Source organism: Corythoichthys intestinalis, chromosome 2, assembly GCF_030265065.1.
Source record: "Corythoichthys intestinalis isolate RoL2023-P3 chromosome 2, ASM3026506v1, whole genome shotgun sequence".
Taxonomy (NCBI): domain Eukaryota; kingdom Metazoa; phylum Chordata; class Actinopteri; order Syngnathiformes; family Syngnathidae; genus Corythoichthys; species Corythoichthys intestinalis.
Window position 1 is genome coordinate 37,816,427 of NC_080396.1, and position 144,179 is coordinate 37,960,605.

Consider the following 144,179-nt stretch of genomic DNA (forward strand, 5'->3'; position numbering starts at 1 on the left):
AGCTACCTGGTGGATAACAATTGCCAGTACACCGAGCAAGTGACCCTCTTCATCCCTTTTTACTTGCCCTGCGCTTATCTGAGGAACTTCCACCAGCTTGTTTCGGATTATTGCTCGCTCAGAATAGTGTCAGAAATATAACCCCATATTCCTCTTCTTTTCTCTCTCTCCCTGTACCGGTTGCACGTCACAGAGCGGCTCCCGCTCCCCCTCTCACCATCGCCGGGGGCTGGGCTGCTTTTACCCGACCTGGCCGTTGCAGCCAGACTGCTGCTTGCGAAAATATGTCAACTTATGACATTTTAATGCTTCGCTCTCCAGTTTCTTTAATTTTTTTCTCCCTAACCTTCTCCGCGCCACCCTTCTCTTTCTCTTTTTTGCCACCACCATCCATATTGTGCATTAACGCTCGTCGCTATTTTGCTTGCACAAAGAACCAATGAAGGCTACTCAGTGCTTTCTTCGTTCTTCTAACAGCCAGGCGCATTGCTGCCACCTGTCGGATTGGATGCGAACTGTAGATAATCAGAGGCTAGGGGGGGTAAAAACAGTGATGAATAATGAATTGCGGCCGCCGGCCGTCCAGGGCACCGGCCGTTCTGTGATCCTCCAGAACCCACAGATTACCAGTCCGCCCCTGTATGTAAATCAGCCAAGATAGCCCCCCGCATTTTTACCACACCAAATCTGGCCCCCTTTGCAAAAGGTTTGGACACACCTGTTTAACTGATGATCCGTAGACAAAGCCAGCTTCTTTGACTTGGTACCAGCTAAATATTATTCAAAAAATAATTATGGTGGAAGAAATAAGCATCTTGAATTTGAAACTGTATGTTGTCGGCGATTAGCCTCGCAATGATCTTAATTGTGGTTGTCAGCCCAAAACCCTCTAAATATATATTAAATGCATCTTACCAGATATAAAATGACTACTACATAATCTGTAGTGATCGTTTGGTGCCCAGCTTTCTCGTCAATTGCAGCCGTCCATCTTGCTCTCCTCTCAGGGTCTCTCGGAATACGGTAGAACTTCAAGTCTCTCCGTCTATCTTCTCTGTTACTGCAACCAACCGCCACACACGCCTTCACCATTTTGATTATTAATCTTAACGAGCAGAAAAACACGCCATAATAGGAGGAATTTACGTAACGGTAATGCGTAAACACGACGAGTTGACGGACAATATGGCGCGGAGGCGTGGTTGTGACGTCATGTGAGTAGGGTCTTTATGCTGAGAAGCACACTGAATAAAGAAGTGTTGTTCCATTCAAGTCTCGGCCTTACATGTACTTAGATTAAGGAAGTACATAACAGATTCGACCATGGAGGCCATTTCTAGACAGAATTCGACAGAATGTTCTGTTCGACACAGGGACTTCAGGTGACCAGTCCAGCAGTGAATTAGATAGAAATTTAGTACATTTCTGTGATGTGTCAAAACCTAAATACATCATTAACCAGACAACAAGCATTCGTCTCTTATTAATATTACTCAGTATTTTTTAATTTATCACAATAATAATTAATCATATTGGGTGTCTGGTGGTGCGACGCCCAAGTCCCCACAAACCAGTCCCAAATGGACTGGAGTATGTTTCTATTTTGCATGTTCCTCACTGGCCCTGAACCTTTACTTTGAAATACTCGGAAGTTCGTTCTCTTATACTATCGGAAAATTGTCGGGTAGGAAAGACGTCGGTAGTAAACAGCAGCGAAAAGGCAAAAAAGGCGAAGTCGGTTCGCGTGTAAAAATACCGACAAAAGATCTGTGAAGCTAAAGGTCGACGGTGCAGTTCGGTAGTCCGTCTCTGCCCCAGCTTGTCACTTTGACAAATTCGCGTTCGGGGCGTCAGCCAGTTTGCTAGCAAGGGGAGCCGCCTTGCTTTAGCATCAGCAGCATCAGCAGAAGAAGAAGCAAATAGGTTAGCATTGGCCTTAATAGCGGACGACGAAGATGATAGCGCTCATCAACAAACTGCTGGACTGGTTCAAGGCGCTCTTCTGGAAGGAGGAGATGGAATTAACCCTCGTGGGACTGCAGTATTCAGGAAAGACCACATTTGTCAACGTGATAGCGGTAAGAAGGCTAATGTAGCTAATAGCGAGCAGCTGTTAGCATCAGGCTGCATCCATCCGTTGTTGAGCTGATGACCTCAATGTCTTCATCTTAGTCTTTTAATGGCTCCTCGTGCTTTGTCAGCATAATGTTATACATGAACTACTTTAACGAGTCCCCCCGTACTATAACAACATAGTCGTTTTGTTTTAATCTAAATACTGCGTGCTTATGGTCTCCTCACATCAGCACCGGTTAGTGATGGTGAAATGGTCACATGCTACCAGCCTGTCCGTAAAGACCAGACATCTATACAAAGACCGAGCCTTGCGTGAATTTGCCATTGAGGTTAAATATAGTCAACGGCACAATTTTGTTATTTAAGTTAAATCTTGTATAGAGTGTCATCAATGACAGCCAAATTATTAAATGTATATGACCAAATGAAAATGTCTAGCTTTATTGGTCGTGATTTATTAGCAAAGTAGGCGCCTAAAAGTTGACAAAAACACCATTAAAATTTGAGCTCGTGCAGGCGTGCCGAAGTGGGCAAATTCATTAATTCCATCTTCTGTGCTACTTATACTCAGTCGGGTTGCGGGGTTGCTGGACCCTATCCCAGCTAACAATGGGCGGGAGGCAAGTTACACCCTGAACTGGTTGCCAGCTACTTGCAGGGCACATGGAGACAAACAACCATTCACGCACACCCTCATATCTAGAGACAATTTAGACTGTTCAATCAGCCTACCATGCATGTTTTCGGTAAGTGGGAGGAAACCGGAGTATCTGGAGAAAACCCACGCAGACAAGGGAAGAACATTGAGTCTTCAAATTCAATTTGTAATATGGTTTTATAATGGCCAAAGAACTTGATACAATTGAAAAGCATCATTTTAACCTACAAGAGCTTGTTTTAACCAACAAATGACTGAGACAAATTCATATATACCGTATTTTTCAGACTATTAGTCGCATCTAAGTATAAGTTGCATCAGCCCAAAAATGTGCAATGAAAAGGGAAAAAAATATATATATATATATATATATATATATAAGTTGCACCGGAGTATAAGTCGCATTTTTGGGGGAAATTTACTTGATAAAATCCAACACATAAAACAGATATGTCATCTTGAAAGGCAATTTAAAATAAAAATACAATAGAGAACAACATGCTGAATAAGTGTACAGTATGATAATGTTAAATGATGCATGAACAACGAAATAGTAACGTGGCCGGTATGTTCACGTAACATAGCTATTAAAAGTTATTCAGATAACCATAGCATAAATAACATGCTAACAAGTTTACCGAACCAACAGCCTCACTCCAAAACACCCAAATAACATGTGAAATGATATAATAAAGTGTTAATACTTTCACACATAAGTAGCTCCAGAGTTTAAGTCGCACACCCAGCCAAACTAAAAAAAAAAAGTGACTTATAGTCCGAAAAATACGGTATACAACGTCCATGGTTGATTGTGATCGAACGAAATAGTGACACATGAATGCTTTGGCTGCCTTGCTCCAGTCGGGCCAATTCAGTGAAGACATGATTCCCACAGTGGGCTTCAACATGAGGAAGATCACCAAGGGCAACGTCACCATCAAGGTGGGTCCTTACTCTGTTGCCGTGACAGTGACCTCGATAAAAGCCTAAATTGTGTACGTCTTGTGCAGCTGTGGGACATTGGCGGACAGCCTCGTTTCCGGAGCATGTGGGAACGTTACTGCAGAGGAGTCAGCGCCATAGTGTAAGACTTACTTGATGTTTCACTATTTCTCCATCATGTGTTGTTCTGGTAATAAACACTCATGATGTTTGCAGATACATGGTGGACGCGGCCGACCCAGAGAAGATTGAAGCCTCCAAGAACGAACTCCACAATCTGCTCGACAAACCTCAACTGCAGGGAATTCCGGTGAGTGTGTCTCCTTTACCTCTTTAATAGCCTTTTGCCTTTGTTGCTCCAGAAGGGGGAGGCGTGAAAAATGTTTCTTGAGATCGTGGACCTTGTTTGACTATGGTTTTCATTGTGAATAGTTTTCAAATGAACTTTTAAGTGGTGGCAGCACAGTGAGTAAGTGGTTGTCATGCCAAACTCACAATTTGGAGGATTTAACTCCAAATCCAACCAAACTCAACTATTTCTACAAAGCTCTTTTAGACATTCAATCCAGTTGGACTAATCATTCACTACCATACCTCCCAGTTGGATTTGACATGGTGTCGTATCTTCAGGTTTTGGTTCTGGGCAACAAGCGCGACTTACCAGGAGCTCTGGACGAGAAGGAACTCATCGAGAGGATGTAAACTCACCTCAAACCGTGCGAATGCCATATCCTGTACCCGACAGCTTCCTCATTGTGGTTTGCTTGTGTCATCCAGGAACTTATCAGCCATCCAGGACAGAGAGATCTGCTGCTACTCCATCTCCTGCAAGGAAAAGGACAACATTGGTAACACACAGAAAAAATCCAAGCTCATAATGAATTTAGCGACACCATGTATCAGCCCTTGGAAATTTTCCACCGCTATTGTTCCTGACTTTCTGATTCTTGTGTACAGACATCACCCTTCAGTGGCTGATCCAGCATTCCAGGACCAAGAGGAGTTCCTGAGAGTAGACAACCCCCAAACTACACACCCAACCCAACCAGCCTTGCCATCCTCCAAGCTCCTCCCGCCTCATCCTTCCATTTTCATATTTCCATGTTGCATAAACTACACTACCCATGAACCTCCTGTATCTCACGCTACAAGCTCCGAGACGGCGGCGACCAGACAGGAAGCAGGAAACACCACAAATAAAGCCCGGTCCCTGCTGGTTGTTCAATTAATCTCAAATTAACAGAGTCAAGTTTTTCACAACATAGCAAGGAAGAGTTTTAAAACTTTGTTGTCAGGTGAGATCATCAGCACGTCGGCCATTTTGACTGACCCTTCCGGAACCAGACCGGAAAGATGAACCACCTCTTCCTCGTCGCCGTCACATGTCCTTAATCTTTTTGTCATTCATCATCTGGTCACTTTTTTTCTCGTCCTCCCTTTCAGTTTGATGTTTACTTCCCTTTGAAAATTTTTTATTGCACTCTTGATTTTTGTTTTTGTAAGATAAGAATAATGACAATGTTGATAATCGTTTCATGTGTAACATTTTATTTGAGTTTTGTATTTTTATTATTATTGTGGTTTTTGACATATTGGCCGCTAGAGTCATGTAATGATGATCATGCTATTTATGTCGATAATAGATCAGCTTAGTTTATTTATCAATCATGTGAATCAGACCGAGTGATCTGTAATGGAAGGAATCGGTTCGTTTAAACGTGATCCGCTTGTTTCTTCTCCAACGCAATGTGAGAAATGTAAAACTTGGATTCATGTGGACCTGGTGGATTAAGAAGAAATGTAATGGGATGTTGTGCTCAGAGATGTGTTGTCAATTTGTCAACCCTCGCCTCGCACCAAAATAAAGCGTGGAGGAAATTAAATGTAGCCATGTTAATGACAAAGGTTTTTTTCCCAACTGGCAAACAACTGAATGAACGTAGACTGCGCCTCTCAGGTGCACAACATCATTCGTCTGTGGAATTTTATTTAGGTGAAAATGCCTTTTATGACGTCACACAACTAAACTGGAATATTGAAAAAAGTATTACATGGAAATGTGTCTTTTCTTCCCTTGTGTGCCCTTCATTTTGACACCATCAAGCCAGCTTTTCAAAGTTCCCTTTACTGAATTATTGTCCATAAAATACAAGTAGAAACAATGAACTTCACTGGCCAGAAAATCAAATACACGAGACATAATTTCATTTTACTGGCCAAAGTACTATTTTTCAAAATGGAACCAGTAAAATCTTTTAGATGTGCAACATGTTGAGTGAATTATTTAAAATATATTTACCTTAAGATTGGGCTTCACATTAGGTGGGTAACATTAGGGGAACCGATGATTATAGACTACTGCTCAGTCTTTGAAAGGATTTGTCATTGTCTCTCCCTGATAATTGGCTGAACTGCTCACGAAAGTTCAGTCAGTTTTCCTGAATGTAATTCTGTCCTTGACGGTAACACTACGGTAAATTGTGAATTTATGGACAAGTCAATTGATGAGATTTACTCAAGTAAAAGTACAAAGTACTTTAAAATGTACAAGTAAAAAAAGTATTTTCTCCCGATGCAAAAATGTAATAGCTGAGTCAATATTAAAAAAAAGAACAAAACAAATTAATTGATTGCTCATTTTTATTTAAAACTGAGCAGAATGGGGAAAAAACAAGTAATAAAATTGACTACGCTGTAAACAGAAGCTTAACAAACTCAGAAACTCTCAAAACTTAGTTTAATGGCAGATAGAGAGGAACGATCAGGTTCATACCGCCACTTACTGTGTTCACCTGCCAATCTTGCTTGTACTCGTTTTGCTCCCTCTAGTGCTCAGTTACGGTATAGTTGCACGGGGTTTATCGATTGCGCCGGAGGCATGAAAGCGAAATTATCACAAACTATTCATGATGAGAAAATAAGAAATTAAGAAAACAAACAAAAGTATCGTGTAATGCAGGCGACAATTTGAAAAGAAGTGGAGTAAAAAGTACAGATACCTGCTGTAAAATGTAGTGCAGTAAAAGTAAAAAAAATACCACTTCATATTTGTACTCAAGTAAAGTACAGATACACAAAATTATACTTAAGTACACATTCCACCACTGCTATTGAGTAATGATTGCAAATATAAACATCTTTCAGGGGCGGAGCTAGGGGGGGGTGCCAGCGATGCAGCCGCACCTGTGCCTCTGGGGTGCCCGGCGTAATGGGAGCCCTCGCAAGGGGACGGGTTAAAAATCATGCTATGAGCGGCCGTATATATCACAGCTGACATAAAACTCTCCGCCAGATCGAAGTAATGGCAGCGGGAATCGATCTCTCAGTAAAATGTCTCCACTGCTACAAATTGATTTAAATTTTTGCTTATTTACCTGCGTTCGAGTCTATCAGCGTTTCCATTCAGTGCGGTAATAGAGCCTGCTAACGTGCACAAACATAAGAATATTTGTCATTTGCTCGCAGCCTTCTCTGGCGTTCTGACACCCTGGCTAGCAGTCTGTATAAGGCGGAAAACACTCAGGTGAACTGAAGTTCTGCTCTGAGACCCCCAATTTGGCCAAATTTCAAAATTGTCTGATATGCACGTGTGATACATCATTGGAAAGCTTAAATCTAAATGTTCCGGGGGATAAAACATTTTGAACTTAAAAAAAAAAAAAAAAATGCAACGGCGAAACCCTAACTGGAGGTGAGAGCATGAGAGAGCATAATTAAAGCCGCCATGATTTTAACGAGATATTATCGCGTATTTAAGTTGTTTTGATCCTAAAACTCCATGTAGCATGTGTCACCGAGTGTCAAGACGGATGTGGATGGCCACAACCGGATTTGTGGGGGATTTTATGGGTGAAACATGGTAATATAACAAGGGTCGCGATGCAGAAATCGCAGACATCAAGGAGTGGTCGATATGTTCTTTTTCACATATTTACCCTTTTTGTTTGGATCGATTATTTATCATCTAACATATGGGAAAATGCAACAGTAACAAAAACAAAAACAAAAAAAATACAACTAAGCGATAGTTATGAGGTAGATATCTGTGACTTATTTACAGACACCATTTTTTTCATTGTGGCGTAATTTGTTTAAAAGTTTAAAATATGCGAGTAAATAATTTTTTTAAGTGTTTTTTTTTTAAACGAAATATTAGACATCAATTAATGATTCTAAGCTAAAAATGACAGACATTTTGAATGATAAATATAATTACCTACCTTCTCTTTATGGCTGGGTTGAAACAAAAGCAGTTGCGCGACATCTGTAAATGGGGGTTTCAAGGGTAAAACGGACAAATTATAAATAGTTCGGGGGCTTAATGCGCCATGAATCTGCTATGGCAGCATAAAGACATATTGTTCTATCAAACACAACAGTTCTTCTGGCTTAAAATACAGCAGTTTATTTTAAAGAGGGGTGCAGGAGAAAAAACTGCTTTTTTAGCCTTGTCTGTGTTTTCTGCCATAAATTACTTCCAGTATTAGTATGAACCAAGGGCATAGGTTTGCATAGGGACAGTAGGGACAAAACACTACCAACTTTCCAGGATGCTCAAATTATTCACACCAACTTTTAAGCAACCTTATTTGCATTATATAATGAGTTCTGTCATATAATAATAATAATATGTATATAGTTATATAATATATAATTATTTAGTGAATTATTTTCATTATATTCAGACTTACATTCATCCCTTTTCACTTGCTGAATGTTTCGTTCAATTTCCCCGCCCCCCCCATCAAACGCATGTTTGATTGGCTGATGACTTGACCTTTTACCTTGAACTTTGGTGTGGGTGAACTGGATCTTGATCTGGGTGAACATTTGCTCCAAAATGTGCAAATCAAGGAATGTGTCATTTTATGTGTTTAAACATATTTTTCTCCGTTATCACAGTTAAAGAAATTCGTGATTTTAACTAGATTAGATTAGATTCGATTCGATTCAATTCGATTCGATTCGATTCGATTCGATTAGATTAGATTAGATTAGATTAGATTAGATTAGATTATCAAGCAATCACATATACTAATGGTCACTAAAGGTTACTGATGAATTTGAAGGTGACTTAATTGGCCACCAGAGAGCGCTAGCGTTCTGGATACCTGTGACTTCGACCCTCAAGTCACGTCCGACGGGAACTTTCTCACACGCTCAAAGAAAAAAAAACAACACACAAATAAAGAAACTAGTCTGCTCGTTGACGTGATCAAACTTATAAACGGCTCATCTCGTCTTCCTTCGTGCCTTCGCCGGCACACCCCACCTCCTGCCACCGTCCTGTCACTGCGCCAATGCTCCCCCTTTCTTTCAAGCGTGTATGCTTGTGTGTGCAGAGAAGGAGGCCCCAGTGCAATGCTTCCTCTCCAAAACCCCAACTCGCTCGCCACGGCGACCCTGTGATCATCGTCATGACAACAGAAGCCCTCCTCGAAGCCAAGGATACCCCTCCTTTCTCTCACATCCCTGCTTTTCCCACACAAAACCAACAATGTACTCCTGTGTGTGTGGAGTGTGTGTGCATTTGCGCGTGTGTGTTTTAACCCTTTCAGGGACAATGGTCACTACAGAGGACAGCTATTGAACAGCTGACACTTGAGACCATTAACCCTTTATAGAGAAAATGACAATTTTTTTTTTTTGGGGGGTGGACACGCAAGACCTTTATGGGGTAAGTGACTATTTTTGTTAATTTGAATAAACCTTAAATTTTAACAATTATTTGGGTGTCACAGTGAGCTAGTGGTCTGCCTCACAGTTCAGAGATCAAGGGCTCCATCCCAGGCTCCAGCCTTCCTGTGTGGAGTTTCAAACACAACAGGCACAAACTGTTTGTGCCTGTTGCGTTTTCTCCATGTACTCCGGTTTCGGCCAATATCCCCAAAACATGCATGGTAGGGTGATCGAACACTCTAAATCAGACAATTCCAAAGTGCGGCCCAGGGGCCCAATGCGGCCTGTGGTCAAATTTCATCCGGCCCCCAGCCTGTGTCATAAAATCAATAATGTCTGGCCCGCACACGACCTAATAAATTGGTCAGCAGTACTGCTACCACCATATGAAGTAGCTTACACACTGTACCCCTGGTGGTCAGGGGCCGCGAGCGTAACACAAGACGGCAGATGTGCAATGAAGAGGCAGCGACAAATCAAAATTGCAAATAAAAAGAGCTTGTTTAACAGAAAAGAAACAATGGACACAGAGCACACATTTACCCAACCCCCTGCACTATGCAGCAAACACCAAATAAACAGTTACAAAAACCCCAACTAAACCTAGAACCCAAAAACAACCCCCAAACTAAATCACTACCGTGGCAGGCACCTATTGTGCCCCAAAATACATGGGTGGTGTTGCCGCTCTATCTAATGGACTAATACAGAGGGTTACCTACGTGAGGTGGGAAACACCACTGACAGCTATGTACGTCCATGCCATTGACTATCATGAATGTCGCTACTATTGATGCCAATGTACTGGATTCCATTGAGGCATATATAAATTGATGCCATTGACGGCCATATACGTTAAAATTAGGGCTGTCAAACGATAACAATTTTTAATCGAGTTAATCACAGCTTAGAAATTATTTCATCGCAATTAATCGCAATTCAAACCATCTCTAAAATATGTCATATTTTTCTGTAAATTACTGTTGGAATGGAAAGATAAAACAAGACGGATATATACATTCAACATACTGTACATAGGTTCTGTATTTGTTGATTATAACAATAAATCCACAAGATTGCATTAACATTATTAACATTCTTTCTGTGAAAGGGATCCACGGATAGATTCTTAATGGATAAATTTGAGCTTGTATTTTGTGACTAAATGTTGCCATCTAGTGTATGTGTTGAGCTTTCAGTAAATGATAATGTAGTGACAAAACTGTTCTGCCCAAATGCATGATGGGAAGTGGGTAACCATGACTGTGTGTGGCGGCTGCAAATAATATATCTTCTCTGTGTTGTGTACAATGCAGGGTGTTAAGAAAAAGATCAACTCCTGTCATTCTTCCCCACGTTGCTCGCCTCAATAGTTATAATTGTTGTGGAAGCTTTAGGCGATTAAAAGCACGGTCCAAATAAATGCCTGTATCCACTCCACTCACCTGTCACTGCCTCTTAGCTCTGTATATACATACATCGCCATTGTAGTCTGTTTGCGGCAATGCGTGAGTGGGTCGTTCCGTGCATCCGTTAAATATTTTAACGTGATTAATAAAAAAAAAAAAAAACTACCGCCCGTAACACGATAAATTTGACAGCCCTAGTTGTGCCTTATGTTGGCTCAACATGTGTGCTTTATGTTAAAAGAACACAATTGCTAAATACTGAAGGAAAGCAATTTAATCCGGTGCAAATTATGTATTTCTTTAATGTCGGTTCAACATGTATTTTGGGGTGAACATGACTGCATTATGTTGGCTCAACAAGAGTGCTTTATGTTCGCGCAACATGAGTGCCTAATATTGGCCAGACATGTGTGCTTTATGTTAAAAGGACACAATTGCTAAATGCTGAAGGAAAGCTATATTATCAGGTGCAAATTGTTTCCATAATTTTTTTATGTCAGTTCAACACCCCATTTTTCTGAATGATAGGGCTGTCAAAATTATCGCGTTAACGGACGGTAATTAATTTTTTAAAATTAATCACGTTAAAATATTTGACGCAATTAACGCACATGCCCCGCTCGAACAGATTAAAATGACAGCACAGTGTCAAGTCCACTTGTTACTTGTGTTTTTTGGTGTTTTGTTGCCCTCTGCTGGCGCTTGGGTGCGACTGATTTTATGGGTTTCAGCACCATGAGTGAGCATTGTGTAATTATTGACATCAACAATGGCGAGCTACTAGTTTATTTTTTGATTGAAAATTTTATAAATTTTATTAAAACGAAAACATTAAGAGGGGTTTTAATATAAAATTTCTAAAACTTGTACTAACATTTATCTTTTAAGAACTACAAGTCTTTCTATCCATGGATCGCTTTAACAAAATGTTAATGTTAATGCCATTTTGTTGATTTGTTGTTACAATAAACAAATACAGTACTTAGGTACAGTATGTTGCATGTATATATCCGTCTTGTGTCTTATCTTTCCATTCCAACAATAATTTACAGAAAAATATGGCATATTTTATAGATGGTTTGAATTGCGATTAATTATCATTAATTTTTAAGCTGTGATGAACTCGATTAAAAATTTTAATCGTTTGACAGCCCTAAAATATACTGTATATTCATATATTTATACTAAAACGATGTATGGATGTTAAATCAAATAATTTGGATAAAACAGAGAAAGCGCTGTGCATGGCTGCGCACGTGAACGCAGTGGCCCCGCTCTCTTTTCACTCTTCCCCTCCCGTGCCCTGACGCCATCCGCGAGCATCCTGGTATTTCCTTTTTGATATGGAGCAGCTATAGGAGTGAAAAACAAACTAAAAACAGGAGAATTGAAATGCAAACAACTGTGTTAGGAGTGGGGTATGGAAAGGATTCAAATTGTTGAAGACGCTATACAGAAACCTGTGTCAGCTTCGCTGAATGTAAACGAATGTGGCTCTTTGGAAAGAAATATAGAGAAATATGAAAAGCGGCATGGAAAATGAATGAATGAATGAATGAATGAATATTTAACAAACTTTTCCAGCGTTATTTCGTTGTGTAAATGCATTTATAATGATCATAAAAATATGTAGACTGTTTAAACATTGAGAAAACTTGCGTTTTTTTTTTCTGCCAACTCAAGGAGATTAAAATAAATGTCAAATCCGCTATCCGCCTGTTAGAACAGACACGCAAATATAAAAGATATAAATGTTTATTGAATATCCGTCTTACAGTCTTGTTTAACTGGGAGAATTCGTTACAAAAGACAGGCTTTAATTTGTTATCATTATGCATATATGCATCGGCATCGTCACAAACGTGATCACACAAAACGCAACCACGCATCGTATCCCCGCATTTCCTCCTCCTCCTGAGTCCTCACAAATAAAATATAAAACTTTGTTTTTTTCGGGCTCGTGCCTACAAATAAAACATAACATTTCGTTTTTTTTCGGGCTCGGGCAAGAAAATCAAGTTCATTGATTGGCCTGGGCCGCATCAGGCTTTAATACCCGCTGGCCGGTTGAGTCGGGCTGGATTTTTTAGGCCCGATCTAACTTCTAGGGTCATGGTATGTTAGCATACCGTACACCTATTTAGCCTGTTGTTCTCCATTGTATTTTAAATTGTCTTTCAAGATGACATGTCCGTTCTTGGTGCTGGATTCTATCAAATAAAATTCCCCCCAAAAATGAGACTAATACTCTGGTGCAACTTACTATATATGTTTTTTTCCCTTTTCATTGCGCATTTATTGGCTGGTGCGACTTATACTCAGGAGCGACGTATAGTCCGAAAAATACGGTATTTGCCTTCAAAGTGAATGTAAAAGCCTTCTGCCTTTGAACAAGGGCTGGTCACAGCTTAGCACAGCAGTTACATATGCTTAATGACCATTAGATGTATCCAAACTAAGATGCTTGGGATTTTTTATGTGAGCATTATCATTATTAAAGCATCCAATTGGACATCACAACACGATCATAATATGTTAAATCCACGACCATGTATATCGATATTGGTTTGATATCAATATTGGATTTTTGGAGTTGGACAATATGGGTATATCGGTTAAAAAGTAATTACCAGACAGCTGTAGTTAAAAAAAAAAATCATACTTTGCGCATGAAAGGGTTGCAGTCACACACGATGAGTTGACAAGCGTGCAATATAAAGGGTTAGACAACACTTTAGTATCCTGACAGAAAAGAATCTTGTTAAATAAATGGAAAACTCACAAAATATAAGTGAGATTTTGTGACCTCTCTCTGAATGGTCTAAAAAGAAGTGGAGTGAGTGAAAGAGTCTCGTTGTCACAAAAATCATCAGTATTGATTCTCTAAAGGGCACAGAGTTTGTAACCTACAGACAACAGAGGCAGAAATAAGTCAGCAATCAAATAGTTAGCCCTGATACAAAAATCGGGCTCCAAGGATCAATAGATACTGGCCTATGCTACATAGCTACTAGATTTCAAGTTGATCGGTTAATAAATAATGGAGGAGTAGCACTTCAAAGTTAGTGTCCACAAGAAGACGAACAACCACTTGAGTGGCGACTTGACAGCCAGCCTTCAGCCTGTCAAAATAGAATGAAAAGTTTTTAAAGATACACTATATCTAAAATTGAAATTTTGAGCTGATGGTGGCGCTAGAAAAAAGTTCATGTCATCAACTATGATCAATAGGGTTCATCTTCTTGTAGTCATTATTTTGACAGTAATTTTGAGAAGATTTGGATGAAAACTTTTCACGAGGCATTTAGTCTAAATTAAAAGTTTGGAATGGTAGTGGCGCTAGCGGAAGAGTCAACCTGCATCATTAAGTAGCTGTTTATGTGTTCCATGAATAGAACGAAATAAGCAACATTTACTTTACATTTACAAAAAAACATAACATTTTTTGGATGCAACAATTCCTTGAGGTCAAATTGACTGAAAGGGTCTGAAATCTGTCAGTAACATTGAGGAGAACGGGTGGGCTCTTCTTTTTGTTGTTGCAAATTTATAAGACTAAAAAAAAAAAAAAAAAAACTGTACGCAGTCTTGAAAGAGCGCAAACCACATTAATAACAGGGAAATTACTGAGATTTACTGAGCCGACTGTTGTCCATGAACATAACACCAGAAAAATAATTGATGAGAAACTTGAACCTGTGACCTTGCGTTGCATAACGTTGGTCTGCACCAGCACACATTAGTAGATGAATGGTCGCAGGTTTGTTGGGCGCTGTGTTGGTGGCTTCATTAGAGAACAGAGGCTGTCTGTTTCAGGGGTTCGGACCAGCGGGCGAGCGCTCATCACTGCTAATGAGCTTGCTGCTGTTCCACGGCCCAGCCCACTTGCTAGCGTTCGTGTGTTGATGTCACACACAGCCTTTTCCAGTTTGACCTTTAACATCTAAGCTTTCAAGCAAAGTGACTTCCTGCGTGTGTCTGTTTCCAAATTCTCACACGTATACACACACACCCCTAGAGGTTGCTGGGGGAAACCAAGAGTGGAGGAAAGTGTGATGGGAGACTATTTTTTTCCCGCAGACAACATTGTGCCTTTCTAAATTGAGAGGTAGATTGAGAGTATCCCTGAGCGAAGAGACAATTATTCTCATAATAAATATCTATACTATTATGATTTCTAATATAAGTATGGTGACAAAAATAATGTCATCATAATAACAACAACAATAAAATGCTGCCTATTAATAATGGGTTAAGATTAAGTTAGCAGCAAAATATTATCACATACAGTTTTTATTTTTAGAAATATTTCAAATGGACATTCTTATATTGCAATTGATGATTATGATGCAGGATTGTTAAACGTGACTGTAAAGTGATGACATCATCAATGCTGAAATTTAAATTATTTTTATTTACCATTGTTGACAAGTCATTCTTTCACAAAACCATGACAACACGTACCGTCACTTTGGTCACATGGTTCAAACAGGGCTAACCTTAGCCACCTCGACATCCTGTGACGGTTACTGAGGCGACATTGGACGAGCAGGTCGTTAGTCTTCAAATGCAAACAAAATATATTGACGCTCACGTACAGTAAGTTCGTTAAAGTCAACTAAAGTTGTTAATTGACGTTCATCACGTAAAAAACAACCAACAAAAGTCATGTGACTGCAATAAAATGATTTGTGTTAATTCAAGTTTCACTACCTTGAATTCACTGATTTATTTTTAATACTTAATTACATAATTGTTTAAAACTGCTACTTAAACATCACTTTTGCGCATCTGCCACAGTGAATTTTTTTCATGTGTGTAATCACATCAATCTTTTTCCAGATCTTCAAAATATCTATACAAATAACTACAAATGACACTTCCTGAGCAAACAGGAAGTAGAGCAACCATGGACAGGGAGGTCAACAAGCAGAGTGCATGATGGGGGCAAGAAAGAATAAAGAAGGAGCAGTATAATCTAACTTGAGATAGACAAGATGGCCGAGGTGTCTTTTGCTTTGTCGAAGAAGATGGCCGCCTCTTTGGCCGTCTTTAGCTGGACGTGAGCAGATCCTGGAGAACCTTCAACCGAGTTCTGCTGACACGCTCGGCAGCAGCAGCAGCAGCAGTCCACAAAGACCCGACCCAGCGCCTGTGTTCCACACATTTTCACATAAAGTACACAACTGTACTGTATATGTGCACATAGGTGCCTTAAAGTGTTACTACTCTTCTGTTAATGAAAGAAAAGTAATCAGGGAAATAAATATACACTATGCCTCCTGTGAAACACATAGAAGAAACTGTATGTTCTGGAATTGCTTTGCTTCATATAGCACAGGGTGTCTGGAATATGTGCAGTTTACAATGAAATCTTAGGAATATCAAGGTATTCTAGAGAAGAATGCCCTGCCTTGTGTCAGAAAGCTTGGTCACAGTCGTAGGTCCTTGGTCTTGCAACAGAATTATGAGTAAAAACAGCTAAATTATCATTATTATTATTACTAAGTTATTCCAGAACATTGTTTTTGATTGCGGAAAATAAGAAAAAAAAATCTATGTACACTGTATACAGTGGGGCAAATAAGTATTTAGTCAACCACCAATTGTGCAAGTTCTCCTACTTGAAAAGATTAGAGAGGCCTGTAATTGTCAACATAGGTAATCCTCAACCATGAGCGACAGAATGTGGAGAAAAAAAAACAGAAAATCCCATTGTTTAATTTTTAAAGAATTTATTTCCAAATTAGAGTGCAAAATAAGTATTTGGTCACCTACAACCAAGCAAGATTTCTGGCTGTCAAAGACGTCTAACTTCTTCTAACGAGGCTCCACTCGTTACCTGTATTGAAGGCGCCTGTTTTAACTCATTATCGGCATAAAAGACACCTGTCCACAAACTCAGTCAGTCACACTCCAAACTCCACTATGGCCAAGATCAAAGAGCTGTTGAAGGACACCGGAGACAAAATTGTAGACTTGCAACAGGCTGGGAAGACTGAATCTGCAATAGGTAAATGCTTGGTGTAAAGAAATCAACTGTGGGAGCAATTATTAGAAAATGGAAGACGTACAAGACCACTAATAATCTCCCTTGATCTGGGGCTCCATGCATGATCTCACCCCGTGGCGTCAAAATGATAACAAGAACGGAGAGCAAAAATCCCACAACCACACGGGGGGACCTAGTGAATGACCTACAGACAGCTTGGACCACAGTAACAAAGGCTACTATCAGTAACACAATGCGCCGCCAGGGACTCAAAACCTGCACTGCCAGACGTGTCCCCCTGCTGAAGAAAGTACACGTCCAGGCCCGTCTGCGGTTCGCTAGAGAGCATTTGGATGGTCCAGAAGAGGACTGGGAGAATGTCTTATGGTCAGATGAAACCAAAATAGAACTTTTTGGTAGAAACATAGGTTCTTATGTTTGGAGGAGAAAGAATACTGAATTGCATCCGATAAACACCATACCAACTGTGAAGCACGGGGGTGGAATCATCATGCTTTGGGGCTGTTTTTCTGCAAAGGGACCAGGACGACTGATCGGTGCAAAGGAAAGACTAAATGGGGCCATGTATCGAGAGATTTTGAGTGAAAATCTCCTTCCATCAGCAAGGGCATTGAAGGTGAGACGTGACTGGATCTTTCAGCATGACAATGATCCCAAACACACAGCCAGGGCAACAAAGGAGTGGCTTCGTAAGAAGCATTTCAAGGTCCTGGAGTGGCCTAGCCAGTCTCCAGATCTCAACCCCACAGAAAATCTGTGGGGGGAGTTGAAAGTCGGTGTTGCCCAACGACAGACCCAAAACATCACTGCTCTAGAGGAGATCTGCATGGAGGAATGGGCCAAAATACCAGCAACAGTGTGTGAAAAGCTTGTGAAGAGTTACAGAAAACGTTTGGCCTCCGTTATTGCCAACAAAGGGTACATAACAATGTATTGAGATGAACTTTTGATATTGACCAAATACTTATTTTCCACCATGATTTGCAAATAAATCCTTTAAAAATCAAACAATGTGATTTTCTGTTTTTTTTTTCCACATTCTGTCTCTCATGGTTGAGGTTTACCCATGTTGACAATTACAAGCCTCTCAAATATTTTCAAGTGGGAGAACTTGCACAATTAGTCGGTGATTAAACTCCCTACTGTATATACAAAGTGTACTGTATATATAAATACATATAAACTAATAAGAAAATAACAATGATCAGACGTATCTAACTGGTGCAAGGACAACCCGCACAAATACTTGACGTACAACCGTTCCGAATATAAAAAAATAACCAGAGCTATAATTTTGGCAAATATAAGACTAGATACAAATACAGTATTATATAACTAGATAATTATGAAATTGAACAATATTGCTCCAGGAACCTTTTCTTTTAACTTCAGCTGATAACCAAAGGTACACTTTAACACAGTTTTTATGTACTACATTGGTTTTACAAAATCAAGTATGGGTTTTACATTTATCAGGGATTGTCAACTGGGGGAGCACCTGAGTCCAGCCTTGACAGTAATGAGGGAATAGTGACACCAAAACATAACTAAATATACAGTATATGCTACCTAATGTAAGTAGTATTGTTATCTGAATATTACTACTCTTACCTCTACCGAGGGGATTCCATATGAGGAGGGAATACCTTGTAACCGACGGATAAGAAGAGGGAAGATAGGTCAGGTAAGTGTGTGATTGGGGAAAACTTACCTTACATAAACACAGCAGCACCACAGGCGTGATGGAGGACTTGAGGAATAGCAGGAAGTGATGTAAGAGTGCCAGAGTGGCCTCCGTGTCCTCAGAGATGGTGATGTTGGTGTATGCTAGCATGATGTTACATATGTGTTGTGGAAGTGCGCAAATGCTGTAGACCAGCGCTAATGCTAACAGAGTGCAGTTAAGCTGCCGCTCCAGCGCCTGGTGATGATGGCGCTTGTGATTGGAGGAAGGGTCATCATGGCTACGTTGCTTGTGGGCGGAGCTGGAGTCACTATGGACGTTGCGGGTTGCCATTTGGCAGAGGATGGTAAAGAGGACAGGTAGGCAGAAGTAACAGCCAAAAGTCCACCACATGCGAGCCTGAAAACACAATCAGGTTAATTGGTCTAGCCGTGAGGGCTGGAAATTACTTGTAGATGTGTCAATTGGCAAAATGGGTGTGGTCTCACCTGGTGGTACTTGTGCAACAGCGAGTGCAGGGAGTCAGGCAGGAGGAGGGATGACGGCGAGGAGACGCTGATGGAGCATGAGTCTATAGCTGTAGGAGCCGTGGGCCTTGCTTGGTGCCACAAGAAGAGCTCAGGACTGGCCAACAGCATCGCAGCGACCCACACCACAACCAGCTTGACCAGTACAGAGCGACAACGCTCCACTCGCCGTGTCTTTGGTTGAGACGAGCTGGTAGCGGCGTGGAAACGGTCAATTCCCAGAGCACACAGCGTAAACGAAGTGACACCCAAAGACACCACCTGAGAGATAACCACTGTCATGATCGGTCGCCACTCGCAATCAAACATCCCAAAAGATAAGAAAAAGTAACATGGTTTCAAACAATTAGTCACCACTTGACTAATCTGTAATTCCATATCATTATATTAATTTGTTACGCTTACAAATAAACTTCGTAAATGATCCATTACGCCAAGACGTATTTTGCTTAGCTTCACACAACGCTAGTCTACGATTTCTCATAGTTTCACAAGCTTGTTTTAGCATGAGTCATGCCAACTATGAATGGTTGGTCTCCGTGATATATGATGCAATTACTGATAAACAGGACGATAAAATACTTTACTCATGGTTTAGCTTGTGTAGCTTGGGTAGCCAATCTCATTTGGGCAACAACTCACCTTTAAATTGTAAATCTCTGGTTTCAACAATACTTGTGTCTGTCCATGAGAGGCTACATACCCAACCATTACATACAGTTCTCTCACTGGCCACTTTATAAGGTACACCTTGCGAATACAGAGTTGGATCCTCCTTTCGCCTTCAGAACTGCCTTATTCCCTAATAGCATAGATTTAAAAAATAGCCCACTGGAAACATCCTTCAGATAGTTTGGTCCATATTGACATGATAACATCATGCAGTTTTGCAGATTTGTCGGCTGTACATCCATAACCTGAATCTCACATAACCCCACAACCCAAAAGTGCTCTATTGGATTGTGATCTGGTCACCCTGTAGGTCATTTGGGTACAGTTAACACATTGTCATGTTCAAGAAACTAGTCTAAGACGATTTGAGCTTTATGACATGGCGCTTTATCCATTTGCACGATGGGTACACTGTGGTCATAATGCGATGGACATGAACAGCTTCAATACTCAGGTAGGATGTGGCTTGCAATGATGCTCAATTCGTACCAAGGGGCCCAAAGTGTGCCAAGAAAATATCCCCCACACCATTATACCACTATAACCACCAGCCTTAACAATTGATTCCCTGCAGGACGTATTCATGCGCTCATGCTATTGACACCAAATTCGGCCCCTACCATCTGAATGTCGTAGCAAAAATCAAAACTTATCAGACAATGCAAATGTTTTGTAATCTTCTATTGTCAAATTTTGGTGATCCGTGTGAACTGTCGTTACAGTTTCCTGTTTTTTACCTGACAGGAGTGCCACTGACAGGTTTGGCCTTCTGCTTCTGTAGCCCAACTGCCTCAAGCTTGACATGCTGTGCGTTCAGAGATGCTCTTCTGCATACCTCTGTTGTAACGAGGGGTTATTCAAGTTACTGTCTTTGTATCAGCTGGCTGTTCTCCTCTGACCTCTGGCATCAACAAGGCATTTTAGCCCACAGAACGACCGGTCACTGGATATTTTCTCTTTTTCGGACCATTCTCTGTCAATCCCAGCAATGGTTGTGCGTGTAAATCCTAGTAGCTCAGCAGTTTCTTAAATACTCAGACCAGCCTGTCTGGCACCAACAACCACGCCATGTTCAAAGTCACTTAAATCACCTTTCTTTCCCATTCTGATGCTCAGTTTGAACAGCAGAATATCGCCTTGACCATGTCAACAGTACATGCCTAAATGTATTGAGTTGCTGCCATGTAATTGGCTGGTTAGAAATTTAGATTAACGAGCAGTTTTAAAGCGGCCATTTAGTGTATGTGTGCCATTACATTGAATCCAGAGACCTTGGTCAAAGATTGAGAAAAACAAAAAAAATAAATAATTTAATTCATAATTCTTTTGACGAGCCTTGCAAAACTGCAAAGATATTTTAAATTAAATTATAATTAGCCAACTAATCGCATTTTTCTGATTCCTATTTTAAGAAATTCAAAACACTCAAATCTGAGAAAAAGCCAAAGAAGCCATGAGGCATGTTTTTCTTTTAAAAGTTCTTAAGAGCCATTCTTTGTTGGAAAGACCGATGACCCTCATTTTGAGCATTAATAAAAAATCGTCTCTACCAACCTGCAGCCTGTGGTTTTGCTGCTCAAATCTAATGTTGTGGTGATATGGTGAAAGTGTTCAAAAGCAGGCACCATTTGTACTTCTTAGCTGTTTTCTCAATGCGTATGGTGGTTCTGTTCAGAAAAGCAGCTTTAATATGCAAATGTTGAAGTGTAAGTTTTAGGGGTAAGCATTTATTCCTGAATAATGATGATAAAATACACACATTGCCTCTTGACAGCATCATATAACATTTTGACACTGTTCTAAATCTTCTGGTTCTGCAGAAACATACTTATACATTTCTAATGTAGCAAAGACTATGATGTTTTCACTTTTTTGTTATTAATAGAGTTGATGAAACCACACACTTTACCATGACCCCACCCACCGTAACCCCGCCTACCTCCATGTAGGGAACCAATCGGCAGGTGATCTCAGGCATGATGCGGCGATGTGACAGCCAGTTGGCCATCTCCGTGGGCAGGCAGAGCAGCAGCAGCAGGAAGTCCCAAAATGCAACACTGGCCAGCAGGTAGTTCCAGGCAGACCTCATGTAGAAGTTGTTCCACACAATGCACATGATCGCCATGTTGCCCACCACGCCCACTGCCAACAGAAGGCCAGCCGCCAGCACGGTGGCATAGGCGATGTAGGAGTTCCGGCTTAGCGGGTAGAAGGGATTGAATATTCCACGGTCCTCGGAATCCGTCACGTTTGATAGTTGGGTGACTTGTGGCGGCGTCACAGAGTCATTCTCAAAGGACTGGCTGTACGTGGACTGCTGCTCATCCTCTTCGGCACCGCGGGCCAGGCGCCGATGCTGCTCCAGGTCTAAATCCTTGTAGACATGGGGCTCACTGAGGGCTCTGGTGGCTGCAAACATCTGCCACAGAAACAGAACCAGGACCGTTGTGACCGATTGTGCCATGTTGGAAGATCCACGTAGATCCGGTTGAGAAATTGCAGCAAAGTCGAATTTTCCAAAGGATCTTTCTTTCTTATAGACCCTCACGTGATTACAGTTAGACCTCAGCGAGCCATCTGTGGTCCAGAAAAGAGCTTAAAGACGGCTGATGCAGATGATGAGGACGAGGTGGGAGAAGATGATGATGAGGATGAAAATGATAGTGGTGGTAGGGAGGGGCCGAAGGTTTGTAGCAGGGTTGCTCCGTCTGGGATTAGCACAGTAGAGTGACTGGGAAAAACTTGCAGGAAGTCTGTGGGACAAACAGCAGCTCTGCAAATCACACACACAAAAATTCACACACCCTCTCTCACATGCACGCAAACACACACACACACACGAACACACGAAACTTTGGTTTCTGCTGCCCCCTGTTGCTCATTTACTTTTATTGGTGTCAATAAAATAACCATTAACATTTGTCTATTCCCTATAAGAAAGCGCTGAGAAGTGAAAGTATATACTGTAGTAGATGCAACACGCGCGTCACAATAAATATGTGTCATATTGGAGACATCATTGAAAAATGCTCATCGTGTTTGACCTTAAAACAAATGTTCATAGATATCTGTCAATGTGAGGGGTCTGAAGAAATATGACAGAAGCAATTTTCTGGTCTGCAAAGGCAAGGCAAGGCAAATTTATGTATATAGCACAATTCAACACAAGGCAATTCAAAGTGCTTTACATCACATGAAGATCATAAAAATCACATTAAATCAATAGAACATAAAAACAAAGACAATTGAAACAGGAAATAAAATTATACATAAAAATCACATTTAATCACGAATAGAATTTAAAATTTTTTTTAAAAAAAACTACTACTATTGAAATCAGCAATAGAGATAAAGCACAAGAGGAATAGAACGCAAATAGATTGAAATATATAGGCAGTTTTGGATATGCAGTGCTAAACAAAAGTGTTTTTAGCCCTGATTTAAGGGAGCTAACAGTTCGAGCATACTTCAGACGTTCAGGTAACTTGTTCCAGAGGTGGGGAGCATAATAACTAAATGCTGCCTCACGCTGCTTGGTTCTTGTTCTTGGAACATACAGGAGACCAGTTCCAGATGAATTTAAGGGTCTAGATGTTTGAAGAAGTCGGACATCCGGGAATTAATGACGTCACCAGCCACAACAAAGCGTCGCCATATTGAAAACGGAGCAAAAGACGAGTCACAAGCAATTGCTCTGTCGTGCACTGTAATACAAACGCGTTGAACTTTCGTCTTTTTTGCGGTCTTTTTTCCGTCGGAATGACTAAAAGTTGCTGTGTTGCGGGTTGTCACACAAGGAAGAGTTCGGAGCCGCATAATAGCTAAAAGCAATTAATCGAGGAGCAGTAAAAAAACAAACAAACAAAAAAAAAAACAATTAATCGAGGAGCAGTAAAAAAAAAAAATCCAAGCACATTTACGTTTGCAGCCGACATTTTATTACTGGTGAGTAAACCTTAATCGATTTTTTTGTTTTTTTGCCCCAATTAACTGCTAGGATTCAACAGACTAGGCAGTGGTTATTATTGCCGGAACCGACAACTCGCAAAGCGTTATTTTTCTTTTGCCGTGAACTGCTTTGATCGGTCAATCGGTATATTGTTGGCCTGGTGGGAATTGGTTATTTTGCCGTGATGTGTTCACGGCTAAATAACGCTTGGAGGCTAATTACCGGTTACGGCAGAAATCAGCACTCCGTATATACTACCAGTTTTCTTAGTTCCACAAAGTACATATTTCACGTAATTGACAAAGGTCAACTTACTGGGTGACTTTATGAGGTAGTTGCAGATGTTTCCGAACTCCACTGCAGGCCATTCCTTTGTTTATCCAGCTATCAGCTGCGACTTTGTATGGGCAGATTTGCAAGCCAATAAACGCTAATTTTAAGTTGTATTGCCTCCTCGCGTCTGTCGGCAGTGACTCTTGATAATAAAAAGTAATGTTTAAGACGTTTTTGTGGGAAAAAAAAGACGCAAAACACAACTGAAATATATGAATGTCAGACAACGTTTGTCTTCGGCTGTTTAGCTGTGCGTGCCCCCTTCACAAAATGGCGACACGTTGCTAAGCGAGATGACGTCATCGTGACATCACGCTGACTTCCTCCATAGGCATCTAACAAATCAAGCATGTATTTTGGTCCAAGGCTATTAATGTTTTGTAGACAAGCAGTAGTATTTTATAGTCTATCCTTTGACTCATTGGAAGCTAGTGTAACGATTTCAAAACCGGTGTAGTGTGGTCCAGTTTCCTTGTATTTGTGAGGACTCTTGCTGCAGCATTCTGTACTAGATGCAGCTTCCTGACTGATTTTTTTATCAAGACCTGTAAATATACTGTTGCAATAGTCCAATCTGCTGAAAATGAATGCTGAAAATGAAAAGAGAAAAAATTTAACTTTTTTTTATATGGTAAATACGTACTGTATATACAAAAAAAGACAAATTCCAAACAAGACATCATAATTTGGTCTTAAGTTTGACTAAACAATGGGGGAATAAAAATTATTTTTGCCACTTCTAAATTAGCTGGATTTGCTATTGTACTGAACAGTTTCTCAGATGAGTTTGTGTTTTTCCCACTTGTTGTAAATGGCCAGTGGCCAATACAGTCAGCTATCATCTGATAACTAAACCACAATATATAAATAAATAAATAGTTGAATCTTAGAGACACTTAAATAGCATTGTATTTCGACATCTTGGTTCAGCCCCAAATAAAATTTAAAATCTAGGCTCATCACCAGTCAGATCTGATATTTCTTCTGCACCACTAACTGACCATTGTATTATACAACTATATCCAAAAAAAAAAAAAAAAACACAGAATTCTTACAAATAAATTCTGAAAGAGACCAGGATAGTAAAAATGAAGAACTACTATGAATGTATGACACTTTAAAATCCTCAGTATTTGGGACAGGGGCACTACAACCAAGGATTTTCCTTCTAATATTAAACAACAGTCAGTATTATTTCCCGTTCTTGCTTTATAACTTCAGTTTCTCAAAAGTGGCTGTTGTTTTTTTTATGCATGCCTTAATATGTCACACATTTTCAATGGGGATTAAGTCTAGTATACTGGCACTCTTTTAATTTGTTGGCAATAAATGAGCACCTGAGCTTCTGCATGAAGAAACAAACATCTGGAGAAAGAATACAACATTCAGCATATGCCTCTGTAGTTAGCTCGTCGCTTCCATGTTACCATGGAAACAAATGAGTCATGTAATCTTCTTTGTTTATTTTTTCCACCGTGATCACATCAACATCTTATTATCCAGCTACAGTATCTATTTTCACCGCAAACAGCCATACATTCTCGTCACATGAAACTCAACAGCAAGTCAGGTCAAGCTCCACATACTGCTGCCAAGTCTCTTCTTCATACTCAGTATATCATCACTACCTCAGGGTGTGTATGTGTGTGTAGTTATGACAAAGCTGCTTGCAGGTTAGTCTTCCTGACCTTCTCCCAGGAGGAGAGAAGAGCACAAACTTGATCAATGCTCATGCGCCTTGCCGAAGGGAACCTGCAGCCTTGGCTATTGTGCACATGCGTCATACGTTACAGAGAAGGAAGTGGCTGACAATGTAAAAAAAAAAGAGCAGTGGAGAGGAGCACTGTCAGAGGAGGAGACTGAAGGTAAGAGAGTAAATATATATATACTTGATCAATAAGATTTCATGAATCCAAACTCCGAGCTAACTTTATGGAAATGTAAGAATAATTGAGAGTAACACTTAAAGGTTCACTTTTCATTCCACACGAATGTTGTTTGGGGAAAAAAAAGCGTTCTCAGTGACTAAAGATAAACAAAGTGAACACTGAAAAGTAATTTGTTTCTAGCATTACTTTCATATCCTCTATACGGCTTATACGAGCTTATTAAAGTATACCAATTTAGAAAAGGAAAAGACTAAAATGCATGTAAGATTTGTTTTAACCCCCCCCCCCCAAAAGAGTTTCTAATATGGCTAAACTAAGGGATATGAAAGTTGAAATCTCAAATTCCCCCCCCATAAAAAATACAGTTATGAGTTTAACTCCCTTTCTGATGCTTGCTTTGTTTCCTCTGATAGCCCCCAACTTTAAAAGTGTCTTTCTCCCCCAGTGTTAACTTGAATCAACCTCTGCAAAGACAAATAAAAGAAGCGCTTCATAATGAGAAAAAAAAAAACCTTAATTTTATCAAAATGTATGGAATCACACTCACTAATAGTATAATAGCAAATCAAAAGTTCGCAATAGGAAATAAATCATCGAGCTGCATGGTTCAGTTGGTCTGTATGTCTGATGTTGAAAGAGTAACAACTAACCACACACCACTTCCAACTCTTTTTAATATGTAGAGCCATGCACGTGAGGCAAGCGACCTTAGCAAAAGTATAGCATTTGCCAAGTGGAAGCACATGCGTGGTCAAAAGTATAAAAAATGTCGATAGATCGCTGCATTTGTAACCAAGGCCATCCTTCAATCATTCATCGTTCAGTTTTTTTTCCCGCAATCTCATGCAAACACAATGCACCACGAAGAGAGAGAGGCGAGAGTTAAGAATGCATCACTAAGCAAGGGCTCCCATTCTTTTTTTTGTTGCCATATTTAGCCACTTTTACACCCCAAAAAGCGACTAGCAAGAATAGTAGCACCTTTATCGGTATAAATAGTCACACAATAAATGAATGTAAAACTGTACAATGTAATTGTGCAAAAACATAAATACTGTACAAAACACTCACACAGATATAGGCTTCTAAAACCACAAGCATGGCAGTTTGTTTTTTTTATTCAACAGCGACAAAAAACACACAATTCGATAACTGTAAACACATAAAAAATTGAACTGAAGACATACATGAGGTCACACAAGGGCTCAGTATAATGTCACTCAAGAGAGAGGAATAACAGTGTGTGTGTGTGTGTGTGTGTGTGTGTGTGTGTTTGTAAGTCTGTTGTTGAGTAAGGTGGTGTGGGCGTCCTGACTTCCTGTTGTGAGTAAATTCTCTTCCGATGGAAACGCTCAAGGTCTTCTCTCGGTTTCGTTTGTGTTTCCTGTTTGGCCTTTTAGTGTTTTGCTTCATCATTAGAGATTCCAACTTGTTGGTCAAATCCATTTTCTATTAGCGCTTATCTTGTTCTTTTCTTTTTCAGATGGCAATAGGCGAGCACGGGGTAGACACTAGAATAGCCGCTAGTCAATCTACAGGTTTTTTTAAAAAATAGTTTCATTGTGGTCAAGTGGTTAAATATCCCCAAAAAATGCTTTGGGAATTACAGTATTTCTTGCCTTCTGGTTGATCCACCTTTGTACGAAACACGACATCAGTAAGAGAGAATAGAAGGATAAGTAAGGAAATAATAACCCTCTCTTCCAGCATGGCTTTGTGAAGACTGGTCAAGCCACACGTGGTCATCATGGCGGGGGTGCACTCATCCTCCAAGCCTTCAGATGAGTTGACCACACCCCCTAAACCGTCCATTCGCCTCCAGGAGAGGTTAGAATGAAAGCATACCAAATCTTCCAAGTCCTCCACTCCGCATGTGACCAGTGTCTCTTTCAGGCGAGGCTCCAATATCTCACTACTATTGGATGTCAACAGCTTGGGTGTGGAGCTCGGGTGCTCCGTGTCCACGCCCAAAGAGGTGTGGCTTCAGCTGCTTCACACCTCCTCTCGGCTGCTCACGCATTCGCTCCTTCATCAGGCTGCTGCCAATGCCGATGAGATCGATGCCGAGTACCAGGTGCATAAATGCCCAACACACTCAAGTGCATATAGTGTACAGTACATTGGACATCTCTTACCTGGAACTGTGGTTACAAGTTGTGTTTGGTGCTTATGCAATAATTTTGTGGCTTTAATAAGAACTATTTTTTTTCAATATATTTTAAGCAGATGCTGGTTAATTGCAGATTTGTGCTATTCACAGTTGTGGAAAGTCCCTATCCACCATACATCGAGTGTTTTTGTGTTTAATCTGTATTTGTGTTCATAGAGCATTCCGCCAAACTTTGTGAGTGCGTCGGACCTCGACATTCCTGGACATGCAATCAAGGACAGATACAAAAGCATCCTTCCCAGTCAGTAACCACCACACAAAACACACAAACAGTTGCTGATGTTCATGCACATTTGTGTGTTAAGACCCTGAGAGCCGTGTCATTCTGAAATGTGTGGAAGAAGAGGCCAGCCCTGACCGTTATATCAATGCCAACTACATCCGGGTCGGTCACACACACACACACACACACACACTTCACCCACACACACACAGTTTAACCTTTTCAGGAAGTTTAGCCTTTTCAAGGACAGTAGTCACTACAGTTGACAGCTATTCAATGCCACTGACAGTCCTTGACGTCCGAACGTATTGGACTGGGAGGGGTGAATTTTTAAGTTTTTCAGACTTTCTCCATTGGTTGTAATTATTTTCAACAAAATGAAATTGCCCTAAAATGTACAGGATGTGAATGCCACAAAATCATCGGAATGTAACCCAAAATCAACAGACGCTGACCACCCTAAAATTAACAAGGAAGTGAACAAAATTAACTTATTGAACGCCATTGCTGATAGTCATCCAGTTCGTTTAAACTGGGACGACTGGCTCATGTTTCAGTGCCATTGCCGACGATGGATTTCCAATCCATTTTGACAGCGAGGGGCGAATGAATTCAATAAGTGCCCTATAAGGGTAATAAAAAAAAAAAAAAAAAAGGAAAAGTCATAATTTGTGCATTAAAGGCCTACGTGCCAAACAGAACCTCCATTGTACTGTTGGTTTTGTCAGTCATCTCGGGAAATCACAGGAAATGTGGAAAGAATTGGCACCCTTACTCACCCATATAAACCCACAAGCAGTAGCATGTACTAGTCCTTCTAAAAAAATAGCATATTGTGATAAACTTAATTATTTTCTGTAATGTACTGATCAACATTAGACTTTCATATATTTTAGATTCATTAAACACGACTGAAGTAGTTCAAGCCTTTTATTGTTTTATTATTGATGATTTTGGCAAAAAATCATCAATATTAAAGAAAAACCAAAAATCCCTATCTCAAAACATTAGCATATTTTATCCGACCGATACAAAAAAGTGTTTTTTGATACAAAAAAAGTCAACCTTCAATTAATTATATCAGCTATGCCCTCAATACTTGGTCGGGAATCCTTTTGCAGAAATGACTTCTTCAATGCGTCGTGGCATGGAGGCAATCAGCCTGTGTCACTGCTGAGGTGTTATGGAGGCCAAGGATGCTTCGATAGCGGCCTTAAGCTCATCCGCAGTGTTGGGTCTGCTGTCTCTCAACTTCCTCTTCACAATATCCCACAGAATCTCTATGGGGTTCAGGTCAGGAGAGGTGGCAGGCCAATTGAGCACAGTAATGCCATGGTCAGTAAACCATTTACCAGTGGTTTTAACACTGTGAGCAGGTGCCAGGTCATGCTGAAAAATGAAATCTTCATCTCCATAAAGCTTTTCAGCAGATGGAAGCATGAAGTACTCCAAAATCTCCTGATAGCTAGCTGCATTGACCCTGCCCTTGATAAAACACAGTAGACCAACACCAGCAACTGACATGGCACCCCAGACCATCACTGACTGTGGGTACTTGACACTGGACTTCAGGCATTTTGGCATTTCCTTCTCCCCAGTCTTCCTCCAAACTCTGGCACCTTGATTTCTGAATGACATGCAAAATTTGAGCAACAGTCCAGTGCTGCTTCTCTGTAGCCCAAGTCAGGCGCTTCTGCCGCTGTTTCGGGTTCAAAAGTGGCTTGACCTGGGGAATGCAGCACCTGTAGCCCATTTCCAGCACACACCTGTGCACGGTGGCTCTGGATGTTTCTACTCCAGACTCAGTCCACTGTTTCTGCAGGTCCCCCAAGGTCTGGAATCGGTCCTTCTCCACAATCTTTCTCAGGGTGAGGTCACCTCTTCTGGTTGTGCAGCGTTTCCTGCCACACTTTTTCCTTCCCACAGACTTCTCACTGAGGTGCCTTGATACAGCACTCTGGCAACAGCCTATTCACTCTGAAATTTCCTTCTGTGTCCAAGCCTCTTGCTTTAGGGTGTCAATGATGGCCTTCTGGACAGCAGTCAGGTCAGCAGTCTTGCCCATGATTGCAGTTTTGAGTAATGAACCGGGTTTATAGTTTTTAAAAGCCTAAGGAATCTTTCGCAGGGGTTTTGAGTTAATTTGTTGATTCAGATGATTAGGGTAGTAGCTTCTTTAGAGTACCTTTTCACGATACGCTAATTTTTTGAGATAGGGATTTTTGGGTTTTCTTCACTTTTTGCCAAAATCAATATTAAAACAATAAAAGGCTTGAACTTCTTCAGTTGTGTGTACTGAATCTAAAATGTATGAAAGTCTAATGTTTATCAGTACATTACAGAAAATAAATAATAACTTTATCACAATATGCTAATTATATGAGAAGGACTAGTAGATGTCTGTTCCGTCCTATTTCAGGGTTACCATGGTATTCCAAAGGCCTACATCGCTACCCAAGGGCCAATGGTGCACACGGTGGGGGACTTCTGGGACATGGTATGGCAGGAGAGGAGTCACATTATCGTCATGATAACCAGGCTAAAGGAGACCAACGAGGTGGGGTGGACATATTTTCTCAATTATGCTGTTTGTTGCATGTTGACGTGTATGAGGATGTGTCCAGAAGTGTGAGAGATACTGGCCACGACCTATTGACCGCAGGAGAAGTGAGGGGGAGCCGGAAAGTGCGACCAGTCAGTTTGGGCGATTCCATCTGCGGGTCACAGACAGTCGAGATAAAGACGGTTTCACCGTCACTGACATGGAGATACAGGTGGGACTGTGGAAACGGTGAGATCTGAGCTACTGTTATCTCAGGGTCAACCTTCTCTAAGTTTTTACATAACCTGCTTACTGGAATATCTCCAGGGAATTGACTTTTTTTTGCAAACACTAATCATGTCGTGGTGTGTGTCCACATGTTCAGAAAGTGTTTGGACAGGAGCGCCGGCTTATCAGACACTACTGGTTCACGTCATGGCCTGACCACTACGTCCCACAATGCGCTGCTCCACTGCTTCGACTGGTGGAAGAAGTAGAGTTGTACAGCAGGTCCGTCCAAGCGGCCAGCTCTCAGCCAATTAAGGGCCCCTTTATCCAGCCTGGTCCAATCATTGTCCACTGCAGGTATATGCTGCTGCAAACTCCACTGCACAGGAGGATTACTAGATATATAATATTGCCTCATTTCTGTTGTCCTCCTTATTCACCTCAGTGCCGGCATCGGTAGAACGGGTTGCTTCATTGCTAGCAGTATCGGTTGTCAACAACTGCGTCAAACAGGTTGCGTGGACATTTTGGAGCTTGTGTGTCAGCTTCGACTAGACAGGTTTTTGGAAGGAAGATTCCTCTGTAACTTCTTGTTCTCCTGGTTTAAGTAAGACTCTCATTTCGCTTCTTGTCCCACGCAGGGGTGGGATGATCCAAACATCAGAGCAGTACCAGTTTCTCTACAACACTCTGGCCCAGTTTAGCTCCCAGCTGCTTCACAAGCAGGTGATTTGGCATTCTTTAGTTTGAAGCCGCCTATTAAATAATTTTATGAGCAGTTTGTGCTTTTCACCAGAAGCAAAAGCAAGGAAATGAGAACCCAGAAGAGCAGGTGAGTGAACAGATGAAGAAGCTTCAACTGTGGCAGACAGAACTAGCAGATGGCGGGTCACACGAAGAACCTAAGTCCAGAGGAGGTGATGGTAGTGATCATACAGAAGGTGTAGAAGGAGCCAGTAGAACACGCAGGTAGAGATGGACCCAGTTGGACCCACAGATATAAATCCTCCAGAGGCTGTCTGTCAACAGGATCATTTGGCTCTGAGTAAGATTGTCAAATGCTACTTCACTTGACTTCGAATCACCAAGTACAGTTGAGCAGAACCAAGAACCTTGGTGGAGAGAACTATGAAGAAAATCTGTGAATACAATTTAAAAAAATAAATAAATTAAAAAGTAAACAAATTTTGCTTAGCATGTTCATTTGACTGCACGTCAAACTTTTCAGTTGTGTGTTTTATTACATTTTGAAGAAACTTAAAGGTTCCATTTACGGTAGGTAATGTATTTAATTGATGTTGTCTTTATTATCGTATTTGGTATCAGACTAAACTTACAACTTTTAACAAGTAACTTGTAACCATAGCAATGCATTTTTTTAAGTAAACCCCTCATGGCTGCTTCAGTTCCAGGCATTTTCAAGAAAGTACATATTTCATGTCATGGCATTACACAATGCCAGACACTAATATAAACATCACTTGGAAAACTGTGCAGCAAACTTTCATGTCAATATTGGCCTATTCACCATGTAATGGAGACCTAGCCACGATCGGCTTTTATTAGCCATTAAAGATTAGCCATCACTCAATCAAAAATGACAGTAGTATCTTTTTTAACTCTGGAAAAGCCTTGATAATATAAAATGAAATTTAATTAAAAAAAAAGGTTTATTTTTAGAGATTCTTCAATTTAGGGGCACAAGCCCATAGCCCGCGTAGTCACAGGTGTTTGGTGTGAGCTGAAGTAAAATATGATTTACAACTGCATGAGTCGAACCGTGAAATATAGCTAATTAAATCCGCTCCCGGCCAGGTTTCTTTGTAATTTAATGACTTTTACGTCCGCTAGTAGTTGAAATCTACAGAAACCGTAGGTTATGTATTCACTTCCGTATGTCTAAGCTCAAGATAACTCAAGAACGAATATAGGGACTATTATCAAACTTGTAAGATTTATGTAACGGAATAGGAGATTCAATTTTGGGGTATTTAGGTCAAAGGACAGCTAGTGAGATCATTGTGTTCACAATTATTCAACCCCCACTGCAGTCTTATGTATGATTAAGTCCTTATTTGATCAGTTTCTGCATATTAAAAAATGTCAGAATTGCTACAACACTAAACTGGAGTTTGAATAATTTTGAAGATAATTGTATATTTGAGGAAGGTCAATACTTTGAACACACAGGCCACCAAATGAATAATTTTATAAATAGAATTGTAACCTGGAGAGGACATCATTTTGTCCAAGAGTCCCAACGTTTATGAGCTAAGTATGCAGTGTGATGACATTATTCTGATTTTACAAATCAAAGAAACCTATACTAGCACCTGCTAGGTGTGTGCGCAATACTAAACCACAAACCTGTGCTCTTGACTCATCCACCCACTTTAGTGTGGAGACAGACTCCTGTGTGTGCCTCTACTTGCAGTTCAAATACCAAAACATTAACTACACTATCCTGTGAAACATTTTTAAAAAACTGAAAATAAACTGGAAATGCAAAGTGTCTCACTTACAAATAACGTCCTGTTTATATAAATGTAATGTTGTACAAATGTCATTAATAGACGGTGCTATTTAATTGTGCTACTCTATTACTACTTTTTGAGACTATATAAAGTGAGGCTGGCTGCTTGCTGCCGTGCTTCCAATCTCAATTTTGCACTGTATTTGAAAATGAAACATTCACCAGTTTTAACAACAAAATCAAAGCCATCATTGAAAGGAAATCATTATAAAGCAGACCAAAGAAATGAAACTGAAAATATTTTTATGTAATTGTTTTTGCCTGTGCCTTCCTGCCAGCTAGTTGACCTCAGGTGCACTACCTGAAGTCAAAGCTGAGCCAACATGTCAGTGGTGGAATTTTAAAGCCCCTATTATTGTACAGAAGAAACATTTCACACAAAAGGTGGTTAAGTAAAAAAAAAAAAAAAAACTACAACAAAAAAAAGTCACTGTGAGGCGGTCGAGGATCTGGGCGGATTCGAAGGCACTAGGAATTCACGACAGGAAGCTCGTCTAAACAGCAGGAGGTTGCTTGTTGGTGGTCACAAAGAACACAGTCTCATATCAACACAATTCAGCAAAGTTCCAGAACAAGAACAGAATCGAAGTGTCCATTCGGGTGTGTTCCAAACATGTACGCCCCGTAGCTTGTCATGTCAAGTGACCTTTTCAAGAGACAACATGGCACACACAAGGCGGCCACAATTTTAAAGATTCCAAGCTAGACAGGAAGTATGAGTGCCTTGCAGCTGCCGTGTTTGGAACGCACCCTGTGACTTGAGAAATCTCAGTTTATTTCCAACACTGGCATCAACTGGTGGGTGGTGGCGATATCAACGAGTCCCATCCATGGGGGCACACGTCATCACGACGCCTCATCACATACAGTACGTAGGTGCTCATGACCGAAGCCAGGCATGACGCAGACACTCGGCGGCGGTCGCCCTGCGATCTGGCTCCAGCTCCAACATGCTTGACAGGAAGTCACTGAATTGAGCAGCCTGGTCTAACGGCCACTCATACTTTTCTAGGAGGACCTCAAACAGAGCCCATGGCTTCAGGCTAGAGATGTGGCGCAGGTCACCTGACATCCACATACAGGTCATATGTTAACCATTGTACACAAATGCCAAGGATAAATGGGTGTGCTCACCTCTTCTGTTAAAATATTCTCTGGAGTATCTGCCGGACAAGGCAAAAGGCAAAGGGATGGCACCCAGAAGCTCAATAATGTGAGCGATGTGATCTGAACACAAACCACGAACGTTAACCCTTTCAACTTAATGTGTATGAAGTGCTTTCATGGATCATTTACCTTCATCTCTGGTGTAATCTTCGCCTGAATGAGGTTCAAATAAATAATCGCCAGTGGCCAACTCAAACGCCTGAAATATTCAAAACATACGTGCAAACACAGCCAAACACACGACTCGTTTTTTTGTGTATATACCATGCAGGCGGTGCTCCAGATATCAGCCGGTGGTCCATACTCTGCTCCAATCAGAACCTCAAGGGCTCGGTATTGTCTTGTCTGAATGTCTTCAGTGAAATGCTTGTGCTGGTGTGGGGAGATAAAGGCGGAGGCAAAGCAGTGATTGGTCAAACATTAAAGCAAGTGGGCGAGACACGGATCATGTGAAGAGCCTCACCACCCAGCAAGCATTTCCCAGATCAGCAATCTTCACTCGCAGCTTGTCAGCGTTGTGAGGGTCAAGGGGACTGAGGACAAAGTCTGTCGCGCTAAACACTGTGAGCACACATGCATAAATGCACACACAGTAACACAGTTTGACAAGTAGTGTGCAATTTTTTAAAAATTTAATTATTTTTTCTAATACTGGGCTACAACAATTGGCCTTTTACTAAGCCACACTTTGTGGCATCTTAATTCAATTTAACATAGCTTTGGTACAATTTTGTGGGCTTTACATTTTTGGCCTGACTATGATGGTTAGGTATCTTCAATAAATAAATAATTGATGAATTCATAAATTCACAAACTGCAAATCGCTGAAAGGTGGGGGAACAAGAGACGACCTGCTCTCTTATCTTGATGTAATATACTACACACCCTGCTTACTTAGGTAGAATTTTGAAAGACACTGGGTTTTATTTGTCCAGTGAGTGGATATTGCGTAAGCATCATGTTCAACACCTAAAAAGGAGCACTTAATGAAAGGTCAATCGTCTTCCCGAGTGATAGTGCATTCTCACAGTCTTGTCCACTGGAGTATCCTGACTGTGTGGAAAGTGTCGATTCTGACGTGGCTGAGATTACGGAGCTGGAGAACCCCGAGACAGCAGAGGCAGGACTGGAAAACCGCCCGGGACCGTGGCCATTACAATTGTCCTCCAACCGGGAACAAGATGACATTGGGCTCACTTTGTCAATGGTTGCATTGCAGGAAGCGTTGCCATTGACGACTGGAGGGGCTGTCCATGCAAAAACCTTGTAATTTAACGTGACATTCATGCATGTAGTATTACAAGATGGTGCGTACTCACAGTTAGTGCGTGTGCAGTTTTCTTCATCCATTCTCTGGTGAAAAAAAAAGTGAGATATTTTCAGTGTTATAATTGTAATAATTAGATAGTATTTAGGCAATGCAATAAAATAGTAGTTGTTGATAGAGGTACACTTTTAGTACAGTGGTACCTCGACATACGATCGCTTCAACACAAGATCTTTTCGACATCCGATGTCAAATTTGACTGGCCATTTGTTTCTACATCCGACGACATGTTCAAAACACGGTGTGTTCAGGTACACCACGCAAAACACAACTGCCACATTAGAACCTGATTCGTTACATTATTACAGGTATTATTATTAATTCTATTATTATGAAATTATTATTACGATTTTTATACTTTATTTGTTTTGCTCTGAGTAATTGCTATTTGAGATAGTACCAGCAGTATCATTTAAGGATTTAGTCTAGGTTTTTGGGCTGTGGAACAAATTAATGGAATTACAATACATTCTTATGGGAAAATCCTGCTCGACATACGATCATTTTGACTTGCAAACAAGGTCCTGGAACGAATAAACTTCATATGTATAGGTACCACTGTACTTGTTAAATAACAATGCTATGAATCCTCTCATGTACCTGAATGTCCACTAGTCTCTCCTCTAACAGTTTCTCTTGCCGCTTCGCTTTTCTCTTCAATTTTTTCTTCTTGTTTTTGGATATTTTACCCACCTACGCAGACATAAAAAAGTGGTAAAACAATGGGCCTCATTCACTAATACATAGGAATGTTCCTTGTGAACAACTTCAGTCAATACATAAAATCACTGATTCACAACACAAGAGTACTTGACAATTTTCGTCAAAGCACTGTGTGCATGTTCGTGAATCAGAATTAATTCCAAATGAGATCATGCTAGCGAGCTGCAATGTAAATGCACTGAGATTTGAAGTTGCGAGAGAGAGCCTCAGAACTTTTAGAACGTTCTCAATCTTTTTATAATTTTCCAATTATTGATAACTTGATAGTATTAGAAAGCTTGCTAAAACGCAGAAACTAAAAACATAACATGGAAATTAAATATGTAATCACTTCTAATGTTAAAGAATGTGGCACTCAAACAATGTACAAATTGTTGAAGTACATACAAAGGAATGACTACAGCAGACACTGCAAAAAAATCAGTGTTCTTTTTTCACTAATTAAAAGCAAGAAGTAATTTGCTTGGGAAAAAAAAACTTTTTTGAAGTGGCTTTTTTTCCAGCGCAGCAAAGAGGCACAGAAACATATACAATTCAGATTTTTGTCTCAATTGAATAATTTAATTGGATTTAATGTTTTTGAAGGTCATTTCTCACAAGTGAATTTAAGGAAATTTTAAACTTTTCAAGTATAAAATCAAAGCGAAAACTTGAAGCTTTGGATAAACTCGGAAATACGAGTTCCATCAAAGAACCAGCTTGTTGAGAGGGACCACTGTCGACAGATTACAGGCCAGTAGTAGATACACAATGCATACAAAAAAGTGGAGTGGAATGAGGGTAAAACCGACGGTCATTTTAATAGTTATTCATGGCATTAGTCCACTCATTAACAAAACACCTGTTTAAAAGTTATAATTGTACAATATAAATTAGCGTTTTCAATGCATTATATATATTTGGTAAAAGCAATAGTATTTTTCCCCTCAGTAGCTCATTCTTAATTAAATGAGCATGAATATGATCTGAGGACATCTTTAAGTTGTTTGCAGAGTACACACTAATTGAAGAACAAAGATAAGTGTAAATGAATCACTGATCGGTAATTCAACTCAAACAACTCAAACCTCACAAACAAAATTGTGCATATGCACAGTTGGTGAATAAGGCCCAACACATCAATATTGTAAGCTGGTGCTTAGCTGTGCTGTTCAACACAACAACTGTGTAACGATCAGTAAATATGTTAATCTACTTCACATGACAGTGAGGTGAAAAAAGTATCAATATCTCTGTAGTGAACCACCTCTGAGAAGAAAGGAGAGCCAAGAAAAGAAGTGACAGCGAATTGGGAAACAGCAGAAGTGAATGCTAGCTGCTTCTGACCAAAAAGCTTGGTGTGTTCCTGCGTGAGTAGGTGGGTTGCATGTTGGTGATGACGACATGCAACAAACAGGCTGCTGTGTTGAGTTTGGTTTAATCAATAAAAAGTACAAATGACAAGAACAGAACAGAACAACCAATCACTACATAGGGGTAGGACAGCTGGACACATACCTGGATGTCCCTGGGAGCTGTGCTGACTGGAGTGATACACCGAGAGAAAGAAAGAATGAAAGAAAGAGACAGAGAGAAAGGCAGTAGAATATGAGAATAGGAATAAGAAAGTGCAGAAAACAGCCGGAGCTGGAGGTTAAAAAACTGCAACAAGACAACAAGTCAGGCACAGAAGACCTAGACCAAAGACCAGGGAGGATGTCCAAATTGAATGGGAGGACCCTTAGATGTAAGCGAGGGGTGACTCAATAGATTGGTGATTCTATAGCCATATAAGTAGAATTTTTGCTGCCAATCACCTGATGACCCAGAAGGTGGCGGGGCTCCTGCTCTCTGCCAGATGGTGGCCTCCGCAGCCAGCCTCCTGATGTACACCTCATCCACATCTAACAAGATGTTCTCTGGTTTTATGTCTGTATGGATTATTTTACACTTTGTGTGTAGGTAGTCCAGACCCTGTAACACCTGCCAACACAAACGCAATATACAGTATATGACATTTACTTACAGTATATAAGCCATCAGTACTAAACAGACTGGAATTCATTTTGGTCGTGCTTTTGGATAAAGCCCATTTGTCACTAAATCTGCATATTACCACCTAAAAATATAAAAGAATTAAGGGGCTTTTGCCCAAACAGGACATGGAAAAACTTCCATATAATCCTCTTTAGCAGATTTGACTAATTTAATGGTACTATTACAGGTCTTAAAAAAAAAAAAAAAAAAAAAAAATCAGTCAAAAAGCTGCAGCTAATACAGAATGCTGCTGCAAGAGTCCTTACAAATAAAAGGAAACTGAACCACATTACACGGATAATGAAATCGTTACACTGGCTTCCTGTGAGTCAAAGGACAGACTATAAAATACTACTGGTCAACAAAACACTTAATGGCCTTGTACCAAAATACATGCTTAATTTGTTTGATCCATACGAAGCATCTAGACCCCTAAGATCATCTAGAACTTGTCTGCTGATTATTCCAAGAACAAGATCCAAGAGGGGTGAGACAGCTTTCAATCACTATGCTTGTCACTTCTGGAACAAGTTACCCGACGATCTGAAGTGCGCTCAAACTGTTAGCTCCTTTAAATCAGGGGTAAAAATGCTTTTGTTTTCCAAAGCATATTCATAAGTGCCCATATAGTTCAAACTTTGACTCCTGCTTTTCATTCATTTTTTGTTTCACTTCTATTTCCTGTTTGAATTGGTTTGTTTTGAACTGTCTTGGCGATTTAATATTGATTTTCATGTATTATTTTGTGTTTGGTTTGATTTTCATCTGATTTAAAGCACTTTGAATTACCTTGTGTTGAATTGTGCTATACAAATAAATTTGCCTTCCCCATTTGCAGCCATTGCTTTTTTCCAGAGGCCAGTTTCCAACTATAGGGGGAATCACACTTCTCAGCCTTACTGAGGTCAATTAATAATTATCAGGAAGTTGAATCTCACATTCTGGAGGAGAGGTGTTGTTTTTGTCCTGACCGCAGAACATTGGACCAGCTTTTCACCCAAAGCAGGGCTGTCAAGGGGGCACGGGAGTTTGCCCAACTAGTCTACATGTGTTTTGCAGACTTCAATAAGCCCTCAGACTGTGTCCCTCAAAGAGTCCAGAGTGTATGCTCTGGAAATATGGGGTACCGGAACCCCTGATAACGAGGTATCAGTCCTTGTAGGACCAGTGTCAAGAGTGTGGTCCGCGTGAGCAGTAAGTCAGATTAGTTTCCAGTGAGGGTTGGACGGACCTCGACAAGGCTGCCCTTTGTACACAGATTCTGTTCACAATTTTTATGAACAGAATATGTAGGGGCAGCCGAGGCATTAAGGGGTTCCAGTTTGGTGGCCCCTGTATTGCATCTCTGCTTTTTGTGGGTGATGTGTTTCTGTTGGATACATTAGACCGTGATCGGTCCGTCGTGGTAAACAAGGAGCAGAGCCGAAACGCAAAGCTCTCCATTTGATGATCAGTTTATGTGCATACACTCACCTCTGGCCAATGTGGGACAAGAGCAAATACAAGAATACTGAATAACACAGATACAAGCCACCGAAATTCATTTCCTCCGCAGGGCTCCCTCTTGCGGGCCATTTACAAGGAAAAGCTGCGACAGCGATGTACCGTATTGGCCCGAATATAAGACGATGTTTTTTGCACTGAAATAAGATTGAAAAAGAGGAGGTCGTCTTATAACTGCGGCCTAAAAAAAAAAAAAAAAAAAAAAAAAACTGCGGCCTAGACATATACCCATTCACGACGCTGGATGGCGCCAGTCATCAATTAATCGAATGCTGAACGCGACTCGGGCGGCCAAAGCGAACCCCTGACACGAAGAAGAAAGTGGTAAGAAGGAAAAGAGAAGAAAATACCGGTAATAGAAGAGATAACCAAAAATGGAGAAACTTCGCGACACTTTGGAGAAAAGTGGGTCGAAGATTGGCCAGATTAACAGGTGTTCGGCCATTCCTTACTACGCGGCGAAACGTCCTACACAATGCTCAGGGCGCTTGCGTATGCATTCACACGCATGCGCACATCGGTTGGAAGCGGTGAGTACTCACTATTTTTGTTTTTATTTAGTTATTTAGAACCTTTTCACAGCCTCAAAGATACTTTTTGCATGTATTACCCTCTCATACTTTTAACCATTGTGTTTTTTTGTGTTAGCTTTGAAGCAGTTGACCACATTAGTCACGTAGCGTATTTAAACCGTCCTTATTTGATATAACTACATTTAAGTATTTTCTGCAGGCATTTCTTTAGTACGTTATTCCTGTATGCATCTAAACAAAACAAGTTTAGAGCGCACGGTAGTAATTTAGGTGTCAAATTCGACTAATGTAGGACGTTTCGCCGATGTAGCATATTTTGGCAGAACACCGGCAGCTGAGGAGACGTTACGTTATGACGCAAACTTCAAGTTGATGGTGATAAATGAGGCGGTGTCTTCAAACAACTGCAAAGCGGCTGTGAAATATGGTGTCACAGAGTGTAATGTACGGAGATGGAGAGCTCAAAAAGATCGCCTAAAAAATGCTCACAGTCAGAGAAAAGCTTTCCGTGGTCGTTTCTGTATAAAAATTAATTTGGTGTTCAAAAAGTCTTTTTTCAAACTTGAGTCTTGAAAAAGAGGGGGTCGTCTTATAATCGGGGTCGTCTTATATTCGGGCCAATACGGTACAATGATTGTGTCGCAAATTGGCCTCATGCTTTGACGGTGATGGTGAATCCGGAGAACAAAAACACAATGAATGAAAAAAATGACGATGAGTGAAAAGATTCGAATAGCTACAGTGTCTTGAGAAGCTCTATTTGGAGCTTCGTAAACAAATACAGAAAGTCATTCATGTTATCGGCACTTTTGTTTCTGTATGATTGCGCGGTACATTAATAAACAATATTGTGCGTCTCAGTTTTCGTTTATTCCTTTTTTTATCCAAAAAACACTCTTAAACTCCAAGTTAAGACATGTAGTACTGCACTGTATATCACTATATTCGTGCAAGAATAAATAACTTGAGTGTCCTTCATAGATCTTTGTGCAGTTAGATTAGCTTGGCTCTCAGTCAACGCTACACCGATATTTCAAGGTTTTGCATTCCAGTGTAACGTGAAGTAGAAGACAGCCAGGCCCCCATTACCATTTTGCTGCTAGAAGTATTGAAAAACATTAGCTGTGTCCCAATTCAGGGTCTACACCCTTCTGGGCCATTGGCGGAGGACCCTATTGAATATGGTTGACAGAGGCTCAACCTCCCGGGACAGGTTGAGAAAAAAAATACATTAACCATCTTGTCTTTGTTTGTGATATACATAATTGAACACTTTGAAAAGGATTTTCACCTCAAAATGAATTGTAAATGGGCTTTGCAAAAAGCTAACAAATTCTTGTCTTGTGTGTGCTTTACCTGTCTAATGATGCTTTTGACGCATACCAGCGGAAGACCCATGTAGTTTGATCTGATGATCCATTTCAACAGCTGATGACCAAGAACCTCCAGGACCATACATACATCTAACTTAGGCTGAGGAAAACAGGCTTGGCAAGTAGACATGTACCAACAAACAGACATAGTCAGGAAGGTAGACAGAATGCAGGATACGCACACCGTTGACCCCAGAAATCTTGAAGTCATCAATCAGTTGGACAATCATTTCTCTGTTGGGATCAGTGGGATCACTGTCTCTCACCTGGACACAGAGGCATACTGTGAGGGCCTTATGGTTTTTGACATGACCAGTCAAAATAAATTACCAGTTACAGACCATCTACAAGAGTAGTTGAAGGCCTAGATTTTGTAGGTAGTGTGGAACAAGTCAATAGCCTAGTTTTAGGTCAAACATTTGAAGACGCCAGTGTTTATTACTGATAGACGTGTTATGAGCATGAGAGCTGTCTTGCTTTCATGTTATGTCAAGGGTTGCAATCACAGCAATTGGAGGAGCAGCTACCAAACTCCACAAAAGCTACATCGACTTCCTGTGTGTTCTTTATAGCCACCAGCAAGGCGTACATGAACCTAGCTTCAAATCTAATATCCCCAAAGAAGGACACAATTGACGCCGTCTTTAACATTTACTATTTGATCGCGATCGAGCTACTGAATATCTCGTATCTAGGTCGATGAATGTGTTAACGTTTCTGTTTATGATAATGTACGACACAGCGAGCTAGATGCAGGACTATGTGCAGGTTGAGATGATCCAAGGCTCAACACTCACACATCTGAGCAGTTTGATCTCATCCAGCGCTGTCTCCGTGTAATGGGGTGCACTCTTCACCACCTTCAATGCCACAAAGCGTTTCTTCCTGAAATAGGGCAGGGCAGACAGGTGTTCAGAGGACAAGGGGTGGGCGGAGCTATGGAAACAAGGAAAACTGTTCAAAGTCATACTGCAGGTCCCAGCAGAGCCAGACAGTTGAGAAATGTCCCCAGCCAAGTTTACGGACTACATGGTATCTCCCATTAAAGAGGTCACCAATGGCAACTGGGTAGTAACCACCTGGAGAAAAATGACCAGAAATGTAAAATACAGTATACTGCATCCGGCTGATGAGATAAAGCATTCTGTATATAGTTTTATATTGAGAATGTCACCTTTGCAGTAATCTGATGGGTCTTCCTGCTCTTCATCATCTGAGCCTAGAAGCTGTGCAGGTGGTAGAGTTAACTCTGTAGGTCGGGGACTCATGTGGGCCAGTGGTGGCATGGAAGTGCGCAGTGGCACTGTGGACATCACAGAAGTTGAAGCGGTTGGGTTCACGTTTGAAGGGAAGGTGGCGGAGCAGCAAAGAGGGGAGTAGAGGTTAGAGGAAGAAACACTGGTGGTAAACGTCCTAGAGGGGAGCAGTAGTGGCTCTGGATGGGAGGGGCTTAATGGAGGTGTAATAGAAGCTTTAGCTGGGGGCAAGGTGGCACCTTCGGTTGTTGCTACAGAAGTTTTAGATTTTTCAAATGTTAAATGAGTCCAAGCAGACAAATCATACTGCATTTCCATACTGACTCTTGATGGTGATTGGCTTGTGCTATGGGTGAGGCTTTGAGAAGAGAAAGGAAGTGACTGTGTGTGGGTGGGAATCTGAGATGAAACAGCAAGAGACTGGTTGATGGATGGGCTCTCAGATAGGCCGGGAACTGAATGGCTTTGGCAAGGGTTCTGAAATAGTACAGGAAGAAAATCCCTGCTCTGAGGTGAGACAGGAAGGGGTTTGACATTGGAAAGACCTTGATCAAGGTCAGAAGGTGGCTGGCTGTAGGCAGCGTTATGAGCTTGGACAGGAAGTGACTGGCTGTTGGTGGGGCCCTGACCTAGGTCAGGAAATGACTGATTGTGGAAGGGGCTCTGAAATGGGACAGGAAGTAAATGCTTCCCCTCAGGTGAAACAGGAAGCGATTTGCTGTGGATGGAAGTCTGAGCTGGGACAGTAAGTGGCTGGCTCTGGGCAGGGCTTTTAGGTGCTATAGGAAGTGGCTGGCTTATGTGTGTCACTGTCACGGGGGTGAAAGGGAGGAGCTTGGCACTGCTAGGTACATCTTTAGGACACTGAGGTGATGTAAAAGGGGAAATTGGAAAATCTATATTTTGGGGGTCCCAGTCAGGAGAGTATTTATGCACAGAGTTGGGGGCTACTTCTTGGGCTTCACTACATGTACTTTGTTGAGGTGGGGCTTTGCTGGGAGTGAAGTCGTCTTCCTGCGTCTGCGGTATTGGCTTGTCACATAAGTCATCAGAGCTACAAGAAAAAAAAACCTTTATGAAGCATATCAACAGTTGAAAGATGACACTTTTTATAAATGATAGAATTGACACATCACTACTTCTAATTATCGATTCATCGCTATAATAATTACTTCATTCTCAAGTCCAGCAAGCAGTAGTTATTGCTTCCATTGTTTATAGCAAGGAAGGGGACGAAAGCAATTGCTTCACACCACTTGTTGGCACCCTCGATTGAGTGCAATGGACAGGTACCAACAGAGACTTACTCATCAGTGTTTGACATTCTATTCCTATTCCATAGAGTTCAAAAAGATAGGAGTCCACCCTTAACGGCTATGAAAACTTCAACTCTTCTGGGAGGGTTTAGGAGTGTATTTGTGCAGTTGTAAATACCAAACAAGTATACATTTTTCCAAAAATTGAAATTTAGAGAATGCCCGTCTGTGTGTGTGTGCCCTACAACTGAATGGCCACCATTTAGGGTGTAGGCCACCTTTTGCCCAAACTAAGCTGGGTTAGGCTCCAGCACCCACTACCCTGACAAGGATAAGTGGTGTTGATATAAATGGATGGAAATGAAAAATACAGGATTCCAAAACATTCAGTACTATATAGGTTATATGTTGGTGTCGGTTGTCAGACTACATCGGGACTAATCAAATCAAAATAGGCCTTCAAGGAAAACACAAAATTGTCCGAGAATTTAAGGGCAAACTGCTACCGCAGCAGAATGTGAGGGAATGAAAGCGCCCATTCAAATCAATACAGCAGGAAAGGTGAGATCTATTGACACTGAACAAATCGCCTGAGCTTCAGCCTTTTTTTACAGGGTGCATGAGCAGCGCATTCTGAAGGCCTGAGAGCAGTTGTTTCTAGACCAATAATGAGACAACAACAAAATTGGGACGCATGCAGTGTACATACAAATGCCCCCTCAAAATTATCACTATCATCAACAAAATTCAGGTGTTGTTACCATATCATGTGGTGGCACTGGCAACGAGAGAATAGACTGGAGAGTGAGTCAGTGGATGTCTTGGTTCTCTGTTGTGAGATCATTCAGCATGTGCTTCTATTAATGGCTGTAACTGATTGGCCTGACAACTAACCCTCACTGAGTCAGCTGGACACCATCTCGGTTAGCACTAGACATGTTGGTAGGGGGTCTGGAGTCTGGAAAGCCAAGCTATGCTTAGCAGATTTAACTTGGTGTGGGTCACGTGTGTAATGCGTGCAGAGAACACGCAACCATTCATAAATCTGAAGTCCACGCGCGTTCGTCTCACCGGGTCTCCTCAGTGCGAATCCTCCGGTGTTTTTTTCCTCGCCGCCTGTGCTTTTTTGTGCCGGGGGCAGGGCTTTCACTTGCCATTCCAGCGGAGGCTGCTAGTAGAAGACACAAAAGTGGTCATAAAACAGCAATGGGAAAAATTTGATTCAACCAAACCCAGAAGAGCATTGACTTGTTTTAACATGTGGAAAGCAGCAGTCATGTCAAGTAAAATGTAAAAAAGCCGCAATAAACTACAAGTTGGCTGTGTAAAATGAGTACACGCCCGCGCCTAGAGGGGACGCAGACAACATCTCACATCAACCAAATCAACATTTATTTTCACAGTACAGGAATTCATATAAACGGAAGTGACGCCACTAGGTATCGTCCTTTCAGCGGAACGTGTATTTTGAAGCTGTGCAGCTGGCTAGCTCTTGGCATGTTGAGTTGCGCACGAGCACATTCAGACGCACGAGTGAAAGCACGATAATGACACCGAGACCCCGAACTCACTATACTTTACCTATTAGCATTGTGGCTCCCAAACCCAAGCGGGTTCTGCCTCAGCTTACCGCTGGCCTTTAGCCTCCGTTAGCTAAACAGACTTGAGAGTCAGTCCGATTTCAGGTGGTTCCCGACGATACCGGGGTCAGAACCGAAACATGGTCTCAGCTGGCCCGTGAGGTGGGTTGTTTCACCAGATGACGCTGTGCTGTCACTTTTAGCCTGTCAGATGCGTGAGCCTCGGTTACTCGCGGCACACCAGATCAAAACAGCGTTTTCCCCCCACCGCCCGGTCAGTAGCAGTTCAGTGGCGTGTCTGGTGCAGAACCCCTAAGGTTATTCTTGGTGTGTTACTCTCGATGCGGGTTTTCTCAGCCCATAACAGCTGCTGATAGCCTGACACCCGACACCCGGCTTGCTTAGCGCATGCGCACTTGGGATCGAACTGGACTTGTGAAATGAATAAATTACACATTACAAAAGAATCACATTTAAAACATTACTTTGTGACTCTGGTAATTTCGCCTGAACAAATCGTTAAACTACGTACAAAAAAGGACTTTAAATTTGACAGTGATGTAATTCATAGTATCGCCACTAGTAGCGCACGCAAAATACAGTAGTGGAAAATGTAGACGAAGAAGATGACTATGAGGAGGGCGGTAACCGGATGTAACGCAATAAACCGCCTCCAGGCTCCCTCACGAATGGTGTCTTTTGGAGTGTAATCAAAGTGGGTTGGGAATGTTAGATAACTTCTTTTTCGTGACATTGAAGTCTTAAATTTACGCGGGGAATTACGCTTGCTCCGCTATGATTAGAAAACTTCAGTAAAGTATAAAAAGTCGGATACAAACAAAAGCAGTATGGCAAAGAGGAGTGGATGTAAGCAGACAGATGTCGGTACAAAGAATCTGAAGCAGGTGATGAAGGCAAAAAGTAGAGGGAGAAAAGTGAAAGCTGAGACAAAAGTTGCAGGTAATGCCTTACAAACAACACTGTTACATAAGAATTTCAGATTATGTATCACGTATCTTACCTTCTAATCGTGCTGTTTTGTTTTGGTGACACTACTGATACACTGTCAATAGAAAGTGCCATACAATCACGTCACAATATTTATCGTTATACTGATCCTTAAGCATGGACTTAAATGTGATTTACACTCAAATTATGCACAAGATGTTTGGCTGTGTATAGCCAATGCCACCACTTACCCGTAGGTAGCATTCCCTGGTTAATGCTCAAGGGTGTAGCACCATCCACAATATACTGATGCAATTCCATCTCATATGTTAATGATATTACGACACTGTTATGTCGTTGTACTGTTTGTTATGCCGTGTATGTTCTCTGCTATTTTTGCTCTGTTCTTTCTGTCTTCTGTGATTTCTCTCTCTCTGTCCCCAATCAACCCGTTCCTCAGTCCAAAGCTCTTCTTTATCCTATCATACCAGGTGATGCCAGTCCAGAAGAAGAGACGCTCACTAGGAGGGTCATTCAAAAGCCACGTTCAATCTCAGACCCAGGAGTTGGGAATGTCACACCGAGGAAGTCCCCCGGCATCATCATCAGCAAACACTTTGGGCCACCGCTGAAGATGGAGGACACATGCAGCAATCGCAATAATGATAAAATGACAAGCTCTGTAGCTCCAGTGACAGACATCAAAATGGAAGAAGAAGAGAGTGAGGAAGAGGAGGATGATTGGGAGGAAGTGGAAGGTGATTACAAGCCAAAATGTTGGGTTGACTTGTCCTTGTCTTTCAATTAAAACATGTTTGTGTTTTATGAGAACTGGCTGAGCCTCTGAGTACAGCAGAAACCCCAGAACCAGTCCTACCCTCTCAGCCTGTAGAGATAGAAATTGAGACCCCAGAAGTGAGAAAAAAGTAAGTACCATAATTTCTGCACTATATAATGCACTTGATTATAAGCAGCACGGCCCAAATTTCACTGAATTAAAAAAAAATCCTTATATACACCACACCTGACTATAAGCCACAAGCCGCATGTGTCCATGTCTTATAGGGACTATACAGTTTATCACTTTTTCACCCGTGACTGCCACCTCCGGTCTTTAGTAACTGCCGCTCGTGCATTGTTCGAGGATGGACATAAAGCAACGAGAATTTGGCCCATCAAATAGTGCCAGAAACAAAAACAGTTAACAGCAAATCTTAAGTGTGGTAGTAAAGTGTTTTTGCCAAGCCGCGATTAGGCGGAGGCTCGGTGTACAGGGAAAGGCACGTGTTCACCCAGAGTGGTCAACCGGAACCCTCTTTATTGCTCTTTATTGAAGGTAATAAAAAGTGCTTTTGGGCCAGTCTCAGTTAAAATGTCAGTGCTCTATGTGCTCATCAGTGGAATTAGTGGAGCATGCGTGAAGTAGAAAAGTTTAAATTAACGCAAAAAAAAAAAATCCCGTATAGTCCCTTTAATATGGGGTATTTAAAAAGAGATGTTACACAGAACATTTGACTGCTCAAGAATGTTTATTTACAAAATTAACATCAACATGCCTAGTGCATCCTCTGCATGCAGTGGCCTGTGGAAGGGGCCAGACACCAGAAGTCAGGCAGCCTGAAACCAGAAAAACAACTACATTTTCAAAGAAGAAAAATCAAATCCAATTTACCTTGAGCACTTTACTTGCAGCAGATGAAGTCCTCATAAAAGTCGCTATGGTAGCCTTAAACTGTTCTGCTGTAATGGCATCAAGCATTGGACTGAGCCTTTGTCGGCAATAAATTCATCTGAGTGTTGGTGAAAATTGCCATTCGATGCAAGCATAGCATCCTCTCGTCATAGCAAACAATGGATATCCATTCTTTTTAAAATTGTTCTATTGTTCTGGTACATAGCACTGTATGGAACCCTATTCATGTATAAAATCCCCAGTGTTTTGGATGAAATCTGATTAATCTTTGTCGGTACTAGTAGAAGCCGAGATGTGTAAACATCCATGCATCAGAGATGTCGAAGAATCCATGGTTTCACTTAAATAGTTCGTCTGTAGTGGAACCAAAGGTGTTCTTTTGACAACAATTGGTATTTACATGGAAAAAAAGCTTTCTCACAAAGTAAGTTTTGGAACGGTAAAACAAAACTCTAAGGATGCAGTTATTTTGGAGCACACAAGAACTCAAGAGGTTTGTCATAATGCAACACTCGCAGTAGTTGTTCAGAGACTTTGACTTTTTTTTTTAAGCCTGTATTATCAGGAAGTAGGTTAAATTGCAGTGAGCAGCCATTTTTAAATGCCAGAAGTGTAGCCAATCAAATGCGAATGTTTTGAAGAGTCTTCCATCGCTCGTGACATCAGATACATCCAAATTTTAATAGGCCATTGCAATGTTGCAAAGTCGTCATTTCTATAGTCGCGTACACACTGATTTTGCTCAAACAAAAATGATATCTGAAAAGGAGAATAATTTTTTTGTCCTACTCATTTCGATTGGTCCAGCTTGGTATACTTTCATTTGGTGTGGCTGTATGGTGCTCCCAGTCCGCTGCTTTGCAGTTGTGCTGCAGTCATGTAATGTATATGTAATCGTTTCATACAAGGATTTTACTCGGATAAACGACTTCAAGAAAAGGAGTAGGCACTGTCATTGACCACAGTGTTCCGCTTTTAGCTTTACGCATGAGGGTAAATACAATATTAAGAGCAAAGAAAGGCAACAAGCAAGGAGGGAAAAAAAAGCTGCTATGCGGTGATCCATTTTCCCCCACCAAAGGCTTCATTTGTATCCTCAATGGGGAAAAAAAAGGATGCGACACCTAAAGACTGTAGGGCTGTCAAACGATTAAAATTTCTAATCGAGTTAATTACAGCTTAAAAATTAATTGTAATTAATGGCAATTCAAACCATCTATAAAATATGCCATATTTTTCTGTAAATTATTGTTGGAATGGAAAGATAAGACACGAGATGGATATATACATTCAACATACGGTACATAAGTACTGTATGTGTTTATTATAACAATAAATCAACAAGATAGCATTAACATTATTGACATTCTGTTAAAGCGATCCATGGATAAAAAGACTTGTAGTTCTTAAAAGATAAATGTTAGTACAAGTTATAGAAATTTTATTTTAAAACCCCTCTTAAAGTTTTCATTTAAAAAAAAATTGTTAAATTTTCAATCAAAAAATAAACTAGTAGCTTGCCATTGTTGATGTCAATAATTACACAATGCTCACTCATGGTGCTGAAACTCATAAAATCAGTCGCACCAAAGCGCCAGCAGAGGGCGACAAAACTCCAAAAAACACAAGTAACAAGTAACATTGCACTGTGCTGTCATTTTAATCTGTTTGAGCGAGGCATTGCTTTAATTGGGTCAAATATTTAACGTGATTAATTTAAAAAAGTAATTACCGCGCGTTAACGCGATAATTTTGACAGCCCTACTAAAGAGGCATAGTACCTTAAGGGAGTCTGCGCCTATTTTATTTTAGCTTCTTATACCTGTGTTCAAGTCTTATCAGCATGTTTGTGATGTTTCCCTGCTAACATCACTAAAGTTTTGCACAAACATGACAATATTTGTCTTTCATATATAATGGTATATAATATACAGTAAATATGTAAGTATGATAAATGATTCGTCCTCAACTTGATTTTTTGCTCGATTCCGCTTATTCCTCTCCCAATGAAGGTGCTAAATTCAATAGTCGACTTGGCTCACTTGTTAGACGGCACCCTGCAACCTCTGTGGCATCCAATACATAATTTGAGAAAAGACTTATGTCCTGAACTAAAGCATTTCATTCCCGCAGCCTTCTCTGGCATTCTTACATCGTGGCTGACAGTCCGTAAATTACCTCCAACAAAACAAAAAAACTTGGCTGTATCTGACTAATTCGTTCCAAAATATCAGCACCTAGGAGTGTTTAATTTTCTATTTTATTATTTTCTCGGTTATAGTTGTAAAAAAAAAAAAAAAAATCATCTTTTACATGAAGGTCATTTATACTAAAAAAATGTCTTTATTTATTTTCATTTTAATACAGTACATAATTGTTACTGTGACTAATCATCATTTGTCATTTTCCAGGCAGAAGAAGGCTGCAGAGTTTGAGATGTATCTGAGACGGATGATGAATCGCTACAAGAAGGACTTGCTAATAGACACACACAAGGTGACCGCGTACACCCCCCCCTCCACACACATACACACACATTTCTTGGAAGCTTTCAGGTGTCCTTTGTACATTATTTATTGGTTGTTTTGGGGTTATTCTTATGCTCGCTCAGGTGCACCTCATGTGTCTGTTAGCCAGTGGGATGTTCCGGAACCGCCTGTGCAGTGAACCTGATCTGATGGCTGTTGCTTTATCGATGCTGCCAGCTCATTTTCTTGCGGTTGTCCATGAACGCAGAGACGGAAACTACCTGTCTGGGCTCCTGAAATGGTGTGTACACATTAACCATACAGTGTCTATTAAAGCCCACTTTAGATCAGGGGTCTCCAACTGCCGAGCCGCAGACCGGGACCGGTCAGTGGCGCATTTGCTACCGGGCCGCACAGAAATATTAATTTATTAACGACTGCATTCTGGCCAAATTAACTTTGGCGTATGCCCCTTAACACACCAATATCCCCGTCTACTCTAGATATAATACTACAGAATAGAATGTCGTCATTAGGCATGTGCCTGTATGAGATTTTGACGGTACGATAACGTGGGCAAAAATACCGCAGTTTTGCGGTATCACGGTATTGCAATTATAGCTCCAAAATATGTTATTTTGAGATGTGTGGGTTAAAAAAATATTTTTTTTCCATTGCACAGAATTTTTTTTTATTTTTCAGAAAATAGTTGCAAATTGGAACATGAATATATTGTTAAAATAACTTATCAAAAAAAAAAACTAATATTTTAAATAAAATTAAAATAAATATAGCTTATAGACTATACCCACAGCCACAGCTCAAGTTGCTCAAGAGTAGAGCAAGAACAAAATAATTTCTATAACAAAGTAAAAACACTTCTGAATAAATTTTTTAAAAATTCTACGTCATGACTTTTTTTTTTAAGGTGTAAAAGCTCAAGGGAAGTTTCGCCATTTTCAGCCACTGTGTCAGCTCTAGTCTACAAGCTGTCATGCCTATGTGTTAAAAAACAAAGAATTCATAAGTTTATAAGTTAGTTAAAAATGTATAAGTTAGTTTAAAGTGTAAATATTGTTGTGGAAAGGTTTCATCTAAACAAACAAAAAAAAAACATTGGGAGTGAGACCTCTCCTTGATCCAGTGAACGTGGATTTGTGCTTAGGGCAAGACCATCTTTCGCAATTAGCGATCTCTGATGCTATCCCCTTTTCCCCTTCATTCAAGCGAATCAAGCTTGTTTTCTCACTCTGCGGCTGTAACACTCGATGAAGTTGCTCTCCCAGCTAAGCCTAGGCTAACATTCGTCTTTGTAAGCTTTTAGTTAGTTTGTATATTGAATTTGAAAGGAAAATGTGTGTTTTGTTTTTGGCGAACTTTTTCATGGTGCTAATCTGTTGAAGCTACTCACACATGGAAAAATACAATTGTACAACGTTTTAAATGTATTCATTTTGTATATTCCACTTACCACGATTTGAGAGCTCAATAAATTGAAGAAAAGTACGCCTTATGTTTGGAGTATTTGTTTTTGGGTTCACTGGCTGTCTAGCCGATAGCGTCACTTTCACACACAGCAGCAAACGGAAGGGGGTGAGCGCTGCCGCGCCAAGCCACTTCTGGCTGCATTTTTGACACATGAAAAATAGCGAATACCGTACTACGGTCTGACGGAAAATTTTAGTGGTTTTGAAACCGCGACTTTTTCACACCACGGTAAACCGTGAAACCGGTAACCGGCACATGCCTAGTCGTCATAGAAATCCATTGATTGGACTGCTAGCAGTACATCGGACGGCCGTGGCGCAGTTGGTAGCTGGATTTGTCCTTGGACCGAAGGGTCAGTGGTTCGATTCCCGGCTACGACTGCCCACTGTCGAAGTGCCCTTGGGCAAGGCACTGAACCCTGATTTGCCTCCAGTGGATTGACAGCGCCTTGCATGGCAGCAGCCCCATTGGTGTGTGAATGTGTAGGTGAATAGGTAAATGTGTGCTAATGTAAAGCGCTTTGGGCATGGTAACCATGCAGATAAATGCGCTGTATAAGTACTGTCCATTTACCATCATGTTTTGTATATCTATGTGCGCTTGTCCTCGATAATGTATGACGTATAGCGGGAGCATCACATTTGTTCCTGGAAATGATTAGCCCCCCACACTAGAATGACTGAAAAACAGACCTCTTTGGACAGATTTTTTTATGGGGAAAAGGGCACCTGACGAGCCAGAAGATGAGCCTGCGACCTCGAAGAAAACAAAATTTATGCTACTTCCCAATCACTTAAGACCAACGAACTGCGAAGGAGTGGATTCGTGACCCGTATGTGAATAAACCGAGTGATTTGAGCATATCTGTGCAACAGGAATATCAGCTTGTAAAGATCGCAAATCACAGCGACCTTAAACGTACATTTGAGACAACAACTCTACCGAGGTTCTGGATTAAAGTCATTTTGGAATATCCTGACATCGCAAGGAGAGCAATGAAAACTGTGCTACAATTTCCAACATCGTATCTTTGTGAAGCGAGCTTCTCTCACTCTCCCATCTCGGGACCATCTCGTCTTAACAAAACAAGCTCAGGCCTCCCACTGATTCAGCGAGTGAGTTGTATTTTCCCATACACTTAACACGACGGGGCTAAAACAAATGTTATTTTATATTTGCTGTGTTTTTCTGCCACACAATGCCGGTGTTCTGACAAATTTGGCATGCGCGTAACATTAAAAATGACCGCGAATGCAGCGATTCCAAAGTACACACTGCAAACTTTCTTTAAAGAAAGGAATATTAACTTACGATTGCCATGTTATCTGCACAAAACAACTGCACGCAGCTCTCTTACTTAATGACTTTGCGGCGTCGTTAAGCATTAATTCACGCCATTTTCGTGTTGCACATGTATGATTATGATGTAAATAGTTTTATTAGCACCGTTGGATGACATTTAGAGTCCAACTGAATATAAAAGAGGGCTTTTTTCACCACCACATAAGCTTTGGGAGCAAAATTTTGTAAGGCTGCAAAATTTGCCAGAACACTGGTCTATGAAGAAAAAGACCCAAATCACACCGGTCCGTGGTGCAAAAAAGGTTGGGGACCCCTGCTTTAGATAACTGATGACAACTTAAGTAATGAAGATCTCATCTTAATTTCCTCACAAATTCAAAAATAAAAAAATGCTTATTATTGCTTTGAATCATCATGTTTAGGGCTGTCCCAAACGACTAATTTTCTCCCGATTAGTCAGCCGACTATTTTTACGATTAGTCGACTAATCTAATAATTAATTTTTTTTTTTTTTTTTTTTTTAAACTAATTTAGCAATGAAATTTTTGTTGACGCTTATCAATTCACAAAAAACATATTGGAACACTCAAATTACTTATTAAAGTACAAATAAACACGTAAATAACAATAATAAATCACAAATAAACAATGAGTTCAAATGCTGATAGAATTAACTAGTGTAGCATCCCGATTGAAAAGATGGTCTCTTAAACTGATGGTTTACAACTTTTATTCCATCCTTGATGTAAACACACTGTAAGAGCTACGGTACACACAAATAAAGCAACACAATTAGAAATTAACAAAAACTTTTCACCTTTTTCCTTTTAAACCTTATTTATATATCAATGAATTGCCTATATGAATTGCCTTTACCTTATTACCTTATCATTGACAATCTCTCCCTTGAGTGCAATCACTCTATATACTGTATATATTTATAACCTTTTAACCTTATTTTAACCTAATTTTCTATACCATAAAATAAACCATAACATGAAATAAACCTTTCAATTAGCATTAAGAACAATACTAATAGCACTTATAGGCCCATTGTCAATGAAACATTATTATTTAGTAAGGCGACAGCACCCTCTGGTGTACAAAAAATGAAAAAAAAAAAATTACAAACTGCGTGAAGGCGCTTGAGGTGTTTATTCACGGCCGACGTGCAGCCAAGCTTGGCATTGAAGAGACAGGACAGAAGAGTGTACTCTCCTTTGTTTCTTTGAAATAAGGCAATGTTTTGGACACTCTGGTGCGCTTTTTTTGGCTTTGTGCCGCTTCCCCCGCTTGCAAACAGAGCATCCGACATTTTAACTTTCCACGCATATATTTTTTTAACCCTTCATTAACCGTCGACGGGATGTTGTGCTCGTCGACGGATTTACGTCATCGATGACGTCGACTATGTCGACTAGTCGGGACAGCTCTAATCATGTTTATAACTTCTGTTGCCTTTAATTTCTAATAAACAAAAAGCAGGTATACCATTAAAATGTTTACAAGTGTTGAGTAAAGGGCTGTTTTTCTTTCATTGCACATCCAAGGTTTCAAGCAACTTTTACCCTTAACCCAAGTCTTCCCTATGAGGAGCGGCCAAATCCTCGTGCTCTGCTGGAAAGACGTTTTGCCAGCATCTCTGCAAAGAACCACCAGGAGATGACCCATGTAATGCACCCTCACAAGTGCAGCTGAATGATTGTTTTGTAGGAACAATGTTGGTATGTTGCTCTTGTGTTTCCTGTAGCTCTTCTTGTTGATCCTGAGGTCTCTGCAGCTATTTTGCCGCTTGGTTCTTTCTCTGCAACCCATTCCCCTCAAACCTCCACCAGCTAAGGTAACATCACCATTTTATACCGTACAATGATTGTAAATAGGCCTTCCATCTGTTTTATATACCACTTATCCTCATTAGGAACAGTCTTAATATTGCTCATGGCTTAAAGTTCTCCGTCGTAGTGACCGAAATCCGTCAGCAGGGAGTGGTAGTGGGTGGTAATGCACGACAGAATTAATGGCCTACCATTAATTTTAAAAGTACAGTATTTGAGATTGTTACAGATGTTGTTGAATTCTGTCTTGTCATGTTTTTTGTATATTACAAAGTTTGTGGTGCTTTTACAGAGGATTCAGAGGATCGGAATTTGGGTTTAATTTTTCAAAAAATCTATATATTTTTTTTTTACTAAAAAGTCAATTAAAAGCAAAAGACTTTTTTTTTCCGTATCGGATCGGGACTCTATTGGCAGATTCTCAAAATCAGGTGACTCAGACTTGGACTCTTGTGCAAAAATATACGATCGGGACATCCCCAGTTTTAATTACTTAATTTATGCTTGGAGTTTTTATACTTTTTCTCTAAAATCTTGATGACGGTGGCACTCTTTATTGATGAGCTGCTTCTGATTACCATGCCACTGAAATTGAATACTTTTGTTTAAATTTGTCTTGACACCAGGGCAAAGCAGCAACATCTTCCTCTGTCTTGCCAGCAAATACAAACCAAAGCCAGGGATCATCCAAGACTAAGTCACCGCGACAGAAAGTCTCTCCAGTCTCTAAGAGGCCAGCCGAAAGAGAAATTAGTGTCAAAGGCAGGGACCGGAAAAAAGTGAAGAGAAAAGCACTTGAGGAGGAGGAGGAAGATGGGGACGAGAAGATCGCAGCGCCAGGAGGCCCAAGACCCAAGAACTCCAAACGACGCAGCATTGCCTCAAAAGTCAGCTACAAGGAAGAGAGCAACAGTGAGCATGAGGAAGAACTTAGTGATGATGAGTTTCACGTGTCTACTGAGGAGGACAGCGAAGATTCAGAGACGGGGACTAAACCTGTCAAAAGATTGAAAGTTAAAGAACGGAGCAAAATCAAAGATAATAAAAATGACAGAACCAATACAGGCCAGAAGAAAACAAGCAGTAAAACGAAAGAAGAGGAGACTCATGAAGACAAAGACAAAGAATTGTCGAGCAGTATATCAAAGAGACCGAACGTGAAAAAGAACAATGGCGTTGGAGCTGATGAGTGGCTGGAGGTGTTTATCGATAAAACATCCACTTGGGTGTGTGTGGATGTTGTGCATGGGGTGGGAGCGCCTCACCTCTGCTCCCAGAATGCAACACGGCCAATCACGTATGTTGTAGGCGTGGATGGAGACGGCTTTGTGAAGGACCTGGGCCGTAAGTATGACTCCACCTGGATGACGTCAACCAGAAAGAGGCGAGTGGAGGAAGAGTGGTGGGAGGAGACGCTGCAGCCATTTCTGAAACCAAAAGATGAGCAGGACGTTAAGGAAGATAAGGAGGTTAGCTTTTAACGAACGAAAAATCATTTTAGGGGGATTTGAACTACGTCAATTTTTTTGCCCATTCAGATGCAGAAGAAGCTGCTTAAAAAGCCCTTGCCAATCTCCATTGGCGAGTATAAAAACCACCCACTGTATGCCTTAAAGAGGCACCTTCTCAAGTATGAAGCCATCTATCCCAACACAGCTGCGGTACTTGGATACTGCCGAGGGGAGCCTGTGTACTCCAGGTGAGAAAAAGTTTTGAGACATGTTGAATTGTAGACATCTTAAAGGGACAGACAAGAGTTGGTATAAATGACCTTAATGTAAAAAATGGTTGCTCAAAGAATGTCAATATAAAAATCAAGAATTTCTTAGAACTATGGGCATCGTTTGAAATTGAATGATTCCGGTTCCAATTCCATGTTTCGAGTCCGGTTCTGAAAGGTTCCGATTCTTTTAAGAGGCAGGGTTAAAAAATGCATTAGTTTGTATTAATGTCTTAACTTCTGGATGATTTTTAAAATTATATAAATTGAAAACTAATTCTTATTTATTATGATTATTTTATTTATTTATTTTTTTAATTGTTATCAATACAATTAATTTGACATTTATGGATTATATGAACTTCTCACAGGGCTATTTTTTTTAACTTATATATAAATATCAGTCTTTCAACTTGAATGTGATGAAGTTTCTTACCACAGGAGTGCACTTTCATAAAGATGTTTATTTTTCAAAAGCTCACGGAGAAAATACTTACACATTTTCTTTTGCCGTACATGTACCTTAGCTGGGAGCTACGATAAAGCACTAGTAAAAATTCTTCTATTGATTATAATTTGAAGATCTTTTGGCACTGTTGATTTTAACGGAGGTGAAAACTGCTGAAAGAGGGCAACTGTTTGCTAACGCCATAGAGTCATTTCGCATCTAATCCTCTATACATGTGCTAACGCTGCCGATACCGTAGTATTCTGTGCAAAGTGCAAATTTCAACACAGGCTAATTGTGAAGAAATACTCCCCCATGTCAATTTGGAATTTCCTTTTACTAACATAGATGACAGAACCCTGAGGCATAAGAAACACAGCTACTTAGAATATAATACTAACATTCAACCAAATACATGAATCCAGAACAATCAATACAAGACTAATACAATATACTGCAACTATATGTACACATATAACCAGGGGTGCACATAAGTGGTCCGCATGCGCGCATGCGTACTGGACGTAGACAAATGCGCAGGCCCTCAACAGCTTCCATACGCTTTTGCGTACCGATGGCTGACCACTGTATTTGCGGCGGACACGAGAAAATAACTTCTCAAAATTTTGAAGAGGCAGGCCACACTGAGTAATTACTTTAGTGATGGGACGAAATGAGCCGAGGTTCCGAAGCTTGTGTCGAGTAATGGGAGGGGGGTTTCCACGAAGCTTGTAGCGAGGCTCCCTTCATTTCGGCAAAACCCGGAAATGATGACGTGGGAAGCCTCGCCGTCGGCCGGCAGCCGGCTGAATCTCGTGAGTGCTTCGGAAGTGATCCAACGTTTGGCGCACATTGCAAAAACAGGACAGACTACGGTATAAATTGGTTGCAAAACGCAATGGCGATCGCCTGTTATCTCACATTTTGTGGATTTCGGGCTCCTGTACTTGTTACATCTGTGCGCAACAGTGCAACCAGTGCAATCTTTTTTCGAGCCTTGTCCTTTGCTTGCGATGGAACCTGCGCGAAAAGAGCGATCCTCCCCTGTATGGGAACATTTTGATTGCTTTCAATAAGGTAAGGGAGAAAAACTACTTTAATATAAATGTGAGTGTGTGTGTGTACCTATCTGAACCAAACATTAACAGAATGAACAATCCATTAGTGTACTGGGAGGCACAAAAGAATACCTACCCAAATTTATATAAACTGGCACTCACATGTCTCTGCACCCCAGCTTCATTTGTACCTCGTGAAAGAATATTTTCTAAAGCTGGTGAAATATTTTCCCAAAAAAAAGAAACTGTTTAAAGCCAGCCACTGTGGGAAAGCTATTATTTCTAAATAAAAATGAATAACAAATTACCCTTAGCACTTGTTGTATTTTGTTCACATACTAAATTACTAACACAAGCACATTCATATCTTTGTCTTAAGCAAATAGCCATTGAATTCTTAACAATGTTGACCTCTTGGGCTTCTAGACCACTTGATGGCGCCATAGGGTAAATGAAGCACCATGAAGCTTTGCTACATGTGCAAACCAATTGGCTCCAAAGCTTCATTGCTTCATGAGGCTTCATTTGGCCATCACTAAATTACTTCCGTGTTCCCCCACCCCCATCAAAAGACAGACAGACGACAGAGACGTCACCGGAGCTACTGAAAAAAAGGACTTTTGCTGAAAAGTGGCTACAGGAGGTACCATGGCTAGAAGCAAATGATGCTCGCACGGAAATGTTGTACAAAATGTGCCGTGAGAATCCCAATGTCGCCGATAAGAGCAGCGCATTTTATGTAGGGTCAAAGAATTTCAGCCATCCAAACTTTGAAAAGCACGAAAAAAACAGAGAGCATGTGGCAATTAAGCAAACTATCGATGTCAAACAGGACCCCCCTCGCCCTATGGACAAGTGGCGGAATAAAGGTAATGAACAGCGACATGCACTGACAAACGTGTTTTTGCTCGCATTTTACAAAGCTAAACATGCACGTTCAATGAGGTCTTATGAGGAGGATATCCCACTTTTAAAAAGGCTTGGAGTTAATGTGGGAGCCGCATAATGCCCTTTATTTTGAATTGGTGCTTCTTATTTCTTTACATTTCACTTCAAAGTAATGGCAATTTTGTTGTGCCAGTTGATGTTAATCAAGCATTAATTGTTAATATAATTAATTAAAGTTAATTGGCTCTAAGTAAAGCTTGTCATAAATTTATCGCATCAGGGGGGTCGGCTCTCAAGCTCAATGAGGACCAAGTCACATCTCCAGGTCCTCCTCTGAGAACCTGGGCAAAAAAATTATGTGCACCCCTGCATATAACCCAATGTACAACAGAAGACACATGATCGACATTAACAGGAGATAAACTTACAGAAAGGTGTATGGAGCACTATGAACACAATACAACAGCATAAATGTCTTTTAGAACTACTCCTTATTGTAGTTTGTAACTGCCTGATCTCTTGCCAAACTGTCAACCCAGTAGATGGTGGTAATTAGGAGTTGGAACCTCTTGGTACCTCACGATACGATTTGCGATACAAAGCTCACGATAACGATGATTTGACGATATGGCGACACAACGAATATTGATACATTGGTCAGGAAATCATCTAGGATAATCTACAAACAGCTAATACAAGGAAAAACAAGCTTCTGCTGTGAATTGGAATGAGTTTATCACTAGCAGACGTCCAATCCACTGGGAGGGCGGCCATCCCTCCCACTTCAAACAGATTGAACGTCTATGGCTTGTCATTTTGGGCCGTTTAACGTCATTTACCTGTTGATTTTCAGTTACTTCCTGTTGATTTTGGGGTATTTTATGGGTCACTTCCTGTTTATTTTGAGTTACAGAACAGCTTGGAATCACCCAAAATGAATAGGCAGTGACTCAAACTCAACAGGAAATGAACAGCAAGTGACCTGTGAATGCCCCGTAAATCGGACAGAATGACAGCGAATGCTCTGATTTCGAATGAACAAATGTTCATTCGAAATGAGATAATAGGTACATACTTTAGTTTCTGTCTTTTACCACCTGAGACTCAAACCCCTTTTCGATAAAACAATAAGCTCATGATGCTCGTGATCGCACTTTGTTGGTTGTTTTTAAGAGCTTCATAAACACCTTTTTCTTTTTTTAACAGCAAACGAGCCAAACTGGAACCACGTCATGCGTCACCGGAATGTGTCAGTACGCCATTACATTAATAGGAAGGGTGAAGGGTGTGACTTTAATAGGGGGGATGTTTTGGGGGGTGAAAAGTCCAGAAATGTAATTTATGTATGCACATGCCCGTATGCCCCATACACAGCCTGGAAAGAACACCTACACTAGCGCCGTCAGACAAACCTGTTTCACTTCCTTGGTTCTTTCAAGCCATAGACGGCGAATTGCGCAGTGGGTAGCCAGTGTGTTAGGAGTAGGCGGGACAATCTGAGATACTTGCATCAAATTGGCTAAAATAGTACTGGCATTTAAAAATGCTTGACAACGGTTATTTTGCATACTTTGTGGAATTATTGCCTATTATATATATTTTTTTTTTCTCCACTATTACACATCAGGATTTTTTTTTCAATTGTTAAATAAGGTTCCCTATGCTGGGATGAACTTTATCCAAATCATATCTTTCCCTTTAAGGCATTGTATTCTTCACTGGTAAACATTCACTGAAATTCTGCATTAATTGTAACATTTTTAATTTGGATGTTATTTGCTTTTTACTATATTGTTACTTTTGCAATTTCTGCCAAGCCACTAACACAGTTTCATATTCAAGAGGCAAATTTTACTAAATATCATTGTTCTTTTTTGCTAGAAACTGTGTGCACACACTACACTCAAAAGACACGTGGCTGAAAGAAGCACGGACGGTCAGAATTGGAGAGCTACCATACAAAGTGAGAGGATTTCAGAATTTATTTTAATATTGTCAAATATTTATTATTTTCATTGATGATGTGATATTCAAAAAATTAATAAGACCACCCAGTGTAAGGTTTACCAGATGCCACATTAGCCATACATTAACAACACTGATTATGAACTTTTTATGTTTTTGGAATAGTTAATACACCACTGCAAAGGAAGATCTTTTGCTAGAGTTGTATTTTAATGGTAAGAAACGTTTTATGAGTAAAATTTTGTGGTTGGTTGATTTCTGAATTCTCTGAGATGCCACTGAGTTCAAAATGTTAAAATGTCGACAGATCATTGAAGTTAAAGAGCCTGCAATGAAGCACTTTGGGATGCTTAGCCGCTTTTGGTTTATTGTGCAAAACGCTGTATGTACAGGTTTATCCTGTTCAGACTTCATTTGGATGATGAAACACTGTATGAACATTCTGTTTTAATTTCAGATGGTGAAAGGCTTCTCTAATCGTTCCCGTAAGGCTCGGATGATGACTGAGCAGAAGGATGAAAATGACCTTGCTTTATTTGGAGAATGGCAGACGGAGGTGTATCAACCCCCTATAGCTGTTGATGGAAAGGTAGCCACATACAGGGTGACCCAAAAAAAAGTTTACACTGCCATAATACAACTTAAATGCCATGTTTATTCAGCTTAGAATTAGAATTTAATCACAAATTATACATTATTGTAAAGAACATGTACAGTACACTCTATTTTTCAATGTGTCCTCCCATAAGTGTCACAACAGCCTCCAGGCGCCTGCGGAATGCTTGACAGGTCTTCTTTATGTAGGATGCAGTCATCTTTTCCCAAGATCTAACAATGGACCTCTCCAAGGCTGCCACAGAAGTTTGTGGCTTCTTACAGGCACTGTCCTCCACAGTTGCCCATATGCTATAATCCAGGGGATTGAGATCTGGACTCTGGGGTGGCCACATATCACCTTGTCAATCAACTTTTTGGTCCGCACGGATCGTCACTTCCAGACCCAGGTTTTCGTGAGGCTGTTCCAGTATCTTTCAGCTTCTTTTTAACTTTGTAGACTGCACATCTGGATATTCTCAGATTTGCTGCAATCTCAGTAGGTGTCAGACCGGCACGCAGCAATTCAGGTACAGCTAAAGTTTTCTTAATTTTCAGCAGAAGCACAGGAATTGTAGAGACGAGAGATTACCAGCTGCATTGAGTGACCTTAATGTATCACTTAACCATAACAACCCATTTAGATATGTTTCAATGGCTTTTAAACAAGCAGTCAACTGAGTGTAAACTTTTTTTTGGGTCACCCTGTAGTAATGAAAATGTTATTTATTCAAAATGTGAATAAAGCCAAAAGATGGAAAGTATACAATATGTCATACATTCATCTAAATTAAGAACTTAACTCATATTCAATCATCTGTGTAATTTATCCAATGCCATCCTTTTATTGTTATCCTTTTATTTGTTGCCTTCAGGTTCCCCGCAATGACTATGGAAACGTCTACTTGTTTAAGGCCTGTATGCTGCCAGTGGGCTGTGTTCATCTTAGGCTTTCCAACCTGCACCGGGTGGCCAAAAAGCTAAACATGGATGCTGCCCCTGCTGTTACCGGCTTTGATTTCCATGGGGGATATTCACATGCAGTGTACGATTTTTTAAAATTTACTGTAGAAAATAGAGCTGGGAAAAAATATCACCTGGCAATATATCGCGATCCTTTATGTCACGATCCGAGTATCGATACTTTTTTATGAGTAATGATATCTTAGGTACTTCTAATGTGCTGCTACAACGCAGTGCTAGCCACAAGTCAACATACTAAAGATGTTCCTATCCGATCACTCTCCGTCCTGCTGCTTTTCTTGGTCCACATTGAGCTCAAGAGTGCTTGTTAAAGTTAACGATGGGTGACAGCTGTTGAGGCTTTGATGTTGCGAGAGAAGCCTGGGAGCGCAATACTGGAAAGACGGCGCATTGTTAAGATTGTTCAAACACCTGCGGTAATGTGAGTGGCAATTCATTGCGTGTGTGTAAGTGAGCGGCTTCTCAGCAGCGTAAGCGGATTTGAGTGGACTTAATGAAGCATTTAATAAAGACAAGTATTTTTCTACGTTATTGTTTAAAAACAATTCAGTGGTACAGTAACAAGTTTAAACTATTTTTTTTTTCTGTATCACATCGGGACTCGGTGTCAAATGTGAAGTGTTTTAAACAGTTTTTGTTATATTTTGCACATGAATAGTTGCTGCAACAGTTAATGCACTTTTCTATGTAAAAAAAAAAAAAGAACACATGTCAAATGACATCTAGTTTAAACAGAGATACATGCCTCTTTTTTTTTTTTTTTTTTTTTAATAAATTTTAAAAGGCAGTATGTTGCCAAAGATAAAGTATCACAATACGAATGGGATCGCCACACAGGTATTGGGATATGGATCGGATCGTGACAAAAGTGGATCGTCCCACCCGTAGTAGAAAAAACACCTCTCTCCATACACTGTTTGAATATGAGGTTTGGTCGGGACATTTTCATATTGCTTTTTTCTGTTCAAACCTCTTCTACCTTTGTTCTCACTTGAGGATGGCATTTAGTTGTGTGTGTTCTCACTTAAGGATGGCATTTAGTTGTGTGTGTGGCTCATAATGATGGTAAGCTTCTTGTCTGGCCTCAGTTACCTTTGCTTCTGCTTTTTGTCAGTCAAAATGTGCTTTCCGCATTTGTAATAATGTCCCCTTGGATGAGCAGTACAAATCCAACTGTTAGGGTTCCACACATGTTTGCTGATAAAGCTATGTAGAGTGGAGCAAATAAGTATTTAGTCAACCACTAATTGTGCAAGTTCTCCCACTAGAAAATATTAGTGAGGCCTGTAATTGTCACCATGGGTAAACCTCAACCATGAGAGCCAGAATGTGAGAAAAAAAAAAACAGAAAATTACATTGTTTGATTTTTAAATAATTTATTTGCAAATAAAGGTGGAAAATAAGTATTTGGTCAATACCAAAAGTTCATCTCAATACATTGTTATGTACCCTTTGTTGGCAATAACGGAGGCCAAACGTTTTCTGTAACTCTTCACAAGCTTTTCACACACTGTTGCTGGTATTTTGGCCCATTCCTCCATGCAGATCTCCTCTAGAGCAGTGATGTTTTGGGTCTGTCGTTGGGCAACACCGACTTTCAACTCCCTCCACAGATTTTCTATGGGGTTGAGATCTGGAGACTGGCTAGGCCACTCCAGGACCTTGAAATGCTTCTTACGAAGCCACTCCTTTGTTGCCCTGGCTGTGTGTTTGGGATCATTGTCGTGCTGAAAGACCCAGCCATGTCTCATCTTCAATGCCCTTGCTGATAGAAGGAGATTTTCACTCACTCAAAATCTCTCGATACATTGCCCCATTCATTCTTTCCTTTACACAGATCTGTCGTCCTGGTCCCTTTGCAGAAAAACAGCCCCAAAGCATGATGTTTCCACCCCCATGCTTCACAGTGGGTATGGGACAATTCAGTATTCTTCCTCTAAACAAGAGAACATGTGTTTCTACCAAAAAGTTCAGATCATTTAAATGCTCTCTAGCGAACCGCAGATGGGCCTGGACGAGTACTTTCTTCAGCAGGGGGACACGTCTGGTAGTGCAGGATTTGAGTCCCTGGCGGCGCATTGTGTTACTGATAGTAGCCTTGTCCACTAGGTCCCCCCGTGTGGTTTTGGGATTTTTGCTCACCATTCTTGTTATCAGCCCCAAAACATCACTGCAATAGAGGAGATCTGCATGTAGGAATGGGCCAAAATACCAGCAACAGTGTGTGAAAAGCTTGTAAAGAGTTACAGAAAACGTTTGGCCTCCGTTATTGCCAACAAAGGGTACATAACAAAGTATTGAGATGAACTTTTAGTATAGACCAAATACTTATTTTCCACCATGATTTGCTAATCAATTATTTAAAAATCAAACGATGTAATTTTCTGGGTTTTTTTCACATTCTGGTTCTCATGGTTGAGGTTTACCCATGTTGATAATTACAGGCCTCACTAATATTTTCTAGTGGGAGAACTTGCACAATTAGTGGTTGACTAAATACTTATTTGCCCCACTGAATGTACAGTCATAGATACTATCATCTGTGGAAAGGTTAGTCTTCAGTTGACTTAACATGCATGTTTTTCGAATATGGAAGAAAGTACCCAGGGAAAACTAATGTCAGAATAGCTAGAAAATACAAATTGCACGCAGAAAGGCAGGGGAATGACAGGGTATTAATCTTAGCAGATCAACCTATTAGTAAGTGCGATGTGATAAATTGAGACCTTTTTCCTCATGTTTAGCAACGACATATTATTATTGGTGTGTTTTGACAAGATATCTTGGCATCAGTAATTAATAGTAAAGCATATAGTACACTTACTAATTTGGTTCTAATGTGTTTTTTAGCACGGATGGTTACATTGTGTGTGAAGAGCACGAGGAGATCCTCAGAGCTGCCTGGGAGGAAGAACAAGAGCTTCAAAAACAAAGGGACAAAGAGGTGTGTAGAGGTCCCCTTGTAGGAGTGTCATTTGAGTTTTTCATTGTTTGGTTGAATGGCCTTGTGACTTTCATTTTTCAGAAAAGAGAAAAGAGGGTGATCTCCAATTGGACTCTGCTTGTGAAGGGCCTTCTGATTAGAGAACGTCTTCAACGGCGTTATGGCAAGAAGCCCCAGGGTGCCGAGGGTCTCGTTGCTCATAATGCTGGCAAAGACAAATGTGATGGACTCTCGTCGGATGAGGGGGCAATGAGTGAGGAGGAAAATTCCAGAGCTAAAACAGCGTCAGAGACACTTGCGATGTCCTGGCCCCAAAACAGGCAAGCGAAGGAGGAAAGGGGGGGAAGTGTCAGCGGGCAGAGGACAAAGAGGGAGAGGAGAGGCAAAGAAAAACATTTGTTCCCCTTTGAGAAAGTGTGATGAGGCAGGACCTTTTACTCTGTATGTCACTTTGCATTCTTCAACTTTTCACTCCACAATGCTCTGAAACTGCTAAATACATATGTTTTATTGACTGTTAAATAAAAACACAATGAACACATTTTATATGTAGAGATTTTACTGAATAGAAAATGAAAGATGTCACCTGTATCTCTGTTTAGCATAACCACACAACATTGATTTTTACATTGGTTTAGCACTCTTGGCTTGTATTTATAAATTTGGCCTATATAAAGGAGCCAAATGCCCATCCACCATGTTTTTTCACACTTTTGTTTATCGTGCACATTTATTGTTATATCTGATGACACTTGCATTTATAGTCTTTGAGGAATTTGTTTTATATATTGTGAATACATTGAAATACGATTAAAATTAATAATGTTGAATGTTGTCTCTTTTAAAGGAATTGTATATGGTAAATTGTGGTTTTACAGCATCAAAATTTTCCATACAATCTCAGTGCTATCTTCCTAATTGTGTTCTGCCAGTTGCAATTTTCAGCCATGTTTGTTTGGGGGACTATTCGTCCCCCAGCAATCTGCAGTCGCAGAATTTTCTGATTTCACTGCCTTTTGTAGAAATTCAAGCAGTCTGCAGAATACAAGAGCAGAATATTACATTTACCTGTAATATTCATCCTGCTGCTAGATTTTACAGTAAAACAACGCCTGCCACTGGCCCTGCTCGTTACGCAAACAAATGGTATTGCTTTATCACCAAGACTTATATTTTTGAATGCTGTAATTATTTTTTCGTTAATGCAATGTTAGGCACTTTATGGTTATTTTTCTGATGCATGCACTAGGCCTATGTTTACAAACACCAGGCCAGGTATACACTTTATCTAAATATTTCCTTCAATATCACTTCTCCAAACCCATTTTTGGATAAAATGTTTTGCACTTTATAAGTAATGCTAAAATCTGCCCAAGAGTAACAAAGACATACAATACTATACCATCATCTTCCGCTTGCTCTGAGGTTGGGTCACGGGGGCAGCAGCTTTAGCAGGGAAGCCCAGACTTCACTCTCTCCAACCACTTCAACCAGCTCCTCGGGCGGGACCCCAAGGCATTCTCAGGCCAGCCGAGAGTCATAGTCTCTCCAACATGTCCTGGGTCGTCCCCGAGGCCTCACGCCGGTGGGACATGCCCGGAAAACCTGGCCGGCGAGGCGTCCAGGAGGCATCCGAACCAGATGCCGAGTCCCTTGTGGATGACCGAGCATCTCACCCTGTCTCTAAGGGAGAGCCCGGACACCCTGCGGAGAAAACTCATTTCGGCCGCTCTTTCCGGGATCTTGTTCTTTCTGTCACGACCCACAGCTAGTGACCATAGGCAAGGGTAGGAATGCAGATCGACTGGTAAATCGAGAGCTCTGCCTTTCGGCTCAGCTCCTTCTTCACCACTACGGACCGGTGCAGTGCCCGCATTACTGCAGACGCTGCACCGATCCGCCTGTCGATCTCCCGCTCCCTCCTACCCTCACTCATGCACAAGACCCCAAGATACAGTGCCCTCCATAATTATTGGATTTATAATAATTATGTGTTTTTAGCTTCTAATATGTTTTTTTTCTAAATAATATGGGACCTTAATCGAAAAAAAGAGAAAAATCCAACCTTCAATACAAGTGCATTTATTCAGTGGGGAAAAAAATCCCACATAAAGAAATAATTATTTGACATCAAATAATGTGTGTCACAATTATTAGCACCCCTGGTGTTAATACTTTGTACAACCCCCTTTTGCCAACAAAACAGCACCTAACCTTCCTCGTTAATGTTTTACAAGATGGGAAAAGACAGAAAGAGGGATCTTCAGCCATTCCTCTTTGCAGAATCTCTCTAAGTCATCCAGATACCTGGGTCCTCTCCTCTGTACTCTCCTCTTCAGCTCACCCCACAGGTTTTCAATGGGGTTGAGGTCTGAGGACTGAGATGGCCATGGGAGGAGCTTGATTTTGTGTCTGGTGAACCATTTCTGTGTAGATTTGGCCATATGCTTAGGGTCATTGTCTTGCTGAAAGACCCAGTGACGACCCATCTTCAGCTTAGGGCAGAGGGCAACAGATTTTGATTTAAAATGTCCTGGTATTTCAAAGCATTCACGATGTCATGCACCCTAACAAAGTTCCCAGGGCCTTTGGAAGCGAAACAGCCCCACAGCATCACTGACCCACCCCAATACTTCACAGTGGTGACAAAAGGCAGCCTTGGCGGAGTCCAACCCTCACTAGGAACAAATTTGACTTACTGCTGGCAATGCAGACTAAACGCTGACACCGGTCGTACAGGGACCGAACAGGCCTTACCAAGGGGCTCGGCACCCCGTACTACCGGAGCACCTCCCACAGGATGCCCCGAGGCACACGGTCAAACGCCTTCTCCAGATCCACAAAACAAATGTAGACTGGTTGGGCGAACTCTCATACACCCTCGAGGACCCTGCCAAGGGTGTAGAGCTGGTCCACTGTTCTACAGCCGGGATGAAAACCACACTGCTCCTCCTTAATCCTGAGATTCGACTTCTCGGCGGACCCTCCTCTCCAGCACCCCTGAATAGACTTTGCCAGGGAGGCTGAGGAGTGTGATCCCTCTATAATTGGAACACACCCTCTGGTCCCCCTCCACCCCGGTCTGCCAATCCAGAGGCACTGTCCTTGAAGTCCACGTGACGCTGTAGAGGCGTGTCAGCCACGACAGCCCCACAACATCCAGAGCCTTTAGGAAATCCGGGCGGATCTCATCGACCTGCATCTCTGAACATTGACATCACAAAACAGCCAATTCATTTTTCCCCCTCTAACGACTTGTGAATAATTATGATCCGTTCCATCCATCCTGGATTGTGTAAAAGCTTTATGTCATCATAAAGACGCATCACTACATCGCTGCTCCTGAACCACTGATGCGCCTATTAGAAATTGAAATTGTAATTTGTATGCATTGCCTGAGGTCCCTGCCGAAATGGACAGTCTCAGTTCCCAAAATCTTTTTTGATAAGTATTGTTTTCAATTTGCCTTTAAAAAGTCTTGCATTTTCAATAAATATTCTTGCATTTTAAATAAATATTTGCCTTCTTCAGTGTGGACATGCCAGGTAAGGGAACCTATGCACCATGTCAATATGAATAGCATGGTAAGACGTGTTAATGTTCTAGGCAAGAAATATTTATCAGCCCACGTACAGTATACGTTCAAATAAGACAGTCATTAATGCACTTTAGTCGCCGGCGCTAGCAACGTACTTTCAAAAGCGTCTATATTGGAACTTGCATCCAATAACTTCACCCCCCCCCCCCCACACACACACACACACACTCACTCACATACACTTGAATCTACATTCAAGCTTTTAGTGAAAGTTAAAAAGTATTGTAATCTGAAAAAAAAGAAACAATTTTGAATCTTTCAAAAGCTAAAAAAGAAAAGAAACATTTTATTTTTTTTACTTACAAAATTTATATTTTCAGGTTCAAAATGTTTAATTTTTGGTTTCGGCACATTAACTGATTCAGGGTGTACCCCACCTACTGCCTATAGTTAGCTAAGATTGGCTAGCCCCCTCCACCCCACTCCCCCGAGACCCTCGTGAGGATAACCGGCTCGGTTGGTACACTCCAACAGTCGCGGGGAGTTATGCTGCGTTCGAGGAAGGTGGTAAGTCAGACTTTTACAAGATCCGACCAGGAAAAATACCATTCGAACGCCACTCGAACTGGTCCTGGTCGCGAGGTCGGGGAAAAAACGTACCACGACTTCGAGTTGCTTCAATCTGACGTCACTTCACTCGAAAATATATTAATCTATATTTATTATTAAATTAATTGAGCCATTCAAAACAACTACTCGTACCACTGTGATTTTTACAGACTTTGCGTGAGGATATGCTGCTATGTCTTTGCATGAGGTTAGCCAATGATTTGTAAGTTTCTTACGAAAATAAATTTGTAGTTTGTGCTGCATGCCACGTTTTTGCAGTTATTACAAATTATTTCTGGCGTTAGCACCACAAAGAAACGCAGATTTAGCGATATTACACGTTTTTTAATGTTGTAGTGATGTCACCAAAACCCCTGTGCTTTTTTTTCCCCCACAAAAAATTATTTGTAATAACTGCAAAACCGTGGCAGCACAAACGAATGGCACCATTTAGGGTCCATTTTGCAGTAAACTATGGGAAGGGGGGGGGGGGGGGGGGGGGGGTGCGTGACGTCATTACTCGAAATTAATATTGTACCTCAAAAACGATAGCAGCACAAACGTAACACGAACTATTGACATCATTTTTATATAAATTTGCGTTTGAGGGGCGCCAACTTCACTGATGCGCTCTACCGAGGCTTATATATATATATATATATATATATATATATATATATATACACACACACAGTGCCTTGCAAAAGTATTCGGCCCCCTTGAACCTTGCAACCTTTCGCCACATTTCAGGCTTCAAACATAAAGATATAAAATTTTAATTTTTTGTCAAGAATCAACAACAAGTGGGACACCATCGTGAAGTGGAACAAAATTTATTGGATGATTTAAACTTTTTTAACAAATAAAAAACTGAAAAGTGGGGCGTGCAATATTATTCGGCCCCCTTGCGTTAATACTTTGTAGCGCCACCTTTTGCTCCAATTACAGCTGCAAGTCGCTTGGGATATGTTTCTATCAGTTTTGCACATCGAGAGACTGACATTCTTGCCCATTCTTCCTTGCAAAACAGCTCGAGCTCAGTGAGGTTGGATGGAGAGTGTTTGTGAACAGCAGTCTTCAGCTCTTTCCACAGATTCTCGATTGGATTCAGGTCTGGATTTTGACTTGGCCATTCTAACACCTGGATACGTTTATTTTTTAACCATTCCAGTGTAGATTTGGCTTTATGTTTTGGATCTTTTTCCTGTTGGAAGATAAATCTCCGTCCCAGTCTCAGGTCTTGTGCAGATACCAACAGGTTTTCTTCCAGAATGTTCCTGTATTTGGCTGCATCCATCTTCCCGTCAATTTTAACCATCTTCCCTGTCCCTGCTGAAGAAAAGCAGGCCCAAACCATGATGCTGCCACCACCATGTTTGACAGTGGGGATGGTGTGTTCAGGGTGATGAGCTGTGTTGCTTTTACGCCAAACATATCGTTTTGCATTTTGGCCAAAAAGTTCAATTTTGGTTTCATCTGACCAGAGCACCTTCTTCCACATGTTTGGTGTGTCTCCCAGGTGGCTTGTGGCAAACTTTAAACGAGACTTTTTATGGATATCTTTGAGAAATGGCTTTCTTCTTGCCACTCTTCCATAAAGGCCAGATTCGTGCAGTGTACGACTGATTGTTGTCCTATGGACAGACTCTCCCACCTCAGCTGTAGATCTCTGCAGTTCATCCAGAGTGATCATGGGCCTCTTGGCTACATCTCTGATCAGTTTTCTCCTTGTTTGAGAAGAAAGTTTGGAAGGACGGTCGGGTCTTGGTAGATTTGCAGTGGTCTGATGCTCCTTCCATTTCAATATGATGGCTTGCACAGTGCTCCTTGAGATGTTTAAAGCTTGGGAAATCTTTTTGTATCCAAATCCGGCTTTAAACTTCTCCACAACAGTATCTCGGACCTGCCTGGTGTGTTCCTTGGTTTTCATAATGCTCTCTGCACTTTAAACAGAACCCTGAGACTATCACAGAGCAGGTGCATTTATACAGAGACTTGATTACACACAGGTGGATTCTATTTATCATCATCGGTCATTTAGGACAACATTGGATCATTCAGAGATCCTCACTGAACTTCTGGAGTGAGTTTGCTGCACTGAAAGTAAAAGGGCCGAATAATATTGCACGCCCCACTTTTCAGTTTTTTATTTGTTAAAAAAGTTTAAATTATCCAATAAATATTGTTCCACTTCACGATTGTGTCCCACTTGTTGTTGATTCTTGACAAAAAAATTAAATTTCATATCTTTATGTTTGAAGCCTGAAATGTGGCAAAAGGTTGCAAGATTCAAGGGGGCCGAATACTTTTGCAAGGCACTGTATATATATATATATATATATATACATATATACATATACAGGAGCGGTCGAGATGTTCCTTTTCGTATATTTACCTTTCTAAACGTTTTTTTTCTATTTTTCTTTTTTTGGATCGATTATTTATTATCGAACATATCGGAGAAAATGCGACAGTAAAAAAAAAAAAAAAAAACAATTATGCGATAGTTATGAGGTCGATATCCGTGACTTTTTTTTACAGACGCCATTTTTTTCATTGTGACATAATTTGTTTAGAAGTTTAAAATATGTGAGTGAATAATTTTTTAAAGCAGTTTTTTTTTTTAAACGAAATATGTGACATCAATGAATGATTCTAAGCTAAAACCGACGGACATTTTGAATAACAAATTTAATTAATTACCTTCGTTTTATGGCTGGGTTGAAACAAAAGCGGTTGCGCGACATCTGTAAACGGGGGTTTTCAGGGTAAAACGGACAAATTAAAAATAGATTGGGGGCTTCATGCGCCATGAATCTGCTATGGCAGCATATAGACATATTGTTGCGTGGCGATCAGGAAATGCCGAGGACCCAAATGCAGAGGTGGTTAAGTGTTTATTCAAAAACACAGTGTCAAACAAAAAGTCACCCTAAAGGGGAAAAACGTGCTACAAAAGGCATATTCAGGAAACACGGTCTTCTCAGGAGTGAGGCTTCTGAGTGCTTGTGCTGGAATCTTCTGGCAACTGGTTTGTGTCAGGCCTGCGCTTAAAAAGGCTTAATCAATAAGCCACAGGTGTTGCCAGTTAGCCTCGCCCCTGAGGAGACCGGTCCCTCTTGCACCCGTGCAGCCTGCGAACAGGGAGAATGACATCAGCATGGAACAAAAAGGCAGGATCATAACAGTACCCCCCCCCCCTTAAAGGGCGCCACCGGGCGACCTACCAGGCTTGTTCGGGTACCTTGCATAAAAATCGCGTAGCAGGTGTGGATCGAGGATGAGGGCGCGCCCAATCCATGAGCGCTCCTCGGGGCCATACCCCTCCCAGTCGACGAGGTACTGAAAACCTCGGCCTCGCCTGCGGACATCCAGGATCCGGTTGACTGTGTAGGCTGGGTGTCCGTCGACGAGACGTGGGGGAGGCGGTGGAGGCGCTGGAGGCTGAAGGGGACTCTCAGTGACCGGCTTTAGAAGGGAAACGTGGAAGACCGGGTGGATGTTGAGAGAGGCAGGGAGAGTAAGGCGGATGGCACTGGGGTTCAGGATCTTCTCAATGGGATATGGACCGATGAATCTGGGAGTCAGTTTTCTGGAATCTGTTTGTAGAGCGAGGTCTTTTGTGGAGAGCCAGACCTGTTGGCCAACCTTGTAATCGGGAGCTGGAATGCGGTGCCGATCCGCCCAACGCCGGTTCCGCTCTGCTGTCCGGCCCAGAGCAGCTCTCGTCTCCCGCCAGACGCGTCGGACCCTCCTGAATTGGGCCTGAACAGAGGGCACTGCTGTATCAGACTCCTGTGTGGGGAACAAAGGGGGCTGGAAGCCATGGTTTACCATGAATGGTGACAGGCCCGTAGCTGTGCTCACCAGGGTGTTATGGGCGTACTCCACCCATGGTAAATGGGAGGCCCAGGAGGAGGGGAGCTGGGAAGCGACGCAGCGCAGGGAGGCCTCCAGGTCTTGGTTGGTGCGCTCTGCTTGTCCGTTGGATTGAGGGTGGTAACCTGACGACAGGCTGGTTGTGGTGCCCAGAGCCCGACAGAACGCCTTCCACACCCGGGACACGAACTGGGGCCCCCGGTCAGAAACAATGTCTTGAGGGATTCCATGTAGTCTTATCACGTGCTTGACCAGGTAGTTGGCGGTCTCCCAGGCGGTGGGGAGTTTAGGCAGTGGAACAAAGTGGACTGCTTTGGAGAATCTGTCGACAATTGTCAATATGGTATCGTTACCTTCGGAGGGGGGCAGTCCGGTAACAAAGTCCATGGCAATATGAGACCAGGGGCGTGGAGGAATGGGCAAGGGATGAAGGAGGCCTGCCGGGGGTCTGTGCGAGGATTTATTGCGGGCGCACACCGTGCACGCAGCGACGAATGTTCGGGTGTCGACTGCCATGGAGGGCCACCAGAATCGCTGCTGAATCAGGGTGAGGGTGCGATTGACCCCTGGGTGACACGCTATCCGAGAGGCGTGACCCCATGTGAGCACTGAGGACCTGGCTGCCAAGGGAACAAACAGGCGGCCGGGAGGGCAGCCATCTGGCACCTGCTGGTCATGAAGGGCCTCGAGGACTTCCTGTTCAACCCGCCAATGCACTGCCCCCACCACACAGTCAGGGGCCAGTATGGTCTCACGGGGAGCCTCCCCCTCCTCAAGGGCGAACTGCCGGGAGAGGGCGTCGGGCTTGACGTTCCTGGAGCCCGGCCTGTAGGTGAGCGTGAACTGGAAGCGGCCCAGGAAGAGCGCCCAGCGAGCTTGTCGGGAGTTCAAACGACGGGCAGAGCGGAGGTAAGAGAGGTTCTTGTGATCCGTCCATACGACGAATGGTTGAGACGCGCCCTCCAGCCAGTGCCTCCATTCCTGTAGCGCCAGAACCACCGCCAACAGCTCCCGGTTCCCCACGTCATAATTTCGTTCTGCCAGAGAGAGGCGTCGGGAGAAGAAGGCGCAGGGGTGGAGTTTGCTGTCCGCAGAGGCACGCTGGGAGAGGATGGCCCCGACCCCGGTGTCCGAGGCATCAACCTCGACCACAAACTGCCGTTCGGTGTCTGGGTGAACAAGAACAGGTGCATTAACAAACATGTGCTTCAGTTTCTCAAAAGCAGTCTGTGCTTCAGAGGACCAGGCAAAACTGACCTTGGTGGATGTGAGCCGAGTGAGAGGGGCTGCCAGAAGGCTATAATTACGGATGAATCTGCGATAAAAATTTGCGAAACCGAGGAAGCGTTGCAACTGTTTGCGAGTGGAGGGAACAGGCCATTCCCTAACCGCCTCCACCTTGGAGGGGTCAGCCCGGAGCTGTCCTTTTTCCACCACGTAGCCTAAGAAGTTGACCGAGGGTACATGAAATTCACACTTCTCTGCCTTGACATACAATTTGTTCCGCAGGAGCCGTGACAATACATCTCTGACATTAGCCACATGTTCTTCGAGTGAGCGAGAGAAAATAAGGATATCATCCAAGTATACAAAAACAACACGATTCAGTAAGTCTCGTAACACATCATTCACTAGAGCCTGAAATACAGCGGGTGCATTTGTGAGGCCAAATGGCATGACTAAGTATTCAAAATGTCCCAAATGTGTATTAAACGCCGTTTTCCACTCATCCCCTTCGCGAATACGGACAAGGTGGTAAGCATTTCGAAGATCTAGTTTGGAAAAAATGCATGCTTCATGTAATGGGCTGAATGCAGAATCCAGGAGGGGCAGAGGATATTTATTCTTAACAGTTATATCATTTAGCCCTGTGTAGTCTATACATGGTCGGAGTGTCTTGTCTTTTTTCTCCACAAAGAAAAAACCAGCCCCCACGGGAGACGAGGATGGCCGGATAAGACCGGCCGCTAGAGATTCGGTGATGTAAGTTTCCATGGCTTCTCGTTCTGGTTTAGAGAGTTTGTACAGTCGTTTAGTGGGAAGTGGTGCACCAGGGAGCAAGTCTATTGCGCAGTCATATGGGCGGTGGGGGGGTAAAGTGCCAGCAGAGTCTTTACTGAAAACCTCTTGTAGGTCGTGATACTCAGGCGGAACATTAGTCAAGTTTATTACCTTAGGCAAGTGGTCAGGGCCGCAGGTCCTGACAGGAACAGCTGATCGGAGGCAGTAGGCGTGGCAGTGCTGACTCCAGCTGCGGATCGTGGCAGTCGTCCAGTCGACGTGAGGGTTGTGCATTTTGAGCCAAGAGATACCCAAAATAACAGGGCTTAGTGGTGAGGCAATCACAAAAAATTCAATATATTCGTGGTGATTACTGGACAGGACGAGCTTCAGAGGTCCAGTCTTGTGCGTGACCACTTCCAGAAGGTGGCCATCTACAGCGTGCACCTCCTTGGGGTTGGTCAATTGGTGAATTGGGAGGCAATGCTTTTTCACATAATTCGAGTCAATAAAATTGTCGTCTGCCCCCGAGTCAACGAGGACTTGGACTGAGAGAGTACGTTCGGGCCCGTGGATCATACCTGTCAACTGGATGCGAGATGTAGGCGATGAGGACACGTGGCTCATCAGAAACCTCCTTGCCTGGTCTTTTGGTGTCTTGGGACAGCGGTTGATGTAGTGTCCTGGTTGTCCACAGTAAAGGCACAGCCCCTCCCGAATCCGCTTCTGCCGTTCGGTTTGTGTGAGCCGGGGTCGCCCTAATTGGAGGGCTCCCTTCAGCGGTGTCTGTAGTAACTTGCATGCAGTGGGGGCGTTGTCGTGACTTGGGGACGTGGGCTCTGGGCAGCTCAGCTGGGGTGTGGTGGTTGGTTGCCATTCCCTGGCTTGCTTCCGTTCTCTGCTCCTTTCTCTCAACCTATTATCCAGGCGTATAGCAAGTTCAATAAGAGAATTAAGAGAGGAACTCTCCTCTCGTACCGCCAGTTCATCCTTGATTTCTTCAGCAAGCCCCCTGATGAATATAGTCTGTAATGCTGAGTCCCCCCACCCAGTTTCTGCTTGCCAGGATGCGAAAATTGATTGCATACTGGGAAACAGGTTGGTTTCCCTGAGTGAGGTCGAGTAATTGGCCAGCTGCCTGCCTGCCCTTGACGGGGTGATCAAACACTCGCCTCATCTCATCCGTAAAAAGTCTATAGTCATTAATAATATCTTGCTGTGACGAAATGGCTAGCGACCAAGCTGCCGCTTGCCCGGTGAGCAAACTCATAATAAAGGCAATCTTTGACTGTACAGTGGAATAGGTGGCAGGCTCTTGACTAAAAACTAAGGAACACTGGTGAAGAAATTGTGAACATGTACCTAAATCCCCCGAGTACCTGGCTGGAATGGGAATGTATGGTTCCCTGGCTTGTGGAGCAGGGGTAGAAATCTGGTTAGTTGCCTGGTCAGGTGGAGAGGGCGCGGCAGGTGGTGTGGGAAGCTTGCTCATTGAAGACAATTGGTTGCCCAGTTGTGCCACACTTGACGTGAGTTGTTGCAGGTGCTCCATTACTTGAGTCAGGCAGGTCTCATGGCGAGTCATTTTGGCAGCTTGGCGGGATAGCGCTAATTTCAGTTCTTTTGTCTCTGCTGGGTCCATTATGTGGCCAGAAGATTCTGTTGCGTGGCGATCAGGAAATGCCGAGGACCCAAATGCAGAGGTGGTTAAGTGTTTATTCAAAAACACAGTGTCAAACAAAAAGTCACCCTAAAGGGGAAAAACGTGCTACAAAAGGCATATTCAGGAAACACGGTCTTCTCAGGAGTGAGGCTTCTGAGTGCTTGTGCTGGAATCTTCTGGCAACTGGTTTGTGTCAGGCCTGCGCTTAAAAAGGCTTAATCAATAAGCCACAGGTGTTGCCAGTTAGCCTCGCCCCTGAGGAGACCGGTCCCTCTTGCACCCGTGCAGCCTGCGAACAGGGAGAATGACATCAGCATGGAACAAAAAGGCAGGATCATAACACATATAGTTCTATTAAACGCAACAGTTGTTTTGGCTTAAAATACAGCAGTTTCTTTTAAAGAGGAGTGCAAGAGCAGAAACTGCTTTTTCAGTCTTGTCTGTGTTTTCCGCTATATATATATATATATATATATATATTAGGGCTGTCAAAATTAGCGCGTCAACGGACGGTAATTAATTTTTTAAATTAATCACGTTAAAATATTTGACGCAATTAATGCACATGCCCCGCTCAAACAACAGTGTAATGTCTGCTTGTTACTTGTTTTTTGGTATTTGGCGCCCTCTGCTGGCGCTTCGGCCTAAATGATTTTATAGGTTTCAGCACAATGAGCGAGCATGGTGAAATTATTGACATAAACAATGGCGAGCTACTAGTTTATTTTTTTTATTGAATTTTTTTTTAAAAATTTGAATAAAACGAAAACATTAAGAGGGGTTTTAATATAAAATTTCTATAACTTGTACTAACATTTATCTTTTAAGACTACAAGTCTTTCCATCCATGGATCGCTTTAAGAGAATGTTAATAATGTTAATGCCATCTTGTTGATTTATTGTTATAATAAACAAATACAGCACTTATGTACCGTATGTTGAATGTATATATCCGTCTTGTATCTTATCTTACCATTCCAACAATAATTTAGAGAAAAATATGGCATATTTTATAGATGGTTTGAATTGCGATTAATTACAATTAATTACGATTAATTAATTTTTAAGCTGTAATTAACTCGATTAAAAATTTTAATCGGTTGACAGCCCTAATATATACAGTGGGGAGAACAAGTATTTGATACACTGCCAATGGGTTTTCCCATTGACTGTGTATCAAATACTTGTTCTCCCCACTGTATATATATATATATATATATATATATATATATATATATATACATCCATTATCTTCCGCTTAGTCCGGGGTCGGGTCGCGGATATATATATATCGGGCGTTAATTAATTTTAAAAATTAATCACGTTAAAATATTTGACGCAATTAACGCACATGGCCCGCTCAGACAGATTTAAATGACAGTGCAGTGAAACGCTCACTTGTTGTGTCTATGGAGTTTTGCCGCCCTCTGCTGGTGCTTGGGTGCGAATGATTTTATAGGCTTCAGCTCCCATGAGCATTGTGTAAGTAATTATTGACATCAACAATGGCGGGCTATTAGTTTATTTTTTGATTGAAAATTTTACAAATTTTATTAAAACGAAAACATTAAGAGGGGTTTTAATATAAAATTTCTATAACTTGTACTATTATTATTATTTTTTTTTAAGAACTACGAGTCTTTCTATCCATGGATCGCTTTAACAGAATGCTAATAATGTTAATGCCATCTTGTTGATTTATTGTTATAATAAACAAATACAGTCCTCATGTACCGTATGTTGAATGTATATATCCATCTTGTGCCTTATCTTTCCATTCCAACAATAATTTACAGAAAAATATGGCATATTTTATAGATGGTTTGAATAGCGATTAATTGCGATTAATTAATTTTTAAGCTGTAATTTAAAAATTTAATCGTTTGACAGCCCTAATATATATATATATATATATATATATATATATATATATATATATATATACCCAAAGAGGAGAGCGAGATGGACTGCTGTAATTCGACAAGAAATCTGGGCACCAAACGATCACCACAGACTATGTAGTAGTCATTTTATATCTGGTAAGATGCATTTAATATATATTTAGAAGATTTTGGGCTGACAACCACAATTAAGATCATTGTGTGACGTTGGTGATTGGGGTCTATATAGTTGCCTCTTTTTCTTTGGGGGCGGAGTTGTTTTGTTGGTGTTGTTGGCGGTAAGCAGAGTAAAAAGAGGGAGAAAAATACCACGACTTCCGTGTCTAATTTTTCGCCGGCAAGCAAGCGTTACAATATTAATTAAAAATGAATGAAAACTAAATACTATTGAATATGTCATCATTATCATTTTTAAAATTTAAGTGACGGGTAAAAATAGATTATGACCGGATTTTTATGACCCTGTCAGTCAAAATGACAGACAACGAAAATGTCTAGCGCAACTTCTGATATATATATATATATATATATATATATATATATATATATATATATATATATATATTAGATTAGTCGACTAATCGTAAAAATAGTCAGCTGACTAATCGGGAGGAAATTAGTTGTTTGGGACAGCCCTACTATATATATTTTATTCTCATAAATATATAATCCATGTCCATGCAGCCCATCATTACATTTTTAATTCATATATGTATGTTTTGTGGAATCAGCATCAAGGCTGAGGGGATATGTTCCTGTTCTATCTATTTGGAATTCGGAAATTCCGACTCCATCAGTGTACATAGAACGTATCATATCTTCCGCCTACCACCACACACACGTAGCGGCTTTGTGGTCAGTTAACCCGCTAAAACCAACTTGTATGTATGTCACCGTGACCAGGACCATCGTCGCCCTGAGAGGTAAATACGTGTTAAGTTAGAATACAATCAATAGATGTGTCAGTCTTCAAAAGTGTTTATAGGCTCTCGAGTTCTTGATGGCCTTGTTTACATCTCAATCCACGGGTTTGGAGTGGGCAAGAGGCGTATCACAACGACATCAGATGCTAAAGGAAGCTAGCAACTGCGTTAACATTAGTATTTGTAAACTCGTTGGAATGTGACTCGTTACACTTTTCCCTTGTCCGGGTACGTTATTAAAACGTCGTTGAACTAGTGCAAGTGTTGTGTCACTGTATGACTCAAATGTAAATGATTCGAGGCTAATCCAGCTAACTCCAATTGGCTAGTCGATATCGAGACTGGACCTCTGCTGCTCTTTTGCTACATTTGCCAAAAAATAGAGGTAAATGGCGATGTTATGTGAATTCAAGTCATGACATATTTGTTTCACCTCGTTCAGAACATTACATCCCCTCCCTCTTCCAATTATTATGAAACTGTGCTGAGTCGCCACGATGCATTAGCTTAGCAAGATGTGTGTCACCCAGTTTAAAGAGCCTATTTTTAGCCTGGACCAGGAACGTTTGCCCGTTGCCTGGCTGGCACCAAGACCGCTGACAGGTTTGTCTGGGCTCAATCAACTATGGTAGATGGATTCGTACTTTAGCAATCCATAATGGAAATTAACCTAATAAAAAAAAAATATATATATATATTTGAAACTCACAACTGCACTTGGCCAGAGAAGTCCCAGAGTAGCAAAGTGATTCAGTATTACTGGTGGGGTTTCCATCCACCTGTTTGTGTTCGGATTTTATAAAATATCAAAAGTTAACGGTGGGAATAACAGAAATATTAAAGAAATTACTTAAAATCACAATGATGTAGTCTTAAAATCTAGGTGATGCAATGATAGAGCTTGTGTATTAATGGCGAGAAAGAAAATGTAACAAGTTTTGCGGATCATCAGTCAGTGTATGGGATGTTACATCACACGTTTACAGTCGAGAGTCAAAGAAATGGCGGCAGTTGATGATGTCAGATGCACTCAGATTATACATTTTGGCTCTTGCCACACTAAAAAGTTCACGCCAGCGTTAGTAAAAGAAATGCTGTTGAACAATTACTTCCCAAAGTCCTCATTGAGCATTCATTAACAAACACAATGCAGATCAACACTGTGATTTCCTTCCAGCTATTCCCCATAGTATTCTTTAGAGCTGTCCCGAATAGTCGACATCGTCGACGTCATCGATGACGTAAATCCGTCGATGAGCACAAGATCCCGTCGACGGTTAATGAAGGGTTAAAATATATATGTGTGGAAAGTTCAGAATGTTTGACGCTCTGTATGCAAGCGGGGAAAGCGGCACAAAGCCAAAAAAGCGCACCAGAGTGTCCAAAACATTGACTTATTTCAAAGAAACAAAGGAGGGAACACTCTTGTGTCCTGTCTCTTCAATGCCAAGCGTGGCTGCACGTCGGCCGTGAATAAACACCCAAAGCGCCGTCACCCAGTTTGTAAGTCAATCTAACTAACTAATGACATGTTTAATTGAAGTTGCTAAGCCTGTCACGATATGCAATAAGTCCATTTATCGCACGGCAAATAAAAATGAGGGCGGTAATTTTCACGGCTGCCTTTTATAGCTGCGCACGTGCGTGCGTGCATACATTAGTGCGTGCGTGCTGATGGCATATGAGTCTCGAGTTACTTTCTCCTACCAACACGCTGTAGAATTAAAGTTCAGACATACAAAATAAGAAAACACATCTACATTAAACACTGTAACGTTAGCACTGCTACACTGAGGTGAATGGGGGGAAAAGGCAACTTACTTTAGCTGCTATAAAACTTTGGCAGTCGTCTCGTGAAAGCAAACTTGCGGTTAAAAGGTGACACTTCAGACATGAAAAATCGCTGGTTAACAGCATTTGCAGACGAAAAAAATGACCAAAAAAATCTATTATTGACACTACATGCAATGACAAAAAAGTGCTTTTTTGCGGAATGTAAAGTTAGCGGTTTAGCGAACGTACTTCCGGTGAACATTTCAAAATAAAAGCATATCATGTTCATCATATAAATAGCGATTTCTGAAGTTAATCCCACATACTTCAGAATTCAGATTCTACACTAAGCCTTTAAAATGACACCCTTTATGAAAAATCTGATTGGCAATGAATAATTATTATAATACTATTATATATAGTACTATACTATACTATTAATGCTAGGTGTTTTTTTAAGAATTGTTTTGAATCATGTTGGAAAGGCGAAGTCAGTGTTCTGAATCTGTTTACATTCCATTCTTTTGCACTAGTTAATTCTATCAGCATTTGAACTCATTGTTTATTTGTGATTTATTATTGTGATTTACGTGTTTATTTGTACTTTAATAAATAATTTAAGTATTTCAATATGTTTTTGTGAATTGATAAGCGTCAACAAAAATTTCATTGCTAAATTAGTTAAAAAAAAAAAAAAAATGTTTTTTTTAATTATTAGATTAGTCGACTAATCGTAAAAATAGTTGGCTGACTAATCGGGAGAAAATTAGTCGCTTGGGACAGCCCTAGTATTCTTAGCTTTAAAGTTATTCAAAGTCTCTTCTTTGTGATACATTGTGGATCCTGGAGACGAAGGAACTGTGACCAAACGTGCAAGAGCCGGCAGGTTTATTAGGAATCAGTTCATCTTGTTTGTTTTGTAGAGCAATGCACTAGCAATAATCACAGAGGCAATCATCAATGTTGTTGCACACGAGTTTCTTTTGCAATTATAGTAAATACACTTAAAACAACCTCAGCAATTTATTAAGGAGGAAAAAAAAAGCTCATCCAAATGTAAAATATTTCCATACGTCATACATTATCACTCTGACATGATGCTATTTTAACATTAGCTTCCTGTGACAGCTAGCATAACATTTCATACTACATCTTTAGTCGACTTTAATCAATTAGATATATTACTGTAAATAAAATTTTGGGAGTTCAAACTAGATGAAAAAAAAATGACAGAGTCACAGCTTTCTTTTATTTTAATCTAGATTTGGCACATTTCCTTCATTACCATTAAGCAGAGCTTTCAGTATAATCACCCTTCTGTTTCCGGCTGTGTTGTAATGTTAAGTAGTACAAAACAAATATTTATTTTTTTGTTACTTTTGACGATATCCGTGAAGAGCTAGATTATTTTTGTTGCTCGATGGGCCATTAAAATTTTACAATAAAAACAATAAATCTATTTAACTTGATTTTAATCCTTGGACAATGATGGGGTTGGTCCCGATTTCCAATCACGTGATCAGATCAGCAATATCCTTACTCCTGACACCATCACTTCCACTTAAAGATTTAAATAATTTCCATGATCCTTTTTACTGGCATCGCTTGTGTCTCAAAAATCTTGACAAAGTGTCGTAAAAAGCCATTAATTTTTTTCTGTTAAGTTTTTAAGTCCTTAAATCACATTAAAAATTGTCTGGCAAATTTGATGACATTCTAGGAGTTACTCATTTTTGCTTTGTTGTCCCTGGAATTAGCATTAACTAATGTTCTAAGTGGTCTTAAGGAGGTTTTAAATAGTCTTGAACTTTACATGATGAAGCTAGGTCAGACATAAATAGTAGTCTTGGACCAGTCTGGAGCGCACCTTACTGATGCTAGCCAGAAACGCAAAAAGGTTTCTGTGTGATATGTGAGCACTTCATCTGCCTTGTTCCTTTTCTCATTTACCTCCAAGGCACTACTTGACAAGGCAACACAGCAACGTTGTATTGACTTTGGAGTAATTAATGGAAGACAAGATAAGCAAGGTCTCCCGTAGTATTTGGTTCGGAATCCGGATTATGGAATATTAAAAGTCGGTCAAGTGAAGCAGCACATGATTAATGACATACTGTTGTAGCACTATATATACACTCACCGGCCACTTTATTAGGTACAACTGTCCAACTGCTCGTTAACACTTAATTTCTAATCACCCAATCACACGGCGGCAACTCTGTGCATTTAGGCATGTAGACATGGTTTTAAGACAATCTCCTGCAGTTCAAACCGAGCATCAGTATGGGGAAGAAAGGTGATTTAAGTGACTTTGAACATGGTTGTTGGTGTCAGAAGGGCTGGTCTGAGTATTTCAGAAACTGCTGATCTACTGGGATTTTCACGCACAACCATCTCTAGGGTTTCCAGAGAATGGTCCGAAAAAGAAAAAATATCCAGTGAGCGGCAGTTCTGTGGGCGGAAATGCCTTGTTGATGCCAGAGGTCAGAGGAGAATGGCCAGACTGGTTCGAGCTGATAGAAAGGCAACAGTGACTCAAATAACCACCCGTTACAACCAAGGTAGGCCGAAGAGCATCTCTGAACTCACAGTACGTTGAACTTTGAGGCAGATGGGCTACAGAAGCAGAAGACCACGCCGGGTGCCACTTCTTTCAGCTAAGAACAGGAAACTGAGGCTACAATTTGCACAAGCTCATCGAAATTGGAAAATAGAAGATTGGAAAAACGTTGCCTGGTCTGATGAGTCTCGATTTCTGCTGCGACATTTGGATGGTAGGGTCAGAATTTGGCGTCAACAACATGAAAGCATGGATCCATCCTGCCTTGTATCAACGGTTCAGACTGGTGGTGGTGGTGTAATTGTGTGGGGAATATTTTCTTGGCACTCTTTGGGCCCTTTGGTACCAATTGAGATTTGTTGGAAGGCCACAGCCTACCTGTGTAATGTTGCTGACCATGTCCATCCCTTTATGACCATAATGTACCCAACTTCTGATGGCTACTTTCAGCAGAATAATGCGCCATGTTATAAAGCTGGAATCATCTCAGACTGGTTTCTTGAACATGACAAGGAGTTCACTGTACTCAAATGGCCTCCACAGTCACCAGATCTCAATTCAATAGAGCATCTTTGGGATGTGGTGGAACGGGAGATTCGCATCATGGATGTGCAGCCGACAAATCTGCACCAACTGTGTGTTGCCATCATGTCAATTTTGACCAAACTCTCTGAGGAATGCTTCCAGCACCTTGTTGAATCTATGCCACGAAGAATTGAGGCAGTTCTGAAGGCAAAAGGGGATCCAACCTGTTACTAGCATGGTGTACCTAATAAATTGGCCGGTGAGTGTATCAGGCATGAAAATCTCTCACCTTTCGGCGAAATTCGCCGTTTTGAAGTAAAAAAGAGTGACCTGCATGAATTGCGTAGATCCGAGGAGAAATTCTTTTTGGAGGGGCTCCCGTCGTCCGCCTGAGACGTGTTGTTTTCTGCTGGGACTTGAGCTGATGTGATGGACGGACGAGTGATGGGAATGATTCTTGCTTCTTAAAGCTTTTCAGAAATACAGTGATCCCTTCGTTTTTCGCGGTTCGTTTTTCGTGGTTAAGGGGGACCAGAACCCGCCGCAATAAGTGAAAACCGCGAAGAAGCGCCCCCCCCCCTCAATTTTTTTGGTGCGTGGTCAATGTATTTATTCAGATTTTACATTGGGGAAAAAAGATACATATATAAGACATGTGTTTTTCACTATTCCCCCCCCCCCCCCCCCCAAAGTAGCATTTATAAATGTTTTTTAAGCACTTCAAATTGTAAGAATTATGATAAGTTTTAAACATGTTACTGCCCCACCGAATTATTTTTAAACAAGAATAAAGTAGTAAGAAAATGCTTGGATTTATTAAATGCTTCATAGTGAGTCTACTCAAACCCTCTGAGGCTGCTCTCTTTGTTAAATGATGATTGACACATGTGCAAACTTTTTCTATGATTGATTTAAAAAAAAAAAAAAAAAATTTAAGCAACTTATTTTTTGATTGAATAATAACAAAGACACAAATGTCCTAGCCAAAATGTGGCCCAAACGCAAAACAACATTGCTTGAATGGAAAAAGTTGTTTTAATCAAGAAAAAAATTTTTCAAATGGTTTTTTTTGTCTCAAATTTATTTTTGCAATCAAAAACATTTTTTTTTATTGAAGTGACTTTTTTGGGATTAAAAACATATATTTTGATTGAAGCAACTTTGTTTTTGATAGAAGCAACTTTTTTTTTTTGATTGAATAATAAAGACACAAATCCACCTCCATAGTTATTGAGAAAGAAATTAAGAAAGCTTTAAAAATAAAAGCCACCGGGAGTCAGATTTTTTTTAAAGATTTATATTTCATTATATAGATATGCCTTGTAAGGAAACAAAATTGAGGGATTAAAAAAAAAAAAAAGAGTTGGATGAAGCTGCTAAAGGCAGTGGATACCTCATCAGCTGGGTGAATAGCACACTTGGTAAGAATAAGTTTGCAAGGATAGTCGGGTATAAAATACAATTATAAACACAATTACAATGTTATTTTTCTACAAGATTTTATACCATTGCTTTATTAATCATTAGGTGCTAGAGTTGTTAAGTATGGTTAATAATGAAAAAATAGTTTTGAGAAAACTGCTGTTGGTGGTTCAGTGACCATCTGATGTGGTTTGTTCTCAGATGAACAAGTTGAGGAAGGAAGTTTTGATGCAGAGGTTGAAGGAAGAAAAGAGGCAGACTGACTGAGTCACAGCCAGAAAGTGTTGATGACAGGGTTGATTTCTATTCACTGTTGCCCCCTCCCAATTAAAGTATGTCACAGTTGCAGCCAATTATTATCTAAAGCTGGTTAAAATTGAAGTTATGTTGTTTTAAGTTGTATTAATTACTTGTTCATGTGCCCCTTTTGATCTACGAGCACCCGCCCCTTCACCGGTCTCTGCACGGCCTTGCTGAAACACAGTGTGGGTCGACTGAGCTCAATATTTTGTTGGGATGTACAGTGTACTGGAACATATTTCCTCCACACCCTTATCACCTTTTTAACCCCTGACCCATTTTCATGCCTGGTGTATACAGTACATGCAGAATGTGTGGTGCTGCTCTTATATTGGATCTCAAATTCTCAATAGACAATTGCCTCACGCTGTACAAAATGGAGGTGAACAAAAAGAGTATTTAATGTATGTTTTTCAGTTTTTTTCTGCCAAGTGCATAGGGAGTAATGAGGTGTCTTTCTTATATCCCCGTTAGAGCATGGTTCAACTAATCCTCTCAAGCCCAGACACTCAGGCTTAACACATGGCCGTCATAGTTTAGCACATAGCCAACATTAAGAAGAGATAACAGTTGGAACTGACAAGTAGAGGTATCGTTCTTAAAAAGACAACATACTTCCTTGACAAAATTTGCTATTTTTCTATTAGCCAGGAATTTGACACCACCATTGGCATTTTAGGGAACAGAATGAGCATAAAGATAGGTGAAAGCTGTAGGAGTGCACGATATCCATTTTTTAAAACCGATATCGATAACTTCCTGCTCCTCAAAGCCGATATCGATAACCAATAATAAATATATAATTTTAAAAATGTAAATTTACCCAAGTTTTTGAACACCTGGAGGTTTAAAAAAAAAAATAATGGTGGATTCAACATACATTTGCCTTTGACCTCACCAGAATTTTCATAATGACATGAACATTATTATAATGAACAAACAAAGACAAGAACAGTCTTCAAATAAAGTGCCAATATTTATTTTTTTCAAATAAATATAATTTGAGTCAATCACAATCAATTAGTCAGTATAATTGAAGATGTGTTTCCTGAACAATGAGCACTCAACTAAAACATAAACCCAACAGGTATTGTGCTTTGTCATCAGATAAAAATTTTTGGTGCTACAGGAGACTGTTGTGATTTTGGTCCATGAAACAACTCTCTTAACCTGGGAGACAGGTTAGGACAGCAAGCCTATCAATAACCAAAAGGCCTCTCAATAATTTACTAACTTATAACTAACACTGTAAAATGCAAACATTATATGGTAAGGTTTATCACTCATTCCTCATCACGAAAATATGGTAGAACAAAATGGATTAATGGCTTGCCTTATAATAATCAATATAAACGGCAGCGAGTGAACCCATATTCAATAAAGTATAAGGTTTCTCTGCATAGTATAAAATCCTACCAAGCATGCTGACAGGACTAACATTACACGACAACTATTATATGTATGCATTGCATAGCACACTAGCTTGAGCTACTAGTCTTAAGCATTGGCTGGCTTCTATAACACAACAACTTATGAAGTTCTGTACATATGACCATTCACCACCAAAGTAAACATATTGCACATCCATATGTTATAGTAAACAAATACTTACAGACATATAATTCCGAGGCGGAAACGTAAGTAACAGAAAGCATTCATGATTGTCAATGCTACCGCTAGACACAGCACTGTGTAAAGTGAATGAGTTCGTGGAACAAATTATAGATTCAGCGAATTATTCTGATCAGCAGGTGGCAGCAATGCCCCGCAAATGGTCAACTGATTTCCAGGCCAGCCAGCATAGTACATATAATCGGTCCTATTAATAAAGTTATAGGATTTATTGGGATGAAGTCTTAATTCCTATTATCGGACCGATAATTATCGGACCAATAAATACCGTGCACCAGTAGAAAGCTGCAAATAGGTGAGTTTTTCAGTATATATTGAAGGATAAGCATTCCACGAAATCTTCTACTGTATTGTATTTTTGGCAGGCTGAAGGCCTGTCAAGTCGGCACAGAGGTTGTTGTTGTTCTTGTGGATACAAACTTTGAAGTCCTAGTCCTCTGTCAGTTGTGAATCAGTCGTCTCGAAACTTGGTAGCTTTGTAATATGGGCCAGTATTTAGCAATCCTCTGAGCCAAATGTTTGATATACTTGTATCAGATCTAATGAAGTAATAGCGGACTTATTGTTCCCTGCGTTGCCTCTTGATTATGAGTTAGGTAGTAGAGGGCATGCGTGCACAGAACATAGACTTATGGTGCCTGTGTTACTTGTAGTTTACGAGTTAGCCAGTAGAGGGGATGCACCCATAGCCGTCAGTCTGTAGTGTGCTTGGGCACAGTTGTACTTTTCTACTTCACATCTGCCTCATTAATCCCTTTTTGATTCCCTCTCTTCCCAGACTTTCTTTGGATCACCACCAAACCAGCCATCCAAATGAGTGACGGGGAGTGTGACTTTTTTTGTTTCTTTCGCTGCTGCTGAGCACGACCTCCACGTGTCACAGTCTATCCAGACCCAGGGTGTCTCTGGACAGCGACACCACCATAGGGACAGGAGGAGTTGGAGACAGAGCTTATTAAAGCCATTCTACCCAATCGAAACCATAGGGATCCGACAGGTAGGCGTACCGTCTACCTGTCCGGGTGGTTGAATCTATCGACTGGATGTCTGTGGACATGAACAGCCAGGCGTCTGACAGCAATGAGGAAGACTTTGGGGTAAACTCTGAAGAAGAGGAGGACGATGGAGGGGAAGAGGAGGATCAAGGGGACATAGAAACGTACTACGAAGGAGTGGCCGGCGATGTAGAACAACAGGGCGCGGACTCCTTTGACCCAGAAGAGTATCAGTTCACTTGTCTAACGTACAAGGAGAGCCAAAGGGTTCTAAATGAGGAGGTGAACATTGTTGCTGCTGCATTGAAGGTGGGCCTTTTCTTTCTGCTCTGCATCCTTTTAACTACTCATTTTTTAGAACCTCAAACTTTTTTTTTTATATGTAAACCTTTATTTACTCCCATAGCCCAAGCAATATACATACGTTTTCAGTCTGAACAGTGTATATTAGCATCACCGTCCCAGTTGATTTAGAATCATAGTAGGGAATTAATTGGGATAGGTTTCCGCTCAGTGTGTTGCTGAACCTATGAGCTCTCTTTACTTTTGTCATAATTTTTAACAAAATCACAAAACAAACGCTAGCCTTGGTTTTTTTTTTTTTTTTTTTTTTTTCATGTTGACATTTGACAAGCTGTTTAGTAAACATGATTAGAGGCATTTGAATTGAGTAAAACTTTTGGCTATTGTCATGTTATTTTTGACACCAATCTTTTCCCTTTTACTACTAAATTAATGGCTCCAAATAGTGAGACACAATCTGTATCAACCCGGGGGGAACATACCAGTCTATATCTAAAATGAAGCATCGATTTTTATGTTAGAAAAATTCACTTGTTGCAGCCACTGTGCCAGATATACACTCACCGGCCACTTTATTAGGTACACCTGTCCAACTGCTCGTTAACACTTAATTTCTAATCAGCCAATCACATGGCGGCAACTCGGTGCATTTATAGGCATGTAGACATGGTTTAAGACAATCTCCTGCTGTTCAAACCGAGCATCAGTATGGGGAAGAAAGGTGATTTAAGTGACTTTGAACGTGGCATGGTTGTTGGTGTCAGAAGGGCTGGTCTGAGTATTTCAGAAACTGCTGATCTACTGGGATTTTCACGCACAACCATCTCTAGGGTTTACAGAAAATGGTCCAAAAAAGAAAAAATATCCAGTGAGCGGCAGTTCTGTGGGCAGAAATGCCTTGTTGATGCCAGAGGTCAGAGGAGAATGGCCAGACTGGTTCGAGCTGATAGAAAAGCAACTGTGACTCAAATAACCACCTGTTACAACCAAGGTAGGCAGAAGAGCATCTCTGAACGCACAGTACGTCAAACTTTGAAGCAGATGGGCTACAGCAGCAGAAGACCACGCGGGGTGCCATTTCTTTCAGCTAAGAACAGGAAACTGAGGCTACAATTTGCACAAGCTCATCGAAACTGGACAATAGAAGATTGGAAATACGTTGCCTGGTCTGATGAGTCTCGATTTCTGCTGAGACATTCGGATGGTAGGGTCGGAATTTGGCGTCAACAACATGAAAGCATGGATCCATCCTGCCTTGTATCAACGGTTCAGGCCGGTGGTGGTGGTGTAATGGTGTGGGGGATATTTTATTGGCATTCTTTGGGCCCCGTGGTACCAATTGAGCATCGTTGGAAGGCCACAGCCAACCTGAGTATTGTTGCTTACCATGTCCATCCCTTTATGACCACAATGTACCCAACTTCTGATGGCTACTTTCAGCAGGATAATGCGCCATGTTATAAAGCTGGAATCATCTCAGACTGGTTTCTTGAACATGACAAGGAGTTCACTGTACTCAAATGGCCTCCACAGTCACCAGATCTCAATCCAATAGAGCATCTTTGGGATGTGGTGGAACGGGAGATTCGCATCATGGATGTGCAGCCGACAAATCTGCTCCAACTGTGTGATGCCATCATGTCAATATGGACCAAACTCTCTGAGGAATGCTTCCAGCACCTTGTGGCGTGGCGTGGCTCAGTGGTAGAGTAGTTGTCCCCCCAACCCAGAGGTTGTGCGTTCGATTCTCTGCCCTGATGAACTCGCCTAAGTATCCTTGAGCAAGATACTGAACCCCACATTGCTCCTGGTGCTGCGTCACCAGTGGGTAGATGGTAATGTAGTGTAAAGCGCTTTGAGCGCCTTGATAGGTGGAAAAGCGCTATACAAGTATAACACCATTTTACCATTTTTTTGTTGAATCTATGCCACGAAAAATTGAGGCAGTTCTGAAGGCAAAAGGGGTCCAACCCGTTTTTAGCATGGTGTACCTAATAAAGTGGCCGGTGAGTGTATACAGTACACACAAAAAAGTAAGGTTGTTAATTAAGTCCCCACTTTGAAGTTAGGCATTCTTCAATGCAGCAGGGAGCGTAAGTTGACCGACTATCTTTCTCGAGGTATGGATAGAGACATGTTGAACACCCACAATCATGAAAGTTGTCATTACCTGGTTATTTCTCTCTTATCATTCATATTTTCACAAGAAAGGCATAAAAAATAAGTGATGCTTTGCATATTTCTGCTTTTCTTTACATTACTCAAAGTTGTTATTGTGATCCCCACAATTGTGCTGATGACTAAAACTGATGACTTTATGGGGATTTATTCTGAAATATCTATGGCCTCCTAGTTGTATGTTACTTTTTGCACATGTTGTGCAATTCAAGATTGCTGTGCATTCAAGAAAGTCATTTTCAAGTTTCTTTTGTGTGCGAATCCCTATATTACACAGTTAGTTGCCAAACTGGTAAGGATTGGGTTTATCTAGGACAATATGTGCACCAGTAAACAGGAAGGGCAGATAATGAAATTCACACTCTATTGGAAAACATCAGCACAAGCCAGGTACCCGTCTATGTTGAGCTCGAACATATTATTCATTTACACAATGCACATGCTTTTAGATGTGTGTGAAAGATAATCAATTTGTGCAAAAGTCAAATGTCAATATTGAGCAATGTATTGCTGTCGGAGGTCTGTTACTATTTAGCCTGTAACGTGATGGCATCATGCAATCAAGATAAACAAGTATCTTGTTGGTCTGCTCACCCTTTCTCTCACTCTTTTCAGGTTTTACCAGCTGTAGCAAAGCTGATACTTGTGCATTTTCACTGGCATGTTTCACAAATTCTGGACAGGTATTTATTGTCCCTTATTTGTATTATTTATTAGCGTGAATCCTGCCTGTTTTTTCTTGTTCAACTCTTTGTTTTTACGTAGTATTTTCCTTTCAGTGTCAAAAATGAAATGCTGGAAAATGTTTTAATTCGTCTCAGTTAATGTGACCTTTCTATAGTAGCAAAAATTTCAAATTTAGCATTAAGTGCTTAAAAACCCCCCGATACCTCTGCCCCCAAAAAATCAAAAGGCCAGAAACTGAAATTTGCTTAGCACATCTGCCTCACATTAAAAAGCTGGAATACTGTTTATTTTATTTCTTTGTCTTAAATCCTCCTGTAACCCTCTTTTCTTTACTTTTTGTGTGCGTAGGAATAAGTCCAATTCATCTCTGGTGTTGTCAGATGCTCTGGTTCAGCCTAGCAGTACTTGCAGAGCAGGCATTGTGAGTAACAGACACACCTGTGGAGGGAAGATATTGTTGGAGACCAATTCAAGCACATAAATATCACTCAGGGCCGCTGATAGCCATTTATGTGCCCTAAGATGAAAAGTCAGTTGGTGCAACCCACCCCGATAATACTTCAGTAACACACACACAGGAAAAATAGTAATTGTTTTGCTGTTTTTAAAAAAAAATAATAATCACTCTGATACAAAATACAACTACCTGTACTGTACTTTAGTTTTATAATTGTTTTAAGAAATAGTGCAAATAACTTCTGGCAAATTTCACACAAAGCTGCCTGACAGGCATCAATTATCTTCTTGTAAACAGTTACTGTGTGTTCTGGAGAAAATACATTACAAACCATGCTTTAATGTTTTAATACAGTATTTTACTTGTTTTATACTGTCTGAACAAAAGCATAACATGGCTGCTATTTTTTATTTATTTATTTATTTTAAACTTGTAGTACCTTACTGACAGCACATTATGTGTGTATAGGAATCGGTGACCCTGCATCTATCAATTGCTTTCTTGAATGGGTCAGTAGTTGTATGCATATTAAGCATCAAATGCATCTTAAGTTTTTTCATATTGCGTTTTTACTAGGGCTGTCAAACGATTAAAAAATTTAATCGAGTTAATCACATCTAAAAAATTTATTAATCGTAATTAATCGCAATTCAAAGCATCTATAAAATATGCCCTATTTTTCTGTAAATTATTGTTGGAATGGAAAGGTAAGGCACAAGACGGATATATACATTCAACATACTGTACATAAGTACTGTATTTGTTTATTATAATAATAAATCAACAAGATGGCATTAACATTATTAACATTCTGTAAAAGCGATCCATGGCTAGAAAGACTTGTAGTTCTTAAAAGATAAATGTTAGTACAAGTTATAGAAATTTTATATTAAAACCCCTCTTAATGTTTTCGTTTTAATTAAATTTGTAATTGCTCGCCATTGTTGATGTCAATAATTACACAATGGTAATGGTGCTGAAACCCAAAAAATCAGTCGCACCCAAGCACCAGCAGAGGGCGACAAAACACCAAAAAACACAAATAACAAGTGGACATGACACTGTGCTGTCATTTTAAGCTGGTTGAGCGGGGCATGTGCGTTAAATGCATCAAATATTTTAACGTAATTAATTTAAAAAATTAATTACCGTCCGTTAACGCGATAATTTTGACAGCCTTAATTTTTACATTAAATATATTATGAAGGCAATAGGTAGTGATGGGACATACTGCGCCTGAGCTGCACAGTGTGTGCCGAGAAATCTAGGAAATCTTTCATGGAGCGTGATTTGAAGCGCGAGTGACGTCATGAACAATGTTGCGGTTCGGGAAGCAATTCGAGTTTTGCGTCGGCTTTTGGAACATGTACACCTTCAGTCAAATGTTATGGGACATTGATCGCGGGTGTAAAAAAGCACAGCGACAGTTTAATGTGAGTGTTTTCCAAAGCTAGTGAAGTTCTATCCAAAAGAGAAATAGAATGGGTCCCAGCACTGTTGAAAAATATATTTTATTCTCAGCAAGACTATATGATGTCAAATTGTCCCGTTACCAGTGTACCATTTTCATCACAGTGATCACAAGGAAATTTGAAAACAATGCATTAATATTTAACAAGAATCTTGTCTCCCGCTGGATTGATGTAAATGCTGACTCAAATTATTATTTTTTTACATTAATAGACGTTCGTGAGCCTTACTCTCACATTGCCAAAAACAAAACATTACTCTGATTACTTACTGTGTTGACTCTCGCCACACAAGCCTAGAGGTTGTCACTAACACTTCAAATGCCAAAAAGATTTTGGCCAGTACTGGCTGTGTGTGCACATGAACCCTTGAGTAATGAACCCTTTTGGCAAGCTTCATTTGGCCATCACTCGTGAATGGAACTCCCTTGCCAGCAGAGCAGTGCAGTGTGTTTCAACTTTTCATCATTTAAGTTTGTGAATGTGTACCTGCTTGTGACATTTGAACTTAAATTGTCTGTTTTAGGCCTCTCAGTCCTTGCAGTGCGGTGTGTGTCTCCAAGTCGTACGGAGAGATTCTCTTCTGGCTCTGCCCTGCCAGCACTCCTTTTGCAAAGCATGCTGGGAGCAGCACTGCACTGTACTGGTCAAAGATGGTATAGGAGTAGGTAAGTCAGGATTATGTTTGTGTGTCGGGTTTTTAGTAATAGTGTCATGGTTATTGTCCAAGTTTGTGCAAAAAAAAAAAAAAAAAAAATATATATATTTTTCGTTATTATGTACTTTGATATTAGTTCACAGAACAGTAAAATATTTCAAGCCTTATTTTAAATTTGGATGCCAAATATTTCAAGCCTTTGCTTGAATTTGGATAATTATGGCAGAAAGACCAGGGGTGAAAGTGGACGGGAACGGACAGGAACGTAGTTCTGGTATAAGATTCAGGGCCAGAACGCAGTTCAGGTATAAGATTCAGTGCATGTTTTCTGAAACAGCTAAAAAAAAAAACCTAAAAAAAAAAAGTGCAATGCAACAGAAAATGGATCAAATCTTTAAGAGCAAGGAAAGAGTTAAGGTGGCCTATTTATCATGTTTAGTTTTTTTTAGTTCAGAACATCTTAGCTGTAAATGTGCGCTTTGGATTTTTATTTGTTCATTTCAATGTGCACTTTGGATTTTTATTTGTTCATTTACGTTCGGCTACTTATTCGTTTCCTTATGATTTATAAAAGTCAATGTTTGGGCGATCTTCAAAATATATTCCATTTCACTCTGCATAATATAAGTCATTTGTACTTATTTTTCTGAATGCATGTTACTTATATTTTTATTATTAAAAACACAACAAAAAATAAATGTTTACATTATCTTCAATTTTAATATACATCCTATGTTCTTAAGTAGTTAAAATTGAGATTTGGCATTTAGTATATGAGGAAATGAGGGAAAATAAAAATTTGGAAATGGAGGTCGGGGTTATAGCTGTTTTTGTTAACTTTTATTTTGCAAAACATTGAAAAAAAAATACAATTTTGATAGAAAATCAGTTTTTGTATGTGTTATAGAAATAACTGACCAAAACAGTTTTGTTTGCATCATTTCAGTAGCTAAAAAAAAAAAAGAAATAAATAGCATTTCTGTCTCCGTGGCGACCTTCACGTCGGGGAGTTCCGGCAAGAAATTCTAACCACTTTCACCCCTGAGAAAGACTAAAATATAACATGAGTTCATACTTAAATGAGAATACTGGTATTTCATGTGAACAACAAAAGCAATCGTGAAGAAATGTTGGCCTTCTGAAATTGGATTAAACTCATGTGCCCTCTGCAATAATGACAGCGTCAAGATGGCTTGGCACAAAGGTGATCAGCCTTTTCTGTTGTTGCAGCCCTAGTTGGCCTTTAGAATGTTTTCAGTTTGTATTTTTTCTCCACTTTGTGAAAATAATGACAGCGTCAAGATGGCTTGGCACAAAGGTGATCAGCCTTTTCTGTTGTTGCAGCCCTAGTTGGCCTTTAGAATGTTTTCAGTTTGTATTTTTTCTCCACTTTGTGAAAAGAGTATACGTAAAATGCAGTTACCAAACTTAAACACCCTAAAAAAACAAATTTTATTGCCTAGCGCCTACTGTCCATGTTAATGTGTTTGGGTGTGCAACCAGATTACCCAATTTTTTATTATGATTATTTTTTGGCATTCACTGTTCACCAGTTGCGCACTGAATTTTTGAAGTGTTTTATAGCGCACAGTGCAAGTTAACAATAAACTTGGATTTAGTTGCTACTTTCCAGTCTTTCAATGGTCAAATGCAAGTGAGCACGCAATTTAAGGGAGGAAATATGTTTTTCATGGAGTCTATTTTTTTTTTTTAACATGGGTTTACCCATTTCTTTCCAGGGATCTCGTGCATGGCACAAGATTGCTCCCTGCAAACGCCAGAGGATTTTGTCCTGCCTCTACTGCCAGGAGAGGAGTTGAAGGACAAGTACAGACGCTACCTCTTCAGAGACTATGTAGAGGTTTGTGTTTACTTGCTTTCTTTAATCTGTTTTCTGAGTGCAAAATTGGGGCAAAGGAAAACTGTTCCTCTACGCGTATACACGTAGGGAATTGAAATCTGTCATTTCCAATGGTCAACAGTTGCCTGTTCCTTTGTGGAAAAAGAAGTGGCGTATTTTCTATTTTAAAGTCTTTAAGTTCATAATTTGAAAGAATATTCAAGTCCTTTGCTGCCATTGACGGAAATAGAAGTCAAATCAATTTATTTTGGAAAGGCTGGTAATGATCAGCCCCCTAGTTAAAATGTATTTGACATCTGTAGCCTTCAATGGCAGCGAATAAGTTACTTGCTTGATTGAATTACTTACTGGTAGTCAGTTTCACCAAGTCTTCATCTCTTCAATTGCAGAGTCACTTCCAATTGCAATTATGTCCGGGTGCAGACTGCCCCATTGTCATTAAGGTGCAGCAGCCACGGGCGCGCAGGGTACAGTGTAGCCGCTGCAGTGAGGTCTTCTGGTAGGTCCACAACACAACCACACACTGCTTATAATTGCACAGAGTAAATGCACAAAACAAGTGAATTTAAAATGGAATTTGAATTCCTAATTTTAAACGTCGCTATTAAAAGTACTGCATTGATTGACAGTTTTTTTTTTGGGTGTGTGTGCATTTGTTTTTTTTCTTAATGGTCTGTAGTCATTTCATGATTCTTCATGACCTGTCACGTATTTAATGACTTGTGGTTCAGTCCTTAATTTCCTATGCATTATATGCCAATAAAGTGTATGCCATTTTTCTTAAATGTTGATTTGCTCTCTTGTTGTCTCCTCATAGTTTTAAATGCTGTCAGATGTACCATGCACCCACAGACTGTGCAACAATCCGTAAATGGCTCACAAAATGTGCTGATGACTCAGAGACGGCCAACTATATCAGCGCACACACTAAAGATGTATGAGCCGATTTCTATCTTGATTTATTACTTAAGAAAATGTTTGAAATATAAAATAACTTTGTGCCACCTTTCAGTGTCCTAAGTGCAATATCTGCATTGAGAAGAATGGAGGATGCAATCACATGGTGAGTGACAGCTCAAAAGCTCTAATACTGGGGAATACTCAAAACATCCTTCTTGTGGGAGTCTGCAGCATTGCAATGTTATGTTCTGTTTATTACACAGTATCGTGTTTGTTTTCTCTGGTATGACTGTTATTGTTTGGTTAAAGTAACACATTTAATCTCATTTTGTTTCAGCAATGCTCCAAGTGCAGACATGGTAGGTGTTTGACTTCTTCAGTTTAATTTTATACATGGAATTTTATGTTAAGATTTAACATTATAAAATTATTGAAGATCTGTTGGATTGAAAGCTTATCAAATAAAGTCTACTTAACTAATTAAGCCTTGCCCAACTATTTAGTCATGTTTTAATAGGCTTGTGAACAAAATTTTTACTTTCAGACTTCTGCTGGATGTGTCTTGGTAACTGGAAGACTCACGGCAGTGAATACTACGAGTGCAGTCGCTATAAAGAAAACCCTGATATTGTCAACCAGAGCCAGCAGGCTCAAGCCAGAGAGGCTCTTAAGAAATACCTCTTCTACTTTGAAAGGGTAAGCATTTAGAGCATGGGAGGAGTGTGTGACTGAGTGACTCAGTCTTTTTTTAAATTTCTGCGGAATTACAGGGAAATAGCAACTTCAATTAAATTAGGATAATTTTAATAATTGAACGCATCTGAATATATTCTACAGATACTAAAATTTAAAATAAAAAGGTACATTACATAGACCGCACTGGATTATAGGCCACATAACAAGGGACATTCACACAGAAAAATGTGATACAGAACGATTTGATCGATCAAAAATATCTATGAACTGAGTTAACAGCTCAAGTGAGGTGGTTCTCATCATTTATTTGTAGCTGCCTTGCTAGCACCGTAACCCAAACAATTTGATGAGTACCACTGGTGTGTTAACAGTCAGTCTAAAATAACAAAAAAAAACATGCAAAAACCTTTAACAACCAAATTGCTACAATTATGAGGAAGACAAAATGTAATTCACTTAATCTTCTTGGCCTGAAGTAGACTCAACCTTCTTTGCTGAATGGAATCCCAGAAGTGCCGGACAAAATGCTCTGAAACTGCTTAGTCAAAGCTAGCTGCTTCACTTTGTTTTATCATACGTTTTTTAAAATTTTCTTTTTACTAGTTTTTTTGTTTTTTAATCTATTGAACCACTCATGGCTAAATGTTAGAAGGTAAAGGTACACATGCACTCACTGTCAGTCGTTTTTTTCCTAACACACCTGCAATGAGTACATTGGACCTTTGCGACGTTGAGCGTTTGTGAACGACAGCAAGACTGCATTAAGCTTGTGAGCTCATAAAAAGCTATAAATTACTCGCATAAATGTGTAAGCAACAGCATTCAAAACATAGGAAAAAATTAGAAGTTTTAAAGTCTTTAAACTTGATACGTTGTTGGGAAGTCTGTAAACTTGATACAGTTTATCACAAAATTGAGTACGCCCCTCGCATTTCTGCAGATATTTAAGTATCTTTTCATGGGACAACACACAAACAAAATGACACTTTGACACAATGAAAAGTAGTCTCTGCGCAGCTTATATAATAGTTAATTTATGTTCCCCTCAAAATAACTCAAAATATAGCCATTGATATCTAAACCCCTGGCAACAAAAGTGAGTACACCCCTTTGAAAAAACGTACATCCCTAAATGTCCAAATTGAGTACTGCTTGTCATTTTCCCTCCAAAATGTCATGTGACTCGTGACAGGAGTGCTGTCAGCATTGCTGAAGCCATTGAAGATGTGGGGGGGGGGGGTCAGCCTGTTAGTGCTCAGACCATACGCTGCACTCTACATCAAATTGGTGTGCATGGCTGTCACCCCAGAAGGAAGCCTCTTCTGAAGACTGTACACAAGAAAGCCAGCCCGTCTCATCAGAGCATAGGACATGGTTCTAGTAATACATGTGCTTTGTTGACACGTCTTCAGCAAACTGTTTGCAGGCTTTCTTGTGTACCGTCTTCAGAAGAGGCTTCCTCCTGGGGTGACAGCCATGCACACCAAATGATATAGAGTGCTGCGTATGGTCTGAGCACTAACAGGCTATTTCACCCCCCCCCCCCCCCCCCCCCCCCCCACACACACACACCTCTTCAATCTCTGCAGCAATGCTGACAGCACTCCTGTAACGAGTCACGTGACATTTTGAAGGGAAAATGACAAGCAGTACTCAATTTGGACATTTAGGGATGTACGTTTTTTCAGAGGGGTGTACTCACTTTTGTTGCCAGAGGTTTAGATATTAATGGCTATATTTTGACTTATTTTGAGGGGAAAATAAATGAACTCTATTATATAAGCTGCACATAGACTACTTTTCATCATTTCAAAGTGTCATTTTGTCAGTTTTGTCCCATGAAAAGATTAAATATCTGCAGAAATGCGAGGGGTGTACTCACTTTTGTGATATTGTATGTTTTTGTGCTTCTTACGAATATTTGATTGCAGAGAAAATTCTGAAACTGTCTTGTGGGATCAATTGTTATCTATGCAAATTGTCTGTTTCTGACACAAGTGGGAGAACCACAACAAGTCCTTGCAGCTGGAGGCTCAGACGTACCAGAGGATTCAGGAGAAGATCCAGGAGAGAGTGATGAACAATCTGGGAACCTGGATTGACTGGCAGTATCTTCACAATGCCGCAAAGCTTCTAGCTAAGGTGTTTTTTGTTGTTTTGTTTAAGAGACGGTTAAGATCGTATAGTGTCTTATTTATGCAAGATTGCACAGATATACTGTAGTTCTGAATTGTCTGTTGTATTTGCGGACCATTTAGAACACCTCTTATATTGTGTTAGCTAGCATCATTGCTTACATTTTTATTTAGAGGTGTATACATTACTTGTATAAACAAATAGACATCAGACTCATTAAACTAGTAGGTCACACGCAGTATTTTTTTAAATTGCCTATTCCAGTCTGATATACCTCCCTTGTGTGTTGTCTTTTTTGCTTCTAGTGTCGCTACACACTGCAGTATACGTATCCCTACGCCTATTACATGTCCGGCCCACGCAAAAAACTGGTGAGAAAATGTTCTCGTTTTCTAGTCCACCCACAACAGGTATAGCCAAGAGAATAGCGGGACAAAACAACTACAATGGCAAATGAAAAGAGCAGCAACAACACTGTCTAATGTAGCTTCTTAGAGCAAACACAGAAAAGAGCACAAAAAGTGATAATAAAGGACAATACAAAGCAATAGCGACCTTGACACCTGCGGGTACTTGATCTAAAAAAGTGCAAGTAATGTCCAAAATTTATATCAAAAGACAACAGCAATTATACCTGCTCGGATGTACTTGCATTGTTCGTTCAGGTTTTTGAAATCCTTGAAAATGCTTGGATTTTAATGTGTTTTCAAGGATTGAAAAATGCTTGAATTTTGTATAAAGTCCTTGAAACTGTTAGGCACACAATATATGCGAGTGTATTGGTGTCAAGTGAGGGATTGTTTTATTTTAGTAGGAATAAGGAATAAGCATTTAACAACCACAAAGTACTAGTGAAAGCTTGCCTCCTGACTGAAATATGTCTCTCTCTTCGTGCATGCGCAAACGCGCATGGAATCCTACTGAGGCTGGGATTTTCAAGTTAGTGAGAGTGAGTTTATTCTGTGTAACTGTAAAATTGGACTTCTTGATCATTCTGTGCGAGGGCTAAAGTCACTGCACTATCTGTGGGCTAAAGTCACTGCACTATATGTATTCCCACACCCAAGTTTTCCCTTGCTTGTGTGGACGCAGCCATGAAGTGAAGAGCAGGAAAGTAATGAATTAGTTCAAAAGGGCAACTCTTTAGCATTCAGAAACACAAAAAGAAATTAATATAAAACATTGTGGTGGTCAGTAAATGTTACTTTTGTAGAGTAAGTTCAGGGAAATATATACCACTCCATTCTGAGGAAAAAAATATGGAATAATGAGAAACAAAGAAATAACAATCAAAACACATCTATAGTATTTAGTAGCACCACCTGTTGCTTTTATGACAGCTTGCAGTCTCTGAGGCATGGACTTGATGAGTATTCTTTATCAATTTGGTGCCAACTCTCTTTGATTGCATTTGCCAGATCATCCTTGCAAGTCAGAGCCTTGCTGTGGACCTTTTTCTTTTTTTTTGCCCTATTTCTACCACAGGTTTTCAATTGGTTTGATATCTGGGCTATTAGAAGGCCATGACATTGACTGGATGAGTCTTTCTCCAAGGAATGCTTTAACAGTTTTAGCTCTGTGACATGATGCATTGTCATCTTGGAAAATGACAAACATATGTTCAATTGAAGGGATGAGAAAGCTGTATAAAATTTCAATGTAAACTTGTGCATTTATTGAAGATTTAACCACAGCCATCTCCCCAGTGCCTTTGCCTGACATGGAGCCCCATGTCAAGAGTCAAGAATCTGCTTTGGACGAGGTGTCAAGAGTCAAGAATCTGCATTGGACAAGGTGATGATGCTGGAACTTTGGTTTGGTGCTGTTCCAGTGAGATTTACAAAGATGACTGCCTGAAGAAATCATCAAAATTCCCTCAGTCCTTGATTATATGGCGCTGCATGTCAGGCAAAGGCACTGGGGAGTTGGCTGTGGTTAAATCTTCAATCTCAGACTCAGAAGACTCATCCAGTCAATGCCATGGCCTGCAAATAGCCCAGATCTCAACCCTATTAAAAACCTGTGGTGGAAATTGGAAAAAAAAAATGGTCCAAAGCAAGGCTCCAACCTGCAAGGATGATTTGGCAACTGCAATCAAAGAGAGTTGGCACCAAATTGATGAAGAATACCCATTAAGTCAATGCCTCAGATACTGCAAGTTGTCATAAAAGCTAGAGGTGGTGCTACTTAATACTAGAGATGTGTTTTGTTATTTCTATGCGTGTTTCTCATTAGTCTGTATTTTTTTTTTCTCAGAATGGAGTAATTCCATATATATTTCCCTGCAGTTGCTCTATAAAAGTAACATTTACTGACCTCCACAATGTTTTTATTCATTTCTTTTAATGTTTCTGAATGCTAAAGAGTTGTACTTTTGAACTACCTGTAATTCATTATTTTTTCAAGCTTTTTATCTGAGTTTGTTCTACATGATAAAATGTCTGAGTGAGTGCTCGTCCGAGACTGGTGATTCCCTACTTTTTGCTAGGGGGTTGTAGTCCCAAGCACCAATGCATTTATTTTTCATTGTTGTACTAGAAAATGGCGATTTTTTTATTTTTATTTTAAGGAGTAGGGGGGTTTTAATAGCCATGTAAAGAGCTTTACTATTTTCAGAGAGAGTGGGATAGTTTTTTGTTGTTGTTCCTGAACTACGGTTCCACAGAAACGTGCATCGAGATATCATTTAGCTTAGCAAGGGGAGGCATGAGACCCATTTTTCGAGTGACCCAAAGCTCGGAAAACTTATAAAAGCACATTTACCACGGTTTCCTCGGCTGTGACTTGGTGTATCCTAACAGCATGATATTACAATGGCAGCAACTCTGCTATTGGATGCGCTCAGAGTTCGGCACAAAGTGCTCACTGCCGCCGGAAACCATTTAAACTAAATTTTTGGAGCCTCCAGGGTTGTACAACATTTTGAAAGACCTAATTGTGAGAAGGCACCATATTTTATTTCTGCATCATCATACAAAAAACAAATATATACAGTGGGAATATTTAAAGGTACTGGGAAAAAATATTGAAATTCCTTAAAAAGTGCTTGAATTTGGCCATGAAAAAGGGTTCATGAAAAAGGTGTATGAACCCTGTAATTTTGAGAAGAGACAAGCAGATTGGCGAAAGACGAAATAATAACCGCTTGAAAGCAATAAATGCATTTTCAAAAATGGGAAATGTGGACGAAAATATCCAGTGTTCAAATGTCATACCAAGGGTCTGGTAGTACAGCAACTTTTTAAGTAATTCAGTAAAATGTAATCATTTTCAGGTTTAGTTTGAGAGACAACAGATAGAGCAAAAAGAGGTGGCACTTCTAGGACATACTACTATTTTGAGAACTGAGATCAAAGGCTCAATAAAACGTATTAGCAAGAAAACCAACATACATTAACAGTTGCCTAGATATACCGTATTTTGAGAAGTGGCAAATGGAGACAAAAGCTTTTGTGTGTATTTTGTTTTTCCCTTGCTGCAGTTTGAGTACCAACAGGCACAACTCGAGGCAGAGATCGAAAACTTGTCATGGAAGGTGGAGCGGGTTGACAGCTACGAGAGGGCAGTGGGGGAAGGCGAGGTGGATCTCAGTGCGAGCGATAGGGGGGTAAGACTTCAGTGTTTCATATACACCCCACCTATCACAAAGAGGCTAAAAAGACTGTGTAATGCTTGCCTAAAATGTCTATAGTTGCTTATTTTAATTGTTAACACATCATCATTTAAAACGAAAGTTACCCTGATGACTGCCAGAGTACGGTGAAGAAAGCTAAGAATGCTCAGGTGGTCAGAAGGTATAAAATAGAACATGTTTTAATACCTACAGTGGGGAGAACAAGTATTTGATACACTGCCGATTTTGCTGGTTTTCCCACTTGCAAAGCATGTAGAGGTCTGTAATTTGTATCATAAGTTCTCTTCAACTGTGAGGGACGGAATCCAATACAAAAAAAACAGAAAATCACGGTGTATGATTTTTAAATAATAAATTTGCATTTAATTGCATGAAATAAGTATTTGATACATCACAAAAATCGAACTTAATATTTGGTACAGAAACCTTTGTTTGCTATTACAGATACCAAATGTTTCCTGTAGTCCTTGACAAGGTTTGCACACACTGCAGCAGGGATTCTGGCCCAACCCTCCATGCAGATCTTCTCCAGAGCCTTTAGGTTTCGGGGCTGCTGCCGGGCAACACGGACTTTCAGCTTCCATAGATTTTCTATAGGGTAGGCCACTCCAGGACCTTAAGATGCTTCTTACGGAGCCACTCTTTAGTTGCCTTGGCTGTGTGCTTTGGGTCGTTGTCATGCTGGAAGACCCAGCCACGACCCATCTTCAGGGCTCTCTCTGAAGGAAGGACGTTGTCAGCCAAGATCTGGCGATACATAGCCCCATCCATCCTCCCCTCAATACGATGCAGTCGTCCTGTACCCTTGGCAGAGAAGCAGCCCCAAAAAATGATGTTTCCTCCTCCATGTTTTACGGTTGGGATGGTGTTCTTGGGGTTGTACTCATCCTTCTTTTTCCTCCAAACACGACGAGCAGAGTTAAACCAAAAAGTTCAATTTTGGTCTCATCCGACCACATGACCTTTTCCCATTGCTCCTCTGGATCATCCAGATGGTCAGTGGCAAACTTCAGACGTGTCTGGACATGCACTGGCTTCAGCAGCGGGACCTTGCGTGCGCTGTAGGATTTTAATCCATGACGGCGTAATGTGTTTCCGATGGTTTTCTTCGAGACTGTGGTTCCAGCTCTCTTCAGGTCATTGACCAGGTCCTGCCGTGTAGCTCTGGGCTGATCCCTCACCTTCCTCATGATCAGCGATGCCCCACGAGGTGAGATCTTGCATGGAACCCCAGAACGAGGCAGATTGACCGTCAACTTGAACTTCTTCCTTTTTCTAATAAGTGCTCCAACAGTTGTTACCTTCTCACCAAGCTGCTTGCTTATTTTCCTGTAGCCCATCCCAGCCTTGTGCAGGTCTATTATTTTATCCCTGATGTCCTTACACAGCTCTTTGGTCTTGGTCATTGTGGAGAGGTTGGAGTTTGTTTGTTTGAGCATGTGAACAGGTGTCTTTTATACAGGTAACAAGTTCAAACAGGTGCAGTTACTTCCGGTAATGAGTGGAGAACAGGAGGGGTTCTTAAAAAAGAACTAAGAGCCGAAATATTTACTAGTTGGTAATGTATCAAATACTTATTTCAAGCAGTTAAATACAAATTTATTATTTAAAAATTATACAATGTGATTTTCTGGATTTTTGTATTCGATTCCGTCCCTCACAGTTGAAGAGAATTTATGATACAAATTACAGACCTCTACGTGGCTTGCAAGTGGGAAAACCAGCAAAATTGGCAGTGTATCAAATACTTGTTCTCCCCACTGTATGTTGTACGTAAGCGCCAACAATTCTTTTATTATTGGATTGCAATCCGGAGAAGTTAAAATCATGGTATGATCAAAATGATTCCTAACTTCCTTCTGGTCATCATCTATTTGCCAAATGGCTTTGAAGTACGACATCGTTGTGGCGTTAAAGAAGGCGTGGCAACCACATGCAACTTATTTGGTGTATATAACCAAATGGGTTGTGTCTTATCACTTAAAGTCACTTCATAAAACGTCAACTACGGTATTTAGTTTTGATTTTTCTTTGGTTAAGCTGTTGTACTAATATATAATACATTACATACAGTATATACATTTCAGATTATTTTTGCAATTGTGTATCAAAACACAAATATGTGAATTCTAGAACAACGAATAGGCGAAATAATGATAATCAAATTATTATACTCTACTATATCTTGGCTAACAATTACCCCACCTTACGATTCTTACCAATCTTTAAATGCTTTATGTTACTAATACTAGCCAAACTTTACGGGTTAATTGGGAGCTTCAGATATGCCACCCCTTGACAGAAATGAGAACCAAAAACACCAATGTTCTTTAAGCTGTCTATTTAACGTGGAAAATCTGTCAAATAAATGAAGAAGTTATCAAATAGCAATAATGGAAACAAGATGTCAACATGCAGAGTAACCAAGTTCCTGACGTCACTTACCACAACCCTTAAATTTACAAATATTAATTTTCAGCTTTTCCCAACATACTGTAGTAACACTTTACAAAACAGGCAGTTTCTTTTTACATTCTCATATATGATAGGACAGTGCCATTTTCTAAACATAGCTTTTTTATAGCAGAAGTAAACACGATAAATGGCATTTCAAACCATTGTGGAAAATTGATCTAATATACAAGAAAAGAATGTTGCCAGCTTGGTCTTGGCAGCTTGGTCATGGAATTAATCTTGAAAATCAAGGTACTTCTGTAATTGAAGGCAAGTTGTTTAAATCCAACCTTGGTAACGTTTTGAACCTCCTTTTTGTTTGTATGAACAGGAGCTGGAGAATCAGATGCACATTGCTGAGCAGAGGCGACGTACACTGCTGAAAGACTTTCACGACACCTGAAGCCCTGTTCTGATTGCAGAGCACCAGCATCTCCTCCTTCCCTTTGTCCTTCCTTTTTTTCTTCTGCCTCCGCAACCAGGCCCCCACCGTTGCTTCCTTCAGTTACTATCCCCTGGGTGAAGTCACGATGACACCCTTTTTCCTTGTCAAACCACACTTACTTGCTTTCTCTTCCCAGCTCTTCCTTATCCCATTCTTCAAATGCTGCAGCTTTACAGAATGGCACGATTGTATTCCTTCTCATGGTCTTTCACTGTATTTTGGCTTCAACATAATCACCCGAGTCATTAACAGAGTTCTCTTGATAAGAGCACAACATTAAGAGAAAATCTCTGTTCTAAAAATCACTTGTTACTGCCCAGCATCATACTAGTGACGGGGGAAAAAAGAAATCACCCAAAATTTAGAAAGTCCTTAAGACCTAGTGGATACTTTGTGGCAGTTGTATTTCTCACATATACATATGACATGTATTTTTGTTTTCAGTTAGTTGGCTAATTTAATTTCCAAGTACACTAGTCGAAAGCAAGCTTCCTTCCATAACTTGGACAAAATGATGCATTTTCATTTGCATGTTGTGTGCTCACAGAAAAAAAGATACCGAAGATGAATGTGTGTTGGTTGTTGTTTTTGTAGGCCACTATAAACACATTCATTTTTTGTTTTGTTTTTGCTAAATCTGACTTGCTTTGACCAAATCTGCCAGTCGAACACTGCTATAATGATCAGTTATGATCTTAGTGAAACTTTGGCTCTTGGGTACAATCTGCTATCATTTTTTTTAATTGGTTAGGTCATCACCCAAGGCGATAGGCAGCCTTTTGGAGCATTTGATCATGTCTGTGATGCAAACAAAACCTACATTATAGTGTTATGAAAAGCTCCTCCAAATATGTTTTTTTTTTTTTTTTTTTAATTTACACTTAAAAAAAAGATCTTGACATAATACTAAGTGTACTCAACCTTGTGTATTTTGGCCAAAATTTACTATTGGCTCTCAGAAGACATTACATTAGGCTGAGAGGAAAAAGGTTCCCCAACCGAGTTTGCAAGTTTGATGTTTGCTGCAGTTAATACTCTGTCCTTTGCGCTGACCATTGGAACAAGACCAGCCCACTGACATAACACAAACACAACTAATGCCATAAAGTCCACATCACAAACTTGGCTCGTATCCCCTCATTTGGATGCTTTCTCCTGTTAACCATTTCCCACCACCATTTCATTATTTTTGGGCTATGTGTTCCACTTTCTTGCTCACACTGTTCACAATTATTGTTGTGGGGGAAAAATGGCTGTTGATAGATCGTTTGAAAAAAAATAAATAAAGAAAAAGCTACCAAAAAAGTGCTGTAATTTTCAACAGTTGTACATTAATACAAAAAATAGTTACTGAGAGAGTTTTTAAAACAAACCTTGTCTTGTGTATTCATTGCAATGCTACTCGTCATGCAGTTCAACAAAGGGGGCATCAATATGTCAAAACCATGGGTCGACTTTTAACGGTTTTCATGCTGGCATCTTATTATACGGAAGGCTAAAGTTTCCTCAACTGCCAAGATGGAAGTTAATGTTATAAGTCCTGAGACAAAAAATGAAATCGATGATTGATGTGTATACATCCCTTGAATATATCTACCAAATTTCATTCTTATTGGTGTGTCCACAAATAACAAGAGTAGCAATTGTAGTTTGTGTCCTCCTCAGGAAAGTAATGATGTAATTTATGGAGAAATCACATGAGAATGGTTTGCTCTCTAATGGATCATTTCCAGTAGATTTTCGGTCATTTCCTTTTAGTTTTGGGGCATTTTCGGGTCACTTTGTTAAATTAATGGCTGCCATTGACGGGGCTAGACGCCCAATTCATTTTGACTAGGAGAGTCGAACGAACATGAGCCTCTCAATCAAACTGGGCATCAAGCACTGTGAATTGCAGCTAATGAGTACCCTATAGAAACTAAAGAAATTCAATGGGGTTTGTTTTTGCAGTTTTTTTTGTTGTGGTTTTGGCATTTTTTTTAATGTTTTATTGCTTGATTTTGGGGCACTTTCGGGCTACTTCCTGGTGATATCGGGTAATTTCATTTCAAATGAATCTGGATGTTTTTGTCAAATGTTGGTCCTGTAGAGCCTTACGTTTTTTGGCAAAAAGTAATTTTTATGTGTGCGACTTGATTTATATATTTTTTTGCGGATCATAGAAAGTGTAGGATGGGATACTTTTTGAAATTTTAAATGTTTTTTCCATTGGAAATGGATGTGGCTTTTTTTGCCGAAAAAACCCACGTTTATACTGTTACTTCAAATGTGAGGGGTAAAATTGCATCTGACCTTTTGGAACTGTGAATCTATGTGAGAATCGGTCAAATGACGTGGGCTGTGTGGCTCGCCGAAAAAGTGGAAATGAAAAAATACTACTATATGGGGTGCTTTGCAAAGCATCCCCACAACAACAAGAACAAAGATTTTGAGTCCTCCCTCTAAGCGGCCTAAGAATGTTCGTTATGTTTTTTTCTTTGTTAATGCCTTCTCAGCACTGGCGTGCACACATAGACGCAGGGTGGTGCTCAAGCACTGGCCGTTGCCCTCTTAAACGAGCAAGTACCCTTAAGATTATTAAGTCATGATCATTATTATGTTAGTAATGTGTGTGCCTCCCAAGCATCGTAGCCATAATCGCTGACAGTACACTCTGTCCTCCAAATGCAGAGAAGCGCCACAGCAAAGTATAATGGCTTTCATTCACGCCCTCTCCATGCCCCCGCCTGTAGCCCCTATGCAGAGGTAACACATAATGTGTATGTGCCCCCCTAAACCTCAGTTGCTTAACTATTTGTCTTTGTGCAACTCTAAACTAGCTGAATGCCCAGTCCCACCTGTTAAACAAGCTAGACTAGCCGCTCGCCATGAATCAATTAATAGATGTAACGTGGCAACTAGCACACAACCAGTATCGGTAGGAAAAATAAAACTATATACTGTAATGCCCTACACTGAGAGAGGAGAGGAATCAGGATTGGCTTCACTTACTTTAATGTGACAAGAATGAAAACAATAATACAGCAGGCTGCTGCGGAATAACTGCAATCACTAGCTCTCAGCCCAGTGTTCTGTAAGACAGAACAGCATACAAGTATCGCAGTCTGGCAACTGTGTCTATCGTGCGAGCTTACGTAATCACAGTAGCAATTCTACGTACTGTATGCTACAACGATGTTCTACTATTAATGTTCCATTTCAAAATTTGAAGACAATTTACGTCCTTTCCTTCACATTTTAAATTCACACAAGACCACCGCCCCCACGCCCTGCATCTTTTTGTGTTTTTATTTTGGGCTGGTCTAATTGATCAGAGTAGCATTCCTCTGTATGCTACCACGAGGTTCTACTTGTCTATATGGAACAATTCTACATCATGTTACAGCTGGCGTATACCTGCTACAACGACTATAATGAAGTGGTTTAAATGATACAGTGAATAATACTGTAAACGTGAATACCCAATGAAGGAACGCGGAACGTGACCCACGGTGAAAAGCGAAAGCAGAATTAACCATCCGAAAACAGTTCAAAGAAAACGCTTGGCTCCCTTTGGGTATTATTCTAAGTAAATAAAAAAAAAAACCATGTATACAATGAAATGTAGCATGAAACGATCGTTAAAATAATTATTTTGCCTCACCATCATCTCCGGTATGCCACCGCGTTGAATGGAAAGCTAGTTCATGTAAAATTTCCTTCTACGCATGCGCTGTAATGCGAGGTATGCTCATATGATGGGCATCCTGATGTGTTAGAACACCTGTCCCCCTCACTCCACTTTGCTCGCTTACCCCTACGTCACAGCCCACACGTCCAGAGCATCTCTTAAAGGGGCCTCACATAGTTACGGACATTATCAATATTTAGTAATGTGTTTGCATGTTTAGTACTAGTACTGCTACTTCGGGAGAATTTTGCTGTTTAACAAAAACTAATAAGAATCACACACAAAATTTATGTATTAGAAATTCACCTGATGGAAGTGAATAAGCTCTAAAAAAAAAAACCTGTAGCTCCCTCATTTGAGTATGGGCACACAGATACTGTTGTAACAACAATGCAGTTTTAAAGCAGGATATAAGCATCATTTATTTGCTAACTGCCAAACAAAAAATTAGCTGTGAAGTTGTTATAATGTCACAGGGCAGGCTTTTTCATAATATTGTTGTTTATTTTAAAGCAGCAATCATGCCTCGAAAGGAAAGATTAGTGTTTTGTTGATGCCTGCTAGTTTGGAATAGGTTGCTATTTCTTTAAATTAATTACGTGTGGCATCCCGGTTGAAAAGATGGTCTCTTAAACTGACGGTTTACTAACTTTTATTTTCCTTCCTTGATGTAAACACACCGTAAGAGCTACGGTGCACACACATAAAACAACACAACTTATAATTAACAATAACTTTTTACCTTATTCCTTTTAAACCTTATTTATATATCACTATGAATTGCCTTTATGAACTGTCTTGACATTAAATTATTACCTTATCCTTGACAATCTTTACCTTGAGTGCAATAACTGTATATACTGTACATATTTATGACCTTTTAACTTACAAATTTTTCTATATATAGCTATATATTATCATTGCAAACAATACTAACTGCACTTAAAGGGCCATTGTTTAGTAGGGCGACAGCACCCTCTAGTGTAGAGAAAATTAAATACTACAGACACAGACAACAGGTCTTATATTTAGCGAAATATATTGAACCTACTTACAAAACGAAACCTTTAATACGAACCTTGTTCCCTCAACAGCCAGGTGCTAAGAACTTTAAGAAGCGTAAGACACTGTTTTTGTTTTTATTATCACCGTGTCGGCGACGCACGTTGTATGCATGTCAATTTCCTTCTTTTCAGCAGTTGATATGTTTAGCGGCATGTTGCCTTCCTTCGCCTTTTCAAAACAAAAGCATGAACTCTCAAAAACGAAAAAAACGTAAAATTATGAACAAAGTCATTTACAATACATCTGCAATGTTTTTTCTTTCTTTTATTAATTCCCATTGTGCTAACGAGGCAGCCGGGCTGGCAGACGCATACACTGCAAAAGGTGCCCTACTGCCGATTTTGAGGGCGGATGTGACGACACTAAGAGCAGTCACTCAGACAGGAAGCACATGGTGAAGTGTCTCCCGACGTCAAACAGGGCTTTTCCACGCTTCTTCGCGTGCACTCGGAACCACTTTGACAATATTTACTGCTGCAAAGTGGGACAAGAAGAAAGTTCAAGGTCTTTTAGCGCGCGGTCTATGTATATACATAGGCATAGCGTGATATTTTCAGGAAAATTATAGAAAATCGCAAAGGCGCCGTTGACTTTCATGGCAGAATACATTAATAGTGGACAGAGCGGCGATAACGTCCCGGAGGACGGACTGACGGGACAGCAGTTGGCAAACAGAGGAGATGGACTCACATACAAGTAAGTTTGGATGGACTCACATACAATTAAGTTTAGATGGACCCACATATAAGTAAGTTCGAAATCCTTGTTGCCTGTAAACCTTCATTTTCATCGTGCCAAGTTGATGGAAGGCCTTTGACCACCCCACTAACCTAAGCAAGAATGAGTTTAGTGTGGAAGAACTGCCATATATCGAGCCCTGACCTAAACATTCACAAACGTGGAAAAGTGAAGCTTGAATCAGCTAAATGTTGATTGTGATCCCCACAACGAGTTAAATTGATGATCCTATCAGCATAGCAATCCTTAGTTAACTCATTCACTGTCATTGACAGCGATAGATATCAAATCTATTTTAACTGATATGCCTGGCATTGAATTATGCTTCAGTGCCAATGATGGTGATAGCCAATCTATTTAAAAAATTGATTGGACGTCCATCAATATAGGCTGTTGAACAACTGCTTTTTTTGAAAAAGTAAATATCTCAGATGAGCTAATGCACAGCATATCTCTTCCAGGGTCAAATTCGTATGTCAATACCAACCATACCGTAGTAATTTATGTCAAACTCCCAGGCTCAAACTTTTAACATTAAAAAAAATAGCATATGCTATATACATTGGCATTTTCCCTCTTTAAAAAATCGTTATATCCCCCTATTACCCAACCTTTTTTTTTAAATTTCATTTTTGAGTCTGTGAAAGATGTTGACACTGTTATATTATCCATTTTATTATAGCCCAAATTAGAACACCAGAGTTTCCATGTTTTTTTATTTTTATTTTATTTTTTTTAAACTAAAACTAAGTTAACCCAGATAGCAGAACGACATTGAAAAGAAGTTGGATCAACATTCCGCTGTTGAATCAACGTCACTTTTGCACCCTCAATTAATGTTGGAATCCTTACAATACCTAAATGTCATTTCGATTATTAATAATATTGGAACAACGCTGAATCAATGTTATGTTTTCGACCAAAACGCCCGCTCATCTATAATTCAATGACTTTTCAATCATATTTCCTGGTCAATCATAAATCAACTATTTGTCAACTTTAGTTTATCAACTATAAAACAATGTTAACCCAACCATCGCCTGACATACCATAGAACATCGAAAAATTTTATGTCAACCATATTAATGATTTTGATGGAAAATCAATATTTATTCAATGTCGGTCTGCTATCTGGGAAAGATGTACCCTGCATCCATCTCAAAGTCAGTTAGGATTAGCTGCAGCTCACTAACGACCCCGATGAATGAGTGATACAGAAATTTGAAGGTGTGGTATACTGTAAATAAGGGTTGTGACAAAAAAAAACATTTGAATGACTATCCATTCGTGAGGGTGGAAGATGCGAACAAACCGTTTGCAGTTTCCTTAATGGATATAAATTCTGCCAGTAATCCAGAGATTCATAGATTGCTGATCTGTTGCATGCCTAGGAATCTATTGCCACGAGGATTTCCATGTCATTATGGAGCTGATTTGACAGACCGTTAAAATACTGTGTTAGAAGTATACAATAAGTGGGCTTTGGTACAAAAACAATTGGGGACCGTTGCCTTGAAGATCTGCTCTGCTAGATAAGATGACTGCCTTAGTCCAACATTGCAAGTCAGAATTTTCCTGCCTGTTAATGATATTCTCGTGCAGAAATATTACTTTTATTGATTTTTTTTAAATTGATTTTTTTTTTTTTTTTTTTGAGTAAAAAACAAATACATACAGTATATTGAAATGAATTGAGATAGGACGGTTTGGGGGGAAAATCTTTTTTGGCGAGATGAACTAATGAATATTATAATAATTGATTCGTTTATTAAGTTGTTTTTTTTGGGGGGGGGCTATTCAGTGAATCTTGTAAAATATTTGATGTTCACCCCTTTACTTAAAAATGGGCATTATAATTTCAAATTGACAGTGCAGAAGAAATTCATTAATTCTGATAAGTTGGATAAAATGTTGATCATCATTTCAAACTAAAAACTAATGTTTTCAAAAGTCTTATTTTGACTAAAGAAAGATAATAAGTTCATTTTCATTAAGGACATAATACATTATAGAATATTTCAAGATGATAAAATGAAATCCCAAGGATTTTGACAATTTAAAGTTAACCAAGGTGTCAATTAATCTGTGAATTTGTTTAACATATAAACAATAAATGAGTTATGGTGGAATTTGGGGGAATGAGACAGACAATTGACATTTCAGTTATTTTCAAAGGGTAGATTGATTTATGAGAGTACTACAAGTGGGTGATATAGCCTTAAAATTATTATTATAAATAATAAATTATACATTTTTAAATTTGCAATGATGATATTTTTGATGATAAGGGAATGGAAATTATGAAAAATAACTATTTCTGTTTCAGATTAACAGCATTTTTACTGCACACAATATTCAAGCCACCCTTGTTTTACACAATTACACTGCTATGTCAATAGTGCTAATCTAGTGTGAAGGATAACGGACACATTTTGAAATGGGAAAAAAAATGGCTAAGTAGTGTTTAACCTCAGAAGTCGCTTGAAATATAACAGCTTAAAAAGTAACCGTTTAAAACTTTAACTAGATGTCAAAGAAAGCTGCACTCAGTGATAGATAACATTGTGATTATTATTTACTATATGCTTTATTTTTCTACGTATGGGTATGATGAATGTATGTCTTAAATCTTTAAGCACCAAAATCACAAAATTGCAACAAGCAATATTGAATGTATGTCTTAAATCTTTAAGCACCAAAGTCACAAAATTGCAACAAGATATAGTGCTGACTTTGGCAGGCGAGAGCTTTAATATTAGGGCCTCACCTCATATAGCTGTGAGTTTGCACCAAAAGACAGGCAGACGTCTGAGGTTAACTATAAGATTTAGCACTTTGCTGGTGCAGTTTAATAGTTTAGTGGTCACTAAGCCCAACCAGAAATCATACACTGTATATGTCACACTGGATGGAAGCACACTGTTAATTTTGGGGGAAAATAAAGGGTATTAAGTGTGCTTTATAGTTCCAAAAATATGGCAGCAGTTTAGGCATGGAACAAATTAAAATTACAAACACACTTCCACTGTAATTTTACACTCAGATGAAAGTAGACATGTGCCGATTACCGATTTCAGGATATGGCGTGTTATGAAAACGGTTTCAAAACCGCAAAAAAATTCTGTCATACCATCGCTACGGTATTAGATATTTTTGATATCCCCAAAATACAGGAAGATTTTTTAAATTATTTTTTTAACCCCAATATGTCAGAGTAACACATCAACAATACTGTAAAAAACTGTAATAGCAACACTATACTGTGAAACCGTGATATTTTTGCTTAAGGTTATAATACCGTCGGAATCTCATACTGGCACATGCCTAGATGAAAGTCGTGAACATCATGATTCCCTGTTTGCACCCATTGGAGTTGCCAGACAAAACAAAAGAGGAAAAAATAACAAAAACACTTTTGAAGACTTCATCTTTTCGAATACAGTAGTTTTAATCTCGTACAAGGCTCCCACAAAACTTTCAATCGTATACCCATGAGCTACTGCAGTATTTGCACACAGTGGTGCCAGATATAAAATCTGGGCCTGGTTATATTTAGCTGACAGCCTTCGTAGTGCTGCAATGAAGATAGTGGTGGTCCATGCTGAATCTTGACATCTAAAGGGTAAAAAGTAATGAACAACAATTTTAGAAGTGTGAAACTTTCACCTGTCAATAATTGAGAGATTTAAAAAAATTTTTTTTACAAATTCCTCATGAACTATCAAGCAGTTTTTTCCTGATAAAGATCTTAAAATGTGAAGTAAACTTTAACACTTGTTCTTTTTCGATCACTGTGTGAATGAAAATGAATTACAACTGTAAAACAAGTCACATGCGTCGACCTGCTGTCGTCGTCATCATTTCTGTTTTTAGTCTAGATGTCATCAGGCATCCATGCCACTTGTATGCATCAACAAGCTTTGAAATAAGACTTAGGCATTAGTGTAATTTAAAACCTTCCCATTAAACTAGTCACAGTTTTGTGGCTGTTTTTCACTGTTCGAGCTGAAAACTATATAGAATTAATTAATGTTTGTTGCTCAATCATAGTGAAATCTGTTAGTTAATACTCAGTAATATTTTGACTAGATAACATTTCAACAGTCATAACTGTCATTAAAATACAGGCTATAGACACTAGCCCTGGCTTAAATGGACCTGGGTTAGGCTTCAGCTCACCCACAAACCTTATTGATAACAATTGCTATACATAATAATGATGTATACATCATGCCTCTATAGCGACATGATGTTTTTTGCTGTATTTTCCTTCTCATCTGGTGTGACGACATGCAGGTGTTTTGCTTAATGTTTGAGGAACATTTATTCCAAAAGTTGTGATTTTTCTGGGTCTTCTACTTTGGCTTGTTCATTATAGATGACGCTTAAGATGTAACCTTGTGTTCCTGTTTCAGTGACTTCCTCATTCTGCCAGGCTACATTGACTTCACTGCAGATCAAGTGGTGCGTAATGATGAATGGTCATCAGATGCATTTTTTTTTTTTTTTTTCCAACCATCGCCGCAAATCTTGTTCTATTTGACTGTAGTATTCCAAGTTTGATATGACATTTGGAGTGGATATGCAGAATTAAACATCCCCTTAGTAATACTCATCGTAAATTGTTCATTACAAACTACAGCATAGGCTTGTATCAACCCCAGTTAGGCATTCATTCAGCAGCTTGTAACGATACGCGAGTCAATCCTCTTGGCTGCTAGGAGCACACAAGATGAGACGACAAATATACAGAACAAGTTAACACTTCGGGGAAATAAAATTTACATTTCCAATTTGGAGCAATAGAATTAAGGCACAACCATAAAACTATCAATTTACAGTGTTTTAGAGTACATTCCAGATCCTTTTTTTATCTGAAAATCCCACCATATATAGGCCATTCAGTTTCGTCGTCGGACCCATCCCAGGTTTTAAATACATTTAAAGGTATTAAAACACATTGTGAAATACTGTTAACTTAAATGAAAAATAACAAAGTCACAATGTAGCCTTAACTAGCTACCACATCACCAAAGTGCGTAAATAATTCAAATTACAAATTGTGAGACACTAGAGGCATTCCTTATTGTGTTTTAGAACTATTAAAAAAAAAATCAGATCTCTCTGTAGTTATTAATTTATTCAGTTATTTTCAGGCATTGACATGGTTGATGTACCACTCTAATAACGGAAACCCGAACATACCATACCGTCTGACTGTGTCGCATACAGTACATGCTGTCATTGTATGAATATGTAATAGAAATGCATAAAAGTCTTTTGTTACCAGGACCTGACCTCGGCACTGACGAAACAAATCACAATGAAAACTCCCTGTGTCTCTTCCCCAATGGACACAGTCACTGAGGCGAACATGGCCATTGCTATGGCAGTAAGTATGACGACCAAATACGTGTAAGCTATGTCCCAACTGGAATGTGCATTAGAAGGGCAGTTATGGCACAAGACCTACAGGTTTCAATGCATTTAAACTCCGAGGATGCTCCTTTAGTGTATTCGCAATACTAGCACACCCTGCTAACAGCCCTATCCCAGGATGCTTTTCGTGCTGCTGCTTGAATAGATATCACACACACACACCCATACACACACATATATACTGTATATAGAGCTGGGAATCTTTGGGCACCTAACGATTCGATTACAATTACGATTCAGATGGTCCGATTCGATTCTAAAACGATTATTGATGCACCCCCCCCTTTTTTTTTTTTTTTTTAAATATTTTGTACATTTGTTCCAAAATTGTTCAAAAATACTCTCAGGCTAAACCAAACTACTATTTCAGTATCAAGTTAACATATAGCAGTAAACAAATATACAAAAATAACAGTAAATAAAAAACTCCAGTCCCCATTCTGTATCAGCAGCTTTAAACTACATTCAATTAATTTAATGTTGTGAATCAACCGTTAAAGTTGTTAAAATTGCTCCCGTTAATCCATAATTTCCCTTTTGTCAACTTTCGACATGTGAAAGTTTTAAAACTATTTTAAAGATAGATTCAAGTCAATATTTTACCGATTTAGGAGTATTTTAGATAAAAAGTTAATTAGGTTTGCTTGGAAGGTTCGCTACAACAGCCTTGCAGAGAAGTGTACTGCTTTAAGATGGCGGCCGTTTACTACGTCTGCATCTAGCTTTTTGTAGATGTGCTGCAAACGCTACCGCTACCGTAGTGCATCTAGTCTTATGTAAATGATATCTACCGTAACATTATGTGGATGACGTACTTTTGTAGCAGCTTCAGGTATGTTGTTGTGTTTTTTTATCTCGTGGCATGAGTTGAGCTAGAGCCGTGAGTTGAGCATTGGCATTACCCGAGGGGCCGGGTAATGAGAAGCATGATGTTTAGCTACTCTCGCTCCGTTGCTCATTGACCGCGCGGCGCGCTGAGTGTGTTGTACTTCCGCTTTACTTGGCATATTTCAATAATCGGAATTTGGATGTTTGTGAATCGTTCTCGAATCTTCCACGGCCGAATCGCGAATAATCTAAGAATCGGAAATTTTGCACACCTCTAACTGTATATATGTCTAGATGTGAAATGTGCAGGGTGAGCCTATTGGGACGGCCACCACCGCTAGTCAGCCATTTGGGGTCAGTGCCATTTGATAAAGATAACAGTGGAGTCTGTACTTGAAAATAGCTATAAATTGTGCAAGTGTTACCCAATGTTGTGGAAAGTAAGGGTGTGCTTTTGTCATCAATTATATACTGTATGACCTTCGCAGTATTGTATGATGTATAATAGGTTGTATATTGTTCTTCAAGCTAACAGGTGGGATTGGCTTTATCCACCATAACTGCACGCCAGAGTTCCAGGCCAATGAAGTCCGTAAAGTCAAGGTATGGATTGGTGACTGTTTTCCATATATAATGATATCATATTTTTCGGATTATAAGTCGCAGTTTTTTTCATAGTTTGGCCGAGGGTGCGTCTTATACTCTGGAGCGACTTATGTGTGATTATTTACGGTAGGGTCAGGTCGACTTCTCTCTCGCTAACATTTTTTCAAATAAATATACTAGTACATTCATATATTTGTACTAAAACGATGTATGGATGTTAAATAAAATAAATAATTTGGATAAAACGGAGAAGGCGCTGTGCATGCCCGCGCACGTGAACGTAGCAGCCCCAGTCTCTTTTCAATCTTCCTCCGCAAGCATCCTGGTATTTCCTTTTCGATATGGAGCAGCTATTGGAGTGGAAAAACAAACTAAAGACCTGGTAATTGAAAAGCAGACATACAACTGTGGTAGGGGTGGGATATGGAAATGATTCAAATTGATTGTTAAAAATGCTATACGGAAACCTGTGTCGGCTTCGCTGAATGTAAACGAATGTGGCGCTTTGGCCTCATACGAGAAATATATTTAACAAACTTTTCCAGCGTTATTTCGTCGTGTAAATGCATTTATAATGATCATAAAAATATGTAGACTATTTAAACATTGAGAAAACCTGCGTTTTTTTTCTGCCAACTCGAGATTAAAATAAATGTCAAATCCACTCTCCCCCTGTTAGAACAGACACGAAAATATAAAAGATATAAATGTTTATTGAATATCCATCTTACAGTCTTGTTTAACTGGTAGAATTCCTTACAAAAGACAGGCTTTAATTTGTTATCATTATGCTTATATGCACCGGCATCGTCACAAATGTGATCACACAGAACGCAACCACGCATCGCATCTCCGCATTTCCTCCTTCTCCTGAGTCCTCACAAATAAAACATAAAATTTCTTTTTTTTTTTTTTTTCCAGGCTCGTTGCTACAAATAAAACATGAAATTTCTTTTTCTTCTGGCTCAGGCAAGCAAATCAAGTTAATTGATCAGGCTCGGGCCGCGTCGGGCTTTAATACTCGCGGGCCGGTTGGGCTGGGCTGGATTTTTTAGGCCCGATCTAACTTCTAGCGTCATGTAATGTTAGCATACCGTACACCTATTCAGCCTGTTGTTCTCTATTGTATTTTAAATTGCCTTTCAAGAAGACATGTCTGTTCTTGGTGCTGGATTCTGTCAACTAAAATACCCCCCAAAAATGCGACCTATACTCCGGTGCGACTTATATATGTTTTTTTTCCTTTTCATTGCGCATTTTTTGGCTGATGCGACTTATAATCAGGTGCGAAGTATAGTCCGACTAATACGGTACCTTGACCTATGAGTGACATGACTTTTTTGAGATGTGAGTTGTCACTGTCAGCTCAAATCATCTTTTTTAAAGTGCAGAAGTTTGGATAATGAACACTTTAAAAAAAATAAAAGGTTTTTAAGATGTTTAATGCTACTCTTAATTTAATTTTGCAGTCTTAATAAACATAAATCAAAGATGATCGCATAAGTGTATAAACTTCTTCGTGTCTAAATTTATATCTGTATTATACTGTTGTGGCCAAGGTCCTAACAGCAGAGGAAACACTGTGGGGGTTGATTATTGGAATTTCTGTTCATTTCAGCCTGAGAAAATAATTTCAGATAATAGTCTTGAGTTAAGGACGAGCGTGGTCAGGGGATGAAATATACTCATTAATAAATGTATTTCATTAATTGTGCAATTGTTATATAGTATGAAGCGATTCCAAACACAGTCTTGTGGCCATGTTGTATTTTTTATATCCCCAATTACACACAATTTTACCAACCAGTTTTTTGGTGACCATCGTTGTTAGTTGGTTCGCTGTCTGTTTAGTGTCCTTAGATCCAGTACAAAAATAAATTGTCAACCCGCTCCCATTCCTCTTCCCCATTTCAGAGGTACGAGCAGGGCTTCATCACAGACCCGGTTGTGATGAGCCCTCATCACCTAGTGCGAGACGTCTTTGAGGCCAAGGCCCGCTACGGCTTCTGTGGTATTCCCATCACGGACGATGGCAAAATGGGTAGCAAGCTGGTTGGCATAATCTCTTCCAGGGACATCGATTTCCTCAAGGATGAGGAACACAGTTTGCCACTCAGTGAGGTGATTGATATTTTACTAATATGGAAGATGGCATTAGGTAAAAATATGATTTCCCAAAATGCATCATGGCAAGTTATCGTCTGTCATCATCTGGCTTAATATCCTGTCCTGCAACAGATGCAAAGATTAAGAAAAATAACAAAGATGCTTATTGTTATACATGAATAAGTTTATGTTCTGCGATTGCTACATCTCTTGATACAGAGTACAGTACAGTTATATCTCAAGAATGGGTGTAATCAACGATATAATGTATCTTACTCTATGTATTTCGTGTTGCATAACCTTGCAGGTGATGACAAAGAGGGAGGATCTCGTGATTGCTCCTGCTGGGGTAACATTGAAAGAAGCCAATGAAATTCTCCAAAGGAGTAAGAAAGGTAGGACAATTTGGTGTTCCCTGTTGTAATTGTGCATTTTTGGTAGTTTTCATTTATAAACTTTTAGAGGCAAGTCATGGCATTTAAATCATTACGGACGGGACATTAAGAAGGCCTTTTGTCTCACTGACCTTTAGGCATTGAAGGGAAAAAAAACTTTTAGGGTCGTGGTATTGACTCTAAGGAGCTGCATGAACTGACCCTCCCCTCCCCCCCAGTCTCTTTCAAACATGAGCATTCACAGCCATTCTTCATGGTCTAAATTAATTGGACGCGTATCATCATCAGTTGAACGCAATGAGTTAACCAGTGTGTATTTGTTTTTATTCATTTTAATTTCATTGATTTAGTTTTAAGAACAATGTATTCATTTTCAAGTTTTTTCCTGTGACCAAAGAAGCACCTTGCCCTATGAAGGGTTAAAGTTGTTAACTCTGAAGTGTCAACTTTTGAATAGCCGTCCACTGTAGTGACCACCATCCCCGAAAGGCTTAAATGATATACGTAGAGTGAAAAAAATGTGTTTTTTGTTTTTGTTTTTTTTAACTGTAAAAAAAACTGTCCTGTCCAGCTGTTTGACACGGAGAATGGAAGTCTAAGTGCCCAGTTGTTCCGAACAGTTTTAATGTTTCACATTGAGAGTATGGCATACTCCCATTGTGATCATTCAACATACCTCGTTTATTATGACAAAGTAGCGAACAGGAAGGTGTTATGGGGGAACAGAAGAAAAGAAACACAGGAGAAGAAAGAAAAGAAACACATACGAACAACAACAAGAAATACATTGAACGTCTACACTAACCACTAATGTGTTGGTGCTATCGTCAGCTAGATGTATATCCGGTTGACACCATGTGGGGGGCCTGTTGACCAGGGAAAGAGGGGGACGGGTGGGGGAGTCTATAAGCTAAATGGTTGAAAGGGGTAGAGTGTACACAAATCAGCTCTGTGATCTAAAACCCAGTAATCGTGTGAATCCCTTGTGAGTATAAGCCCATTGTGACCAACCCAATCTGGCACCGGGACCCCCCACCCGAGCGTGCCCTATCACATCCTGCCGCACGCGAGCCCTGCCAACCGCGCGACAGCCACGCAGACGAGCGAAGACACCACGCGGGCGGGCATCAACCCAGGGCCACGGCCCCCACCCAGCCAGCCTGGGGAGGGAGGGAGGGCGGCGAGGGGGTGCAGCACAGCCCATCCCTGCTCCGGCAGCCCAGCAAAGGAGCAATCCCCCCTCCACTTTTGCACGCTATCATCACGCATGTCAATACATGCTGACACTGCATTTTATGATTGTACTCCAGAAATTAAATGATTTAAAGCGAAAAAACTGATGTCCCATCCGTAAGATTTTTTTTTCTGATTTTGTCGTAATTGGCTGAATCATAAAATTGAATAATACATTCTCAGGAGCTGTATGGATCCTAGATCTACATGTCACACTTTTGTTTTTGTAACTGTTCTGAAAAATTATTTTGCTTATGTTTCTCTTTCAGGTAAACTTCCCATTGTTAATGAAGATGGCTGCCTTGTGTCCATCATTGCTCGAACTGATCTGAAAAAGAACAGGGACTTCCCTTTGGCCTCCAAAGACTCCCGCAAACAGCTGCTCTGTGGGGCTGCCATTGGCACACACAGTGATGACAAATACCGTCTGGACCTTCTAGTGCAGAGTGGGGTTGACGTTATTGTGCTGGTAAGGGAAATGACATTTTAATCAAATATTTGTTCAAGGACCAGTTGGCCTTTGCCCCCCTGCAAGGCACTTACCCACCTTGACACGGCTCTACTCACCTTTAACTTTCCATTTCCAACGGCAAAAACTGGCATGACTCCAAAGTCCCTAATTAACTATGGTTCCATCTTTTTCGAAAAGTTATTCATACTGCAGAATATGTATTAAATTGAATGATTCTGGTTCCGATTCCGGTTCCACGTTTCGATTCCGGTTCCGAACGATTCCCGATTCGGATTCTTTTAAAGTGATCCTCTGATTTAAATACATGTAGGCTCTAATAAACCACAATTGTTCTCTTGTACTAAAATATGTTGTTAGAAACACATAAAATGTTAAATCAATGGCAATATTTTATAATATTTAGTCCATATTTTGACCGTTGGTTGGCGCCATGGTTTGCGGGCTCGCAGTGATGACGTAATTGGTATCTTTCCGAATGTGTAGCGTGTTCAACAATTGCTTATTGCTGCCTAAACTCGCGATGTAAAATGCCACGATGTGCTGCTTTTGGATGCAATTTCCAGTCAAATGGAAAAAAGGGGAGTGAAGTGAGTGGTCAAGGTGGAATTATTATTTTTAGTGAATAAATGTGCATAAGTGGAAGCTTCTCCCCCTTTTTGGTCCCTGTATGCATGTATCCTACCCACCACGTGTTACAACTGGCGCCCGAACATTTTTCCTGGATCCTCAGTCAAGTAAGGGTCTTGCTTCTCCCCTTTCTGGTACTTTTATACACGTATCCTAGCTACCACGCTCTACAATGTACAAGACCTGGATTACACAAGGTGTGCTCTTTGGCCTGTACTGTATGTAAAGCACACGACAGCTCTGGATGCTAACAATCTACATAATTATATTGGGAAAACGTTTGAAAATGCAATATGCTTACCTTGAATATCTGCTAATAAAACTGGAGTTCCCGAATCCCAACAGCATGCTCTCTCGCTCCCAACCGGAGTTCCCACCAGGACTCTCTCGCATCACCAGTTTTGCCCAACTTTTGTCTTATCAGGTATTTGCTGCACGCATTTTTCCCTGAAGCTCGTCTTGTGAACGACCGACAGTGCTGTCCTGCTCTTCACTTTTCAGATCTGGTTAAAATAGGAAGGGTAGAACTGACGACATGTTGGGAAAGCTCACGAGTGACAAGCTGGAATTTCGGCATTCGGGGCCAGTGACGTCACGCACTGCGACGTAACAAGAATGGCGACCTATCACTTAAAATAATTTTACAAACTTTTTAAAAACAAAAACATTAAGATGGGTTTTAATATCAAATTATTATAACTCATACTAACATTTATGTTTTAAGAATTACTTGTCTTAAAAATAGAGGATCCCTTTAAGAGGCAGGGTCCCCCCCAAAAAATGCAGGGTCCAAAAAATTGCAAAGTTTATATTAAAGTCTTAACTTCTTGACTTTTTTTAAATTAAATGAACTTCTCACAGGGCTAATTATAACTTGTATATAAGTATCAGTCTTTAAAGTCAAGCAATTTTTTTCCCACTCGGCAGTCTGGGCATCGAAACAAGGAATCCAAATTTAAAAATTCGAACGATTCCGGGAGCATCAGAATGTTAGAACCGGTTCCCATCGATGCTCGATGGTAGATGCCCAACCCTATTATTCTGTCGTGGAAGATTGGAGGACGATTCACAAACATCCAGATTCGGATTATTGAAATATGCCAAATAAAGCGGAACTAAAACACCGTCACGGGGTCTTCGGGATGCAATGAGGAGTGGACCAACAACTTATGCCGCTAGATAAAACAAAAAAACAATAATTCCTGACTGCTGCCAAAAGCCGCTTCAAACAACGCCCACGTTGCTACAAACTACGTCCATATAATACCACGGTAGATATCACATTTATATAGAACTAGAAGCGAAATTACGGACTCGGCGGCATTAGCATATGTATAGAGAACGAAATGCGAAATGACAGACTTGCAAGCGTTAGTAAACAGCCGCCATCTTAAAGCAATAGTCTTCTCTGAAAGGCTGTTGTAGCGAACCTTCCGAGAGAACCTAATTAACTTTTTATCTAAAATACTCCTAAATCGGCAAAGTTTTGACTTTAATCTATCTTTAAATAATGAAACAGTTTTAAAACTTTCACCTGTCAAAAGTAGACAGAAGGGAAATTATGGAATAACTGGAGCAATTTTACCAACTTTAACAGTTGATTCACAACATTAAATTAATTGAATGTAGTTTAAAGCTGCTGATACAGAATGGGGGGCTTGAATATTTTATTTTCTGTTTTGAACTGTTAACTTGACTGTGAAATAGTAGTTTATTTAAGCCTGAGAGGATTTTTGTACAATTTTTGTAACTAATATACGACACAATAAAAGCAGCTAATAGCTGGGGGGGGGTGCATCAATAATCGATTTATAATCACATCGTAGCCTCTGAATCGTAATCGTATTGTTAGATGCTTTAAGATTCCCACCTCTACGAACGAATGTAACCATCGGTTCTTATCATCCTGAATGAATGCTAGAGTGTTTTATCACTCAGAATCCTGATATTCACGTAAGAATATTCTGTAGGAACTCAACTGCTGGTGACACTGGGACTTGGTGGACCTGGCTCAGGGGGTCATCCAGGTGTCACAGCTGACTTTATTAGTATGCATACTCGAAATCTACATGCAGGAAAGGATCACTCAGGGCTGTCAGCACCGCCCTCTGGTGGTCAACAGGAAGTAAATACTAGTAGAACCTGTGATGGCACTTACTCTGTTATTGCAGTGTACTTCGTCATTTCCACTTTGCTGCACAGGTGTATTTTTTTAAATCAATTTCTTCATATTTTCTTCCTCTTTTATAAGATTACTCTTTATACCATGGCAACAGTCTCATGCCAAGATGTATAGAAAATACAGGGGTCTTTCATTTTCCTTCATAGTTTGTATTCTAATGGGATTTTGTAAATTGAAGACTGTTCATCATGTGCAGTGGAAAAGCAGCATAAGAGGCAATGGCAAACTTTATCTGATATATTTTTCTCATTTGGATTGAGATAGTGGGTGTGAATAATAAATGATGTCCCACCCTCACTTTGCAGGATTCCTCTCAGGGCAACTCATTATTCCAAATCAACATGATAAAATACATTAAAGAGAAGTACCCAAATCTGCAGGTCATTGGTGGGAATGGTAAGTGCACACTTGGTCAATGATTTTCAAAAATGTTTTTTGTTGGGCTAAATACATTTTGGGCTAAATACAATAGTACAGTGGTGCCCAATATGTCAATCATGATCAACTGGTAGATCTGATAGATAGCGTCGGTCAATTGTTTCCTTTTAGGGAAAAAGCATAGTCCGCTAGTCCTTCCTTCCTTCCTTGCATTTGAATTTGTCTTTTGATTGAGGTACAAGTAAATCAGTAAAGCTTTAGCGGAGGAATCAAAACTTCAAATTGGGAACAGAGCCTGTTTAGCCTATCACTCACTCGCTCACACTCCGTGGGGTCTAGTCTTTGACTCAGAATGCATGCACACGCAACCACACATTAGGGATGTCCCGATCCAGGTTTTTGCACTTTCGATCCAATACCGATATTGTTTTGCACTTCCGATCCGATGCTGATACTGGCCGATACCGATACCGGCCTATCCGAGCATGTATTAAAGTTTAAAGTTATTTAGCCTACTTACTTAGTTGTCAGACTCATGTTGAAAAGGGTTTTAGTACTCTTGATAACAACTAGCCACCTGAATTAGGCAAATTTGAATAACACAATGGTTGGTAACAAGAAACTGACCTGTTTATTCAGTGATAAACACAAAACATTATAAATAACAAACAGAAATGGCATATTCAGTCAATAAAACGTGCAAATAATATTGTAAACTGTCTCAAAAAAGCAAAACGCACAAATAACCTCCGTGGAAAATAAACTATTAACTCAGCATCAGTTCTCTGCTCTTGAATAACTGTACCAAGGCTTTAAAAAAATGAAGGTGTGCCATAAAATGCGGACCGAATAAAGCAAAAACTGGAATGGATTATGTAAATTGGTGTGCTGAAAAAACCCAGACAGGTCTCTCAAAAAAAACTGGATCGGAAGTCTGGATCGGAGTTTTTCCATGTCAGCCGATCCGATACCAATGCGCTTTTTTTTTTTGCACGTATATAATACGTGGATCCGATCCAAATATCGGATCGGGACAACCCTACCACACATGTCAGGAGAACAGTCACTTTTTTTTCAGGAATGACTTTTTAAAGCAAAGGCTTCATTGTGAGTGAGTCTATTCAGTGCAAGATATCAGAGCAAGGTCATTGCCAAAAATCTCCCAAATGTTGTGTGCCATAAGAGTTCAGTGTAACAAAGTACAGCACCATTTTTGTGAATATAAAGAAAATCAATCCTGTGGTTAATCAAGTGATACATGCATATAATACAATATAAATCCTCTAACTAGCTTACTGAACACTAATTTTAATGCCTCAGAATGATATTTTGTTTTTAAACATTTTCTGTTTGGTCTTGTCATTCAGTGGTCACTACTGCCCAGGCTAAAAACTTGATTGAGGCAGGAGTGGACGGACTCAGAGTTGGAATGGGAAGCGGCTCCATTTGCATCACACAGGAAGGTTAGTGGCTGAACTGTAAAGTCAATAAACAACCAGTTGCACTGCTCCCACCCATAAAGTTAGACTCTAGGACCACAGAGACCTTTTAAATGGAATCCATTGTTAAATTTCAATTAGGGTTGAAAAGGATGCTTGTGTGTGATTTGATTCATGTCCTTAAACGTATTTGCTTCCATGTAATTTGACTGATCCTGATGTCAGAAAAATACGAAACCCCAGAAAAATCTGAGATGAGCTTTGCAAGTGATTAATTATAAGTTCTGTTGAATGCGCAAGTGATAATTGATTTCTAGTGCATTGAATCAATTTAAACAAAATAGAGCGTACTGCTTGGCAGCATCCAGTAGAGCCTCGTTGAAACAGATTGTCGGCTGTAGGAAGTTTAATTACAATCATCTTTTGTCATCCCATCTGAACAACATTATTCTGCGAAAACTGTACTGATACCAAAGCAGGTGTTCAGTTCAACTTTCATCTCTTTAACCCGACAAATACAGGTAATTTTTTTTTTTTTTTTTTTTTTTTTTTGCTATTGTTGGAATTGGAAGTCTGAAAAACCACATTAATAACAATTTTAACACTTTATTGTTATGCAGAAATTTACCTTTCAAAATAGATTCATTCAACTATTTGACAGCTGCACAATTTGTGTACAGTGCTACCTCATAATACCATCTTGATGTCTCTTCCTCCATATATTTTCCCATCTCTTTCACTCTGTACTCCCCTTTTTCTTTGTATGGTATGTGTGGTGGTGATGTGCCCAGCTCCCCCGAGTATACCTCCAGCAATAAAGCTTCACAGCCCTAAAACCCCAACCACAGTTACGGGATTTTCCAGTAAGTTGCCCCTCCCGTCTCAGCCCACTTTCTGGCCTGCAGTTGGTTCCCGTTGGACATTTTAGATTTTAGCCAGTTGCATCGGTTGTTTAACCGTTTTAGATTGGTAGAATTTGATGTAGATCAGAGGTGTGGGGTTTTGGGCTTTTTTTTTTTTTGCTTGGATTGTTCATGTAACATCACTAATCATTTCACTCACATTGGGGGCTTTCTCTTCCTTTACTGTCCTTACTTTGCTGAACATGTGGTCTCTTGTCAGTATGACATTACTAAGACACATAAATCTTGCTGTATGTCTTAATCTACTTTCAATACGATCGCTCAAATGATAGTCGTTACAAACTGCTGCTCAAGCTGTTGCGGAGTTGAAAAGTATGTGCTTTGTTTGCACCAGTACAATGGAACCACTAAATTCCAATATGGGGCACTGCTCAACCTTCAGTGAGCGCTGATTAGAGAATCATTTCTCCCTACAGTAAATGATTTGTTCCAGGGTTAGTTTCACTAGCGCGTCTTCAGTCCCTGCAGAGTGCAGGAAATGTTTGTGGAGACAAAAAAATAATTTAAATGTAAAAAACGTAACCATCTTAACAGGTGATGACACATGTGGTCGAATAAACCTGAACAGTAACCTTGTTTATATTGGTGTTCTGTCGAAGTCAGCAGGGCCAGGGGCCTTTAAATATTACATGAGTGATTTACTCTGTTGCAGAGATGGATGGATGGATAGATGGAAGGATGCACAAAAATGGCATACTTTACCAAAAATCAACATATTGCTTAGTGGAAGAAGGCATTTACTGTGTATCAGTTTTTTTGTTGTAACTTTCATATGGTAACAAAAGAGCTGGCCAGTGGAAAAATAACTGTACATTGACTCAACAATTAATTGTAAGACTCATGACATACTCACAGGGACAGCTAAGAGGGAGGCACTTGCAAAGAAATACTCTCAACTTGTAATGTTGCGTGACTGGGAAGGCAGCATAGGAATGCATCTTGAGATTTGTTGTTGTTCTTCCGGTATGTCATTTATATGCAGGTACTGTATTGGCTTTGCTCAACCAGGTCCTTTTCTATTAAGTGCTTTATGGTGATCGTGTCTGGGGATAAAAGTGATAATGATGTTAATCCACAGGGCCAAAGACTTAATTGTGGCTAAGGGAAAGTACTGCAATTTAACAATTCTGTCTAGTAAGTGCACTTCTGTATAAGCCACATGTTTGAAACACACAAATAATTGTAAAGACAAAAACTGGCAACCCTGATTGCTTTTTTAAAATGCCAGGCTGATTGCAGGCATCAAGTCATGGGTTTTGGCAATATGAAGCAGACCAAATACTATACTGACCAAAATGCTTTAAAATGTTCGGATTTTAGTATAAAAATGTGAACAATGAAGACCTCAACATAAAGCGCTACAAAAAATTTAAACCGTCAAAATTATTTTGGTGCGTTATGGAGAAGTTAAGACTAAATGAGACGACATTTTAAAGAATCGGGTAAGTATATGAATAAGGTGCATCTTTGGGAACTCAGTAATTGTTGGGTTTATTACATTAAAATAGTGGTGCCCTAAATACTATTTTTCATACAGTAGCTCCTTCAATTCCTTGACAATGTCCCAGATCATCACTCTTTCTCTCTTTGCCATCCTTCCTAAAAAACAAAACCCACAATTTTTTACACGTCTGGATTCTCACCCAATTGATGATATTTTGTAGGTTGCTTATTGTTTTTGAGGAATGTTGTTGAACTTTAAACTGGAACAACTTCGGAATGTTCTACATTGGAGAGTCCACAGTGTGTCGTTACATTGTTGCATTGTGTGTTCTTCAAAGTGTTGCGTTTTTGATTCAACAAAACGTATGTACTTTGATTTATTTTTAAAACAGGTCAAAGATGGTCAGATTCTTTTTACGTCTTAGAAAAGAGTAGTTTCTTATCATTTCAGTTCATTCACAGTAGCTTTTTTTGTGCACATTACATTTCTTGTTTGTTTATAAATCTGTTTTTCAGTCAGTTACCTAAACACAATACCAAGGTGAAGCTTTATTGAGGTCTTCATTGGGGTCATAACATTTTAGCACAAGTCATTGTGCATGTCAAAAGCTGTAAAATAAGTCGTGGTAAGACTACGTTCACTTCCGTGGTTTAATGCTCCCCTTTTATCATTGTAACAGTACTGGCGTGCGGCAGACCTCAAGCCACAGCAGTTTTTAAGGTGTCCGAGTACGCTCGACACTTTGGTGTGCCCGTTATCGCTGACGGTGGCATCCAGAACGTTGGACACATCGTAAAAGCCCTGGCCCTCGGCGCATCCACAGGTATTGAGATTGCACGTGTTATTGCGTGTTATTGCTCTGACTTCCTCCATATTAAAAAAAAACACACAAAAAAAACTTCATGCTTACTATGGACTAAATACTCCAACGTGTACCTCACACAAGTTATAGCTTCATTTAAAGGCTATCGATTGTTATGCATATCAGAGACCTCTCACCATCCTTTGACCCCCATCAGTTCGCAACAATGTGAACCAATCACTCTACAGAGTGCTTAGTCACCTGGAGCTCAACGATCAACACAATCTTACCAGACCTGCTGATCAATAAATTGATCAGACTGCAGATCCACCTCTCCACCTGCATCTGGATCAGGCACTTCCTCGCTACCAGTCCAAGATCTGTTTGATTCGGCCCCTACCTCTCCTTCTTACTAACACTCAGCACTGGTTCCCCTCAGGGCTGTGTGTTGAGCCCCCAGCTGTACACCACTGTGCACATAGAACCGTTCCCCGTCACACCCAACCAACACAATCATCAAATGCAGATGACACAACTATGGTTGGACTTAACTCAAATGGGGATGAAACAGCGTACAGGACTGAAGAAACTGATTGTCCTGTGCTCTGAAAAAAATCTGGGACTCAATGTCTAGAAAACAAAAGAACTTATCATGGACTTCAGGAAACACAGACCTGACCACGCACCTCTCTTCATCAATGGAGGACGCATTGAAACAGTCTCTACCTTCAAGTTCCTAGGCACCTGCAATTTCCAGTGTCTGATCATGGTGAAGTTTCTTATCCTTGTTGAAGAAGTCCCAAAAGAGGCTTCACTTCCTCCAGGAGGAACCACTTAAACCAGACTGTGACGCTGGCTTTCTCCCACTGCTCAGTGGAGATTGTACTTACATACTGCCTGACTGTTTGGTCCACTGATTAAAGACAGAAAAAGTGTGAAGAGGGTCAGCAGCATGACACAAACAATACAAAAAACTAAAGGGTGACCATAAAAAAAAAAACTTTTAAAAAATCCAATAAAACCAAAACTGATGGAAGAAGAAAAATTATAGTAATTGAAACCTTAAAATGTGCCATTTTAAGAAATAATGATGCAATTTTCATTAAAAAATAACTTGTAACGTACTTTAAATGGCGTCCTTTTGCATGAATGTATTCTTAACATCTGCTCTTGACTACTGTTGAATTTTTTTTTTTACGTATTTGCAGACATGAGCAATTGGCAGCACTGTGAGACAGTGACCTTGAGCAAGTAAACAATGTGTCATTTACTTAGTATGGTGAATTCAGGATGAAATTGAAAGTATCCCAGGTCAGATAAAGAATCTCAACTGCAGATTTCAAAGTATTCAAACAGGTGGGACGCCATTTAAAGAACATCATTTAAAAAAAATCCACCATTCTTTCTTAAATGGCATGTTTTAAGGTTTCCATTACTATGAACAGGGGTGCACATATTTTTTTTGCCGAAGTTCTCAGAGGAGGACCTGGAGATGTGACTTGGTCCTCATTGAGCTTGAGAGCCGACCTGCCTGATGCGATAAAATTATGACAAGCTTTACTTAGAGCCAATTACCTCTAATTAATTATATAAACAATTAACGCTTGATTAACATCAACTGGCACAACAAAATTGCCATTACAGTGATACCTCAGCTCACGAACGCTTAAGCTCACGAACTTTTCGCCTCAAGAACATTAAATTCGCGAGCATATAGTCTCTGCTGACGAACTAGTTTTCGGCGGACAAACCAAACCACGCGGTCGAACAGCGCCACGAGAAGCTGACGCACGCTCACGGCGTCCCAGTTCGTCCCCTCCCTTTCGTTGAGTGCGGACGTGGTTTGTGTTTGATAGACATTTTGGACCATATTGAGTGTACTTTTGCTATTATGGGACCGAAAAAGAGTTATCTACAGTCCTTATGGAAGGTGACTCGTGTTACCAATTCGCCCTCGACTGGTAATTGGCGGTGCTTTCAGCTTCCCACCGTAGTGAGAAGTGGACCGGCGAGTCACGTTGGCTCGTTGTCGTCGGTTGTCTTCGGTTCGCCCGATTTCCTCTCCAGAAAGGTGGCGGCGTGCATACAAACACCCAGAGGCGTCGGATGGCTTTTTGTGGGCACTTTTATTAACAACCACAAGCATGTGGGGGGCACAGCACAGGAGTCTACGCTAACTGCGCACTTTGCCGGTAACACTCTTCTTCCAAACAGTAACTCCCTCCCTCCCTACAATGCAAACAATGATCCAAATGAGGGGCTGCTAGCTTGACTTCGTTTTAACGAGTGGAGGGTGGCTTCACTGCAGTCCCTCCCTCCTCCTCCTCCAACTCCATTCCATCAAGCCATCAACTACCATCACAAAGGTAAATAAAACGACTTTATTATACAGTACAGTTTATTTCTTTAATTATTATACAATAGCACATTTATTATACATAAAATAAGGTATATTTTTGTGTAGTTTTAAGGCTTATTTAGTAGAAAATTATGTTTTATGGGGACCTGGGAACGGATTATTCTCATTTTAATGGTTTCTTATGGGAAATAAATGTTCGGAAGACGAACTTTTCGCCTTACACACACTTTCTGGGAACCAATTATGTTCGTGAGCTGAGGTATCACTGTACTTTGAAGTGAAATGTAAAGAAATAAACATAAAAGCACTAATTCAAAATAAAGGGCATTCATATGCGGCTCCCACATTAACTCCAAGCCTTTGTAAAAGTGGGATGTCCTTCTCATAAGAGCTCATTGAACGTGCATGTTTAGCTTTGTGAAATGCGAGCAAAAACACGTTTGTCAGTGCATGGCGCTGTTCTTCAATAACTTTTTCCCGCCACTTGTCGATAGGGCGAGTGGGGTCCTGTCTGACATCGATAGTTTGCTTAATTGCCACATGCTCTGTTTTTTTCGTGCTTTTCAAAGTTTGCATGGCTAAAATTCTTTGACCCTACATAAAATGTGCTGCTCTTATTAACAACATTGGGATTCTCACGGCAAATGTTGCACCACATTTCCGTGCGAGCATTATTTGCTTCTGGCCATGGTACCTCCTGCAGCCACTTTTCAGCAAAAGTCCTTTTTTCCCGGTAGCGCCGGTGACGTCTCTGTCGCCTGTCTGTCTTTTGATGGGGGTGGGGGAACACGGAAATAATTACTCAGTGGGGCCTGCCTCTTTGACATTTTGAGAAGTGATTTTCTCGTGTTCACCGCAAATACAGTGGTCAGCCATCTGTACGCAAAAGCGTATGAAAGCTGTTGAGGGCCAGCGCGTTTGTCTACGTTCAGTATGCATGCGCGCATGCGGACCACTTATGTGCACCCCTGAATATAAAATATTTTGTCCTCCATCACTCTTGGATTTATTGGATCGTTAAAATGTTCCAATTTTTTGGGTCACACTGTTCTGTTCTATGTGATATCGTAGGTTTATTTATTTATTTATTAATTAATCCATTTAAACAAGGGGACAAACAAATAAAAAATCGAGCTCCAAAGGTCAATTCGTATGCATCCCTGGCATGCACCTACCAAGTTTAACTTTTATCCATCCATGAATAAACGGAGCAGTAACACTTTTAGTTTTTTCATCAAGAAGAACAAAGTGAGTGAGAACTCGAGACTCCCCTCCAGGTGGTCTTAAAATGTGAAAAAAAGGAAAAAAACGTGAACCGCTTTGAAATATTTCCTGATGCACTGTACTTTTGCTAAATTGATCAAATCTGATGATATGAAAAGCAAGATGAAGAGGACTAGTTAAATACCACTTCTAAATTAACCACAAAATGTATTGGTACATTCACAGGTCAAACCCTTGTTGTGAAATTTGCCTATCAATCCCTTTGTGAGAGAACATAAGTTTTGCAAAACCACTGAAACACACAATACATGATCTGTTATTTAATATTGGGCTATAGTGTCTGTGATATTTTCCAAACCATTTTTCTCTCACTATTCAGTCATCTTAACATCTCATGTCTTTGTGCAGTTATGATGGGCTCTCTGCTTGCTGCTACCACCGAAGCTCCTGGTGAATATTTCTTCTCAGATGGTATCAGACTAAAGAAGTATCGAGGCATGGGCTCCCTGGATGCCATGGACAAAAACTTGGGGTCCCAGACAAGATACTTCAGGTGTGAAAATGTAGACCACGTATCAACCTCTAAATTCGAGGATTTAAGTCAGGGGTCCCCAAACTACGGCCCGCGGGCCGGATACGGCCCGCCTCCACATTTGGTCCGGCCCCCTCAACAATATTTATTTATTTATTATTATTATTATTTTTTTTTTTCAATAGTGTTATTTATTTCCTGGATTTTTTCTGTGAAGAACGCAGAGGTGGTTATTTGGTTATTATCTATTTATTTGATAGTGTTATTATTATTTATTATTATATGATATGATATGATAAAATAATAAAATATAATATAATATAATATAATACAATATATATATATATATATATATATTTTATTTACTTTTGTTCCGTGAATAATCCAGAATGGGTTATTTGATTGTGGCTTTCTGAAAAACAATAAATTTTTACCTTTAGGCACTCCTGCAATCGTCACACTTTTTCTGTTACAAACTGACCCGGCCCCTCATCAGAGAAGGGAAAAGTTATGTGGCCCTCACAGGAAAAAGTTTGGGGACCCCTGATTTAAGTGCAGTATAAAAAATATAGCGTCAAGTTATCATCAAAGGTGGACAAATTCAGCTTCCGCACTCGTAGCCCCTTTCACACACATATCTCGGTAAATTCCTGTGTGTAATTTGATGCGGGTTTTACTCGCGTCTTTGCTTTCACACATAGGGAGATATCCCGGGAATGACACGGGTTGGACACTTTCACAAACTTGTCCCGTTTTGCCGACTTGGTGATCTCTGTGCGGGGAGGGCTGCTAGCGCGATGTTATAACCCGGACATTACGTCAGGTCAGATTGTTTTTTGTTACGGAGCCGGTTATGGGAGCGTTCCCAACGTCGTACCTACAGCCAATTCAAGCTCATCAAAACTGTATTTAAGTCCAGGCGATCCAATGTGATTTTCTGCTTTGAGGTGCAACATTGTTTACGCAGTTCCGGTCCCTAAAATCGGCAACAAAATAAACCACACATTTCCAAGGATGGACAATGGACTCTCTTCCTCGGCTCTATGATCCAGTAGCAATTTAATTTGGTTATGTTTTCAGTTTAATTTAGCTATTTCCAGTTTGCCATGTTGATAATTGCGATGTTTGTTTACTGTTTCTCATCTTACTGCGAAGAAAGAGGAAATAACCATCAGCCTGCCATGATATTTACATCATCAGCCATCGTGCTGTGACCCGGGAATCAAACGCGTGCATTCACGCATGCCTCGTCCCGAGAAAGTTCCAGACATTATACCAAGACCTCCGTGTCAGTCGACCCGGGAAATTGCTTTCACACACAAGAGCTGCCTGTTTAAATCCTGGGATTTTAACGGTGTTTACGGTTTAGGTATATTTGAAAGGGGCTATTCTTACATACTGTATTTTTCGGACTACAAACCCTAGCAAAAAGTTTGGAATCACCAGTCTCGGAAGAGCACTCACTCAGACATTTTATCATGAAACTCTGATAAAAAGCTTGAAAAAACAATTAGTTCAAAAGTGCAACTCTGCAGGTGGTCAGTAAATGTTAACTTTATAAAGCAAGTGCAGGGAAATATATATGGAATCCCTCCATTCTGAGGAAAAAAAATTGGAATCATGAGAAAAAAACAAAGAAATAACAATCAAAACACATCTCTAGTATTTAGTAGCACCACCTCTGGCTTTTATGACAGCTTGCAGTCTCTGAGGCATGGACTTGATGAGTATTCATCAATTTGGTGCCAACTCTCTTTGATTGCAGTTGCCAGACCATCCTTGCAGGTTGGAGCCTTGCTGTGGACCATTTTTTTCAATTTCCACCACAGGTTATCAATAGGGTTGAGATCTGGGCTATTTTCAGCTATCTGCTGGGCTATCACATTGACTGGATGAGTCTTTCTCCAAGGAATGCTTATTCAGTTTTAGCTCTGTGGCATGATGCATTGTCATCACCTTTTCAAGAGTCAAGAATGTGCATTGGACAAGGTGTCAAGAGTCAATCTGCATTTTAAAGGGAATGATGCTGGAACTTTTGTTTGGTGCTGTTCCAGTGAGATTTACAAAGATGACTGCCTGAAGAAAACATCAAAATTTCCTCAGTCCTTGATGATATGGGGCTGCATGTCAGGCAAAGGCACTGGGGAGATGGCTGTGGTTAAATCTTCAATAAATGCACAAGTTTACATTGAAATTTTCGACAGCTTTCTTATCCCTTCAATTAAAAATATGTTTGTCATTTTCCTAGATAAATAAGTATACAGTATGATAGTGTTACATGATGCATGAACAACGAAATGCAAACCTGGCCGGTATGTTAACGTAACATAGCTATTAAGAGTTTTTCAGATAACTATAGCATAAAGAACATGCTAACAAGTTTACCAAACCACCAGTGTCACTCCAAAACACCAAAATAACACGTGAAATGATATATAAATGTGTTAATGATTTCACACATAAGTCACTCCAGTCGCACCCCCAGCCAAACTATGAAAAAAAAAACTGCGACTTAGTCCGACAAATATGGTATTTGTGAGGTCAGAAATACTGAGGTGTTGCACCAGAATCTTAAAATGATACTCTATAGTCAAAAGTCAAACTAGTTAATATACATTTATTGATGTATTGAAGGTCTTTCGGGTTTCTTTCAGCATCCAATCCCTCCAATCATCCAATCACTCCTGCGCAAGTCATTAGTGCAGTCATTAATACCCTGTATGCAGATGCATTAAAATTTGACACTATGAACCGAAGGAACCCTAATCTTGGCAGTTTGGGAAGATCACAGTTCAACCACTTTCCGAACCTTGGAACACTCCCTGAATGCAAGAATAAGTCAATTTATATTAAATTAACTTGCTTCTGGCCTCACTTATTTAATGTAGTTTTCAGTGTTGAAGATAATCCCCTCCAATGTCCTTTCGTCCAGTGTGCAAAATAGATTAGCAAATTGGTCCAAGATGACCACATTCAGTTTTATTTGTCCAAGGGCACATCTCAAATCATCCTCATACCTTGATATTTCGGAAGGCTCAAGTTCACTATTTTTTTTCTCTACAACAGCCCTTCTTAAATGTATTATAGTATGAGAAAGTTTGGGCACCCCTGATAAGTTTCAAGATTTTTCTTTATAAACAATTGGTTATAGGGGTCAGCAAGTTCAGTTACATTTATAAAATAGCAGAAAAACATTGTAAAAATTGAAAGGTGAAATAAATGTTTTTAAACAATAGAAGCCAGATGCATAAATTTGGGCACCCCAACAGAAAAATCACATCAGTACTTTGTCGATTTTCCTTTCACAGAAATAATAGACGCTAAACAAATGGTTCTTAACTTCTTACCTATCTAAAAGTAGCAAACCCCAGAAGTTTCACATGTGTTTTCACCAAACTCTTTGCAATTAGCAAGCTAATATCTAAATGAATTCCTGTTCAAATTTCTTAAAATCTGCTATGAATAATTTTGCCTTCTCCTGTTGATTTTCACATTGGAAAATGAAATGAAACTCATTTCATTTTACACTGTTCCAGTTTTTAAACTATATACTTTATACTATTTTCGTGGCATAAAATGTGACTCAAATGTTATTATCCGTGCTGCAGGTCTGTTAGGATTCCTCGTACCGAGTGCAAATTAGCCTTCCACTGAGCAAACCAGTTTATTCTCCTATTAGTTGGGTTGTTTTTGGCAGCCCCTTTTTTTTCTTTTAGACGAAAATACTTATTAGTTTTAGTCATATTTTAGTCATTTCAAATTGTGTTTGTCTTCTAGTTTTAGTCAACGAAATCACATACAACTAGTTAGTCGACAATTACTCAAAGGTTTTTTTTTTTTGTAAAATTTAAAAGTTAGTCCTAGAACAAAGGTTTCCAACAATTTCGAATGAACATAGACGAGCAGATATTGTAGCGTCTACAAGGACAATGCCAACTTTGTGACGATAATACACACTCAGGATAAAAAGCAGTACATAAGTTTCAATTAAACACACCGAGAAGCCATGAACTGTATGTTTAAAAAAAAAAAAGTCCCAGCATTTAAGAGGATTGCTCACCATGCTAAAGATGATGCTAATGATAACGTGAATCCTATGCTAACGCGACGAGTTACATTAAGTGTGTGATGATCACAGGTACAGAACTAAAGGCTAAAGCAACATTGCATATTCTCTCTTGCCAAGATAAGAAAACAAATCTTACCGTGTGTTTCCAAACAAGCAGGATGGAGCACAGCCTAGCTTGAAACACATCCTAAACTCCGGTGAGGAGAGCGAGGGAGAGGCGCAGCATATCTCACATGAGTGACATGACACAAATACTGCTACGATGCTAGCTGACATACTCCACGTATAATATGAACATGTCACGCATTGTAGGTCGCGTTTTCGTCTTGTTTTGTCTCATCAGATGAAAACTAGCATTCGTCTCGTCATGGTCTAGTCTCCCAAGCCACGTTTTTAGCTCGTCATCGTCATGAAAAAAATTGTTCGTCGACAAAATATTTTCGTCATCGTCAATGTTGACAAAAACAACACTGATTGTATCCCACTCCTAATTTTTCACCCCTAAATAATAGTTAAATTTAGGTGAATCCCTGTTCCTACTCGTAGACTCCTCATTAAATTAGTGCCCCTTTAAATCTTATCATCATTGTTGTTTGGTTATTAGGACAACTTACTTTTGTGTATGTGTGTGCCCACAGTGAAAGTGACAAGATCAAAGTTGCTCAGGGCGTTTCAGGAGCTGTGCAGGACAAAGGCTCCATCCACAAGTTTGTTCCCTACCTACTAGCTGGCATTCAACATTCGTGTCAGGATATCGGCACCAAGAGCCTCAGTCAGCTCAGGTATACACAGGTAGTGGAGGTATACAGTATGTGCTTTGGCCTCATACTGTACTGTAGTTCACGCATATTCTTGTCACATTTCAACTGTAATTTTGGAAACCTGTTCTTCCACTTACCGATCAGCTTTCTTTGTACAAAAAGTTTAGACAATCATCGACATATTACAATTCAAGGTTGAAAGCAGTCCGCTACCCTGCTGCCGCGAGCTAACAAATTGTCTTTTCATCAGAGCCATGATGTACAGTGGAGAGCTGAGATTTGAAAAGAGAACTGCATCGGCTCAAATGGAGGGCGGCGTCCACAGTCTGCACAGGTACGCACATGCACGAAGCACCACCTCAAGTCATTTCACAAGAAGTCCTGCATTAGGCTGCTCAGGAGGCCTCTGAATGTAGCACTGGAGCCATTTTTCTTGGCAGTAAATGCCAAAGCCAGTCCTGTGATTTTTATCTTTTCTTTTCTCGACAGTTATGAGAAGCGTCTTTTTTGAAGATCCTTCAGCTGGAGATTAGCCTTCCATGCAACCATGCCAAACTGTCCAGGTGTTGTCATATTATGCTGTTACAAATATGCACACAAGCATGAGCTCAGTGCATTTCTGTACATCGTCTTCCATTTTTAGCATCTTCTATGCATCCTCGAGTAATGTGTGAACTAAGCCTTATCAGTCAGTGCACATGTGACTGTGTCCTCTATTGCCTTCCACGTTAATACGTGTCTGATGCCCAGACTTGTTTGTTTTCACAAGAATAAAAGTTCTTATTTTTCAAACAGTCCTTATTTAATTTTGTTCAGTGCAGTTTTTTTCAGTTGAAGTCTAAAGTATCTGCATAAATTACTTTTAACAATGGATTTTTATTTTGATAAGGTTTTAGTCATATCCAATATCGATAATACCAGTATTAAATAATATAATTTGAACTATTAATTAAAATAGATCAAAACATAAGGGACATAAATTATTCAGGGAAAAAAATGTTTTCCTTGATTAACCTCTTTACAAAAAACATCCAGACCCATTTTGCATTTCCATTCATTCAACAAATAAAAAGCTGAATGAATGAGTACTTTTGGTGTTTGATGATTTCTGTAGCTAGTTTATAAAAATATTTGCCAAGAAATAAAATTTTGTTTGCTCCCAGAGGATGGTTTAATGCAGAGGTTGCGCTAGACTTTTTCGTTGTCTGTCATTTTGACTGACAGTGTCATAAAACCCGGTCATAATCTATTTTTACCCATCACTTACATTTTAAAAATGATAATGACATATTCAATAGTATTTAGTTTTCATTCATTTTTAATTAATATTCTGTCCGAACAAGCTTAACAAGAGGCAAACAGACAGCGGAGTGCACCAATCAGCGACGGGCAGACGTGCCGTTAGCAAAGCGACGAGGGCAGGACGAGGGACTTGCGCGCGGAAGTAAACATACGAGGAGAACGGAGTTTATTCAACATGGCTAGCGCGAGACAGACTGTTGTCAATGTCTCGTGTCGATGTGTTTTAGCTCATTTAAAACTGAATTTACCGCGGATTGGAACATATTCTCGGCTCTCCCGCCATCCGTGTTGTTGTAGAGACGACTTTCGGTGCGCAAGAGTGACGTTGCTCGTGAAGAACACGTCACGCAAATAAACAAATCTGATTTGTCGATTGATTTTGTACCTACTCGAGAGGCTGTGTCCCAGACTTTTCTCTCAGTGTTTGAAAAATACAGGGAGAACAGTCTGGCCGTGCCAGGCAAACACTCAGTTGCCTTGACATTTTTCCGAGTAAGGCCAACGACGTCATGCATCAAGAGAGACAATAGCTAATTAATATGCTCACTCGCCACCCTGTGGTCTGGGGTGTGAATTGCAACCTGTCAAAATGACGGATGGACTTCAGTTTTTTCCGTCACCGTTTTAAAAAACCGGTCAACGACGGAAAATATTCGGTTAACGCGACCCCTGGTTTAATGTGAAAATATCCAAAAGTCCAGCACTCTGTTATGCAATCCCAAAGTTAAATTAATGATGCAGATATCAAACCAGTGTCATGCTTGTTATTTAAAAAAAAAAAAATTATATATTAAACCCTAATGTGGACAAGTAATAGATTGATTTTTAATTAAAGTAATTGTTTTAATAACACCTTTTAAATCAAAGTATAATTGTAAACAATAGCACGGTGTGCTACTACAGGCTGAAGGCTGCACTCTACTGGCTAACTCCTAACCTACAGCAATAGCAAGTCCACAATTATTTAATCAGTCCTGATACAAAAAAATGTGGATTCGAAGGTTGATTTGATACTAGCCCATGCTACATACACTGCTGGCCAAAAGTATTGCCACCCCTGCAATTCTGTCAGATAATGCTCAATTTCTCCCAGAAAATGATTGCAATTACAAATGGTTTGGTAGTAATATCTTCATTTATATTGCTTGCAATGAAAAAAAAAAAAAAAAACGCAAAAAAAAAAAAAAAAAAAAAATTAAACCATTATCATTTTACACAAAAGACCAAAGAACTGTCTGAGGACTTGAGAAGCAAAAATGTGAGGAATCATGGGCAATCTCAAGGCTACAAGTCCATCTCTAAAGACCCGAATGTCCTATATATCCTAGAATGATTTCCTGACCAATGTATCGATAATTGTTGTATCGCCATATCGTCAGATCATCGTTA

At 40.1% G+C, this 144,179-nt stretch overlaps 7 protein-coding genes across 12 annotated transcripts; 5 read left to right on the top strand and 2 right to left on the bottom strand.

The window, feature by feature from the left end:
- The first annotated feature begins 1,649 nt into the window (after window positions 1-1,649).
- On the top strand, window positions 1,650-5,891 carry LOC130909529 (ADP-ribosylation factor-like protein 8A). Its single transcript, XM_057826119.1, has 7 exons — window positions 1,650-2,078; window positions 3,596-3,676; window positions 3,745-3,818; window positions 3,893-3,986; window positions 4,307-4,374; window positions 4,454-4,524; window positions 4,634-5,891. Exons 1-7 carry the CDS (start codon window positions 1,956-1,958, stop codon window positions 4,684-4,686), a joined length of 564 nt encoding a protein of 187 aa, XP_057682102.1. The 5' UTR covers window positions 1,650-1,955; the 3' UTR covers window positions 4,687-5,891.
- Window positions 5,892-15,158: 9,267 nt separating this feature from the next.
- On the bottom strand, window positions 15,159-22,447 carry gpr37l1b (G protein-coupled receptor 37 like 1b). Its single transcript, XM_057829347.1, has 4 exons — window positions 21,600-22,447; window positions 18,950-19,249; window positions 18,489-18,860; window positions 15,159-15,916 (listed from the first exon to the last, which is right to left on the bottom strand). Exons 1-4 carry the CDS (start codon window positions 22,122-22,124, stop codon window positions 15,743-15,745), a joined length of 1,371 nt encoding a protein of 456 aa, XP_057685330.1. The 5' UTR covers window positions 22,125-22,447; the 3' UTR covers window positions 15,159-15,742.
- A 556-nt stretch (window positions 22,448-23,003) lies between these two features.
- LOC130929862 (tyrosine-protein phosphatase non-receptor type 7-like) lies at window positions 23,004-32,139 on the top strand. Of its 3 annotated transcripts, none has more exons than XM_057857469.1 (11): window positions 23,004-25,807; window positions 27,539-27,658; window positions 27,725-27,905; window positions 28,158-28,242; window positions 28,307-28,386; window positions 30,644-30,781; window positions 30,849-30,998; window positions 31,152-31,351; window positions 31,440-31,553; window positions 31,636-31,720; window positions 31,791-32,139. In XM_057857469.1, exons 2-11 carry the CDS (start codon window positions 27,579-27,581, stop codon window positions 31,965-31,967), a joined length of 1,290 nt encoding a protein of 429 aa, XP_057713452.1. In that variant the 5' UTR covers window positions 23,004-25,807; window positions 27,539-27,578; the 3' UTR covers window positions 31,968-32,139. The 3 variants fall into 3 exon arrangements, with proteins under 3 accessions (XP_057713452.1, XP_057713458.1, XP_057713465.1); XM_057857475.1 differs by having other exon boundaries at window positions 31,794-32,139; XM_057857482.1 differs by having other exon boundaries at window positions 31,774-31,969.
- Window positions 32,140-32,326: 187 nt separating this feature from the next.
- Window positions 32,327-46,652, bottom strand: LOC130912236 (SRSF protein kinase 3-like). The gene is made up of 17 exons (XM_057830162.1): window positions 46,263-46,652; window positions 45,753-45,852; window positions 43,344-44,479; window positions 43,140-43,248; window positions 42,967-43,054; window positions 42,348-42,435; window positions 42,153-42,259; window positions 38,541-38,706; window positions 38,242-38,267; window positions 36,622-36,714; window positions 36,014-36,047; window positions 35,723-35,941; window positions 35,158-35,255; window positions 34,959-35,066; window positions 34,824-34,893; window positions 34,662-34,754; window positions 32,327-34,592 (listed from the first exon to the last, which is right to left on the bottom strand). The coding sequence occupies exons 1-17, from the start codon at window positions 46,270-46,272 to the stop codon at window positions 34,408-34,410; spliced, it is 2,730 nt and encodes a 909-aa protein (XP_057686145.1). The 5' UTR covers window positions 46,273-46,652; the 3' UTR covers window positions 32,327-34,407.
- Window positions 46,653-46,914: 262 nt separating this feature from the next.
- On the top strand, window positions 46,915-67,400 carry xpc (xeroderma pigmentosum, complementation group C). Of its 3 annotated transcripts, XM_057830605.1 has the most exons (14): window positions 46,915-47,221; window positions 47,701-47,967; window positions 48,039-48,135; window positions 51,314-51,398; window positions 51,514-51,671; window positions 55,711-55,831; window positions 55,911-56,000; window positions 56,622-57,464; window positions 57,534-57,694; window positions 61,991-62,072; window positions 62,532-62,663; window positions 63,544-63,713; window positions 66,504-66,597; window positions 66,679-67,400. In XM_057830605.1, the coding sequence occupies exons 1-14, from the start codon at window positions 47,110-47,112 to the stop codon at window positions 67,015-67,017; spliced, it is 2,751 nt and encodes a 916-aa protein (XP_057686588.1). In that variant the 5' UTR covers window positions 46,915-47,109; the 3' UTR covers window positions 67,018-67,400. The 3 variants fall into 3 exon arrangements, with proteins under 3 accessions (XP_057686588.1, XP_057686590.1, XP_057686591.1); XM_057830607.1 differs by lacking the exons at window positions 63,544-63,713; window positions 66,504-66,597; window positions 66,679-67,400 and adding an exon at window positions 62,824-63,532 and having other exon boundaries at window positions 62,532-62,678; XM_057830608.1 differs by lacking the exons at window positions 63,544-63,713; window positions 66,504-66,597; window positions 66,679-67,400 and adding an exon at window positions 62,879-63,120.
- Window positions 67,401-80,975: 13,575 nt separating this feature from the next.
- arih2 (ariadne homolog 2 (Drosophila)) lies at window positions 80,976-109,604 on the top strand. Its single transcript, XM_057829863.1, has 15 exons — window positions 80,976-81,111; window positions 90,102-90,627; window positions 93,415-93,482; window positions 93,835-93,907; window positions 95,939-96,080; window positions 97,810-97,931; window positions 98,321-98,430; window positions 98,749-98,866; window positions 98,944-98,994; window positions 99,169-99,190; window positions 99,376-99,527; window positions 101,526-101,669; window positions 101,969-102,034; window positions 105,145-105,270; window positions 108,083-109,604. Exons 2-15 carry the CDS (start codon window positions 90,367-90,369, stop codon window positions 108,152-108,154), a joined length of 1,527 nt encoding a protein of 508 aa, XP_057685846.1. The 5' UTR covers window positions 80,976-81,111; window positions 90,102-90,366; the 3' UTR covers window positions 108,155-109,604.
- A 3,682-nt stretch (window positions 109,605-113,286) lies between these two features.
- On the top strand, window positions 113,287-142,397 carry impdh2 (IMP (inosine 5'-monophosphate) dehydrogenase 2). 2 transcript variants are annotated; one of them, XR_009062550.1, is made up of 14 exons: window positions 113,287-113,627; window positions 118,085-118,133; window positions 118,960-119,061; window positions 120,465-120,539; window positions 122,457-122,663; window positions 122,956-123,043; window positions 124,546-124,745; window positions 127,863-127,953; window positions 129,303-129,398; window positions 132,421-132,564; window positions 136,535-136,679; window positions 141,366-141,519; window positions 141,739-141,822; window positions 141,978-142,397. XR_009062550.1 is itself a non-coding variant. In XM_057830010.1 (14 exons), exons 1-14 carry the CDS (start codon window positions 113,527-113,529, stop codon window positions 141,997-141,999), a joined length of 1,548 nt encoding a protein of 515 aa, XP_057685993.1. In that variant the 5' UTR covers window positions 113,287-113,526; the 3' UTR covers window positions 142,000-142,385. The 2 variants fall into 2 exon arrangements, 1 of the variants encoding a protein (XP_057685993.1); XM_057830010.1 differs by having other exon boundaries at window positions 141,366-141,509; window positions 141,978-142,385.
- Window positions 142,398-144,179: the final 1,782 nt, after the last annotated feature.

Coding starts and splice junctions, on each gene's coding strand:
- LOC130909529 (XM_057826119.1), top strand. CDS start 1,956: ATGATAGCGCTCATCAACAAACTGCTGGACTGGTTCAAGGCGCTCTTC. Junction 2,079..3,595: donor CATTTGTCAACGTGATAGCG/GTAAGAAGGCTA, acceptor GCCTTGCTCCAG/TCGGGCCAATTCAGTGAAGA. Junction 4,525..4,633: donor CAAGGAAAAGGACAACATTG/GTAACACACAGA, acceptor TCTTGTGTACAG/ACATCACCCTTCAGTGGCTG.
- gpr37l1b (XM_057829347.1), bottom strand. CDS start 22,124: ATGGCACAATCGGTCACAACGGTCCTGGTTCTGTTTCTGTGGCAGATG. Junction 19,250..21,599: donor GATTGGTTCCCTACATGGAG/GTAGGCGGGGTT, acceptor GTTATCTCTCAG/GTGGTGTCTTTGGGTGTCAC. Junction 15,917..18,488: donor TGCTGCTGTGTTTATGTAAG/GTAAGTTTTCCC, acceptor TGTGGAACACAG/GCGCTGGGTCGGGTCTTTGT.
- LOC130929862 (XM_057857469.1), top strand. CDS start 27,579: ATGGCGGGGGTGCACTCATCCTCCAAGCCTTCAGATGAGTTGACCACA. Junction 28,243..28,306: donor ATACAAAAGCATCCTTCCCA/GTCAGTAACCAC, acceptor TTGTGTGTTAAG/ACCCTGAGAGCCGTGTCATT. Junction 30,782..30,848: donor GGCTAAAGGAGACCAACGAG/GTGGGGTGGACA, acceptor GGATGTGTCCAG/AAGTGTGAGAGATACTGGCC.
- LOC130912236 (XM_057830162.1), bottom strand. Junction 43,249..43,343: donor CCCATCAGATTACTGCAAAG/GTGACATTCTCA, acceptor ATTTTTCTCCAG/GTGGTTACTACCCAGTTGCC. Junction 36,048..36,621: donor AGAGACTAGTGGACATTCAG/GTACATGAGAGG, acceptor TTTTTTCACCAG/AGAATGGATGAAGAAAACTG.
- xpc (XM_057830605.1), top strand. CDS start 47,110: ATGGCAAAGAGGAGTGGATGTAAGCAGACAGATGTCGGTACAAAGAAT. Junction 51,399..51,513: donor TGCTAATAGACACACACAAG/GTGACCGCGTAC, acceptor ATGCTCGCTCAG/GTGCACCTCATGTGTCTGTT. Junction 62,664..63,543: donor CTATAGCTGTTGATGGAAAG/GTAGCCACATAC, acceptor TGTTGCCTTCAG/GTTCCCCGCAATGACTATGG.
- arih2 (XM_057829863.1), top strand. CDS start 90,367: ATGTCTGTGGACATGAACAGCCAGGCGTCTGACAGCAATGAGGAAGAC. Junction 97,932..98,320: donor TCTTCAGAGACTATGTAGAG/GTTTGTGTTTAC, acceptor CTTCAATTGCAG/AGTCACTTCCAATTGCAATT. Junction 99,528..101,525: donor ACCTCTTCTACTTTGAAAGG/GTAAGCATTTAG, acceptor TTCTGACACAAG/TGGGAGAACCACAACAAGTC.
- impdh2 (XM_057830010.1), top strand. CDS start 113,527: ATGGCAGAATACATTAATAGTGGACAGAGCGGCGATAACGTCCCGGAG. Junction 127,954..129,302: donor GCAGGTCATTGGTGGGAATG/GTAAGTGCACAC, acceptor CTTGTCATTCAG/TGGTCACTACTGCCCAGGCT. Junction 136,680..141,365: donor TCCCAGACAAGATACTTCAG/GTGTGAAAATGT, acceptor GTGTGCCCACAG/TGAAAGTGACAAGATCAAAG.